Here is a 143,353-nt window from a genome sequence, read left to right as displayed (position 1 = left end):
GCATAGCAAGTAGGTTATCAAGCTGTGGGAGAAGATTAAAAATAGGAGGAGCCAGTATCAGGGGGATATCAGATCAAGGGCAGCCACACGTGGAGACAGGCAGAACTGCCTGGTCCTCAGTAGACCTCCACGGGTGTTTCACTGGACGGGGAGGGGCTGGCTGCCCAGAGACAGCTGTGAAGTTTCACAAGGTCAGGTATTTTTAACCAGAAGGTAGAGCGATGATGAGGATCAGCCCATGATTTTGCTTCAAAGAAAAGGAATCTGGTCCATGCAGGAACTGCTGTTATTTGTCTCATTCCTGGGATGTTCAGTGGCATATTTGCTATTTAGACCCAAAGGGGAATGGAGATATCACTCCATCCATCCATCCATCCATCCATCCATCCATCCATCCATCCATCCATCCATCCCATTTTAGTCTTGTTAAAAGAGTGTGCTCTGGACCAAGGCTGCTTGTGTGGTAGGAAGGGAGCGCTTCTTGAAAAGAGGACTGAAGATGTCCTAAGGTATCACTACCAGAAAACCCTAGATGAGAGCTAAGGGTGACCCAAGCACCAGCAAGGGCTGGTGCTTCCATCCATCCATCCATCCATCCATCCATCCATCCATCCCATTTTAGTCTTGTTAAAAGAGTGTGCTCTGGACCAAGGCTGCTTGTGTGGTGGGAAGGGAGCGCTTCTTGAAAAGAGGACTGAAGATGTCCTAAGGCATCACTACCAGAAAACCCTAGATGAGAGCTAAGGGTGACCCAAGCACCAGCAAGGGCCATGATACATTGAGAAGCCTTGTGCTGCTGCTCTGTGTGTTGGATTTGTTTCCTGCAGAGTGGGAGACGGGCATCAGGATGTGGGTCAGGCTCCAGAAGGAACCACCTTCCCATTCCCCACCAGGGAGTGGGACAGCTTTCTCTTTCCTCCCTCTCACCTTGACAGAGACACATCATACTAGAAAATGTTGCTCTTTAAGGTTTTGCATATGTTTACTCACATTCTGGAGAGTTACAGTCTCTAAGATGCCACCCAAAACAAGCAAGCTGTGAAAACTGCAGAGGAGCAGATCTAACAACATCAGGCTCCTTCACACTGATCAACATTCAGAGTCAATCAGACAATCTTAGAGGCAGTTTGGTATTGTTTATTACATCCTCCGAGGCTGGTCTCTCTGCCCTCGCATTTTCTACACACACATTTTTAAAGTACAACTGAGTGAAGTTAAAGGATGCTTTACATGAAAGCAGCATAAGATAAGATCAGGGCAGAAGAACAAGCAAATCACTTGGGCAAGCCACCCCATATTATAATAATTTAAATCAGAGTTGACTTCACTGTGGTAAGCAATGTTGGCAGAGATCTTATTACATGAAGAAATACAGAACTTGTCTGATCTGTCATAAAAGAGTCCTGATTTGGTTTTGCTTGAGTTGTTTGGGACGTGCCTGTTGCTTATTCTGTCTCCAGCCAAGTTTCCTGGTGGATCTTGAACTGATGTTGTAGTCTTTGTTTTGGTCCTGTCTCTGGATGAGTGCAAGGCCCAAGTCTTCTTTTTGTCCTGTCTAGGGCTGGCAGTTGAGCCTGTTGTCAGCAAATGGCTCTGCCTGCTGCTCTTAGGATCTGTGAGTCTGTGGTCTGCCTGGTGCAGGCACTGCCTGGGCTCAGGTTTTCCTTGGCTCCTGGTTGGCTTTCCTATGGAGAAGCTCTTAAAACTACACAGCAAGGACATTAGATGAGTTGAGGAAGCACCGTCCATCTGAAAAGATAGGTAGAAATATAGAAAACATGAGAAGAAATCAACAATTCAGCTGGTTCTCTGAGTAAGAGAATGGGGACTGCCTGGCAGATGAGATTGAGATGGTCAGTAACAGGGGCAATACAGAGAGCATGCTGGTGTGGGTGCCTGGCAGAGAATGGGCAAAAGGCAGAACATTTGTCTCCTTAAGGAGAAGTTTTCACCATGGTACAGTGTGGTTTTCTTACATCAGAGGAAATAGCTGTGGAGGCTGATGGCAGATAAGATATCTTGGAAGGGGCTGACTTGAATACAAATATGGGAGGAAGGCCTTGGAGGGCTGTACAGGAACAGGGAAATAAGTTGATTGTGGTGCCTGTGGCAGAGAAGCAGCAGCTTCTGATATCCTTTATGTTTTGGTGACCTTCTCTCCTTCAGAAAAGTCCAGGAGCTGCATGAAATATAGAAATGTAGACTCTATTCTGCTCAATCACAATAGGTATTTCTGTAGAGAAAAGCTGAAACTTAGAACTGAGGTGGAAAGAGATGAGGTAAGCCAACCGGCAGTGTGTTTCTGTGGTGAGCAATAGTGTGGAGAGTAGGAGCAGCTGCTCATTTGAATGCTTAGCATTACATTAGGTGGGTGCCGATTCTCTCTGGTACTGTTCCTTACTATTTGGAGACCTTCGTAATTCCCATTATGCTGAAGAACAGTTATGATGCTGATGGTTCTTGAGCACTCTAGGAAAGAAAGGAAACCCACAGCTCCTCCCCACTGCGGTGCTCGGAGATATTTTCACCATTACATTTGCCAGACTCTTGGGCTGCTGTCCCGGCGCACTGACATTTAGTCATTTAGTTCTCCCCACAACCCTGCCTTGACAGCTGTTCAGTACACAGATCTTGCTGGTACACCTATGGGGCAATGCCACTTCCTCAACAGTTAAACTGCTGTGGCAGCAGGCTTGTTGCAGCTCATCCCATGGCAGGAGGTATCTACTTTTCATTACATCAGACCACTGGCTGTGATGCTGCACTACAAAAAAAAAAAAAAAAAGCTGGCTGTTGCTCCTTCTGTCTTTTAGAGGAGTGATTCAGAGTGCTGAAATTTTGCCATGTTTTATTTTGTCATGTGCAGCTTTCTTTCCCTGACAAGTCTTTTATTTCAGTGGGTTTTTTTTTTTTTTTTTTTTTTTTTTTTGTTTTTTTTTTTTTGTCGTTACAATCTGTGGCATCTCCTGCCTACACGTTTTAAGTCATAAAACAGCTCTGCAAGTCGCATCCTCTCTATGAGTATTGGGTTTGGGCAGATGATGCAAGAGACTGATGGGAAATGTGCCATGTCTTTAATTCTTCATTCAGCACTGCCTTAGAGCACAGTTTTTGTATTCAGAGCGTGCTGTTATGACAATTCTTGGTCAACACAGTCTGCTTTTACTTCTGGCTTTGGGGTTTCCAAGGTGAGATGTTATTCACCACATAGCTGGGACAGGAAATTTCATTTAGAAATGAAACAACATCCTAGGTCTCTTCTCTGCATTAATACTCTCTTCTCCTCCAATATGAAATGGCCTCAAAAGGAAGAAATAGTATCTTCTCACTGTAGAATGGCATATTATATAATTGTTAAAGCATTCTCCAAGATGATTAGGAAATTATATTTGAAACTTTGCAAGTAGAAAAGATAACTAATCTCAGTTTATCTGTATTTTAGGGCAGGAAAGTGAAATGCTGTGTATTGTAATTGACTGTTTTAAGCCTGCTACCTCATAATTTTGTTTTTAAAGATTAATTTGGAGCTGATTTTGAAGTTGGGGGGGTGAGGGTGGATAAATTCAGGGCTATAAATCCTGATCAGAAAATGATACTTTTTGAAACTCAGTCACACACCATAGTTGCTGAGATAGGTGAGTTAATACTCAGCTTTGTCTTCAGTGGCTCCAGGACTTCTAAATCAGGGCATCTAGAGGCTGATCACACTAAGAGACCTATCTTGCTACATATAGAGTGAGGTTGCTTACCTCAGACTGTTTTTCTGGCCTATTTGTTTGCCATGTCCATTTCTTTGTCCTGTGATTCTTCAGGATATTGGTCCCCAGCCACTGCTTTTGAGAGATGATTGACGTAGATTGTTCCACAATGTGAGCAGTCCAGTAACAAGCAAGGCTGCTGGAGAGAGGGCACTCTGGACTACCACACATGTGTGCACCAAGGAAACAGAACTGTCCTATTATTTGTGGTTGCCTTCTGCTTCCTTCAAGTCTGCATTTAAAATGTTAAGAATAAGGATTTCCATGGCACCAGCATTTTATAGTGTCATGACAACATGTCATTCTTCTGCTCTGCCCTCTGAGCACAGATCCACAGTTCCTGGTAGATACCATTTACTGCATTAACTACAGAGGTTTAAATACTCCTGCAATAAAATAAAAGCTTGCCAAAAGCCAGAATGTACCTGCACATTCACATTGTTAGTTAGTATTCTTTTCTTGCAAGGCTGTAGCCTGTTTTTATATGCTGTTACAGTGCTTTTATATTAAGCAAACTCAGAAATCTGCAGCGATTCCATCCCACCCATTTCTCTGGTGTTCTCACTATGCTGACCAAATTCAGCCTGTCTACTTAACATTTAAATTTGCTTTGTATTTTTTTTTCTATACAGGAATCTATTACCATCAGGGAAATAGCATATTCCTTTAACAAAGCATACAGAATGGTTTGAAATAGAAATAACATTCACTTTTTTGTTGTATATTTTTATATTTACCTTTGCATATTCTGCCGCTGTGTGTTTATCTTTTTCCTCCTTGGCAGCAACTTTAAAACCTTTCAATATCTTCTTGTATTCTTTTATATGACTCTTTTGTCAGTCTCAGTGAATGTTTTCTTTGGCTTTCCTTTTGTTTAAATATGGGGAATAGAGGGAACATGTCTTGAATTGAAATCACTGAACTGGAAAGGAGCTACAAAACGAATTGACTGTAGTAAAGCTTAAGTGTTAAAATCCAGCCAGTGCAGTTTTTACCTTACAGCCTCAGAGAATGCATGGAGAAGTTACAATGGAAATGGTTGAAATGAATGGGAAAAACTGAAATTGGTAATCTTGAAATTGGTAGTCTTTGACATGAAGCTAGATGAGAATGAGCCATGGGTGGGGTAGGGTGGGGTGCTGACTCTGGGGGATTGGAAGAGGTTAAAATGCTTAAAATGGAGAAGTGTAGGATTGTTGTGCATAGTCAATATTCTAGTTTTAAGCTGTTATTAATGAACTGAAATCAGTGGAATAAAACTTGGTTGAAACAGTGATGACACAATTCCATGATGTAATGCTAAGGAGCACTTCACAATGGACCCTTTAAGAAATGTGGAATAATGTGTAATTAGAATTGATGGGAAAACACAAACATTTAATCTGAATTGAAATCCTCAGGTGCTGTACTAGCTTTTGAATGGTTTTGTTACTATAGACTCTCACCAAAAAAAAAAAAAAATAATGTAATTCTTTAGTTGCTTTTTATTTTTTATTCACCAAATATGGGCTGAGCCATTTTCTTCAATTAGAGTATCACCAGCAAATCCAGGAAGAGATTTTTAAACAGTTTACCTTGTCTGCAGTGTTTCCAGAAATCTTTTCAGGCTTGAGTCTACAAATAAAAACTTCTAGGTTTGGGGGCTTTTCATTTGTTTTTCTGTTTGCACCCACCCCCTTCCCCTGCACGCTCACACACATCCCCCCAGTATTCCCAGGGTAAGCTTGGATACAGTTTGTAGATGATAATGGGGTTCATGACAGTGATTTATCTTCCCCATTTGCCTATGAAAATTACAAAAGTCCCACTAAATCATCCAGATGACATGCCACTGTGAGCCGTTTCTAAACTCGAATCCTAGAAGGAGAGAATGTTTATGAAGAAATAGGGGCAAGAAAAGCCAAGTAAATAATTTTTCTAAGCTGGCAATTGTGTACTGCTCAGCAGCTCTTTATATTAATTTTCCTTACTTCTTTCAACAGGTTATTTCATACTTTATCTAATTTATTTTTATTTTCTACTCTTTTCATTTCACTAATAAACAAAAATGGATTTTGTGACAATTTCTGCTGTAACCTTTTAATTCCCTCTTAGTGTGGTACACTAGACTTTATCCATATTAGTATTAGCAACTCCTCGGGTAGTTAAAAGTTGTGTCAATATAAAACATAGTCACAAAATAAACCACGAGTTCAACAAAGGTTACTTAATCTTCTTAGAGATCTCAAAGTTTGATGTTTTCCTCAAAGACAAAACGAGTGACACATCAGAGGTTCTTTAGAAAGGATTGAACACATTTAGTATTGCTCAGTAATCAAAAAACACTTTTGTGTTTTCAATACAGTGCTCTTCAAAGAGACAACTAACAGCTCTGAGAAATGTATCCTCTATGTGGAAAAGGTACAATACATCTAGGGAGCAGAAATGCTGTCGCTATTACTCTTGTACCTGAATATATATTTCAGAGGTAATGAGGCGTGAGAGGGCAATTCTGCCTTCAGAGGAAGAACTTACTATTTTTTTTAAACTACAACCAGGATACCTGCTATATTGAGATAGTTAATATTACTCAGAACATGTAAGACATGTATCTCATATCTCTATTCCTGTATCTGCTCAGGAAAAATCTGAAGTGGTGATGGGAGGCTGTAAGATATTCTTGAAGTCAGTGGTCAGCACTACATCACTCTGTCACTTGGTCCAGCTTGTTCCAGGTAACATGACCTGTGTCTTGTGATTCCTCCCAAGTCCTATTCAGGGCTGATTGTATTCATTTCATTTGCTGGTTTTGCATCCTCGTGTCAAGATATTTGTGTGGGCTTGTGCTTATCTAACACTTAGTAATCCTGCAGCTGTTTTTAGTGTTTGTGTTATCTCCCTCTACACGTCCCATCCTCTTGCTGAGAAATCCAGTTTGTTTGTCTGACTTAGTCACAGTCCTCAAGCTCAGTTACAGAATTTCTCTTCAGTTCTGAGGCAGTTTCACCCTAACATTTAATTTCTGCCCTTGCAGATTTCATTTCACTTCCGTCCTTGAATCCTCAGCCTGGGACAGTAAAACAGAGGTATTTATTATTTTGTGCTCCCTACTCTTTCAGAGCATGCTCCCTCCTGGTAATTACTTCCCTCTTTCAACAAGAAACTTCCTATGTCTCTTAGAAAAGATGAAAAAAAAAAAAAAAGGGAAGACAGTAAAATAGAATAAAATTAATCTGGTGATTAATCAGTCAATAACAACCACTGGTACACACACTCACTAAGGGATACCGTTTAAATCTATTGGCTTGGAAATCTGACATCATTACTCCAAGATTGATTTTTGAAAATAAAAATTCTCATTTTGCTGAAACTGTTTTGCATTCTAAAACAAAATGGAAAAAGTGACAAAATGCAAATCAAAACTGCATGAGAAGACAGCATGCATAATGAATGAAAGAGTCAAAAGTAATATAAAAATCTTTACTCCTTGAGAACTGTGCTGGTTACCATAAAGTGTATTTATTCTCACTAGTTTATTAAAAAAGGTGCCCAGTTAGCTTCTAGTCATGAAAATGCTAGAAACTATTCACAAGAGTATAATTATTTATATGGACCAGGCTTCTGGGCTAAGTTCTTTTAAACTTTTATATAAAATAAGAATTTATAATATTTGTAACTCAGCCTGTGATTTAATACCTATCAGTCTGTCTGACGTGGTCAAATGATGTTTTTTTGCAGCTCATGAAAAACAATCATGAACAGTTACTTCACTTTTTGTTGAAAACCTCAAAGTTATGAGAAAGTTTAGGGAATTACTCAAATTCAGAGCATGCACATAAATAACGTGCTAATGGAGGATTTGTTAGTAATTTTCTTCACTGTGAGGGTAGTGAGGCATTGGCACAGGATGTCCAGGGAATTTGTGGATGCCCCATCCCTGGAAGTGCTCAAGGCCAGGCTGGATGGGGTCTAGTGGAAGGTGTCCCTGCCAGTGGTGGGGAATTGGAACTGGATGATCTCTAAAGTCCCTGTCAACCCAAACCATTCTATGATTCTGTGATCTACTGGGTGAAGTGTTTGATCAGTTTTGTGTTGAAAATGTCACCTTATCTACATTTTTTACCTTCTGGGACTTCAACTGTGAAAAACTCTGCAGCAAAAAGCCACATATGAAAGTGCAGACATTGTGTTCAAAAGTTGTCTATGCTAGGTAAAGTTATATATTAGCCAGCAATTTTTAATACCATCAATTTCAATTATGTTGATTAGATCCACATCTTCTTTGTTGACATGAGTGATTAATTTCAGCAGTATTTTGCTACAAGGTCTGCTGAATGTATGTTTTCTCTAAAGTTTGAATTTTCTGCCATTGATAAAATCTCTAGAACTCTTCATATAACTTTGATCTCCATTATGAAAAGATATGCTCCTTTTAGGCTTGTTTTTAAATCTAAATATAGTAAAACATCATATGAAGTTGTCATATACTTTTTATGTGATCTGTGGCATAGAATAAAGGCTGTCACTCTGATACTGTGCATTGACGTTGTTGAATTTATCTGAATTATTTCTGAAATTGGTATAGTGATTCATTTCAGAGAAGCTTTGTGGATTTAGAATTTCATAGCAGATTTTAGCTATATTTATATCATTGTGATTTCTTAGACAGGTGCACATATCCTTTGGATTTATTTTGGAACAAGTGTGTAATTTTATTGCTGAAAATGGGTGACCAACATTTTGACTGTGATTCCTGTGATATTCCCCTGTTTATGTGTGAGGAATTGGTCTGCAGCCTGTTGTAAGAGATAAATGTCAGTGATGCCAGTCATATTTATTATTTCTTCAAGAGAGTAGGAAACAGTGGAGCTGTTAATAAGACAGAAAATTTCCAAAGTTGCATATTTTTAAATTATATATAAAGTGAGGGGGGGAATACAAAATAACACCTGAGTGGTATTAAACCCTGAAGCTTTTTCTAAACTCCAGTAGCTGTGATGTCATATAAACATATCATCCCCTAAAAAGATTATTTTCCTTATCTTCTATCTGACTTATATGATAAATGTTCACCATTCAGTGTTTTATAGGAAATAAACTAGTGCTTTTCATCTAGTTAATGGATCAAAGCAATGTTCAAAGAAGAAAAACTCCTTTTATTAGCATTTTGTAGCAAATTCAGCTGACACAATAAGAAAGCAATAGAGGTAGAAAATGGCTTGCTCTTTTATCTCTGAGTGTAACTCAAGGTTACAGCTAGCATGTGTGAGTGGTAGTTATTAATATTTTTCATTAGTCTGTTGAGAAATTTTCTATTCTATACTTAGTGTCCCAACAATTTATTTGTAAACTGAATTCACTTAAAATTATCTTTGGTAAACAACTACCTGAGTAATAAAGAATCCAGATATAATACTTAAGATGTTTTAATTGAGGTGGTTGAACTTGCAGCTATTTCATTATAACTGAAGAACTCTTGTGATTTTATGGGGAAGAAATAATCTAAAAGCCAGCTCTTGAGTTTTTTACTCAACTGTTCAATTAGAGTACATTTTAAAATATATATCTGGAGGAAATGACCCAAAATACAAAGCAGCAAAAAAAGATGTCTGCTGAATAAAGTAAAATAATCAAAAAAAATGGTACAAAACCTTCCAGTACAAGTTTGGAGATTTGTGTGGATTTTTTTTCTTTTTATTTTTCTTTTCCTTTTCTGAAAGAAGTTTGCAGAAGGTTTTGTTAGTTTTTTTTTTAAATCATAATTTTAAAGTCTTTCATGATGTATTAATTTATCTTTCTATATAATCTCCATGAGCTTCTTACACTGCTATTAACTATCCCTTCTATTTTTGTCTATCATTTTTCAGGCGCTGAAGGTTTTTCCTTATTGAGAAAATAGATTGCCAGGTTGCCCTATCATACAGAAATATATCTGTCATTTTGCCTGTCATGTGGATTGTTAGTTATGAAGAACAATCTCTCCTTTCATACAAGAGGATATATTTGTATCTCTTGCTTTGATTCTCTCCAGAAATTTAGGCCCTGGTCTGAGTGGTATTTCTTGGGGTCAGCATGTGCTTTATGATGAGTTTTGTTTGCATGTAACAAAGTATCCCAGATAAGAAAATAACAAAAAAATTCTAATCTGTTGTAATTACCTGTACCTGTCAGTACAGAGAGACGATCCACAGTGATTAAAATTATGGTCTTTTTTTCTCTTACTGATTAACCTGCTGAAATAATTTGTAAGTTATACAGTAGGTTGAAGGTACTCTTTTTTCCATGTCTGCTCTTACTAAGAACAACAATGTTCACTAAGTTATGGGCTGAGATTTTTCTATTATTTATTATTTTACCTTAATTTGATATAGCTCTGTGGACTGCAAGTAAAACAAGTGTCAGGCTTTGTTTATGATGCATTTGTCTTATGCACTCTTTGTAAAGTTTTTTTCAGTGACACTATAGCCTCAAGAATCACAAAGAAAATTCATTATGTAGTGCTGAGCTATCTTACTGTATGGACTGCCACATCTTTTGATATTTAAAAATTTTTGAGGAGCAAACCAAAGAAACAGTGGAAACAGATCTGTAGTGTAAATGACTCATGAAATCCTTGGCACAGCTTTGGATTTTCTTATGTCATTGTTGGATGCATGTTGCATATAGGCAACAGGTATAGTGAGAGTAAAAAAAAAAAAAAAAACAACAAAATGCATTTGATTTCGCGGTGTTTTTTCTTATTTCAGTGGGTTTTGTCATCTATAATGTGATTTTTTTCAAAGGAAAATTCCTTTCCAAATTTTGCTGTCCCCCTTCCAGTGATTAGTGGAATTGTTTTCAGGTGTGTTCCACTGTCATGCCTTTTCTTGAAGGCAAATAAAAATATGGGCAATATCAGAACATTTTATTTAAATATTTTTGAATCTGAAAGCTTAAGTGTAATCAGTTTCCAATATAGTGAAGTCTGCATAAAAAATACCAATAAATGTGATGGAATTGATCACTACATCAAAGAAGTGGGGCTAAAACATGGGTGACCCTTAAGGAAGAGAGCAGAGACATTTTCCCCCACTATGTTCTTCCCCATATGTTTTTTGCAGCACTGATTGTAAGGTACCTGTCTACCATGCAGCACAGAAACAGGAAATGGAAAAGTCTTGAGAAAATAGGGCAAAATTAAATTGTTAGGCTTTCCTCACAGGCTACTGATGAGTCCAGAGAGAATCTGTACCTTATTTTATTCTGTGTATAGGACAGACAACCTAAATTTAGAGGACTGTCTAGTGAAGTCATATGTGTGTTTTTCCAGTATTGTAAGACATATTCCAATGTGTGATCAAACTTCATACTTGAAAATTAGTTGGGTCCTTTCCCTTTCCCTTTCCCTTTCCCTTTCCCTTTCCTTTCCTTTCCTTTCCTTTCCTTTCCTTTCCTTTCCTTTCCTTTCCTTTCCTTTCCTTTCCTTTCCTTTCCTTTCCTTTCCTTTCCTTTCCTTTCCTTTCCTTTCCTTTCCTTTCCTTTCCTTTCCTTTCCTTTCCTTTCCTTTCCTTTCCTTTCCTTTCCTTTCCTTCCCCTTCCCCTTCCCCTTCCCCTTCCCCTTCCCCTTCCCCTTCCCCTTCCCCTTCCCCTTCCCCTTCCCCTTCCCCTTCCCCTTCCCCTTCCCTTTCCCCTTCCCTTTCCCCTTCCCTTTTCCTTTCCCTTTCCTTTTCCTTTTCCTTTTCCTTTTCCTTTTCCTTTTCCTTTTCCTTTTCCTTTTCCTTTTCCTTTTCCTTTTCCTTTTCCTTTTCCTTTTCCTTTCCTTGTGTTGGTTTTTTTTTTTATTTTTGGGTTTTTTTGTTTGTTTGTTTTGTTTTGTTTTTCCCCATTGAGTCAGCAGCTGTTTTATGTCTCTTTTCTGTGTGACTGCTCAGGTTAGCCTGCATTTGCATGACCATGTCAGGTGCATATGTGACATAGCCTTTAATGAACATGCATTCATGCTGTAGTTGCACGACACTGGCTTATTTCAGAGCAAAGCTGGAGGACACAGCCCAGAAAATAAGTTGTCATTGAAGTGCAAGATGAACCTCAGTGTAGTGGAATTAAAACTTAGAATGAAAATGATAGCATATATTCCCAGTCTGCTGAAAAACCAAGGAGGCATACATACTGTCTGCAGTGGGTACTACAGAAGGCTGGAGGAGGAGGGGCCTGTTTTTGTTTTGTGTGTGCTTGTTTTCTACAAATTCCATTCTGAATTTAGACATTAAGAACTCAGTGGGCGACTGGGATTTGGACATATGTAGACCAGCAAACAGAAGGGATCCCTGGGGTTATGTAGAACAGGGTGTAGAGCCTGGTGTCGATTGGAGATCAGGGAAGGAGGAGTTACTGTCCCCTGCAGATACAACCAGGGTCAATGCACAGACAGCCCTGAGACCCTGCACTGCCAGGGCCGTGTAAAGCCTGGTGCCTTCCCCTGTTAATGAGTGAAATAGTGTTTATGGAGCTTCACAGGGGAGGTGTAGGATTGCGTGGGAGCTCTGAGATGCTGAACTCCACAACCATACCCTTCCTGTGAGAAGTGACTCAGCCCACACTGAGTGTGGTGTCCCCGTTCTAGGAAAGGACATCTGAGTCTTGTCAAGATTTCTTGAGGAGAACGTATTTTGCTCTTAAATGAAATTTTGTCTCAAAGTAGAGAACATGTATTTCCAGATGCTTTGCTTGTCAAGGCAAGGTCAGTTCTAGACCTAGGTACCAGAGCCTGGAAGTTTTGCTTGAGTCTTCTTATTTCATGAATGGAGATGAGGGAATGAGAAAGCGCCAAATCAAGGTAAATTCTCTTTTTAAGGTCCTTTCTGCTTTTCAAAGGCTGTAAGGAGAGGCAGGTTAAAAAATCTGGGAAAGCTTTCATCTCACATGAGCCCTTTGTCCCTCTGTCATATGCCTTGTGTTTCCATTTGAAATCACTCTGACATACAATAATTTTCTTTTGGGAGACAATGCTCCTTTGAAATGGGTATGAAAAAGAGAGTGCTCAATTACGTAACAAAACCATCTTTGTCACTAGCTAGACGAGATCCAGCTCTTTTCTTCCTTTCTTCTCTTACTCCTTTCTGATTACTGTAGCCTCTTCAAAATCGCCAGCTGTGCTACATGTTCCTGTTGTGTTTGAATGAGCGTAAAGCTATGCTCAGTAAAGCAGATACCTAAAAAAAGGGTAAAGTAATATGGTTTAGGTGACCGGACCTTAAGGTGACTTTTCTGTGGACACTGCTACTGGGAGAACCTACTCTAGAAGGAAAGGAGGCAGATCTACTGTGAAAATATACAATTCCTGTCATGCTTAAAGGAGTAGGATCTGTTTGGACAGGTGTAGTGTTGGAGACCCTTGCACAGCTCCATCAGGGAGTCCATTGTCCTGATGTCAGTATTGCAAGGGAAACCACCCAGTGAGGTAGAAGAGGAAGGATAAGCCATGTAGAGATGTCACATCCTCTTTGATCTTTCTGCCTTTCCTGTTGTATTATTCCTCACACCTATCCTGTTAGTTTAGGTAATAGCAAATGAAGTAATCATCAGGAAGTTCATCTTCTGTGTGATGATTTATGGCTTTAATAGCAATAAAATGTTCTTGGTACTATTGTGAGAGCCTGTTATGGCTCTTCTTTAGTAAGCTAGTTGTGTTCTGGTTTTGACTTAGAATGAAGGATTTTTAAAATGGAATATGGATTTAAAGTGGCATTTGGATACACTGGGAACATGGATCTTGTAATCATCTCCTCTAAGGCCCCTCTTGTGCTTTGGGAACTGAAAAAGAAAGAAGTAGATAGCTGAGTTGGAAAAGAAAATCCTCTGCTGTGTGAGAGGCAGTTTAAATACTAGATGCATTCATGTATCTCACTCTGGACAGCTATTGTATTTATGCATTTCTTAAGTCCTGGAGAAAGAAAAAAAAAAAGTAGATTAATCAAGAAAATAACTTCCTGCTTAAACCAAGAAAACAGCTGAATCAGGGAGATAAACCCTAGTATAAATATATATTTAATCATAAGGAAAGCATTTTCCATCTCTTATTACCCTGGATGTTGTTAGCTTTGTATTTTTCTCCTGGGCTAAGGAAGAAAATTTAAAGTACACCAGATGTTAAAGTTTGGATCAATACACACAACAGAATTCTTAAAAACAATTCTTAAACTGAACCTTAGCCCTATTATGACATGTACTAGAAGACACACTTTTTCTTGGAGAGATGAAGCAACCCATGATTTGCAGATGCTGTGTGTAAGGAGAAAGAAGATCTCATCCTCCACAGTAGAATAGTGTGACAAAGACCTCTCAGTAGTTACAAGTTAGAAGAAGGCAGGAGTGCTTGAAACAAGGTAGATGTGGGGTGGAGAGGACAATGTGTCTTTTCTGATCAAATACTTATGAAAAGTAAAAAATCTCAGTGGGTTATGGAACCATAGCCATGCTTCACTGGTTTAGAGAGTGCCAAAACCACAATATTGCTCTTCATAAAGAAAAATTGGAATTAACTTTTGGCCCTCTAATCACCCTTGTTCGTTCAGCTCTTTGAAGTACTTGTTTTTTGTGGGTAAGTTCAACTGCTGTCTCACATGGACTCCTTGGTTTGGTTCTAAAGGCTGTACAAGCAGAAGGTGGTGGAGAGGTGGGTAACTGGATTTCTCAGGCGAAGGTGAGACAAAGGACAGCAGAAATTTGGATGGGCTTTTTGTGGGGGGGGGGGGTGTTGGGTTTTTTTGGGGTTTTTTTTAGGTTTTTTGTGGGATTTTATTTTGTTTTCGATTTGTTTGTTGGCTTTTTCTTGTTTTGTTCGTAATTTGGTTTCTTGGGTTTTTTTGGTTGGCTTTTTGCTGGTTTGGGTAGTTGTTTTTTTTTTTCTTTGATTTATTTTGTTTGTAGGTTTGTTTCTTTGGGTTTTGTTTTTCTTTTTTCAGTTATGGGGTTTTTTTTACTGGCTTTAAGGTGTCCCTGTAAATGTAGCATCCATGCGTCTTGCAAGTCTGTCTCCTAGAATAGTTCTGTATCCCTTCTTACAGGCAAAGCCCTTTGGGCACAACTTAACTGTAAAGTTACATAATGGTGAAAAGCTTAAAAAAGAAGATGTTTTTCCCTAGTTGATGTAGTTGTCCCCTGCAAGCACACGTTATTGAGTGTTGGTGGGTGCTCTAGAAACTTATACCATTTTTCTGTCTTTTTTCTATTGATTTAAGTGTGGTTTTAATGGACTGTCTTATTATCGTAGCCTTTTGTCCACCTCCATCTTTGCTTTTCAAGATAATTTTTTTCTCTCTCTAAATATGTATTCACTGTGCACCCTTAAGGATGCTGTTACAATACAGTAAAAAGATATCCTTCATGCTGGAACAGAGTATTAGCAATTATAGCAATTACAGCAAAGAGCTGATAAAACCCTGAGGTGCCTCTCACTCAGCAATGCAGCATGTTTAAAAAATGATATGGACAAACAAACAATTTACAGACCAAAGAAATGCCCTCATGCACACACACACAAATATGCATGGACAAGAAAAGACCTCCAGAAAGATTTTGTGTATTTTTTGTGTTCTAAATAAAGCAACAACTTCAGAGCACATACTATACAAATACTATGTTGTGTACAACTATTATTTTTCTATTTCAGGAAAACTGTTCTGCATTTAGTGTCATGTGCAACTGTACAGCATATTTGGTGTGAAAGAAAATATGCTGTTAAAACCAATGAACTGTATGTTTTAGAAGCTGGATCAGTCACAAGAGAATTGGCATTAAGATTTTGGAGGTTTATTTGCTGGCTGACAGAACTGGAAAACTGTGAACTTTCAACCTGATTGTAAGAGCCAGCCAGTATATATGGTGATGAGTAAACAAGGACAAATTTAAACAATTTTAAAAAAGGAATTCTAAACAAACAAATATGCACATTAAAAAATGTTGTTATTGCTGGCCCAAATTTATCTGCAGTTAATGTAGGAAGAGAATTTCTTTAACAAGCTAGATGAATCTAACAAGGGGATTTACCAGGGGGTAAATCTTCAAGGATAATGTGATGTTGCTTATTGTTCTGTGAAGACTGCAAATACACAGTGGCAAGAAGGATGTGTTCAAGCTGGAGATTAGCCAGAGTGGGAATTTGAACAGTGGGGTCATGGTTAAAGGGAATGCATAGAGGCTTTAAGCAAGCTGCAGTGCATATATTTGGCAGGGAATTAGTCTGTCTCATTCTGACATCAGCTTCTGTCTGTTTAGATGACTAATAAAGCAAAGGGCTACACTTTATCTTACAGTTGTTTTTGAGCTGCTTGTGCACGATCCTAATTGTAAAAGGCCTGTTATGTCTTCCCTTTGAATTGAAGCCACAAACTCCTGAAATCCTTGTTTGCCTTTCTTGCCCTCTCCATCCAGATTGTCATGTGAATTTTCTTCAGATCCTTGCTGAAAATTTCCTCCTGCGAAGCTTTGCATGAAGTACTGCATGTTGCTATGAAGGGGTTAATTATAGTGTCTGTCCTCAGTGTCCTGCATTGCACCTGAGGCTTGGGCAGGATCAAGGTGAGGATATGGGAAGGTTGGCACAGTCTTCATTTGGGAATAGGCAGAGAGAATTTTTGTTGGGGGTAATGCCTGCAGCAGAGGTGAGCTGTAAAAGGGCTGCTTGTCTGGCTGGAGCTATGTGGGAAGTGGGAATCCTGCAAAGAGCTGAGCTGCTTTGGGGGCTGACCTGAAGGGACATGAGCCTCTATGAGAGGCCAGAGTGACCAGGGGATAAAAATCTCTATATTCTAGTACAGCTGCCTGAAAAGGAGGTGGAGAAGCTGTGTGTAAGCATGATGAAAGAACAGATATTAGTCCAGTTCCCACTGTGATTTCCTTGTATTGGATTTATTATTGGCCTGGAGAAGAAAATTCACCACGTTTCTTGATATTGTTTGCTACTGCAGATTCTGGACTGACTATTGATCCTTCTAATGCCCACCTCCAGTAAGTTTGTGCAGCAGTCAGGACTGTGTGGCAATTTTATATAAGACAAGTCTTTACTAATTTGCTTTTCAGTTTAGATCCTTCTTACCTCAGAGGAATAATTTAATCACTTGTTTCACCCCTACTGATTTCTGGTTCTAAAATGGGAGGAGGGACCCCTCTCTTCAGCTTAAACCAGAAGTTTACTGGTATGTGAACAGCTACATGCACTGAAGTTCAAACCAAACAATGTTCTGTAATCCTAGCTCTTGTCAGTACTATCTTGAGTATTTCTACCCAAACAACAGTGAGCACAATGAGAAATGTAGTCCAAAATGCAGGGTGCAGGCTCCTTCAGCCTGAGAGGTTGACAGTTCATTTGGGCAAGTTCTGAAGTTAATAGTATAACCAGAATAGCAGAGACATTTTTTTAACAGATCCTTTAAGCACAAGAAACCAGGCTGGCATTGTGATCACAAGCTGAAAAGAAATTGCAGTCATTTTAAAATCCATTTATATTTTAATTTGAGCTAGGATCACATACTTTTTTTAGATGCTTCAGAGAATAATGATGAATCAGGTTCAGACTGAGGTTCCCTTACTGTCTTGCTGCTTTAGTAAATACAAATAATCATAAGGGTAGTATTGCTCTAGGTGTGTCAGAGTAGGGGATGATTTCTCAGCTTTACAGTTTGATGCCATCCTAAGATCTGAAATACAGCAGTCCCCTGGGTTTCTTTTGTCTGTCCAGTGTCATTCTACATCATATCCTATATTTGGGCTATGACTGGAGTTTGCACGCACATTATTTCAAAGTCTTTATGTGCTTGTTTTCCCCAGGGAATAGTTTTCCTCACTAATTTGTAGTGGGCAAACTACAATGGTTTGGGCAACCATTTCAGTTTCACTAATTCAGCCTGGCATGCCATCTGCACTATCTAAAGGTCAGTTCAAGTATTGTAATTCTGTGGCTTCTTAATAAGCAGCATAGTGGTACGATGGTACTGTTCCCTGATAACAGTAGCAGTAATCTAAATCCTGTACCGAAAAAAAGCAAAAAAAAAAAAAAAAAAAAAAAAAAAGACATTTCTCGCCTGGAAGAAACCTATATGTTTTCTATTTCAGGAGCTGTTCCTGCATTTTTGAACGCTCTGTTGCATTGCTCTGAGAACGTTCCTTGATGCTGATGCATGGAAGGCTTCCCAAACTCCTGTCTGGATTATAACAGCTAACAGCGGCCCCTTGTGACTGCGAGAAGAGTTTTTGGCACTCAGGGTCTCCTTATGAACAGCGCTGGTCAAACAGGCTCCCAGGCTGCTGCTGGGTGGAAAGCAGGATGAGCTCTGGGAGGTGGCTCTTGTTGCTGTTTGCAAAATCCACAGCTGAGTTAGGGGCAGCAGTATGGGTCAGAGTGGAAAGGGAAGGGATTATGTCAATGCCAGACCCCCAGCTCTTCCCCACATGCTGATCGGCTCTGGAAAAGAGCCTAGAGGTAGAATTAGGGAAGTGAAATGCCTAAAGGAGAGACTGGAGTTCTAGAGGGGAGAAATGTGAGCATAAGTGTAATAGAATGGGTTGGTTTGGAAGGGAGTTTAAAGATCATCTAGTTCTAACCTCCCTTCCATGGGCAGGAAATCTTCCACTAGACTAGGTTACACAGAGCACCATCCAACCTGTTCTTGAACACCTCCACCCCCTCTGGGCAAACTGTTCCAGTGTATCGCCACCCTCACAGTAAATTTCTTACTAATATCTAGTGTAAATCTATCCTCCTTCAGACTTCGTTCCTTCTATGATTGTCTAAGTGTCACAAAGAGAAATGTTTTGGAAGGCAGTGACTGGCCAGCAGCAAGGGCCGCTTTGGGGTCCTGACACCTTCAGGAACATGCACAGTTAGTGTCACACCTAGAACTGAACCCTTGAAAAATCTCCAAGATTCCTGTTGGGCTCTTTTGTTGGCAGGTTGGCTGGTCCAGTAGTGTATTTTGTGGAACTTCTGTATCAAAGGAAGGTGGTGTTGGAGGAATGTCCCACCTTACCAAGTGCAATAAATATTTTTCCACATACTGAGTGTTTTGTGCTGTGTGAGATGCTTCTGAAATACTCAGGAGGAAGCAGTAGCAGTAGATCACAAAATAATTGGAATTTGAAAAGGTAGGAAGGTCTTCTGGTTTGAGTGCCAGTATTAGGCTTGCCAGTGGTTTCCAAACCTGTGCTGTTAGTGCTGCTCCATTGCTCTGTGTGGCTGTTGTGCGTTGATCTGCATTTGTCACATCATTCTTTTGAATGAAAGTGGAGCTGAAATATGAAGATGTTGATAGATAGGACCTTATCGAGTCATAAGTGTATCTTACATAGTAGTTATTTCTTGTTAGTATAGAATAAAAGGTATATTTGACTTTTTGTAAATCCTAATAAAAAGACACTTCACTGAGTTTGGATTAATTTCTACTATGTAGAAATAGAAATACTTAGAAGGAATATTATGAGGAGGAAAACTCTTCCTTTCACCTATGACATTCCCTGAAAGGGGAAGCAGACATAATTCAGTTTTATTTTATGCATTCTCATAGTCCATATGCTTTTGAGAGACTGCATTACTAACTTCAGGCTGTAGTTTGATATGAGCTTCACCTGGGGTTTTTGCCTTTGTAATGTTTTATATTTAAAATTAGACAAAGGAGGGGTAGTAGAAGGTGTGATTAGAGCCCTGAGTACTAACAGAGGTTTTCAATTACAATCAATACTTTGCTGCCCATGACTTTCTTTTAAGATTTGACAGTGCAAATTAACACATTGAGGAAACTATGCCAGAGTGCTCCAGCAGCAGTGATTTCTACTGGAGGAAATAACATTTGTTCAGTGTTGGGTTGCCTTTGCTTAAAAAAGCATAGAAGGAACTTCATTGTAGGACACAGCTGACAGCACTGCCATAGAGTTAAAAAGACGAACAGCAGTTTCAGAAACGGGGCAGTAAAAATAACTTCTCCCTCGTTCAGACACCAAACTGAAAACTTCCTTCAGTACAGCTCCTGTATGTATGCTCCTGTATGAAAGCTCCTCTATCTTACTGAGATGTACACCGGACAAAACCAATCCAAAACACCCTTGGGTCAAGTGAAATTTTAGTCCATCTTGAAAACATCTTTTTTCATTTATTTAACAAGGCAGTGAAGGAGCAGAACTAAAATAATTCAAAAAATTGGGAGAAGGGACTAGTACAACTCTTCTGGACCTTTATTAACTGCTCCAAATTGCTAAAATGGCTTTCTTTTTTGTGGAAAAGCTTGGTAAAACCCCTGTTTTACATAAAGGACACTTCCCCTGCCCCCCCCCCCTTTTTTTTTTTTTTTTTTCTAGAGCTGGCTGCTGTGCAAACCTCTTTCAGGAAATACTAATCTGGTTATGTTTAGGCAGTAATTCTAATCTACTTTTTCTACCTGAACCTGAATTTCTGTCCTTGTTCCATAACTGTCTGGTTGACAGCAGAAATGAATAGCTTTTGTCCCCCGATGTTGATTATACTCCTTAATGTCACAGTGCCCATGGGAGACCTGCATTTTTCTTAGATAAGGCCAAGCTGTTTGGATGAATATTTTCGATAATGGTCATATTGGCAGGTGCTCTTTTGTCTCTTATGTTTGGGAACAAAGAAAACATTAAAAGATTGTACAGAGAATGTGCAAATGCTCAAACTGGTGCCATGTGATATGACTCAATTCTCATTTTACAAGCAGTGGACCACAATGATGGTTTAACAATCTCAGTTTAACAGTCTCAATTGTCTCAATTGCTTGCTGATGCTTCTGCTATTAGCGTTTTCATTCTTTCCTAAGAGAATATGCATCTGTGAGAAGCTGCTACTTGGCTCATCTTGCTCAGTATCCTGTCCCTGACAGTTTTTAGTCATGTGGTCCTGAAGAGGTTTTAGTTGGCTATGACTCTGAAGACCTGGGTGTAGCTACACAACTGGTGGTAGTTGGGAGTGGGGCTGCGGCCAGGTCTCATCCCCAGTGGGTGCAGCTGTGAGAAGCAGGTGAGCAGCATTGACAGCAATGAGCCATGGAGTGCCCAGGGGCACTGACCAACCACCAAAGGGAACAGAGGGCACACAGGTGCAGTGCATGAACGTGAGGGGTATAAAAGGGTGGGCTGAAGGACAAGAAGGGTAGAGGCTTACAGACTTCTGAGGTGGGTTGGTGTTGTTCTGTATGAGTAGATGATTGAAGCCTTCTGATATGGTAAGGTGTTATTCTGCATGGGTTGAGGCTTTCAGAAATTGTATGCTGATACTCTGTGTGTTATGGCTGTCTCAACTGTGACATAGGCTGTGACACCTGGGTCTCTGATCCTTAAGTGATTTAGAATTGTTGAGCCAGTGCCATATTGACTTTGATGCTGTTTATTTCTGTCCACTAATATCTTTTTATTGTGTGATTTACATGTTAAGCCATTTGGAAAGCAGTGAAACATCTCAACTTTTCCCTTGGTGGATACAGACCCAGTGGGGAAGATGTCTGCTAGTTCTGAATTCCCCAAGGTTCCTGTTACACCTTGATCTTCCACTAGTTTTATATTTATAGTTTCTCTGGGAGAACTTTCTGATTTTAATGTATTTTAAAATAAACTTTAATTTTTGATGTCTGCAAACTGGCCCTTGAACACTTCTGGATTATCTTACTTGCTAGAGTTTGCTCCTTCTTTTCCTCAATTTTGTATGAATTCCACCTCCTGGAGTTCATAGCCTTCCTTGTTTTCCTGTTTCAGCTCTTGCTGAAATAAATAGTACAAGCTTGCCAATGTGACATCTTTGTATGCTTTGTGCTCCATTCTAAGAATTGCCTTTTTAGCTGCCTCTCTTGGCTCTCTTTAAAAATTTTGTTCACTCCTGTGTTGTTTTGATCATCGCAGTTACAAGTTTTGGCTTTTGATGCTCCTTCAAAACTTCATTCTTAAACTCTTTTGTTAAGTACTCTTTCTTGGTCAGTGTCAGTAGTCATTGGGTACTGTGAACTGCGAGGCACAAGTCAAAAAACTGGTTTGGCTCTTAGGGGCTCACAGTGTGTTTTCTGCAGTGAAGGAGCTGCTGAAAGGTGTGGTACATCGTGTGGGTGGGCATGAAATACCCACCCAGCTGGGAGCAGGGGAGACCATAGGGACCCTGCTGATCCTGAGGCAAGCCACTGTAGAGTTAAACTTGTGGTAAATGAACAATACAAGGGAAATATGGAGAAATAAAACCACTAGTTTTGAATTATGCTGAAAAGCTCTGTTCAGAGGATTCCTTCTTAAGTTTTGTTGTCTTTGAGACTCTGTATGTGTGTCTGTTAATGGACATCAACAGATCTAGCCATTCTCAGTTGCAAAGCCTACTGAAACACAGTATAGGAGTGAAATATATTTTAAGTTTTTACACTGCTCCCTGGATGGAACTATTCAATGTACCCTTCCTGCTTAGAGCATCTTTTGCTCTTAACTGTAAAAAGAGATAGACAAAGCCTGTTTGTTGCAAGCTTTCCTTTAGACTTTAACCTTCTTGTGAGAGGTTGGCCAAATTAGACACTCCTGAGTATTTTGCCTGAAGATAGTTCAGGTAAACTTTGAACAAATTTTTGGCAGAGTGGTTAAAGCAAATATGAATATGGGGGAAGATATCTCTGCCTTTTCACAAGAAAATTGGCTCATTACAGCTGAATGCCTCCCCAACAAAGAGCCCCAAACTTCAGAAGTGCTTAAAATAACATACTTCCCTCCAGGTACAGGGAAATAATATCTAGCATTTAAAACACAGCATCACTACACATTTTCCTTGTTTGAGAGGTGACTCAGTAATACCTGACTTCAGATACAACTGGACCTGAATGTCAGCCTCTTAATGCAAAATCTTTTCTCTGCTTGTTTCAACAAGTGTGAATACCATTGCCTTCTGGAGATACAAATCCAACCCTCCTTCCTGTGTGCTTGTGCTGTGGGGCAAAGTGGCTGTAGGCTGTTTAGCAGGGCTTTGGCAACAGAACTTATTAATCTCAACTAGAGCTGAAGAAATGGAGGAGAAATGAGCTGCTGTCTGTGGTGACTGAGGAGGCTTAATTTTGAGTCTGCCTCGCTTCCTCACAGTTTTAAATTATTGATTGTGGGATTTCTAGGGTGGGCAATAGAAAACTCATGGCAGCAATAGTGATGTATATGGATTCTAGTAGCCTTTTTAAGAAGGCTATCAAGGACAGCTTAGAAAGGTTTGCTATATCCCAAGTAAGACAGGACTTTAACTTGAGGAAAACAGCTTCATATCTAGCTCTTGGAAAAGCTTCCACACTGAGCAAGAATTAGCCTACACTGAATCAGAGGAAGCCTCGAGGCTATGAATTGAAGTGTCTGAAATACATAGTCTACTAGAAGACTTTAAAACCTTTATTAGGATATACTTTCTTGGACTTAAAGCAAAACCTCTCTCTTCTTCAGCTGCTCTCTACTTTTAGTAGCTATCTTCTTCTGATTTTTATAATTGCTCACATTTTGCTTCTATGCATACCTGACTCTGAGCTGGTAAGTTCCTGTTGTTGTTGGCTGTGTGTTTGCATGGTTTTGGTGGCTTCTTTTTCTGTAGTTGCTTTTGTTTTCTTGGGACATCAGGTGCATCTTTTGTCTTGATCATTTCTGTTGCCCAGGTTAGATGGCTTTCTGGCTTCCTCAGCCTTCTCCAGCTCTTGAGGTGGGCAATCAGTGAAAGATGTGGATTTAAACACTTTAAGTGTCTATATCCAACTCGGCCAAAGGGAACTTTGTTCTTCTGCTTTCTAGGTGTTTCTGAACAGCTAGACTAAGTTTTTGGAGGTGAGTTCTGTGAAATTTTATGCAAGTGGTACTGAACAGTGCTTGGCTTTAAACCAAAAAAAGCTCAATGCATACAATCAGGCTCCAGTTTTCAGGTTAATTATGTTCTTAGCCTTTTTCTCTGTGACTTGAGGTATTTTTTCCCCAGTGAAAGTCAAAGCAGAAGTTTTTGTTATCAAATGGCCATCATGGGATATTACTTGTTTAAAGAGGAGGCCCTTAAACTTCTATACTATAAATTACTGTTGGTGCTTCAAGTTCTCTAGAAAAAGATACTACAAAATAAATTTTAATGCAGCAGCATAATCTTTTCTTATGTGTTCCTTCAAAGTTAAATTCAAGCTCTGAAAGCAATTAATCTTGCTTAGCATGTTTTCCAATTGGGACCCTGGGGATTAAGGATAGAATGACTCATTCACATAATTGGGCTTCCCAGTGCTTTTTCCTCACACTGAAGGTTTCAACTCAAAGCATGTAAGAATATAAGAAACTTAGAAATTACCATCTGCAGCAAAAAGTCTAGAAAGGCATATGGCTCAACTTTGATAATGCTAAATGAGGCTTTTCTTGTTCTAAGGTCATGTTCCTACTGATAGCCTTTACTTCTGGGTGGCTACTTCCTGTGCCTAACTTGTTTTTGTGTGAAGTTTTAGATGAGTGTTACCAGGTTTAGCAATGGGCATTGGTAATTAATAAGCTTTTGATTATCAGCCAGTTTCCTTCTTACATGAGGGGAAATATTTGTCATTATCTTTTTCTTAATTTTTTTTTTCCTGTAAGATCAAAGCAAAGATCCATTTTTCCTGCTTTGCCATTGCATGGGATATTGCACTATGATTTTCTGGTTTTTATTCAACACCAGTGCAGCTGTGAAAGAATGAGTAATGCTGCCAGAATTTGTCTGCTTCAGCATGCTTGGTTTAATGGGGACTTCATCTATTTAGTGTTTTTATGAAGGTTTGTGTGGTCTTGAAAGCATTTTAATGTTAAAAATTGGCAAGAGCTATGAAAAGAAACTGAGGCAGCCACCTCTTGGTTGTGTGACATGTGTGGAGTGTGCGCAGAGCTTACAGTGAAACGTGTAGATTCCTTGTGTGGAGCCTGCAGGTACCTTGGTGTGGATGTTCACAGCTGATGTGTGCAGAGCTGTGATCCAGACAGTGCTTGTGAATCATAGAATGGTTTGGGTTGGAAGACACCTAAAAGATCATCCAGTTACAAGCCCTTGCCATGTGCTGGGACACTTTCCACTAGACCAGGTTGCTCAGAGCCCATCCAGTCTGGCTTTGAACACATCCAAGCATGGGGCATCCACAACTTCTCTGGGCAACCCCTTCCAAACTGTTATCATCCTCACAGTAGGAAAAAAAAAGTTTTCTAATAATTAATCTAAGCCTGCTCTCTTTCAGTTTGAAGCCATTACCTCTTGTCCTGTCACTAGAGGCTCTTGTAAACAGTCTCTCTCCATCTTCCTTGTAGGCCCCGTTCTGTTGCATTGTGTGTTGCAACTGGGTCCCTCTTACCCAGGGAGGGTGCAGCTGCCGGCACTGGGCATGGGAATAAATGAGACAGATCTTTGTTTCAGAAAGTTTGAGAATCTATTTATTACCCCCAGGGAGGAGGGGTGGGATGAAAAGACCCGGCAAAGGCAGGGTCGTGCAGTTTTTATAGGGTATCGCAGGGGTGGAGTTAGGGTTCGGGTCAAGGGAGGAGTTATTAGCAACAGGAGGGGTAGGATCAAATTTCTGTCTCTTAGGAACAGGGGCATTCCACAATTCCCCCGTCTTTAAACTGATCCATGCATGCTGAATAACTTATAATTAAGGGGATTCTTGGGAAGATGATTTCATAGTTTACAAAACAAAAATGAATATTATTAAGCTAAATTAACAAGGAATAGAAAAGCATTTCAGACTTAATTACAAAGGATAAAGTAACAGAGATGATACTTGATTAAATTAATACATTTTTACTTAATGAGTTAGGGGCATTCCACACCCTTCAAGTACTGCAAGGCCGCAATTAGGTCACCCCAAAGCCTTCTCTTCTACAGGTTAAGTGATGCAGATTCTCTCAGCCTTTTGTCACAGAAGAGGTGCTCCATCCCTCTGATCAACTTGGTGGCCTCCTCTGGACTTGCTCCAACAGGTCGATGTCCTTCATGTGTTTTGGACCCCAGAGCTGGACACAGGGAGGGTCTCAGCAGAGCACAGCACAGGGGCAGAATACCCTCCCTTGCCCTGCTGCCCATGCTGTTTTGGATGCAGCCCAGGACCTGTGTAGCTTCCTGGGCTGCAAGTGCATTACATGGATGGCTCATATCCAGCTTCTCATCCACCAGCACCCCCAGCCCTTCTTGGCAGGGCTGCTCTTGATCTATTCATCCCCATCCAGCCTGTGTTGATACTGGGAGTTGCTCCAACCCAAGTGCAGCACCTTGCACTTGGTCTTCTTAAATCTCATGAAATTCCCATGATCCCACTTCTAGAGCTTGTCTAGGTCCCTCTGGATGGCATCCTATCCTTCAGGTGTGTCAACAGCACCGCTCAGCTTGCTGAGAGTGCATTTGATGCCTTCATCTGTCATGAAAATATTAAATAAATAATATTTTCAATATATATTAATAATTATTTAAATATAAAATATTGTTAAGTACTACATTATTATTTATTACTTAAATATTAAATAGCACTGGTCCCAGTATGGACCCCTGAGGGACATCACTTCTGATGTCCTTCATGACTCTGAGCTGTTGACCACTACCCTCTGGATGTGACCATCTAACCAATTCCTTATCTACCAAAGAGCCCACCCATCAAATCCATCTCTCTCCAATGCAGAGAGAAAGATTTTTTGGGGGACCCTGTCAAAAGCTTTACTGAAGTCCAGATCGATGACCTCTGTAGCTCTTGCCTTGTCCATTGATATAGTCAGTCCAGCACAGAAGGATGAAGAAAAGGCTGACTCACTCAAGAGCTTTTTTGCCTCAGTCTTCACTGGAAACCTCTTTTCCTACCTCTCCTAAGAGGATGGACAGTAGGATGGAGACTGGAGGAGCAAAGCCCCTCCAACTGTAAGTGAAGATCAAGTTCATGACCTTCTGAGGAACCTGAATGTATGTAAGTCTGTGGGACTCAATGAGGTACATCCTAGAGTCCCGAGGGAACTGGTGGATGTAGTTGCCATGGCATTCTCCATGACATTTAAAAAGTCACGGCAGCCAGGTGAGGTCCCAGGTGACTAGAAAAGGGGAAACAATAGTGTCCATCTTTAAAAAGGGTAGAAAGAAGGACCCTGGGAATTACGGCCCTGTCAGCCTCACCTCTGTGTCTGGGAAGGTCATGGAAGAGATCACACTAGAAGCTGTGCTAAAGGCACAGGGAGGTGATTCAAATCAATCAGCATGGCTTCTCCAGGGGCAAAGCTGAGTCCGGAGTCGCGTGAGGCACTTGGTGAACCACACTTATTCAGCAATGGTCTGTCTGCAGACAGGTATCAGTCATGACCCCTTCATACAACATGGACTAATTCCTGCAGCTGTATTCCTTCAAGGGCTTTACAGGTAGATTCAAGGTGGGAATAAAGCATTTCTTCTTACCCCTCTACTCCAAAATGGAGCTTGCAGTTAGAAACAGATTTCATATCTTCTTTGGCTTGAGTGGATTCAGTTTTGTGGCATTCACCCCTTGGGCAGTGCAAGAACTCTCCTTAGCTGCGGTTTCTTGGGACAGTACTTGTTTCATGGAGGCCATAGGTAGAACAGAGAACAGTGGCAAAACCATCTGAGTAAATGTCCTTGGAAAAAGGGCCCAGATGTGGTACTCTGGTCATGTTCTTTCTACTAAGCATGTATGTCTTCATCCTGGAGTTCTAAGACCAGGTGTGTTAAATATTGAAAAAAAGTTTAATAGGGTTGTCTGTTACTGTTTCTGCCTCAATTACTCTTAATCAGGTAGAATTGCAGTTTGTTCTCTATTTCAAGACTAAGTGGCATTTCATTCACTCAAAACATAGAATGGACAAAGCAGCAATGAGCTTGACTCAAATCTGCTCAATAAAACTTCTAGTTCTACTAGCTCATAAGTATTTTAAAATAGAAAAAAAAAAACAAAACCTTCCATGGGGGACTTAACTACAGTTCAGCAAAGGGCCAGTAGGATGATTAAGAGACTGGAGCTGCTTTCTTATGAGAGGGTGAGAGAACTGAGGCTGATCAATCTGGGGAAAAAAGAAGGCTCAGTGGGGAACTTGATGATGTTTATATATACCTGATGTGAAGCTGTAAAGACAGAGAGAGGCTCTTCTCAGTGGTACCCTTTGGAATGGGCACAAATTGAAACACATGAAACTACATCTCAACATAAACCTCTTGCTGTGACAACATGAGGACAGATAAACACTGGAGTAGTGAATGTCTGACTTCACTGAAATTCCTTACTTTATAATGTTTGACTTGTAAAATAAATCACATGGCCAGTGTTTTTGAATGTCCTGGGCTTCTGTTGAGTTGAACAGCAATGCTCAGCTGTACCAGTTTTAATTTGGTTTAAAATGTCACCAGATTCATCTGGTGTATTGCTTTAGCTCTGTGTGAGAAAATATGTTTGATTGCACTTCCTGGACCTGAATTAGGCAATAAGAGCTCCCCACAAAGGGAGCATTTGTCCAACATGTCCTTGCTTTACACACCAACAGCAAAGCAGTTGAAAACGCCTGCTATTTCCATAAGTGAGTGTTATGATGCAGCTTTGTTTTCTGATATGAAGTATAACCTTGGTGTTGTGTGTTGCCTAGCAGCACAATTCTTGTGAAAAGGTAAAACAAATACATGTATGCATGTACATACTTATACTTTCAACAAAGCATTCTCTTATACCTACATGGAATTTCATTGTAGAAGAATGGGACATTGTTCCTTTTCAGTTTTATGTTCTGTGTTAGCCTTCAGTTCACAGTAAAACAAATAAAAGTATATTTAAGTGTTGATATTTCTGTCCTTCACACCTCTCAATTTTAAAAATCTCTCTTCAGGCCCTTCTGTAAATGAGTAACTTTATAAAATGTATTTGTAGAGTAGGTCTTCATCTTTTCTGGGAATCCTTATCAACTGAGAAATGATGCAAATTTGTGCAGTGTCTTCCTCTTGCTGTCTCCTAAGACTCATTCCTACCAAGTAGCAAATATTAAGGAATCTTGAGCAGAACTTCCATGAAGCTTAACCATCCTCACTCAAGATGGGCCTTAAGCAGTGATGTGAACTACTACAGTGTGTGACACCCTTGGCTCACAATTCTGCAAGATTCTTCTAAAGCTATTAAGAAAATTCTAACAGTCTGATGTACAAAAGGCTCTTAGTTATCAGGGTGAATATTACAGTGCACAGCCAGAATGTGGGTTTAAACCTACTGATTTTTAGTCTTTTTACATAAGTCATGAGATTCTTAACCTCCATATGGGCAAGTTAACAAGGAATGTCAGTGCCTGCCTGTGTCCTGTAATCCACCCAATTTCCATTATACAGCTGCCAAGCTGGGAGTTGTTCCATTTTGTATATAAATAGCACTCCAAATACAGTACCCTGTTCCCTAGATGGTAGAAGGCTGAGGCTTAGCTCTCATGATGGGAGAGAATCTAATATTGTATATTTCCAGGCTACAGAACTTTATGACAGTAGGAACAAAATGGAGGTGGAGCTGAAAGGATTCCAGGCTATATTAAAAATTCACTAATGTGCCAAGAAATCTGTTCTGAACTTAAAAAGCATCCCTCAAGCAAGAGGCACAAGACAGTTACATTATTCCTTTAGCTTACCATCAGGCCAAATGTATGCTAGAGAGCTCTGTTAAAGACTTTGTTCTTTTCTAGTCAGAAAAGCAGCTGGATAATACAAAGGAAAACTGTATTCTGCCTTTACTTCTTCAAGGTAAACTTCTAGTGTGCACTTAACATAAGAAATTGCAATGGGAATATAATTGCAGGAAACCACCAACTGTTTAGCACAAAGTCAGACTGGCACAGCCATTTCAGCATGCAGGTGCACAATCAAGGGCTAAGTAGTCATGAAAGTAAATATTCAGGTGAGAAAGGAAGGGAGAAACTGCTTTAAAGATCTTGGGGTGGTTTTTTTTTGTATATATTTTTGTGACTTGAGAAAAACATATTCAGCAATTTACACAGCTGATATTAAATGTTTAAAGAAAAATGCAAACTACCGAGAAGGCTACTGCAGTTTGATACCCATCAATCTTTATTCAGACTGGCCCGATTACTTTTAAAAACACCATTAAGCAGACACACACTGCCATCTCGTGAGCATCTCTAACACAGCTGCAGGCTGATTTCAGAGGAGAGGAAAAGGAGTTGCTTGGAGCAAGTAACTTAATACAGTACAAAACATATACAGACTTAAAAAATGCTGCACTGAATGCTTTGTCAATGGTATGTTATATAATAGATACACAGAGCAAAGCTAAAGTATTTTATTAATAATTTATTGTCAGTAAGAAAGACTGGCTAATGGTAATTTTCAGTAAAAACCTTTACAAGACCATTGGATCACAAATATACAGACACTATAAAAACTGTGTCATGGTGGTTTTGGTTCTAAACTGGTATGCAGAGGGTCCCCAACACACTTTCCAAGAAGGGAAAAAGATGTTTACAGTTCTAAAATACAGCAACCCATTTAAGACATTTCCATATAGCTGACCCAGAAAAATATCAGACCTAATGTATGTACAATTGAAATTGTGTGACTATGTTGAATGTTTTACAATGAAATGTCAAACCTTAGTTTTCAGGGGAATACATACAGTGATGCCCTGATTATAATAAGTCAGGGTGCCCATTTTTAATGGCACACTAACACCACTAGTTTCCGTGGAAAACAAATTCACAAAATATCTACAAAATCTAGTTAAAACTATTAAAATCAAAACTGTACATAAAATTTACAAAAAATAGGAGAAAATTAATTGCATTGGAATATAAATATATGCGTCATGCTAACATGGAGAAGTGGTATGTGATTTTTTTTTTTTTAAACATAGAACAATGTTAGGTACATAAAGGATGTTCAGAAATGGCACAGCCAATGGAAATCTTAGAATTTTCCAAATACAGTAGGTCAGGAAATGGAAAGAGGTTCATTTAGTGAAATGAATTGCATGATCCAATGCTGCCATGCCAGTTTAGCTCACTGAAACAAAAGCATTCACCATGGTTGGAAAAAAAAAAAAAAGAAGAAAAAAATAAAACAGCTCTTGAAAATTGTTCTAGATTTGATAAAGTTTGTTAGAGTCCAGGCACTTTTGTTGAGTGTGTCAGACTTCTGTATGTTGCTGGGAATCAAGTGGAGGAATTTTCACATCTTCAAAGTGACCATCATCTCCGCTCTCATAGTCACTCATCATGACTTCAGACTCCATTTCACAGCATGCCGACACATCCGAGCAGGAGGCTGTGGAAGCGTACACAGACATGGACATGTTGTCTGCGGTGGGTGCTTCAAAGTCTGGATTGAACCCCAGCGAGTACGGAGCGTACGGTTCTCTGTAGCTGCCGCTGCCGCCACTGGGGGTGGTCTGAGGTTCAGACATATCTGCAGGGTAGTGATGGGGAAGGTACTGATTAAGGTTAAATCTCTGCCTGCTCCTTGTAGAAGAACCCAAGCTACCTACAGCTGGCATGTCTCTGGGTGGCTGTATTGACTCAAACTGGTCGCTGTATTCAGGTGGTAACGGTGGAAGCTCATCAGGTGCAGGGAAATCATCAGGTGGAGGTGGAAAATCACTTTCTATGTCATAACCACCAGGGTAATAGTCTGTATCAATGGCATTTGGATCTGTGTAGAGGGGAGCTGACTCCTCAACCACTTCATAATTTGGATACTCTTGGATACCTGGCAACTGAACACTTGGCATCCAATCTGACGTATCCCAGTGATAACCTGAAAAGTTAATTGAAGAAAAAAATAGTATTACTATCTTGTATTCAAGTTAGTCTGAACTGAAAAATCAACACATTTTTTAAGACAATGCAATCACTGTGATTAGGACACTACTTGTTAATCAGCAGTTTGCCCTGGTTGCACAAAAGACATTCAACACAACTTTACTTTATGCCATGCATGAGATAGTGCATCATTCACACTTGAACTTTTACATTTTCTCAGAAATCACACCTAACATGGGAAGAGCTGTAGTCACCTATGGAACATGCTGTCACAATACATAGTTGTTCAGTGGATAGCAAAGAATCAACACCCTACCTGGTGCAGCTAAATACTTAAATGTTGCTGAGTAATTAGTTGGGGTGATGACAATGGCCTATTTTCTTAAGAATATATTTAGCATATATAACCTATGACTTCCTTACATAAAAGAAACAATTTCTATTTGGTAAAGTATTTCAGCCCATTTTAAGTGACTCTGCCACTCAAGCACATTAAAAAGTTAGCTTCACAAAATGCTGTTAGCTCTACAGGAACACCTCTGATAAAAATCTTTTGTTATTAGTAAAGACATTCCACATTCAGCTACAAGAACAAAACAGGAAAATCAAGCTTAATCATGCAAAAATCACTAGACTTGATCCTCTCTTGCAAACTCCCTTTGAATAAGTTTGTATTTGCTGGAAACTGGATATAAGCCTAAACTAAAAACTAATAATTTCTCTCATGTGAACATCAATAAAAAAATACACTGTTGTAATATAGTTCAAATCTAGTAAAGAGAAATCACTGCAGACAAATGCACAGAAAGCAACTGATAGTAAATCTGTGTTAGAACCAAATATTAACAGAAATTTTGGTGAACATCAATGAACTGCATGCAGAAGTCACCTCTTGAATTGCTGAGGTCAGGAACAGCAAAAGATTCTTTATGTGGCAGAATAAGAAGAAAAAGGAGAAAACATCTCTAGTTAGGAATCAAATAGTAGAACCAATATGAAGACAAACAATAAATAGTCACTATGACATTCAAACTGTTTTTGTCCAGTTTAATTAGCAACACTAAAGTTGTATTTAAAATTTTCTCCTGGGCTCTTTATTTGTTAAGACTTGAACAGTAGGACAGCTACTGAATTAATGTACAGCCCATCTGGGACATAGCTGTCTTGTGGTAAAATCTGAAGTCTGGAGTTTACGGAAATCCTTTTGTCAGTATATTCAGGACTTCTGCTACACAGGGTAATAGGATTTGATCTGATTTTTTTCTTTCTTTGTATCTACCCTTGTGTTTTGATACAGGGCTCCATCTATTGGCACTTACACTTTGAAGTATCTCCTGAGTATCAAGGTAACTCTTCCTTCAGTGTCTGGCTTCCATACATAAACACTGGGAAACCTGCCTCCATTTGTGCAACAATTCCAACAACTCACACTCAGAAGAGAACTGTCCTGACAAATATTAAACCTTTCTCTCTTCAGGAATCTATATTCCCTATTAAAGTCTCTAAGGATGAGTGATGCCTATCCTAATGGCAGAATCTTCTCCTAAGAATTCATACTTTCATCTGTTGGAAGACTGAAGGGACAGAGGTTGACTCTTCAGAGAGAAGTACCTATTTTTTTAAGACTGCCTAGCCCAGACAAGAAAAATACTGTTCGGACTAATGGAGATGTCAGCCTGAGCTCTGAGATTCTTAAAACATCTCTGGCCTCAACTCTAGGAGAAGGTTCTGATCAGTAGTCTGCTTAGAAGACAACATTCTTTATTTTTCCTGGGAAATTGGATGCAAAACTAAAGCCAATAGGCTTTATGATTTAGAGCACTTTCAGCAAGGAATGGAGAGATCTTGGTTTTCCTCTTCTTCTAAGGCAAAGACCCTTTAACGCGAATGGCATAAACACAAACTAGAACCGGACATGCGCATCTTTACATGACAATTGCTAGATTGGAGCTATATCTTCTCTTGCACTCGGCATTGCTGATTTGCATCAAGCTACAACCAGAGGAGCAGTGCAGAGAATACAGGCCTAAAACTGTCCTACGATGAGATTAGCTACTGCTCATGCTTCCAGGATGCCTGTTGGACAGAAACGCTTGGGGAGACTAAAGGTAAGGGCCATCTGTCCCAGAACATGACCTTGCTGCAGGCTTGAGTAAGGATCTCTGCTGCTTGAACTGACACCCTCCCTGAGGGTGCCCAAGAGCAGAGCTCCTTACCTAAGATGCTTTGAAAGAAGAAATGCTTATTAAGAGCAGAAACTCTCAAATGTTAAGATGAAGCTGAAGTAGGAAGTATTTAATCTCTCTACAACTGCAATGCATACAATGTTTTTGTTTATCTTATGGTGATACTAAAACACCAAGCAATACTTTTATCTTTGACTTGAGAACTACATCTATAATTTTTAGATTCTACCAATTAAAATCTTAGAGAAAATCTGAATCAGTTATTAAATATTTCCCCTGATAGATCTGGCCTCTTTTAGTCTTGTAATTTTCCCATTCCCAAGTACTGTGCACTGCAATTTTTTTTGCACTGAGGACTATTGTCTATAGGTACACATTAATGAAATGGCACCCTCATTAATGAAATACTCTCAAGCAATTGGAAGTCCTTGCATTTGTCTACTTTCTTTTGTGTGTCTGCGTAAATTAAAAAGGGTGTACTTCAGATAACAAACCAAAGTGAAACTTTAGCTACCATAATTGATTTTATGTTCCTACAATGGCTTCATTTTAAGTAGGACTTAGTAAAAAATATTATGTTTCCTAGTCTGTATCTAGAAATAGCATAGGCTGGATGTTATTTCAGAAAAAACTTCTGAAAACTCATGGTCATGGAGTGAATAATTTGCCTTTTACTGGAACTTAAAGTAGTATTTAGTCAATTAAAACAACAGTTAGCATTTGTATAGACTCATTGGCACTTTTATTACTACTAATATTTTGCAAAGAGTTTGTGTTTCCCAGAGGGTTAGTTCTTAAATGTTAGCAGAAAGGAAATAAAATACTATTGAAAATGTCTACCTTGCCTCTTTCTAACTTCCAAACACATACTACACACACACAAAAATATATGTGTGTGTACATATGCCCAAATATACATTCTAGGTACTGTTGTAAGGCTGCATTGTAACAAGCTACTTAAACTGAGGAGGATGTATATGGCTATATATCTCAGCTGCAGACAAAAATATTCTTTTTCTGTTTAAGAGACATTGATCTGAAGACCAAGGAAGTGAGTACTGATACCAGACTACTTTGATTCTGCTCAGCTGGACAAGGTATCAACAGGTGTGGGTGGGAGAAGAAAAGGAAGCAGAGGCTGCTGATGTTTCATCTACAGTACTGCATATATTTGCCTTTGATGTTGTCTCAATTCTGCGGGCAGCTTTAGTATTAATATTTTCAGAAGAGAGTAAGCACCAAGATCTTTTTATGCCAATCCCTTTTTTCCCCAAGAAAACACACTTTGAAACCAGTTCACAAGGCATCTACAGCATATGCAAGAAAATATTAACAGATATACAATATAAATATATTTTTTGCTATAACTTATCAGAAAGTCTAAGTAAATAATATTTTATAACTCGCATCTGGCTAGGACTACATTGCTAGAAGACAAAGTAAGAAGACAAACGTGCATTATTACGCTGCCAAAGCAGTAAATAAATATGAAAACATGTATGTACCTTCTTTTCCCACCGAGTCAACAACAGCATTGACAAGGTGTATTACAGTCACTACGGAAGCTTGTAAAAGGTATAAAAGGAGCAAATTAAAACAAACCTATAGTTAGTATCACTTTAAACAGCAGACAGATACATAAAAATCCCCCATCAACACTGTGAAATTACAGTTCATTACTGTTTTATAGAGCAACATTATTAGTGTACATGCACATTTACTCTCAGTCTAGAGAGTAGTTGCATGTAATACATAAAGCACATATCTAAAGCTCAATTTTATTCTTGCTAAACATACAAAAGTACTTGTAACTACTTGTGAAGTACATTTTGCATAAGCCAAGGTTGCTTAAGTTGTGTTAGAATTTCTGAAATGCTGCCTAAATATACTAATTTGCATAATACTTTATCTACATAGCAACAAACTAGACTTTTCTCAAGGCTTGTGTTGGGTGAATTAAGGATTATTGCATTAGACTTCTCCTTTAAAGATGTAAACTATGTTGCTGCCCTACCAATGAAAGATATAAGAAAGAAAATTTCCCTGAAATGAACTAAAAGGATAGAATATGAAAACTACCTACTGAAAATTTCTGTTACTGATCTACTTAACTTTTATATGAAGTAGAGATATCACAGTAGGAATAGCAAATTCAGGCTGTTAGATACTTATTTAAAAAAAAAACCCAAACTTAAATGAATGTAATTTTTATGTCTTCCCTTTCCCTCAAGATAGTTTTGGAATGGAGAAGGATTAATAAATCCTTCTCTTATAGGTAAATAAATCCTTCTCTTATAGGGTTAACATGAAGTAAGCACATGCAACTTGTTTGCACAGCTCAAGGATTAAATATCAAGCTAATAAATTCTGCATCTACCAGAATGGAAGGAAGGAACAGTATCTATGATGCTACAGCTATTTCTCTCAAAATGATGTGTTAATGAGTAATCAGTACATGACAGGAAATGGGAAAAAGAAGATACTAAATATATGAAAGGGTGAGGAGGGGAGAACAACACATACAACACAACACTTAAAACCACAGGAAAAGAAGTTTGAAGTTGGTATCAGGTCTACTGATAAAATGATGAGGACTGCAAGCATACCATTTTACTTTCACCAATCATTAAACCAGATAGGTTTTTTTCATGCTGGTAATAACAAATCACTCTACTTTATTAAGAAGCAGAATGTTCTTTATTCCTAAGCTAAAGGAATTTCAATCTCTTTTTTTACCAGGCAGAGACAAAAGCAGAAAGTGGAATAAAGAGTCAAAGCACACCTTAACTTAGCAAATTAAGTTACGAGACAACTGTGGCTTTGTCCAATCAGTATGACATGTTTCTGAATACATAGATGCATTCATATCAACTATAAAAGCATCTGTCATCACAATGGAAAAGACATCCAATTAATAATAATCAAACCCACAAGTATGTATGCTGATTATATTTTTATGGACTTGAGGTGTGATCAAAATATTTATTTTTTTATATTGGCTTTTTTCAATGCATGAAATGTTTTTATGCATTCATTTCAATCATGGTGAAAGCCAAATATACTGTTGTACTATAACAAAATTCCTTTTTGTGCAGTTTCCTTCATTACTAAAGTAATCAAACTTACAAGCAGTCCCTTAAACTCTGCTCTCACTCAGAACTGATCTGATCCATATGGGAGCTGAGGTCGCAGCAAGAAAAAGAGAAGGAAACAAATGAAACTGTAACACCAGAAAGCTTTTACTGAGAGCTGAACAGCAAAGTGAAAGTTATATTTGTGCACAGGCCATTTTTCAAATTCACTGTATTCTTGGATAAGGTGATACTAAGGATAACCTAGAAGAGTTTACCAAATTCTAATATGTTTTAAACACAAGGCTCTGAGCAACTTGAGCTGCATTTCACTGTAATATTCTAACAGAGAATGATTATATATAACTTTAAGGTAAAGTAATTAACAGCTGATGTAGAGATAGGTAAAATATTTTTTAAAAATTAACAGATTTGGGTATTAACACAAGCAAATACCAATATATATTAAATAAGCTACTATTTAATATATATTCAATATATGCAAATCCTACTGTTACTAAGAGATACAGATGCAAAGACAGAACAAATGAACACCAGCAGCGGTACAGAATGATTGCCTTTTACGTACCATTGTCATCACATGATTCAGACTGGAAGGAGCTGAGAGACTGGACCTCAGACATGCTTTCTCTTGCACTGTAAGGATGGGAGTTCTTTTCATCCAGAGGCTTCTTAGAAAGGCAGGGGTCAAGATCTACTACTTTAGCTGAAAGAAAAAGTTTCAAGTGAGACAATGAATAGATTCCAGATTAAAGAATCAATACAATTTAAAGTTGAGACCTGCACATTTTTACAAAACTTAGTAGAGCGTGAAGGCTGATCAGAGACAAAACCCAGTAAAGTCATAATGCGTTTTGTATTCTAAAAGGTATAGACAGAGACTTTGTACTCATATCAAAATTGTACCAGTACACACATTTAACAGGAAAGTAAAAAATAAGAATGTCTCTTACTGTCATAGTCAAAATCCCAGCTGGGCTTCTGTATTGAATCACTGTCTGAAGGTGAGTTGGAGGGAGGTGGAGGTGGCAAATTTGGTGCAACACTGCACACAGCTACAGCTTTCCGGTGACCATGTACAGAATCTGGGTTAAAAGTACTAAACTCGGGGTGCTCAGGGATAGCAGACCCTTCAAAAGAATTCCTGTCAAGATTGTTCCTGGAGTCGCTTGGAATGCTTGGAGTGTATGAAATGGGACGAACAGGAACCTGTGGTGGGATGTCAGAATAGATGTTCTTATTCAATTTTGCATCAAAACACGGTCTTTGTAAGAAGGCTGTCGTAGCTCCCAGTTGCTTGTCTTCAGATTCTGGCTGGTGCTTCTTCTTTCTACCAACCACTTTGCGGCAAACAACAAAAATCACAACTAACAAGAAGATTCCTGTGACAAAAACAATAATCCCAATCACTTCAGCTAAGCTAATGTTCCAAGATGTTGAAACATATTTATTGAGAACAATGTCTGTGCAGTGTTTGCCTCCAAATCCACGACTACAGTTGCAGTGATATGAACCATAAGTATTCTCACAAAGGGCACCATTGAGACATGGGTTTTCTACGCATTCATCGACATCAGTCAGGCACCTATCAGAAAGAGAGCACAGCAGTGATGTTTAGTTTACGTCAGTAGTCTTTGTTGTAATCTTGTTCTCAACAATTTCAGATATATTTATTATAAGGTACTGCACACTAACATGCATTCTGCTGTTTTGTCAACATCCCAGATTTCAACCAGTTTGAACTGTTAATTAATACTACTGAAATTCGATATATGTGGAATGCTACCTACCTTTCTCCACGAAAGCCTGCTTCACACTCACAAACAGGTCCATCCAAACTGTCAATACACTTGCCACTGTTTTTGCAAGGATTGTCTTTGCAATATGGACCCAGCTGGCATCTGCAAAGGCAAAACAAACAAAAAACAGCTGAATGTTACCTTACTGCCAGCAAGTTTATAATGTGGGATTCAGAGCTGTAACACAGGGGCTGCTGGTTAACTTCAGCCAGCTCCAGTATGTCTCAAATCTGAGCTTTAAGTAGGAAATACATAAAACAGAAAAAGAGTTACATTTATATCCTGTTTTCTAAGGGGTTCATTGATACAGTGAACCACACAAACATACCTTTGACCTGTGTATTGTCCTCGGCACTGGCAGATAAAATCGTCACTGACTGGGATGCAAGTCCCACCATAAAGGCAGGGGTTGGAAGCACATGGATTGACACTTACATCGCAGTGAGTTCCCATAAACAAAGGTGCACACTTGCAGTAGTAACCTAAAATCAAATACAGTATTTTTGAAAGTTGTACATGGCTTTACTGGATTTGAGATAAAATCCTCCCTGTCCACCTACAGATTTAAGATAAATTCCTCCCTACCCACCAACATGTTACAAGAGAGAAAGAGGATGGGAAAAAATAGAAATGTTTTTATCAAAAGATGAGGCAAAGTGTAACAATAGGAGTTTTCTTAATAATTTTTCTCACAAAACACAAGTTGTCCCAATAGTTTCAGAATTTTTAAAGAAAGACTCCAAAGTAGGCTGTTAAGAGGATGGACCTCAGATGTCAGCACTGAAGATTAAATCCCCACTTTGCCAGATGGACTCTGTCTACCTCATACCCCAAGAAGTTGAATCTAGAAGGCACAAACAGCCTTCCTACCTATTCAAAAACAGACCTTCTACAACTCTGGGAAACCAAGAATTACACACAAAGTTGTTTTGTCCTTCAAAGCAGAGAAGTTGAAAAGCAGTTTTGAAAACTAAAAGCAGAAGAACAAAGAGCAGCTTACCTCCATTTGAGAGTGCATTGCAGATGCCTCCATTCTGACATGGGCTGCTTGAACAGCCATCTGTGGCAGTCAGTAAGCATCCAGGAGTGACATCTACAGATTCTTCCATGTGTGCATAGTTTCGTGGCTTGCTGTTTAGGGGCAGCTCTTGTCCATTTAGTACAATAGAGTCCATACAGCCTCTGAAACCATTGCTAACCTGAGGACTTCTACCATGTCTTGTACCTTGCTGACGAATATGACCGCCAAAAAACACGTGATTGTCTAGGTTTAGTGTTCTAAGTGTACCAGGAGCGGTACCAGATGCAGTATGCACCCTGTCCAGAACAAGTCGTGCATAGTTTCCATCCACTTCAAGAGATACGGAATGCCACTGGCCATCGTTTATCTGAGTGCTCTGAACAGAGACAATCCCGGGTCCACTGCCACAATCAAATTTATATTGCAGTCTTCCATGATGGATCTACAGAGGAAAGCCACAACATCAAGAGATGGTCTGCATACTTAAAGATTATAGAATATTGATGCCTATAAAGTTTATGTTTGTTGGAGAGACAGGATGATGGTGATGTTCATAAAAAGCAGTTTAATAACACTTAATAACACTTTAATAACACATAATAAGTGTTATTAGTTAATAACACGTAATAAGTCACAACAACTGTGATTTATTCTATATGGTTCTTTTAATTGAAACACACACTTTGTACATTTTGTTCCTCTAGTAAAGCAGTCACAGATCATAATCAAAATATTATAATACGTCAATCAATACCTTTCATCTTGTGCTTTAAGTAACTTTTCCTGTACGGACTTCAGTATTATAAACAAATAAATTTCAAGTTGTTTAAAATATATGATTCAGGCAGCTTTGTTTGTTTACACATGTAAAAATTTCTGTACAAGTTTGTCACCTGGATGTGTAACACACCCTACCTTTAAGGCAATTTTCAATTATAACCATTCTACAGAGATGTGATGACTCAATCTTTTAATGACACAGAAATAGTAAGATGGTAGGAAGAAAGTTGGAGATACGCACTAGGAGATTTTAATATACCTCTAAGATACTGTAGTCTGTTCCTCGAGCATACATAACAACTGCATGAGCAGAGTAAGTTCTAAGTCTCATTGTCAGCTTCATTTCCTCTTTGTTCTCATTTTCCATGAGACGATATTTCACATAGCTGCTCCCAGTAAATGTCACAGCAGAGCCAGCTGATACTTAGGAATACAGAAAAGCATAAAAAGTATTAGCACAGGACTGGAATCAAATTTATATTTGGAAAGTAATATAGTTTTACACAGAGTTTTTTAAAGTTAATTCCTTACCAGGACATTGTCCAGCTTTGCTGTCTTGGCAAACACAGGTGTATTTTCCTTCCTGTGGATCTCCTAAACATTCAGTACCTTCAGGACATGGGTTTCCTTCACACACACTGTTCACCAGGGGGCATTTCCCTTCTGTAAAATCAAACCCGTGATTGATTTCTTTTGTATTGGTGGTGATCGTATTTTGTGAAAAGGGACTCTTAAGTATAGTAGCTGGAAGTGCCCCAAATGATATTCCTAACTAGCAGACAAGGAAGTGAATAACGGTTATGGAGCATGACTGGCACAGACTAGACAAATAGCATAAGAGTGGCTGATGCTCATCCTTATCTTGATTACTAATTCAATTGGTAAAATTGGGAAACTGGTGGTGTGGTTTAAGGCTTACCATTAGAATCATTCACCACAAAACCCAACATGCAGATATTAAATACGGACAGAGAAGGTTGGGGAGAGCAGAGAAAAACACGTCTGTATTTAAGACAGAAAAGGAATGGGCTTTAAATACATCATATGTGCAAGTTCACCCAGCAAGGTTAAGTCCTGATTTTAAAAAGCAATGTTGTTTTCCTCGAAGATAAATTAATCTTCTGTCAGAAATCTTTATCCTTACATATATTTTAATGAATAGTTATTTCCCACATACCCTCTCATTCCCAAACAAGTTTGGAAACTGTGTGGGGTACTCCTCTAAGCAGAAACAAGGAGGTATTCAAGTACTTTGCAGGAATGTACTTGTGCACACAAAACTGAAAATGGCCATCAAAATAGGATAGGCAACAACAAAAAAATTACCTTCTTTCATAAAATGGAAAATGAAGGTGTAGCTATAAAAAAAAAAATCCGCTCCCATAAACTTGTATTATGTAAACTCTTGAAATGAGGTAATAAGAAAGAATTACTCTTTACTACAAATAAAATTAGGCAAATACTATGGAGAGAGTTACAGAACATTCCTGATCTTGTCCTGTAATATAAATTTCCATCTGTGGATTACTGCTTTTTAAAACCAGAACAATCTTTTAATGGATACAGTTTCCCTTACTGTGTTTCTTACCTTTACAAAGACAAACTGCTGCTCTGTGATGACGGGGAGTGACGAAGCTCAACCTGGCTGTACTGTGGGTTGACATGATGTTCTCATCCACTGTTACTTTTTCTTCACAAAATTTCAAAGGACAATCTAGGCCTGCACAGAGCTTATGAAACACATCAATTATCCGGACACCTAAAATCTCTTCTAGGTCAGGCACAGAAGAGTTTATCTTGTGGAGCAAAATTCTCGTTGGGTGGTGAGAGCTACCAGACTTTTCAATATTCAGGAGGACATCCAGATTAGAAGGAGGATCAGAAGGCTGCAAACTAACAATCTGGATGTCATTTCTCCTCACGCCCAAGATGTTTCTCAATGCTCTCTGGAAATTGCGCCAGTAATCACCAATGAATTCTTCAGGGGACAGGTTTGCAAAGCGTATTGCGATACTGTGATTTAATACCTCTTGTGTGATTTGTCTGATGTGTACAGTAATATCAGCTGCAGTTGTAAATTTTCCATCTGTAACAGTGACATTTAGGAGGTACTGTCCTACATCTAACCTTTTGTGTGCTATTAGTTTTCCACCAGTACTGGAAACAGAGAACAGGGATTCCATTTTGGGGTCCAAACTATATGTCAAGGTATCATAAACATCTTGATCAGTTGCGTGAATTTTTCCAATGACACCACCTGAATATTCTTCCCCAAAGGCTGTGATAAAGATTTCCAGAGGCAGTATTGCTGGAGAATAAATGCTTTCCTCAATAACTCTAATATCAATGTAAGTCAAAGATGACAATGGCGGTTTTCCATTATCTGCCACCTAAAGGAAAGATGAGGACAGATTTATATTTTTGCTTTATCTGAAATTATACTGTAGATATTCATCCTGTATACAGCTGAGCTGTATTTTTGTACCCAAAATCCCACCAAAAAGTCCTACAGGAAAATGCTTTACATAAATTCTGTAACACAATTCCTAACATAAAAGTTAACACTGAAAATTTAAAAAGCTTATATAAGCAGGCACACTCAAACATGTTTTCACTTCCCCCAAGATTAAAAGCCTACAGTGCTCTTATTACCTGAAAATGCCAGAAAGTTATTAACACTAGTAGCAAATACAGAGGAAATGCACAGTAGCTGATTTCAGACAGCAGATGGTGCTTGAAGCTTTTTAATATCAAGCATGGAAACACATTACAAACTTGAAATGAGTCATGCACTAGAAATGTACAACATGCTTCACTACAATTAGGAGGTAATCTGGAAGACAAAGTAAATGTACTGTGCCAAACAGTACTTCAAAAGGAAAAAAATGCATGCAGAAAGTTAATTATGTTGCCTTTCATGATTTTTGGTCACAGAGAAGAAAACAAGAGCTGGGTACCTGTAGTGCTATTTGCTTCAGACAGTTAATCAACTATATTTAAATGTATCAGCCTAATTCAATTTTAAAGCCTTTTTGAGCACCCTATTCTCCACCCCTTTTGGACAAAGACATACACTGTTGTTGTACGAGGACAGTAAAAAAAAAAAAAAAAGAGTGGAAAAGTGAGTTAAGAGCATTCCCTTGGGTTCACTTTTTTCTTTCTATTTCTCAGCTCTTATTTTCCATCTACATTTTCCAGAACTCTTTCTCAGTTACTGAAAGTGACACAGAAGAAATAGTTTAAGAAGACCTGGAGGTATGTGAAGGTACAGAGGGGATATACAAGGCTGAGAAAGTAGAAGATATTCTGCATTGTTTAAAAGATTTTGGAATAATTTTACAAAGTACACTTTGAAGATCTATGTGGAGAGGCTGCTTTTGATTTATTTATACAAATTTAAAAAAAGAGGAGTAACTCCAGGCACAAGATTGTCTGTGGATGGGCACGTAAACATGGTATTTTTAAAAGGTAATGCATGTCTCATAGAACTACATGTCTTCATCTGTTTCTGTTAACTCCAAAAGACAGGCATGGCTAGAAACTTGTTCTCCAGTCACCCAAATAAATAACGAGAGCTTTAGCTCATGTTGGCAAAGTTTTGTTTTGCCTAGATCTCTGCCTGGAAACAAGACAAGGTAGGCAGTTTAGCTACAGAATAAATGCCCAAGGGAAACAAGAAAAGGGTCTAAACAAACAGACAAGCAAAATTATAACAAATGGACAGCAAGTAGGAAAGAAGAACCCCAGGAGAAATGGTTTTTCAATCGTGCAGATATTTAAAAATGTGCTGTAGTTTTAAACTGAAGACTTCAGAGTGTGGCACAAAGGACTGCATGACTCATGGCTGAAGATTTCGCACACTAATGCTGTGAGACGTTTGTTAATGGATAATCTATTTCCTTTGGAGAGAGCACAAGCAAATATGACTGACATGCCCATATAAGGTGACCACTGGGGAAAAAAAATCCTTATTTCTATTAAAATTACAAAAGTAAAGTCTTTTGGAGGTAATGGGTGTGTAGAGTGCATATGAGGAAAGTTCGTGTAGTTTTAGTGGGGTTTTTTTTGGTTATGTGTTTTTTCAAATGAAAGTATACCTGTAAATTAAAAAACATCACTACCTCAGTAATTCATTCAGAAAGCAACTAAGGTGAAAGCTGTCAATACTGAAAAGCACACTAGTAAAGGTCAGCTAAAAACTGAAAATGGGTATCAAGAGATCATACACAGCCATTAACTTGTGATTTGCAAGATCAAAATGTATAAATTAAATATAGTGCAAACTTGAGAAAATGCCTTCCTACAGACTTGTAAAAAATATTATTTTAAAGGAAGAGAGGAAGAGTATTTTTCCTCAACAGCCATGCCTATAATTTTGCGTGTATCATTGGAACTGGAGTCTTGTGATAGGGAAATGCTAGTTTTAATCTTGGATGCCTTCATACCCATGGATTATAAGATAATAGCAAATAATAGCAGTATGTCTATTGAAAAAAGCTAGCAAAGTGTAAAATGACAAATGGCAAATTAAAAGACAGTGATAAATTTCAAGAATCCTGTCAAGAAACTTGGAAATCAAGAGATTAGACAGGTCCAAAATACTGACAAAAAGAGGGACATTAGTAAAGTCTGCTTTAATGATTTACAGTCTCTGAGAAGTCTTTGTTCTAAATGAGTACATTTGTTTTAAGACACTTGTTTAGCTACTGGATGCCATTAAAATTGCCCATATTCATTCCCTAATAAAAAGGCACTTTTCAGCTGCTGTGCTGAAGACAAGATAGCTGAAGTACTGACAGGCTGTTTCCAAGCAGACTAGAGAACAGAAAGTGGCTTAGAAATGAAAGAAATACAAGATTCCACCCAGAGGAATATGTTAGACAGGATCTTACACTTAAAAAAAGCTAGGCACATCAGGAAGGGCCAAAGGTGCAGCTAAATCATGAAATGTGACAAAGTCAGTGTAACAGTCTATACAGAACAAATATAACTGCCTGCACATGCATTTATAAGAATACATTTAAAAAGCAAAATAAATAGAAATTAGTTACTGTTAGTGAAGATCTAAAGGAAAACATGAATCTTGCACAACACTGATTCCACATACAGGAAAACATCCAAAAACAAAAAGGTGACTTTGGGGGAATTGGCATATCACTATTGAGGGAAAAATTGCTAACAGGGGAATGATATACCTGCCCCCATTTTCATCCCAATTCTTAAACCCTAAACTAAACTACACTTAATTGAAACTATATCTGTGCTTATATTGATGGCTCCTGGTTACTAACATTTCAGTGACTCAAACAGCAAATTACAGTATCTGTGTGAATTTCTTCTTCTTTTCCCAAAGAAAATAGACTTTGTGTAAATATGTCACAATTATCCCAATGTAGACAGAATTCAACATACACTGTTATAAACAGCATTATTTGAAAATACTGCAACTGCATGTTTACTCATAAATTTTTTGCAATAGTATGCGTAAGAATATTTTGGAGATTAAAAGAAATTCCTCATGTGAAAATGAAGGTAAGAATTCTTCTTAAAAGCTGAATCTGGAAATGAAGTTTAAGAATTAAGGGCATCTACTTTTAGCCTACTAATTGTTAAGTCCTCTGTTCCCAGCTGCATAACTTATAACTGAATTTAAAAGGACTAGGTAAGATTAAAATAGTTGGTTTGAACTTTTCTCACACTAGGTTACAAAAAGTATTTGAGAGAACTTAGCTAGTTTAATGTAATTTTGGACATGGTCTGGTCTTTTTGCACAACAATGGCAAATGTAGCATATATTATAGCATTTCAGGGTCATTTTTTGAGTTTTATGCTGTGGTTTCCACTGCAGGATCCTGAGATCTCAAAATACTGCACTGCAAGTTTCAATGCTATGAAAAAAGGTCTACTGAAAATACTGTGAAAAAACGCTCAAACTTAAAAAAAGATGTTTTCAATTTCCATTGAAAAAAGAGTGTGGCACTACAGGAAAATTTTCCATTACTGCTATGTTGTGCAATATCCTTACTTTCATCATGTGGGTTTAGTCCAGCATACAGTTTCAAGGGTCAAAATGATAGTAGCAAGAGGAATTCTGCTGTCAATAGAAAATGGCTCAAGGGACCTGTCCCCTGCTGGTTTTTCAACATTCCAACCAGAAGGCAAAGGGCTTACTAAGACCACTCACCCTGTTAACATTTCACTTACACCTTACTTCTAACTGTGAGTTTAACTGAACTTCCCATTGCATCTGTGTAGATTAGCATTTAAACCAACAGATTTTGTCTATGAAGACATCACCTCATGGGACATGCCTCAAATGACTACTTGGCATGTCAGGATCTCCTAACCGAAAGACAAGTGGTAGAGTGAACATGAGGGGGAAAAGTTAATCAAATATTTACAATGCAAAACAGTAAGAGGAACATGACAGAAACATCCTACCTTAACATGAAGCAAATAGTGATCTCTCACTTTGCGATTCAGTGCAGCACTTGTGGTCAGAACTCCCTGCTGGGTAATCTGAAAAGTTCCCTCTTCGTTTCCAGTCAGGATGGTGAAGAGAAAAGGAGGGCCATTGTGAGAAGAATCCCTGTCTGTCACCACTAGCTGCAGCACACTGAATCCAACGGGCTTATTTTCCTATAGATATATAATACACATTGTTCTGTTATAATTGAGGATATGGTCTGAGGCTGATTTCCTCCTTACAATAGAAACCCCAAAAAATTACTGTCAAACCAGTTAATCAGTACAAGAGAAATCAGAATGACAATATTGCTTCAGGGAAACTACTACACTCTGAGAATAAGACTCAAAAACAGTAAAAGGAGAAAGGCAGATTTTTAAACTTCATATTGTATTTTTGAAGGTAGCTCAGCCTTGACACTTTACGTTTTCCACTTCTGGTCTGAATTAGTATTACTGTAGCCCAATTACCAAGTCAACAAAGATTTGAAATTTAGAGAAAACACCTGTTAAGAATAATCTAATGCCTTTGTTGGGAGGACAAGAAAAATACACTCCTCCATCTGACCCCTTGTGCCCCCAATTAAGAGTTCTCTCTACAGCTGTGGCTGCTACAGGCACCATCCAGTTAAAATAGGAAATCCAGGTTTTAAAATTTGCATCATAAAATCCCTTCAAGTTTGCATCATGTGGATGTCTGAGGTTTCACAGACACTTCACATACATTGGCTTATCATGTATGTTACACACACATATAACCTTATCTGACACGTGTAACACCTCTCCCAGAATACTTGTCCTTTTCTGTATCAGCCAGATTTCTCTATATACATACTTATTTGAAAAGCAAGAAAAGTAGAAACATTATTTTGAAGTACAAGATAACAAAATGCTATCCCTTTCACAGATGTAAAATCTCCTGGTAACAATACTCTGTCTCTGAGAGAGTAAATCATTTTAGCTATCAGATACTACAAAAAGCTGAAGCTTTTTCCCTTTCAGCAAAACAAAGACCATTGCTTTAAAATACAAATATTTACAGTTGGACATCCAAAGTATTTTGACTTTCCTAAAAGCTAAGCACATTTTCTAATGTGTCCAAATATATCCATCTCCAAGACAAGAGGAAATGCACACCAGCATTCTCAGGCAACTCCTCCAGCTTTTTCTCTGCTACCTTCAACTACAGCAGGCCCAGATGAATGACTATAAAACAAGAGGTCTTCCTTTTTAATTGAGTAAGGGAAATAGTACACACATGGGCTATACAGTCTCAAGTTTAAGTGAGATATTAATGTAATATTTATTTCAAGAAGAACTATAATAGGGGAAAATAAGATACATTTGACAGCGCACAAACATGAATCTATTGTTTTGGGTTTGGTTTTTTATTTGGTGGGGTTTTTTTGGGTTCTTTTTTGGTGTTTTTTTTTTAATTTGTTTGTTTTGGTTGGGTGTTTTTTGTTTGTTTTGGGTTTTTTTTTTTTTTTTTTTTTTTTTTTTTTTTTTTTTTTTTTTTGTTTTGTTTTTTTTGGGTTTTTTTTTGCTTTTTTGGTTGGTTGGTTGGGTTTTTTAAACAAGATCCAGGACATCTTATTTTCATACTGTGTGCATGTTATATATATTCACTTAGTCCTATTTTGGAAAGCTGCCTTTACAAATGATGCACACTTGTCTCAAACACAAGTGGTATTAGGATGGCACAGTGCATCAGATAACACTGTCTGATCCTCACAGATCTACTGTACCAGGCCAGGAAACAGCAGAAGGACACAAGGGATTGAGCTCATTTACATTACTAGTCTACGAAGGTCTTAATGCAATTCCTTTGTTGAATTGCATTTATTTCTTATTGGATTTAGTAAGACAGGAAGTATAGATGCTGACTCTGCTGTCTTTGCTTTAGCAGATTTCTGAATCAGGCAAGTACAGGCCAGACACCTGAGAATGTGGCCTACTGCTACCATCCTACGGTGTAAAATTAGTCAAAGGACTGGTATGCAGCCATAGGAAATTCCACTCTTGTTCTAACTGCTGCTGATCCCAGAGGAGGCCAATGGGAATTAGGGCCTAACCTATGTGCCACGGTGCAGAACACTAGCTTCATAGTAACAGGTACCTAAAGGATCTTTTTCTAAGCAGTAACTCTTTAAGACTAAAAAGAAATAGCAAAATTATTATGTATTTTAACACGCCTGTATGATTCTAAGATTGTTCTATTCATAAAAGGAATTTGTAATATATAGACATGTACACACACAAGGAATCTGATAAAGAACCCAGAGAGTTTATGCAGTCTCCCTCACTGTAAATATTCAAGAACATTCTGGAATCAATCCTGCATCCAGGACTAGACTCATATGCTCTAGGATGAGCCTGCTTTAGCGGGGAGGTTGGACCATATGACTCACTGTGGTCCCTTCCAACCTCACCCATTCTGTGATTCTTACAACTTGCAAATTTCTACATAACATGCAAACAGGAATTTTATAACCCTCAGCACTTATTTGATAAGCAGTCTCACTGGTGACCTTAAAAAATTAAAAATACAGAAAAATTCAAGTCACAAATTCGCAGTCCAATGACACTGATTTAACTATTTCACTAGTTGTATTTACCTGGATGATAACACTATAGTTTCCTTTTGAGAACACTGGAGGATTATCATTTACATCAGAAACATCAATGTTAACTGTAGTTGTGTTAAGTTTTGGTGGGCTTCCATTATCTGAAGCTTGAACTGTCAAGGTATATCCTGAAATCTAAAAAATTAATAAAAAAAAATTAAAAACATTTGCCGAAGAGGAAAAAAGTAACAAATTCAGATTCTGTTTTATGGAATAATTATTTTGGCACAACCCCAGTAAAGCTTTCCTTCATATATTTAATCCTTTCTCTTCCTCCTAAAAGTACTGATATAAACAGATGCTTGCACTTTATTATAGCAATATTAATTTTGGAACATTAAACGGTAACTTAGAGTAAGAAAATGGTGGTCATCAATTATAAATTAAATGTAAATTAATCCCAGCTGCCCTAAAACCACAAAAAACTCACCTTTTCTCTGTCTAGAAGCTTAGTCACTTTTATTTCACCCCTGGTAGGGTCAATTGTAAAAGGATTTCCTTGATTGCCATCTATAATTGTGTAGTGAATGCGGTTGTTGGAAGGTCCATCAGCATCATCTGCCATAACCTAAGGGACATTACAGTTGCATTTCAAACAGGTTGAAATAGACTCTAGCATCATTCAGATAAACTCATCCTGAAGATGAGCTCTTTTGGTCGAGCATTTCATAGTTCACAGGAGAAATGCCATCTCAATAGAATATACCAACATCACTTGATTTCCTGAATTTCTTCTGAAAGTTAAGTCATGGTCTCATGAGGAGAACATAAACATATCACATAAACATATTCTTTCCCACAGCATCTGAAGTGCCTACTTCTGAAACTTTTTCAAAGTTAAATTTTCAATTCACTCAGTGGCAAACATCTATTCATTGATGTTCACCTTCAAATCAATACTTACTCCTTCAAGACCGAAAGCATGATCATCATGACAGAGTATTTCAAAGTAAGAAACCAATACATACTGTAAGAACTGATTGTTCGAGCATAGCATCTTCACTGATTACTGCAGTGTAAGTGTCTTGGCTAAACACTGGAGAATTGTCATTGATATCCGTGACATTAATATTCACTGTTACAACATCACTTAATGAAGGTGTGCCTCCATCTGTGGCTTCCACTGTCAAGTAGTACTCATGAGAACTTTCATAATCCAAACTCTCAATGATAAAAATGGCTCCTAGGGAAGAAGAAAAAAAAAAAGCTTCACACAAACTCTGCTACTGCTGTAGTATTATGTGTTGCAACTTTTTCTTTTGACCTTACAAATACTCAGCTTCTTCAGGGCTTGATTTGTCACTGTAAAGCTAGAGTTACCCAGTGAAATGATCATGCTTTGCACACGTGAGTAAAATGATGCAAAGTTCCTGCCATTACCACAGATGATTCACAGTTTAAAACAACCTGGCTTACATTTTGTAATGTAAGTTTTTAACTGACCTAGTTAAGATAGTGTAGTCCCTAGCATACACACTGATTTGCTGGATGAGATTTTCTGGAACCTTTTTACTCCTTTCAAATATATGAAGTTTATGTGGCAATTGCAATTTCCACTACACTAGTACAATTAACTACTAAACTATTTTACTAACTACTAAAAATCTTTTAGAATTAATTTTTGGGTAGAAATCTTACTAAAAACAAAACAAAACAAAACAACCCAAACAACTTTACCAGAAACTATCTCTAGAAAAAGAACTATATAAGTAAACAAAACTAAAATTGAGGTGTTTATTGATTTTTAAGAAATAATTGTCATTAATAGGGAAAAATTCTCAACATGACCTAAATTGTACCTGAGACTAAATCTGGCTATCATACAAGCCTAAAATCTCCACTGTCATGCTGGACATGTGGTTGAACATAATAATTTCATTCCAAGCTCTCTTTAATGACATATCAAACTCCTCTAGGATCACTGCCTTTGTGGACCAATGACTAGTCTTCCCAAGCAATTTTATTTTTAATCCTTCTTTTGCCAAGCCTGGCCATTCCTTCTGTTTATATACCTTTTGTGGAAAGACCATTATGTTTCTCATTACAGATCTATGTTTCCACATGCCTGGCCCCAGAGTGGGGAATTTCTAGTTGGGAAACCCTTACTCTTGCCAGCTAAATGAACCTAATCCAAATAATAATAAATAGAAGCAACAAATAAAGCTCCCATTCTACATTTTACTGCACTCTTCTAGTAGGCATGCTGGCAAAATGGGTGAATAGACAGCAGCATCAACTTTACAGCTAGGATAATGCACAGAGATTATACACAACCTGGCTGAACTATGGAGGAAGTCAGTATGGCATGGTGCTTACTTGGCCTGAAGTAATATTCACAGTTGTAACCTGTTACCTGTTGTTGAATCGATGCTGAATTTTCCATGTTCATTCCCACTGACTATTGAGTATGTGATTTCAGCATTGGCTTCAATGTCTCTGCTTGCAGCATAGATCTGGAGAACTTCAGTTCCAACCAAAATGTCCTCTGATACACTTGCACTATACTCCCTATGCTCAAATACAGGTGGATTGTCATTAATATCCAAAACAGAAACTATAAGACTACTTGTTGAAGACAGTCTTCTAGGTAAGCCTTCATCTGTAGCCTTCAAGGTTAACGTGTACACAGCTTGTAATTCCCGATCCAAAGGCTTCTCCAAACGAATGATTCCAGAGAATTCATCAATAGAGAACTGCCCCTCTGCAGAGTTCACCAGTGCATAATGGATTTTACGGTTCAACCCTGCATTTTGAAAACAATTTTCAATTATGAAGCAGCCATTAAAATACACAACAACAGAATAATCCATCTGATAGCTATGAAAATAAGACGTGCATGCTAAATATTATCGCTCATGTTAAAAGTAAATTTCAGAAAGAGTAAAAGTCTCTTGTGAGGGGCAGAATTACTTCCAAAAAAACATTAACCTAACACTTCACTGCACTGATTTTCCGACATACAGAAAACATGAACCATGGTTCTGCTTCAGTTACAGCACTAGTTAATATGAAAAAAATTGTTAATATAAATGTAATTATAACTTTAGAACAACAGAATCTGCTTAGCAAGCTTATAATAACAGAGGAGGATATGGGAGAGTTAGGTTGCATCAACTGACTAGACTCAAAACCAGTAAATTTATTCAAGAATCATGCCCCAAAATTAACAGCAACATAATTTCTAACAACATTTCTTTACAAAACAAACCTTATAGATTTCAGGGGCAAGTACTTTGGTCCGCCTGAGCCTCAAAGACTAGTGAAGTATGACAACAACTGTCTGTTACCTTTCAAATGAGCAACTTAGCTACATCATAGCACAAAGCAGGACAGTTGTTTTAGAAAACTGAGGCAACTATTAATTAATACTATTTGATTAAGAAACTGATGAGGTGTGGAAATCATGCACTTTAAAAGTACTTTATGCTGTTGTGTTCCTTACAACAAAGCCTATGAACAAACTCTTTCTAATGTAATTTTCAGTTCATGTTCACTTAAATATTGGTAACTGAACAATGAAGACAAAGAGACAGTAAGAATCTTAACATATACATAAAGCTACAGCTTTATGAATATGTTATATACATCTTAGCATATACATAAAGCTACAACTGACCAGTGTTCTCTTGATGGTATGATCATCGATGGCTGGCTTGGGAAGCACACATTCTAAAATCCATGAATGCCCATTTACATGAACAGACATGGCTTGATAGTCCTATTGCTTGCACCAGGAGGAAAAGGATGAACCTAATTGATCACAGCATTAATACCTTATGACAGTTTAAATTCCCTACATTTTGTCTCTGCCCCCTCTCCTCTTTTTTGCAAAGACACTATAGGGATGTCTTCCAAGCTACTCACACATGAAAGTCAGATGTTAAATGATTTAGAAGACCAAAATATATCTTTCAGGAGTCTAATTCTGAATGGTATTGAACATCTGTCAGCCCTACTGAAACATTTGACACCTCTCAGGATAAAACTAAAGAAACAATACTCTAAGTCTGAAAACATGACAAAAGTATCAGTCAAAGAATGCATACCTGCATCTGCATCTGTTGCCTGCACTCTTGTCAAAAGGGTTCCAGGCTCTGTGTTTTCAAATACTGTAATGGAGTAAGTGTCAGTTGTAAACTCTGGGGCATTATCATTCACATCTTCCAGAGTTAGGATAATGTTAGCTTGGCAGAATCTTCCTCCTCCATCTGTGGCTTTCACTAGAAGATGATAAACTGCTTGCTGCTCACGATCAAGTGCCATTAATGTTTTCAATTCACCTACAAACAGCATAACACATAAGTTGATGCAAATTGCAAGGTTTAAGTACCCCTAACGTTTTTTCCCCTAAAATCAGAATAGTTAAACAACAATTTTCTTGTTTACAGTAATTTCAGCAGTGGCTAAATCAACAGCTGTACTGTATTAATTTGGGCAAAGCATGTAAGTGACCTGCCTTTTCAGCTTGAAAAGATTAGGAACTAAACCACTTTATTTTTTTCTAATGTTCTTGAAACAGAAATTAGCTAAAGTTAAACTCTGATAGGGCAGGGAGAGAATGTGTATACATGCAAAAATCCATGTGTGTTTGTGCAAAGTAAACTAAAGCATTAGAACTCTGGCTTTAAAAAAATGCAAGGTTAAATCCATGTCTGATTTTTCTCAGCTATTTAGTTGTATTCCTTCCACAGGTATCGCTATTTCTTCCTCTAACATTCCATGAATTATCACAGCTATTCACTATGAGATCTTAATTGCTACTACAGACAAACCTGTAGACCTCTAACACATACTTTCTTTCTAAAGTGACAGAAAACATGAGAGGCTACTACTACGTGTAGTCACTGTCGCCTTATAAACAGTTCAAAAAAGTATTATGAGACACTTTTTGTGAGTATTCTAGCCCTACCAATTCTCAATTTATGTAACAACACAGTAGCACGTCACACAGGTGACATTTGAAGTCAAAAAAGTCCCCCAAACCCATGAAGTAAGGTCCTTCTTATTTATTTTGTCACTGAAATTTTCTAATTTCTTCTACTTGCATTACATTTTTGTATTCATCTTATTCTATTTTTTCTACACTGTTTACCTTCCTACTGCTTGTCTACAGCAGCCTGCACAGTACAGGATTTTGGCAGTAGCTGTGACCTATACTGTAATACAAAACACACAAATGCCATGAAGACCAAAGTGAAGCAAGTTAAAAGTTGATCTCATTTATACTTTTGAGTTAATCTCATTCCAATAAAACTGGGGGCACTTCTGGTGTTTGCTATGGAAAGGATATTTGTTGCTCCATCTAACCTCATCCCATTTAATTTTCCAAAACAAAAGATGGCAGAGAGAATCTGAATGAAGATATTTCACAGTTACAAACCATTATTGCTGCTACTACAGTGAATATAAAAAGAGCAAAATTTATGGCATACTTTTATTCCAGTCACTTCAGCGTGGAAGTTTCTGCCTTCAGGGCAATTACCCTGTTTACGCTTTAGTTCCTCATAAATTAAAATACTGGCCTTTTGCCTGACTTTATTCAATATATTATTAGTATTTGTGTAGTAAAAACTCACATTTTAAACCAATGTACAGTAAACCAACCCTTAGTGGAAAGTTTTAACGACTGACATTTATGTCTTTATATAATAGCAAAGCAGTTTATAAAATGAGGTGACTGGACTCTTGTATAATGTATAAAGTATTATTACCTGTGTCTGGAGTGAGTCTGAATTTTTCTGCTCCTGTGCCATGCAGTGTGTAAGTAATTTCTGCATTGGAACGAATATCTGCATCTGTAGCAGACACCTGCATTATCAGCTTGCCAGGAAGGGCATCTTCAGGCACTGAATCAGCATATAAAGTCTGCAAGATTTCAAAGTTACATTGAAAAACTAAACATATGAAATAAGCAGAGCTTGGAAATGGCATGATAGAGGAAATAACATTCTGTTTGAATGTCTGGTAACATATAATGTGAACCAGAGGATGAAATAACTGAAAATTAAAAGAACTTACAATTTTCTAATTAATTACTTCACATTTATTTGATTATTCAGAAAGGTGTTTAATACTGCAACTATAGGGGTTTTTGAACATTAGAGCATTGCTCAGAACTCCAAACTCTCGTAACTGATTCACTAATAGTGAAATGTGTTCCCAAAATAGGAGTTATAAATTTTTACTAATTTCATTCTTCTCTCTTTTGTTTGTCTTAGGTCTGCCTCAATCTACAAGAAATTGCTATCTACCCTTTCAATGACACAAAAAGCTTCCAGATCAAATTAAAAATAAGAAAAAAGATTCAGAATTTTTCGGACCTAAGCACTATTACAGCCCAACCATGTCAGGAATGTGCATTACCTTAGAAGCACTAAGCCTTGTAAAAACAATATTAACAAAGGGGAAAATAAAAGCAAAACAAACTAAAAATACTGACTTGCCAGTCTGTGTAAAACTGCAACCATTTACACAGAAGTAACCAACATAAAAGAATCCTATGTTCACTGTATACTTGTCCTTCCTAGAACAAGGGAAGATTTCAACCTAGTAACATGAAATCTGTGTTCAACTATGAAAAGTCCAAAAGAGGCTGTAACACTTTGCAGGGGCTATCTTCCTGAGTTTTTTTCCACTCCTTATTTTTCATGTCCGTTTTTGCAGACTATAAAAATCTGGTAAAGTAAACAGCTTTGTAACAAGAAAACACTTATGGCTTACAGATTTTTGGTGCTGTTGACTGCAATTGCAGAGTAATGTTCCACTCCTTTCAACTCTTTTATCACAGGAAATACACACATATTTCAACTAAGCAATGGGATTCAGCTTTCTTTAAAACTTTGCTTCTTTCATAAAGTAGGGCATATAAACAATGATGGCCGCAGCTTAAGATAATTATTTTTGGAAAAGAATTAACACAGGAGAAAAGTACTACAATTCTCCTTATAGCTCTCAAATACCCACTGTGTGTCAATGAATTGTCTTTGGATTTTTAAAAAATCTGTCTGTGAAGTATCTTTTATTTGACAGCATTCTATCTTAGTCCAAATTTTTGTTACTGGTTTAAAAGGAACAGCTATTTGTCAGTCTCCTGAGAAGCAATTTCAGAGAAAATGTAAATTTTATGTATGAAAGCAGCTGTCAGTGGAAGATACAAGACTCTGCCTACCTTTTCACAAACAGGGCTATTATCATTAGCATCAAGAACTTTAACCTCCACCACAGCTTTAGCTGCAAAGGTCCCATCAGTAGCTGTAATATTTAGAAGATAATTATCCTTTTCTTCCCTGTCCAGAGGCTTTTTGACATAGACCTTCCATTCATTCTGTATATTTTCAATAGCAAACTGTCCCAAAGGATCACCTCCTGAAATATGAAAAGAAGTATTTATTTAAAGATGGAGATTTTTACTATTACTCTATCAAAACTAAGTTATAGGAAAAAAAAAAAAAAAAGCAGGCACTCTCTGTGGCTTTATGAGGAAACAGATTCATTTCCCAGGTAGAAATTTTCAGTAGATGGTCACACAAGCAATTCAACTGTGGCCAATAGAATCCATAAAAATTAATTTAGAAATTCATGTAGCATTATAGAAAACATCATATCAGGACATACGCTAAATAGAAACAATAAAATACTCCACTGGAAATTAAAAGCCTATTATTTTGTGAAACTTCTTTCATTTGTTCTTTTTAAGTGCATCACTAATCTAAGTATAGCTTTTAAAATAAAAATTGATATGTAAATAATATACAGAGAAAGGCATCTTAAGCAAGGCACACATGAAACAAAGCAACTAAAATTCCTTTTTCCACTAAAGATTTTAATATTCATATTAAGACACACATTCTTTCTTTGCAGCTCTAGGGTTTCAAACACATTCCAATCTCTTCAGAGATTAAGCTGTAACTCCCATCATTCCAGCATCACTCAAATAGGTATTCTGACATTACCCAAAAAGACTTACCTGTGACGTAATAAAAGACTTGTCTATTGGTTTCTTCTGTATCAGCATCTGTTGTACTCAGGATGGCAATTACCCCACCAGGAGGGTCATCCTCGCTGACTGTTCCTTTATATATCTCTGCAGTAAACCGTGGAGGATTGTCATTCACGTCTGTGACAGTAACTTCAACCACAGCCGTAGAAGACAGTTGAATTTTTTCACCCCGGTCAGAGGCAACCACTGTGATTTTGTATTTGTCTCGTTTCTCGTGATCCAGTTCTTTCAGAGTGGTAATCCAGCCAGTTTCCATGTTTATGGTAAAAGACTCTATAATGTCTATCTCTTGAGAAGGATCCAAGCTGTAAGTAACGTGCCCATTGACTCCTGAATCTACATCAGTTCCTTTAACCTGTATGACTCTTGTTCCAGCTGGTATGTTTTCTACAATGAATGCTTCATATGGGTTGGACTCCAAAATGGGTTTGTTATCATTCACATCTTTTACTTGAATGCTAACCTCTACTGAGGAAACAACATTATAATCTTCGTTTGCATACTGTGCTTGCACTGAGAACTGGTACCACTTAGTTGTTTCATGATCAAGATTCTTCTCAAGTTTCAAGTCCCCAGTCTCTCGGTCAATCACAAAAAAGTCATCTCTGTTGCTTTCAGGAGTGTTCCCTTTAATCAGACTATATACTAAAGTCTGATTATGCTCTGCTTTGATAACATCTATCACAGTTCCAATTGGAATGTCCTCAGAAACAGCGTAAGAATAAAATGGTTCTGAAAATTTTGGAGTAGGCACTTCTGGTGGGAGTATTCTAGCATAGACAGGAACAACTGACTCTTTTTGGGGGGATCCACCATCAATTGCTCTAACAAGAAAAGCAAGAAACTCATTTTCCAAACCAATTAAGCTTTCTTTTGTAGTAATTATACCAGACAATGAATCAATTTCTAAATTCTCTTCTACATTTTCAGACTCTGCCTCAATAGAATATGTGATGTCTGCATTTGTACCTTCATCAGCATCAGATGCCCAGACTTTAATGACCGAAGTACCCCGTGGAACATCAGTCCCAATATTTACTTCATACTCTGTTGCTCGGAATTGAGGAGCATTATCATTGTCATCTGTAAGTATTACATTAACAGTACAGAAAGCAACTTTCCCCCCTGAATCTTTGGCCATTAAACTAATGGCAATTACTTTTTCTGCTTGTGTTTCACGGTCAAGCTTTTCAGAGGTAAATATCTGCCCTCTCTCATTTGTATAAAATCTGTCTTTGGCAAAGTCATTTACAATGTGGTAAGTGATGTGGCCATGTGTACCAGAGTCTTCATCTGTTGCTTTAACTTCAGTAACCAAAGTATGCAATGGAGCATTTTCAGCTAGTTCAACCTCATACTCATTCTGGCTGAAAACAGGACTGTGCATGTTGGCACTGATTACAGTTATATGGACTTGGGCTGAGCTTCTGAAGACACCATCAGAAACTGACACATTAAGATTATAATGTGACTTCAGTGTCTGTCTGCGTAGGCTTGAGATGGTGATAATGCCAGTTTTACTATTAATCACAAAATTCTTCTGATCATTGCCAGTCAGAATGGAGTACTCCAGCTTGTCAGCATCTGAACTATCTGCATCTGAGGCTTGCACACATGTCACAAAATGTCCTCGAGGAGCCAGTTCACTAATTTTGGCTTCATAAAGCAATTGGCTAAAAAGAGGTGGGTTATCATTGAGATCAGTTACATCCACAGTTACAATAGTATCACTGCTCAAGGGCAGCATGCCACCATCTATAGCCCTTATTAGTAATTTGTGTTGCTTAATTTGTTCATAGTCCAAAGTTCTTGCTGTAACAATGAGTCCAGTGCTGCTATCTATGTGAAAGTAGTCATGACTTTCACTATTATCCTCAACCAAGTGATAGGAAATTCCCCTGTTGGTTCCAGAATCAGCATCTGTAGCGCTCACTTGTGCAACAGATGTTCCAAGGACAGATGCTTCAGAAAGTGTTGCAATGTAAGACTGCTCTGTAAACACAGGAGGATTATCATTGATGTCTTCCACTATTATGTCCACAAACACATCAGCATGCGCCCCATTTAGGGAGTCAGTTGCTCGGACACTCAGTTTATAGGCTGGATGAGACTCAAAGTCAAGAGGGGCAACAACATTTATAACTCCGGTGTTGAAGTTGATAGTGAACTGATTGAAAGGATCTCCACCTGTGATGCTGTAAAACACCTTGAGTCCTTCAGGGCTGTTTGCTTGTACATGTACCACAGGGCTATGGAGCTGAATGTTTTCTGGTATCTCTGCACTGTAGAAAGGCTTTTCGAACACTGGCATAGCTTTATTCATAACTGTAACTGGGACTGTAACTTCAGCTGAAAATGCAGGGTCTCCTCCATCTTTTGCCACTACAGTAACCAGATATTCCTTATTTAGTGTGTCTGGTTCAAACTTCTTCTTCAGGGAGATTTCACCACTTGGATTAATTTGGAAATGTTCATTATGTTCTTTCAGATAGTAACGCACCTCTCCATTTTTGCCTGTATCTTTATCTACTGCTGTCACACGTTGAATAACATGGCCTGCTTCAGAGTCTACTTTAACAGCAGCATAATATGGAAGATTGACAAAAAATGGAACATTATCATTTACATCTTCTACTGTGACTTTAACTACAATGTGTGCAACAAGTGATGGTTTATTTTCCTCTGTCACTTCCACGACCACATCAAAAGATTCTTGCTGTTCACGATCAAATGGTATTCCTGTTGTCGAAAGGACTCCTGAAGTTTGGCTTATTTTAAATCTGCTGTCTGGATTTAGAATATGGTAAAACAGAGGCTTGTTTATTTGATTCCCTATAGCAGAAACAACAGCTATTGTTTTTACCTCTGTGGAATTCTCCTGCACTGTTGCAGAGTAAGAACTCTGTGTGAACTTCAGCTGGCTTACTTTGCTTTCTTTCACATTAATTTTTACAGATGCAGTGCTTGCAAATCTGCCATCAGATGCTCTCACTGTTAATTCATATCTGCTTCTCAACTGAGTTGTGTTTTGTACTGTTATATCTCCAGTCTTAGGGTTTATTGAAAATTTTTCTCCAATGTTGCCTTCAATAATGGAATAAATTAATTGGGAAAAAATGCCTGAATCTGCATCAGTGGCATTAACGCTGATGACTTTCACGCCTTTGTAAGTTGGAACCAGAAGGGATGTCTCATATAGCTCTCTTGAAAACACAGGAGGGCAATCATTGATGTCAATCACATAAATAGTAACATTAGCTGCATATTCTGCATATAGACGTGGTATCCCTGTATCATGTACTTGCACTGAAAAGTGGAAAATATTTGTCTCCTCATAGTCCAGACTCATTACCGTCCGAATGGCACCAGTGCTAGAATCAATGGCAAAATACTGGCGGACAGATGGTTCAACAATTTGATAAACAAGCAAAGCATTAGATTCTTTATCAGCATCTGTAGCTCGAATTACTAAGGGGATATTCTTGTCAGTCAGAACCACACTGTTAATTGAAGCTGATTCACTGATGAGTCCTGTATATTCAGCCTGCATAAAAATTGGCGCATTGTCATTCTCATCCCGAAGATGTACCAAAACTGTTGCATTACTGGACAAGCCAGCCATGTTTGTTCCTTGCACAGTTAGAGCATAAAAAGGCAAAGTCTCAAAATCAAGTATCTTCTGAGTAATGATGACACCTGAGTTGGGGTTGATAGCAAAGGCATCTTCTGTATTACCATCTTTTATTTCATAAACTACAGAAGACTGACTGTATGCTGTAACCATTCCAACAAAACTGCCAATGTTGGCACTTTCGCTGATTTCTGTAGAATATTCCTTGGCTGTGAATTTTGGTGAGGCATTATCAGAAACTGTAACAAATATGTGCACAGAGGTCACTTCGCTCATTGGAGGATGTCCTTTATCTGTAGCTTTTACCATCAGATTGTATTCTTCCTGGTTACTACGATCTAATTCCTTTGCAATTTTAATCATACCCAAAATGGGATCAATAAGGAAGGAATTTCCAATATTCCCTGTGAAGAAAGAAAAAGCAATTAAGAAAGAGGTATACAGAATTAAGGGATGACTGCTTATTTAGCTCTATACTTAAAGAGACATAGACAGAACAGACACTATAAAAAAGTTAGTTTTGCTTGATAAACATTTGTTAGCCTGTCTGGAATGTTTTCTGTAATCAAAAGTTGGCAGTAATTCTAACTTTACTTGTGGAAATACTGCATAAAATATAGTTAGCAAAGCTATCCAATACTTGAAAACAGATGCAAAAATTTTCTTTTAGCAAACTTAAATATTGACTGTAGCTGAAAGGAACTTATATTCAGAAGTAAACATTAGTGGAATAAAAGTTACATTTTATAATCTAAAAGAACTGGAATGTTTTGGGAAAAAAAAAAAAAAAAGAAGGGTTGTGAATCTTAATTGTTTATACAAGTATTGTTTAAATGACTGCTTCAAAAGCAAACTTTTTAAATTGGACAAATAATTACCTCTCTCTTAATTTCCTATTGATATACAGACAAGTTATTCCCTGTGACTGTATTAGAAGAAAAATAAAGCCTGCTGAGAAGAACCAGCTGCCATTTAATATAAACACTTGTTTGTTTCAAATTTTGAAATATACATATGAACTACACTGCATACAAGACTCTGCTCATGTATTAAATATGCTAAGATTCAACATTTTACTTTCCTAAAAAATTGCATTACAAAAGCCATGATCTCAGCATGAAAAAAATCTTTAAAAACTTCTGAGTTCTGTACACAAGTAAGCAAGAAGGAGGTTTTTGTGTTTTGGTTTGGGTTTTTTTTTTGGTTGGTTATTTTTGGGTTTTTTAGAGGAGACTCTAAACACAGTGGCATTCTTATAATATCCCATTACAAATCTAAGCAGCCATTACAAGCATTTAAGGAATGTTCCTTCCATTTGCTTAGAACATCAGTTATAATGCTTTAACCTCCCAGTAGATCACAATCCTATAAAATAAACCTTTCAGGTCTTACATTTACCCCTACAGAAAGCTAGAAGAAAGGAACAGAACAGCATGTCACTTCATTCTAGACTGCAGGCACACACACGTTTCTCTTGCCATTGATTGGCATTCATAAAACAAGCACTAACAAAATGGGAAAGGCAAGAGAAAAATTTCATGGATGCTGGTGTCCTGCTTAGTAAATATCATATTTCTAGAAATGACAGATAAATCTCATGTAGTTTAAGCAAGTTATGAGATACTCAAAAACACCCATTCTTGTCAGTGTGTCATAATCTCAGATTTGTTTTAATATAGTGTTAAAGTATGCTATCATATGAAAACAGTGCTTTGGGGAAGAAAAAGAAAATATTTCTAGTAAATAATTCCTATCCTTTACACAGCAATTTATGTAAAATAAAAAAGGACATATTACTTTGCATGCAACAGAAACTGAGTAATTTTCTGCCTGTTGTTCTCTTTAATATATAGTCTCTTATGCTTGTTATTGGGATTTTTATTTTAAATTAATTTTTCCTTGAAAGCAGTACTTCACATAAGGAATGACATTTAAGTAACTTCTTTTTTTCTAGTCATGGTGCCTACAAAGCTCAGGACCTTGATAACAGCAAACTTGTATTAATTCAGATTTAATGGACTGAATCAAAACCCACTTCTGTTTGGTAAGTGAACTCAATCAATGCCATCCTGATTTCTAATATTAAAAATTGGCACCATTTGAATCACATTAATGTAGGCAAGTTCATGCTTGAAAGATGCTCCCAGGTTAAAAATAAGGAGCTGTTCTTTCCTGGCCTGCAGTCTGGAAGGAGTCTTAATGCCAAGCTGACCAACACTTCAGGAATTTCTGAAATATTTTAATAAGCTAGAATAGCAGTCCCACTACTAAAATCAGCCAGAGGGAAGTATGGAAAGCAGCCCCTTTTTTGCTCCATCTATCAGAAGGTTTACCTTAAAAGCTGGGATTATTTAGGAGCTTTACATGCATATTTAAGTTATTTTTGAGCTCCCTGCTTTTGCATTATATTAAACACAAAAGCACTTGTCTCAGGCTCTTACTCTATTTATCAAATTCTTGCTTTGCCTATGCTACAAAAAATAAGACTTACAATATCAAAACAGAATGCATTTTTTGGACCTGAATGGAATGATTCTGTAATTTCAAAAGAAATTATTCCTTTTGAGTGTTTCAAGATGGCTTTTTCTTCCCCAACTACTAAAATATGCCACTAACATAAATAGCTAAAGGATATAGATGAATATTTGTAGTTTTCTTTTAAATACTCTGAGGCTGTATCTTCAGTACATTGCTCAGAATATGGCACATAAACCTGCACTGCCCCCCTTTTTTCACAAATATGTTTTCACATATCTACAGTTGAAAAAAGTACCAGGGAGTTCAACGGACGGAAAATGTAAGAAAGCGAAGATACCTGATTCAATAGAGTACACAATTTCTGCATTTTTTCCTTTGTCCTTATCTAATGCTGTAACCTGGAGTACCGCTGATCCAACAGCTGCTGACTCATACACTCGTCCTTCATAGGCAGGGCTGGTGAACCACGGAGCGTGATCGTTTGTGTCGCTGACATTAACCACGACTCTGGCGTAGTTGCGCTTCACGGGAACATCTTGATCTCGAACCTGCAACAGTCATCAGCACTGGTATTTCAGCAGTTCACCAGATACAGTAATAATTCAAGTCAGTCACAGAGTCAAAGACTGCATAAAATTAAACATACAAATAAATCTCTGAATTATGGGGACAAACTAAAATGACATTAAAAACTATCTGTGCGTAATTCACAACAGAAGAAATTTCACGCATACTTACCATTATTGTGAGAATATGCTGGTTCATGGTCTCATGATCCAGTTTTTCTGAGGTATAAAGGGAGCCAGTTGCAGGGTCCAGACGAAATTTTTTAAGACTGATGGGATCAGTGCTGCCCTGCATAGTATAAATCAGTTTATTCTTCTCATCTCTGTCCGTGGCACTGACTTGCAGAATTTCTGTCTCTGGTAAGGTATCCTCAGGTATAACAACTTCATATTTTGAAGCAGAAAACTGAGGCCTGTGATTGTTTGTGTCTATAACTTTGATGTACACCTGAAATGATACAATGGGAAGAGGAAAACATTGATGATATTTGGTAAAAAGAAATGAAAGGAGGATAATTCATTAAAAATCAGACCATAATACTGAAGTAATACCACCTCAAGACAATTTTATTTTGCTGGGAGGGGGAGAGATCCAAGATGTGTAGGGAAGAAGAATGTCACTAAAGCCAAATCTGCCTCACCTTCCCCAAAGTCAAACCAGAAATCTGTACAACCAGAAACATCTTAGATAAGACATCTTAAAGGGAATGACATTTGTCCAAAGCAAGACAAAAAAAATTCCTTGTTAATTTTGGAATTAAAAATTTAAAATATACAATATGGATCCTAGAGTGGGTAAAAATACTGTTTTGGGGTGCAAATTTACAATTTTAAGCAATGTTTTTTCAAGGTGATGCATGCATAATACTCCTCCTTGCCCTCACATAAAAGCAGTCCTCTTTCAGCCCCTCACATCTGCAAGCCTAGGAAAGAACAGAAAAGTGGTGGAACTGCCACAAAAGAGCATTATTTTGAAGAACTGCAGGTGGTTTTGTTTACTAATCTCCAGCAATGGAGCACAATTTCAGCATAGCTCACTGGTCACCAACATGATTTCTCTGAAGTTACAGTTAAATTAAATCTGATGCTTCAAATTGAGTGTTTGTATAACATTGCTCACTGGAACCACACAAGATCCCTGTACCCCCTACTTGCTTTACACAGCACCAAGGTTTTGTAGCAAAAAAAGACAGACAGCCACCATCCTGTTCCTTTGACAGCGATAACATCAGACAAGTAACAGTAATGCAAAGAAGTTGGCAAGTAGACAGCAAAGCTCCAGCAGCACACAGCTAAATTCAGGTTCTTTATGTGCTGCAAGTACAGCCATGCTTTTATCCATCCAAAGGTTAGGAGCTTTGTATAAATTTGTTAAGGTCTACAGATAAACAGGTTTTTTAAATAGGTACTTACAATATTGTAAGTGGGTTAAATTGCTCTTTGAAGACACTTACTGCTTTCCATTGGTAACTGGTGGAGTCTACAGCTGTAATTCAGACAAGGTACCAAACTGCACTCAGTAGAAACTAAATTAGATAAATCCTGATGGTGGCAAATAATTAGGAAATGCCATACCTCTTGCTACAGGAAGAAGAAATGTCAACCTTGCAAAACTAGCATCTTACTCTAAAACTGAATCGTTTGGCACACTGATAAAAGCCCTTGCAAGATGTTGCTATGGAGACTAAGGAGTTTGGTTTTGTCACGGATTAGAAACAGATTAAAGAAAAGAAACAAAGAGTTAGACTAAATATTGACTTTCAGTGGGGAGAAATATTAATGGTACGTGACCTAGGATACATATTAGGACAAGTTTTTAAATACATTAACTAACAAATTAAATTGGAAAATGAAAAGGAAGAGTAAGTATTATGTTAAAAATGAGATCTTTTTACATTGTCATGATTAAACAGGATGCAATAAAGCAACACAAGCATAGCTGTTAGTTTCTTTTAAAATTTTGTATAAATAAAATACATTTTAATGCCTCTTGGAAGAAATAAGACAGAAGGGTCTAATACAGTCACAAAGTATTTGAGTAAAAACAGCTGCTCACTGAACAATTGTGCTCAGGAAAATTAAAAATTATACCAAATGAAGATAAACAATTAAAAAAATATAAAACCCCGACAACTCAATACAAATTAAACGATAAAAAAATTTTGTTGGGCTAAACAGGTAAGGCGTTAGCTCCTCAAAATGTACAGCGTTATTAAATAAGAATTATTTTTAAAAATATGGCTAAGAAACAAAAATAGTGACTCAGTCACTACAAATGGTCAGCTCAGGTATTCCATTACTTGTCACATTATTTACTCAGGCTGCAGTTTTTCTCCACACTGGTAAACACAATTACAAATACACAACTTCATAAACCAGTGCAATAATTTTAAATGTACGCAAAATTCAAAGTTTAAGATAAACTCAAGTGAAAAATGTTTCATCTACATTCTCTAGGATTCATTTTTCTCTCAGTGATGTTATTATTTTATGCCCCTGCATAAATTTTGGTGGACAAGCATAATGCAACCTGATGGGCTCCCTTTTGGTAACTTGTGTAACTCTGCACATTGGGCTGCTTTAATAAGGGCAGAGGGAAGGAATTATCTCTTTCTGTTTGACATTCCCTGGTGGGAAGGTAGATCCACTACAGTTTTAAGCCCTGCAGTACAGGAGAGACCTTGACAAAATAAAACAAATCCAATGAGAGGTCATTAAAATCAGTGGGGATTGAAAAGCAATCTGTCCACAGGAGGGGTGCAGGAAAGAGAGCTAGACTCTTCTCAGAGATGCACAGTGAAAGGACAGGAGGTGACACTGACAAGCTCCAATAAGAGAAAATATAACTAGACATAAGGAAAAAAAAAATTCAAGGAGAGTTGTTAAACACCAGTATAAAAGCAAGTCCAGTATAAAAGCAAGTCCAAGGGAGAAGTGCTGTGCGTAGCCATCCCAGGTAGTTAGAACCTGATGAGTCACTGAAAAACTTGGTCAACTTGGCAGTTTGCTCTGCTTTGACCGGGAGTTTTAACCAGAACTCCAGGGTTCTTTCCAATGTGAACTATTAAATAAATATTAAATAAATTTACTAAGGAAACCCCATTTTCAATTCAGGAATTCTTACTGAGGCTAAGTGACAGGTGCTAGATGTGCAATTACCTTTTAATCGTAAAAGGACCAAATTTTCATGTAAACTGTAAAGACCTTGAAGTTAAATGGAAAGCACTTGCAGAAATAATTGTGAGTGCAGTTTTAAAGACCCATACAGAAAAATATGGTCTAGTGTGTCTGAGAACAAAAACATGAAGAACTTGTGTTTTTCTAACAAAACATGCAGCATAAAATAAAACTAGCCTTTGGACCTTTCTCAGTGAAATAACAAGATTTAATTCAAATGAAATATGCTAATATTGTCTCTTAAGAAAGAGTTGCACATTAAAGAGGTGCAATATAGAAAAAGCTTGACATCAGCAGACTATAACATGATCTTTGAAACAAAGTGTTCTGGAACTAAAGAAACTTCACTCATTTTGCAAAAATATGCAAGGGCTGTGCTGCACAGCTGCCTTCTGCCCACAGATCCCACTGAGAGCAATGTACACTGGTTATAAACAGAACAAAGCAATCCAGGAGTACTTTGAGGAAGGACTTAAAATCTATTAATACTCTAACAGGTGAAACCTAAATTTGCATAGGGATGTATTGATTGCTACTAAGAGGAGATATGTGCCATTGACAAAACATACTCAATGTGCAATATTTACACATAATGTTTAGATTACTTTAATATCATTCTTCATTTAGTGATTCTGTGTGAAGTTTAAAATCTATTCCTGTCCCACAATAACCTTATAGGTACATTGACATGTTTATATAGTTTTCATAAATAAAAAGATGTATTATCCAGAGATTATATAACTTATTCCAGGTCTAAATGCCTCTGTAGAGCAGTGTAATTGCAAGCAAAATTCCATGCAAAGATGTAGTAAATTAAGATTATTCTATACTTCATTCCCAAAGTATCATGTCTATACAGATTTTGCAAAAAACAAGATTAAATATTCTGCAATAGCAAAGGAATAGGTAAAATGCTACAATTAGCTGCAAATCATCTGAAATATTACTTTCAATGAAAAAATTGATATACATAGCAATGACTGCAAGTGGCTATAGCTACAAACAGGACCATTTCTTTTTGTTTTCCCCCCAAAATTAATTCAATAGTTCATTTATCACTACTTAGAGCCTGTGAATAACCTTTTCTGTTTCAGTACATAGGTCCACTGACTTGTGGGATTTAGTTACTTTGTGTCTGTATTTTTAGTTTATTTTTAATCATAATCTTTCCAAGCCTGACACTAGCAATTTCTAACATCATGTCAAACACCACTACTGTAGGCCTGCAATTTGTTTGTCCTTGTTTTGCCTCATGCATTTGGCATTTAGATGCATGCAAAATTCTAACAGCCTCCACGCCTACTATTGCTTTATTTTTCAAAAAAGCTATTTAACTGAAGTCTTGAAAGAGTCAAATGCTCTACAAATATTAATGGCCCAAGGCCAGCAAATGCCTTCCAGTTAACAGATTCAATACACTGCTTTTACACAGTAAGATTTTCATTTCTTGTGCCCCTCCCCAATTCTTGCAAATGTCATTTCCTTTTTCAAATTAAATGTAAAATTACTTACTCTGCTGTTAATCAAGCTCTGTTAGATTGGTTATAGCCAGTGTTTATAGCAATTACTTTGTAAGGTAAAAGCTCTGTACGACATATTGTTGTTCCTCGTGTAAGCACACAGAATTCAGAATTTCTTTTGCCTGTCGCTGCATTTTAACTGTTTATCAGGTCTTAGAAGAATTCAGCGCCACATCAGGATTTAAACTTCAATCATCAGTATTTCAGCAGTGAGTAATGGAGTTTACACACCGGCAGCCATAAATCACACCTTCAATTTTGATTTTTTATCAGCATTTTTAACCCCCCTAATTTAAGCCTGATCTGAAATGCATCTTTTGAGGGATATTCTTGAGGGTTATTTTAACAGATTGGTGCACTTGGGTGGGCCAGGAGTTATGGGAAAGGCAAGAGAATCAATTAAAATCAGGATCATGCACCAACAATTGCAGAGTTTGAACTAATCCACACTCCTCAATCTAATACACGACAGTGAGACTCCAACAGCACCAGCTTAACTTGTGCCTATCCCACAACCAGGGTAAAAGGAAGACAACCCAAAGGAAGTCTTTGTGCTTGTTAGTAACAGAAACCACCAACTCTGATCCTGCCAAGGCTAACTGAGAGAGGAAGAGAAAAATATGAAAACCAATCACAGAAAAACCAGTCACAGAAATGACAAATGTGAGATTACTACTCCAGTTCTTCTGGAGAAGAGTGCTGTGGGGTAAATGTTTATAATGATCACTTAGCTTTACAAAATGTTACAATAACAAATTCATTAAAGGAACAAAAAGTACACTCTGAATTCCCAAGAAGAACTAAATGAATCACGTAACTCAGAGGAAGAGAAGGGGTGAGGGTTAAAGTAATTTTTTGACCTTCCCATTCTCGGTCGTTCTAAAAGACAAAGCAGATTATGATTCAACTGTGACAGCTCAGGACATCTGCATAAATTCAGCTATGCAAGCAGCAGCACTGGACAGGCTATCTGTATTCACCAAGGCCCCATATTAAGCCTTGCCTAGTCCCCAGGCTACCCCAACACACTGTATGATGGCATTTTTGAATGCATTTTTGGGAGGGGGGGTGGGACGTGTGTATGGAAAAGCCTCTTCCTGTCTTTGAGCTGAATTTTTGTTTTGTACTCTATTTTTTGTCCTAAGTAATTCCTGCTTTCTATCCAGTATTCTGTAATTGCTAGAAGTGAATCTGCTCAATATTTTTACTACAAGTAGGCAAATTTAATAAATTTACAGCAGGATTCTCCAACCCTTTTATGACGGTTATCAGGACGAGAGGCAATGGCACCACAGCTATGACTGCAGCAAGTTCCTACTGGGAAACATATTGCTGTCTTTAAAGATTCATGGTCTAGGAAAAATCACTCACAATTGTCACCTCTAAAGGAAAAGGCAGTTCTCAAAGGAAACTGCTAAACTTGGTCACCTTCTTCTATCAAATTCACTGTATTTGACCTATCAAGCCTCCAGACAAGCAGTCAGCTCAATAAAGATTCTTTTTAAAATCCTGAACACTGACAAGAAACATCTTTTCTTCTGGCCAAAATCAGAAGACAACATATAAGACATTAGAAAAGATAACAGAAAAACATATGCAGTGCACAGAAGCTGAACAAGAAGAAATTGCATTGGTAGCACAGATCTCTAAGTACAGAAAAGACAGCAGCAACCCATTTGAAGGGTAGGTCAATGATAGGGGTAGGTAATACAGACACATCACTGTCCAAGTCCAACAGCCTTGAATCAGTAAATAAAGCCTTTCCCTTCGATCTGGAAGAAAAGAGAAGCTCCTCTATAATCATGGTTCTATTCACACCAACCTCAGCTAAACTGTACTTTCAAATATATTCAGCTTCTGGGACGGAGAAAGAAACTAGATGGGAAAAAGAGGTGGTATATACATCATAAACTACTTTACTATGAATTAGACAATACTGTCACAAAAGGCTTCTGCACCTTTAAGTGAACTTATTAGTTCAGCTGCAAAGAATTGCCACCATCAGAGAGCCTTAGGAAAAAGGTAATTTTAAAACACTGGTTTGCCTGAAGTTGCTGCTTTTTGGAGATTCCTAAACAACCTCTACTTTCACCAAAACTAAAATAAAGTATTTGGGACAATACAAAGAGATGTTATAATCTAAACCTTGTTTCTGTACGTACACTGTGCAGAAAAAGCAGCTTAGTTTCATGTAAATTACTCGGACATTGTACAGCTGCAGATCTTCCAGGGGGAGGGGAACCACAAAATTTTAAAATGGTTGTCTTTAAATTTCAAGTACAGCAATCAATTTATGCAGTGATTTTGGGGGAGCTTGTAAAGAGGAGTAATTCAGATGAGTAGTAAGACTTGTAAGAAAGTTGTGTGTGCAGGGTCTTAGTTTCTGTTTTCATTTATTTAGCTGTAGGAACATGTTATAACTTCAAAGCTGTTGGTTCAGACTACAGTATAGTAACACACTACCTTTACACCTAAGCCACCAAACAACATGGCTCTGTGAATACCAGAATTCACTTCTATTTTAGACAAAGACCCTAATTTAAATAAACCATGTTCATTGTCTAGGATTAAAAAAATGGTGAGAAGAAAACCCAACACCTTCCCCACCCTCCAGCAACATACTCTTAAGTGCTTCATCAGAAAGTTCATTACCTGAGTGCTGATAGATCTGGTTCCATCTGTTGCTTCTACTGTCAAGTTGTAATTTGATTTCTGTTCTGCATCAAGAGGTCTTGCAACAATAATAGTTCCCGTTCCCTTGTCCACATCAAATCGACTGTCATAGTTGCCACCTTGTTCAGGGAATTGTGAGAGGGAGAAGTTAATAAAACGCTTTATTTCATCATCGTTTTTATGTATGATAATGTTCTGTCTTCCAATGCTTAATGAAGGTGGAACTATATATACATATACAACTATATATATTTATACATACATTCCGTTTAAATACTTTAGGTTTTTTTCCTGGTAACGTGATATGCTGCTAATAGATATTTAAAATTGAGTAGTTTTGGACAAAGCTGACTTGCCCAGCTCATGGAAAGTCAGCGGGGACATTCTTATTAGCAAGATTCTCCACTTAAAAAAAAAAAAAAAAAATCCATGGAATTTAATGATTCCCTACAGCAGGAAATTGAGAATTACTGCATCAAATTTAATAGTTCCTTTTGGGCAGATTATCAGCTCATAATTGAAAAACTTTTTATCAAAATATATTAAAATCCCATTTGACATACAGTCAAATTTTTGTCTTTTGGAGCAGGGTACATATTATTATATTCATATATAGACTATAGATAAGGCTGAAAAAGCTGCAGTACCTCCAAAGGACTGTCATCTTAATGTTGAGTATCTAAGGAATTCACTATCTCAGTCTTACTGAGATAGACAGGATTCAGAATAGTGCTAAATGTTTAAATGCCCAATGTTTAAGTACAGCCAAGTTCCTTTTCTGAAACAAATTATCTTAATTTCTCTTGTGAAACTTTCAAATTACTCTTTTCAATATAGTTAAATAACTGTGTAGATCAATAGCTACACTCAGTTGCTTCAACATTTAATTGATCATCATCCTGCCACCTGGAGCAGACTGTCCTGAGAATACAATGTCCAATAAGTCCAAATAGCAATGATGAATACTGCCATTTAACTACAATTGCTTTAGACTTCTCAATAAACTGCCTAAAATGGAAGAATCAATTCTTATTTTGGTCAAGCCAGTGCTAGATATGGCAAACAATTTTTTTTATAATTATGGGCATGTGTTTTTCTAATTATATATTACAAGGATAGCAGATAGCATTCAGATATCATCTGAGAGCTTTTTTTTTTCCTTTAACAAGATTATACATGCTAAGCTTTGCAAATCACTAAATGCATTTTATGAAAAGCCAAGGTTAGAAGTGAGAGGGTGAAGTCCCAAAGGTTGCAAATTTGAACTTAGTCCAAGAAAAAAACAGTAAATACTGAAATGAGCCCCCATTCACATCTAAAAAGTATTTCACCTTTAGAAGGTTCCACTGCATGACAAACATATCAGTCTAGGAAAGATGGGCTAGATTCTGCTTCACTGGATTTGAGATATTTGATAATGACCAACATTGCATAATTTCTCTAGTTCAATTGAAAGCCAACTGCTCTTACTGGCCCAGCAGCAGTTTCTGAATCACTCAAATGGAGAGAAACTGGACATCACAAAATGCAGCAGCTTTTTTCTTAACAGATGGACATGAATTTTTTCAATGGGCTTTGTGCACTGTGTCAGTTTAAGAAGGTGAATCTAGTTTTCCCTTTTAGAGTTGGCAGCAGGCAAAACCATTTTCTCAGATGTTTCAATGAAGTTCTCTACATTTTAAGGGAAGGGTAAAGTGAATGAGCATGAATTGGTACAATCAGTTTTCCTGACACAAGGACAAGCTCTCTAACACACATTTTTCCCTTACTTATCAAGAAAATCACCAGGGCCTTGCCTATATTTGTAGTAGCAGTGATATCTGGTGATCCGCTGAAGCAGAACTCAACCCAAACTTCTGCATCTAGTACACTGAAAGTGTAACAGCAACAGTTTTGGCCAAAGCCAAAACTGGATGCTCAGAATTGATGCTGTATAAATGTAATGATGACAAAACAAAACAAAAACGAACCTGTCACAAATGCAACCGTGAGCACTTTGATTTCCGAAGGGTTAATAAAATAAATAGTTTATAAATGTACGCTTTCATTTCAGATCTCATAATCTGGTAATAAATTATGTGATCTCAGCAGATACCTTCTGCTGTACAGTTCAGGTCACAAGCCATCTGTAAGATGTAAAATACTTCACTAGCAAGCTTGTCTCCTGGCTCAGCCAAAAAGAAAGAAAGCATGGAAAGCAAGCACAGAACACAAAGGAAAGCTGTCAATCAAATTCATTCATGCTATTAGAAACAGTAAAAGAGGGTAGTAAAGTGACCACCTGTAAGAGTAGTCCATAACTTCATAACATGATCACATAATAAATTTTCCAAAACATTTTTACTAAGAAAACCGTCAGAATAAAATGGTTTATTTTACAATGCTTGGAGAAGTTATGCCCTTTCCCCATGGAGTTTTCTGTATATGTCTTTCTAAAAAGAGCAGGAAAAGATCATTCTTTTTCTGCATTAGGTATACAATAAAAATATGTAAATGTCCAACTGTGCTGCATACGTAGAAGGAGCAGATCAAAATAATACTATCAATCAGAATTCTATTCAGATGTATTCCCTGTTTAGAGTGCATAGCAACTGAAGCACACTAAGAACAATAGGAAAGTACACCCCCAATCTAATTAACAAATTTTGCTAATTAAAGGCCCCAGAAAACTTCACTGCTGTACTGTGTTCAGACTCCAAAAAAACTCTGAGGCCTATTCTACCTACTCTCTTTAGGCTCCATGAACTGCTCACCTTTCCCTGGCAATGTCACTTTCTTAACCTTTCCTTTAATGGACTCATTTTGGTCTACAGATATTTGTTTACTGTGGATGGATAACCCTAATTTGAATTGGAGTAGACAATACCTTCTCATTTTTTCCTGCTCACTTATTTTTATACTTTCTGCTTTTCTACTCCCCTATCCCTGAGTGTGTTTGGGAGAATACTGAAAGAGAAGTCTCAGTTCCAAAATACCTCGAATGCAGAACTTTGCTCCTATGAGAATTTTGTACAGATCTGTAACCTCTAGGTTTATCTAAATACCAACACTTTTTATCAATTATAATCTATTTGGACAGGAACTTTTTTTTTTTCCAAGAATATATTAGTAAGAACCATTTAAAAATTCTATGTAAGTATTTAATGCATTAGCTATGATTTTCACTATCATTACAGATTGTTCATGCATGAAGCATGATTTTAGGGAAGAATTGTATCTGTTTGTATGTGCTTGAAAAATGTTTGAAAACACCCTCATGTATTTGGCATTTGTATATTCCTGCTACTTGTGTTAGTTTCATAAACTTTATTTTTAACTGTTGCTGTTCCCAATACACCTCAGAAAATACATACCAGCAAAACATATGTTTAAAATACTTAAACTATTGAGAAATATTTTAAAATATGCTCTTCCCAGCAACTTCACATCACAATCATAGCAAAAGTTTTCGGTAGTAACCGAGATGAAAAAGATCCTGCTTTTGTGAATGTAGTAGAAAAATCACAAATCTATCGAATCATAAATCTATCAAAAATCTGATAGAGACTGACAGAGTTTACTTAGGACTAGAAGCAGTTCACTACAAGGCAGCTCTTTTGAAACAAAGCTATGCCATTCTCCTTGATTCTAACACACTTAACACACAACAGAACTTGGTTTTACTGTCAGCTATGCAGTGAACACTCTGTGTATTACTGGTATTCGTAAGTCTAGTGACTAAGTCTAAACTTCAAAAAAGTACTATTAATTTTGTTACCATGACATCAACATACAGTCATATTACTGGTTAGAAATCCCCTTTCAATGGTAGAAGTTAAGATAAGATTTAGTAGAAAGAATATGTACAGGAAGAAGATTGCTGGGATTAGGAACATTGCAAGCTTTCCTTTTAGTACTGAATTAAAGGACAGCAAACTGAGAAGCAGCCCAGAGGAGAAGAAATCCATGAGAACAGTAAAATCTCTTTTTGAGCATACTATCCTGCTTTGCAGAAAACTAGCTTCTTATTTCCTTTCCTATCACACAGCCTATGAGATTGACTTCATTAGTTTTCATTTCAGTGACACAATATTCAGAAATATTTTAAAACTGCAACACAGCAGATATTTTGCAACTTAATTTTAATCTTTGATACAGAGTGGCATTGATAAAAATTAAATAATTTTGATTTATAAAATCCACATCTGCATTTAAAGAATGTCAAAACCTTGCATTATTTAGAAGAGTGATTAAAACCAAGCTGCAATGAGCCCTCCAGTATTTCAGACTCCATGCATTTGTTTCTAATAATAAAGGCCCTTAAGGCATCCTTACCCGTTATGTCAAACCAAAGTGGTGTTCCAAGAGGTTCAACAGCTATCACACCAATCATGTGAGCAACTGGGTCACTTTCCATCACCGTAAAAGAAAAAAATGATTCCTCAAAATAAATAGGCTCTGTGGGTGGGACGGGCTTTGGAATCCATTCTATGTGAAGCCGTGTAGTCGAAGATTTTTGTGGGCGACCATTATCTACAGCTTTAATCTGTGAAACAGACACATCTTTTAGGCTACAGGATCACATAAATCATTATGTCACATGAATAGAAAGCAGTAATAAGCTCCAAGCATGTTTGCTCGTGTGAGATATTTCCAAAAAGGTTAAGTGTCTCTCAAAGTGCCACTTGCCCTTCATTATCTGGGCAGCAAATGGAGAAAAAGTATGCAGCACCTGATAGCAGCACAAACTGTTACCATAAATTCACTTTTATTTTGCTTTCTTCCTGAAGGTGAGTCAAACTGATTGTTTATGTTCCCTCATCACATAAATTATCTGTCAAGTTCTGGGAAAGAACAGCAGTTCTTAGTACACAACACAAACAGCTCAAATCATCCCTTAATAAAAACCAAACAAACACACAAAACAATACTTCGGGATTTGTTGAAGCTTTCTTCCTTCAGATACTGCAGTCACTCACCTGCCAACTACTGAATAAGAAATGAACAGATAAAAGAACACTTTACATATTCATGATAAACAGAATTTTCACTCACTGAAAGGATATCGTAGTCCCTTGCCGCAGAAAATTTCTTTGATGAAACCACTCCAGTTTTTGGTTCAATAAAGAATTTGCCATGTTCATCACCATCTTCAATGCTGTAGGAGATCTCTGCATTGGGGCCTTCATCTTTATCTGCAGCAATAACTCGATAGATCGGCTCTCTCCTAGCAGTTCTCTCTCGCTCGGGTTTACCACGCTCTGGAAGCCGAATTTTGTAGAATTTTTGCAAGAATTGAGGCTTGTTGTCATTCTCATCTAAGACCTTCACAATCACCCGTGCAATTGTCGATTTTGCAGGAGTACCGTTGTCCGTTACTGTTACCTGTTTTTATTAACAAGGGTCAAGTCAGAGCTCAAACATGGTCCTTCCAACAATGCTCCTCCCTAAATGAGGTTTTCCTACAACTGCCTAAACAACTGTGCAGTTATCCCCTAACTTCAGTTAAAGCACTTGCCAAAAGCTATAAGGTGAGTATTTACAAAAGGTACTCAAAAGCATATTCAGCTATTATCTTAATATTTTGACACATTAAATGCAACATGAAATGCCAAACATTCACGCTCATCTCTAACAGATGGTATGATTTCCACATATTTGAGTATCTGTTCCCTTTAGTACTTGTAATGGAACATCACCATGTACGTTTCAGTTCACAAAAAAAACCCAACCACACCCAATGAGAAAACCAAAGCATATCCCAAGTGAGGAAATTACAAGGGGTATGGGATAACATGTCAATTAACATAAAATTAGCATTGCCCTGAATGAAGCAAATAACAAAGGCAAATTTGAGAAACATCTATTTGATTTGAATGCAACATCAGTTTTGAAAGCATTACTGACATAACAAAGGGTATACTAAGAGATGAGAGAATAACATGAAGCTAATCTAAAATAAATGCATAAGAAAGTGAGAACCAGAACTCAGAAAACACAAACTGGGAATAAAAAATGGGGCATATTAATTACTATTATGTACGCAGAAGTGCAAAGATCAAATTTAATAGCAAAAAGGAATAAACCCACCTACCCATCTGGTACACGTTTCAATGCTCAATTAATTAGCTCAGCATTTGGGTCATAATACTGTCCATCATTCTGTGCATTTCTGGGTTTCTTTCCAACCTATTATCAGAGTTGTAAATATAATACTAATACAGGGGAAAACTGCTACTTTAGGCCAGGCTGTCTGTTAGTATTGCTCTGTAGTTAAGAGTTCTTCCATCACATACTTCACAGTCTTTTAATTAAAACTTAAACAACCAGTTGGGATTCAAAATGAACAAAGAACGAAGAATTATAAATTACACCAGCAGACAATAAACAATGTTCCAAACTAAAGAGCAATGAACTTAAACTGCTATTTTATACAGAATGATGAAAGCAGGAGGATTTATATACCATTACGTGACATTGTAATCCTAAAAATAAACTTTCTGAGTTCTGTACATGTTAGCTTAAGGTTATAAAGTTAAGCTTAAATTAGCATGACTGCTAGCAGACAACTGTCCATAATATTACACCGTGAGTGTGATACAACTCCAGCATAAGTTTTGGCCCAGAACAAGTAGAACACACACACACACACGTTTCTTAGCTGTAGCCTGAAAATTCACACAATTCAGACACAATTTTCAACAGGCAACTTGGACGTGGTCACCCTGTTCCAGGGATAAGGTGTAAGCAATCAAAGCCATATGGGCCATGTTGCCTCAGGATCAGAAGCAATCCACAGCTCATTTTATTTATTGTATAAGTCTAATTTTAAAAACCTAGTATAATATATGGAGAAGTGAAAAACACGATTTACCAATTTTACAACCAATATACATAGCAGTGGTCAAGAAACAAGACATAATGGACATGAAGTGCTTTGGGAAACTAAGACAACCTGATCTAAGAAGGCAATTTGAAAAGAGAATTATATAATTACTTTAAAATTTACAGGATTATTATGTCTAGTACTAAATCAGATTTACCATTTAATTAATTTTTTTACTATTACTTCTAGAAACACACCACAGAGGAAATTCTGCCCCATTGCTACTTAGGTATAAAGTATTCTTTTCAAAGCTGATAAAGAAATTAAAATAATGATTAAAAATTTGGTCCAATAGCTGCATTAATCCAGCTTGCAATGCACCAAAGGGATACAAAAGACCCAGGAAAACTACACATATACTGCCATTATGCAAAAGGATATTTTGCGCTATCAGGGAATAAATACATTCATCTCCACGTCTCTGCAGTCATTGCACTCCTACTGGAACACCTTTCTAAGGATTTCACAAGTTTTGAGTAAATCTAGAGGTGCTTCAACATTAATTTGACTAACTCCCATTGAAGTCTTTTATCTGTCATCCAGGACAAGAGGCACAGTAAACGTTCCAGATAAATCTTAGGACATAAGGATCGCTGTGAATATTAAGTCTTCACTACAGAAGTACTATGCCATTACACTGCTTCACAACACTGTGAAACTGGATGACTTAAAGTTCTCTTTGTGTTTTCCTTTCAGGTTGTTCGACAGAGAATGACATAAGCTCTTAAATAAACTCAGGTAATTAATTAAATGTAGTTAAATAAAAGCATTATGTTACAAGTTTCACGCTCTTGGACTCGGGCTCTACAAAGCATGTCCTGCAGCTGATGTGACTGATAAACAAGTTATGCAGAAAACAGGGCTACTCATGTACCATCCTTTTGTATTCTACATATTATAAAAACATTCTGCACTTCTTTTGCAGAAGCATATACTCAGCAAAAGTTAGGCTGACATAGCTATTCCAATAATTACACAGGAAGATAAAAAGAAGAATCACACTCCTTTTAACAATTACACCTTTGTACCATTTGAATGTAAATCTTTGTTTTGAGATATAGAAAAAAAAACTGCATTCAATCTGTACCTTTACTCTTTTTTAGCAAAAAAGCCTCAAAACACTATTTTTATAATCAACCTATAAGACAGGTGGTTATCTGCATTGCAACATAATGAACACAGAAGGAAATTACTTCTGAAAACCAGTTTTTAAAAATTCTTCATATAGTAATCAAGCCTGGGAAACTCAATTCTTTGTAAAAGAGCAATGAACTTACAGTCACTGTTTTTCAGCAATCTAAATAAATTATTTACCTCCAGTATGTGCTCTTCCTGCTGCTCTCGATCTAGTTTTCTGGATGTGGTTGTAATTAGCCCTGCAAACGTAAGAGAATAATTAATCAGATCCTTCAAGAAAATCATCTGAATGATGGTTAGGTTAAATCAGCAGTTACTGGTATCCCCAATATCAATTTATTCTTAGATGGCCACTTCCATTTTTGTAGAATTTATGCTTTCGTTAAGGGAAGGGGTGAGGGGTTTCCAGTCCTTAAAAGCTGTGAAAATATTCTTTGCAATCTGAAAACTAAGCTGTTGTAACACTTAAGACAAACACAGTTCAGTGTTCTAACACATCTGTGCATGCTATGTTTCTGACAGTAATAAATGCACTTCTCCCACATTAAATCTTGTTTTCATACAACTTTTTCAGAGGGTGCTGATGGACATTATCTGAATTAGTTACCTATCTCTTCTGGAGAAACACCTATTTGTAATATTCGTGATAAAGCAAAAGAAGGATAACCTGAAGAGATGCAATAATAATGGAAAAAACAGAACAATTTGTCTGTGTTCGCCTAGTTTCACAATGACAGGTGGTCAAACAGTTGCTGTTGACAACAGCAGAGAAGAACCACAAGTTTTTGATGCATGATGTTCTATTTTATCACTCCTGATGCAAGATTAGGAAGGCATGATGGGTTTTTCTTTAAGTGAAGGAAGTCAAAGAGGTAACAAAAAGACAGTGAAGCTTAATAGAGAAGGATCTTATTTGAATTCATTCTCCCTAACAATTAGTTCAGAATTGTAACTATTGAGTTTCACAAAAAGTAGACTTGCTCAACTCTCAATTACAGCAGAATGATTTGTTATTGTGTGAGTTAACTGTGCCAGGGATGCAGCCAAAAGAGAATTCAGTTTCTTTGCAGCACAAAAGCCAAGAAAGACATTAACCTTTTCACAGGTACAAGTTGGCCCCACAAATACCATCGCTGTGTTCACATGGGACTGAGCCTGTGCTAGTAAATCTTGCTAGACCCAACTTGGCCTTTCATGATGCAAACACCAAGGTTTGGATTTGCCCAGCTTAAGCAACTACTGAGCAAAGCATCCCATATTCTCTGAAGCAGCAACACAGAGGATAATGCAATGTCAGAAGACATTTTATCCAACTATCCCAGCTTTTGGTAGTGAAAGGAAAGCATTTGCACCTTGATCCTTAATTCTCAAACTGGAAAACAGGGAAGTAATTACCCAATGAAACAGAGATCAAAATACACGTGGCATTCTCCATGTTCCATTTTCCAACTACAGAGTAATTTTTTCATTAATATGACCTTAGGAAAGGAAAATTAAAATCCACTTAGAAAGTTTTCAAAGCTTGTCTGCTACAATAAAAAAGCCTTCAATTATGTCTCTCAGCTGATAGAAAGCAGAGTATGTAAGAAAAGCAATAAAGACTTCAATTTCACTTAAAAGAGAAAGGCCAAGAGAAACAGGCTTGTATACCACAGGTGCATAGCTACTCAGTGCTTCTGACAAAAACAGCTGTAGTCTACTTACACCAACAAAATAGAAAGCCTGTACTAAATAATAAAAACAAAACCTATATAAGGCAATATTAGAGGTGTCAAATGCTCAAACAACTCTTCTGCAACAAACAGATAGTGCAAATAACAGCTGTTTCAATTATGGTCAAATCTGCCCTTGTTTTTCCAGCAATTTTGTTTGCCATCATATCAAATGCATTATTTATCTAGTATCCTAGACAATGATACGTCATCTTCTCCTGCTTTATATTTTTATGCTTTTACAGCACACAGAAGACACGTTTGCTATTGTTAGGATATATCTTTTTGTATTATGAAGTAATTGTCCTTAGTTACAAAGAAAGGGGGAATGAAAATTTAAACATACAAAACCCCAAAACAAATAAGCCAAACAAACAACAAGGGAAAAAAGTTGCATTACTACTGTGAATTTAGGAAGGGGCAGGGGAAGAAAGAGAAAATGATGTGGCAGTTGTCTATTAACCTACTTGAGGTAATATTTTCACATTAATATTACAGAGCTGTGAACAATGACAACTGAAAATATTTATTGTCACATATTCTAAAAAGCTTTACTTTTCTGCCCAAGTCTGGACAACACATTTTCTTTTCACAGGCTCTATGGGAAACAGAATAGGACTCTTAATGGGAAATGCACAAGTGGCACAGCTGACACCTCATCTGCTTCCTTCCAGCAAAGGGACTTGCAGGTGACTTCAGGAAACACAAGTTCTCCTAAAACCTCTTCCTACTGAGTACCTCTGTAAAAAGCCATCACAAGCCCTTCCACGAAGCATTAATCTCAAGGCTCACCACTGTTACAAGAGAAAAGTGTACATTGCAGCATAGCCACTAAAGGAGTTGACTGTTGAACAGCTGGGTTGAAAATGGGGAAAATCTCAAAAATCACAGGAAAAATAAAGCAGTCTAACAGAAATACCTCATGATGCTTGCATTTCCCTGAATATTCAATAGTCAGTCTACATCCTCTGACAATAATAAGACTCCATCTCTCACAGCAGCAGCAAGTAGAGAATTACATGAGATCAGAAAAATGGCATGTTTCAATAGCTTCTTATCAATTTTATTTTTCATCAAGAGCCACGAAGACTGGAGCCACCCCTAAAGATGGCCATTAATACTTGGAGAAAAAAATATCAATCAAAAAATTGTTCAAAAGCTTTTGCTTTAAGCACTCAAAACAAAATTCTACCATGTACCACTACTTTACACACTAGTGATTCTTAAAGGAAGTCTTGCTCCAGATAAAATTCCTGTTAATGTAGTTGGTCAATACAATGCAAATGGATAAGCAGAAAAATATCCAGCAAGAACAAAATATACATGCTTTGATCTGTTAAAACCTCCAGTCTTTTCAGCCAAGCATGCCACACTTCTGTTAAAACACTTCAGACCAATAACAGAAGGGCTTAGTCTTCACCATATATATCCTGTATATTCAGCAGAAACTAATGCCAACAAAGGAAATGTAACACTTCTGGATTTAGAATCACATACACATGCATGACATTCTTTTTATTTAACTCTTTACTGATAGACACTTTCCTACGTGCAAATTTAGCTTCAGAGAGAAAGTGTCTCACTTCAGCTGAAGACTATAAAAGGTTTGATTATTGCAATCACTACATTTTTTCTATTTTTGCCAGGTTTTTCTATATTACAGAATGTTAAATGCTGCACCAACAGATTTTGTCCATTGTTGAAGAGCTTTCCTGAATTACGGTTGTGATAATAAGGTCAAATGTTCCTATGCACTGTAACTGCCTGTTAAGAAGGTCAGGAACAATCTTTAGACTTAATGCAAGTCAGCTCCCTGCAACAAAAGCCACCACTCTGCTCTGTTCTTAAGTTTTTTTAGATGGAACGCCTTCTCTTTTCTGTTACACTTTCTATAGATCCTTGCTATGCCCCTCCCTCTACAAAAATTAATGCATGACCACATTTTTGCACACACCACATCCCCAAAGCAGTGGCAAGTAAAAGATTTCAATTAAACTCAGAAGTCGTCTGTAAAACATTCAGTTTTGAAATCCTTGTTTTGAGGTGGGGAAAATGTGTTTATTGCTGAATGAAATAACAGCATGTGTGAGAAACAGGTCACTTGTGACAAACCATTCTATTTCAAAGCAAAACTGACCCAGAGCCTTGTTTTGTAGTCATATTCTGCATTTTGCTTCTGCCTCCTTTTATTAGCCCCTCTCTCCCAAAACCAACAGGAACAATAAGCTCCAGTAAGCCACATCACTGACTAGTGACCTGAAATCAATGTCACTATGGCAAGATGGGTCAAGCGTTCTTGAGAAATGCAAATTAATAAAGAACATATCTAAAACAATGATGAGGAAATGGTATCTCTAGTGAATTGGTGCCATTTTTGTATTTAGTAATATTTAAAAATTTGCCTAATCAGAAAAATCTTCACAACAGCAGCTTAATAATTTAAAAAGGCTTTGGATAAATCATAGCTGTTCTGCCTCACTAGCTGGAGAGTGACTAGAACCAACTGCAACTAACTGTAAACATCTGTGACAAACAAAACAAAAAACCCCTGCACTAGTAGCAAACACAACTCCATTCTCCCTTCATTCCTTATTTGAGTTTACATTCTGGGGATACCTGCTGTCTATTTGAGGTCTAGCCAAAAACTAAGAGAATCACTACTGCATTCAGGTAAAACTTACTTCAGATTTCTATTCTAAATAATAGCAAAACAAATACACAGAAATGCAACTGCAGCATACAATTATGTAAGTGTGAATAAAACTGCTACATTTGGAACAGAAATTAGCACCAGAGATCAGATATTAGCAGGGATTTATTTCATTGGTTCTCAGCTACATCATATTATCTCTGTTTCTGAAGACTTGCACATCAACAATTTTCATTCAATGCTGAAATGGCAATATCTTTAAAAAACATAGAATATTAGGTGGGCACTGTGTTAAGAATTATCTATTAGCTGTCTTTATGGCATGGATGATCTCAGTGATGAAAGAGGTGGCATCAGAAAAAGTGGTCTTTGCTTGGGCTCAAAGTTTTTATTTTGCTGAGTATACATCATGCATCCCCATACATTTGTGCTTTCACAAATACCTGCAGACTTTCCAACTGCACATTAAGCTTGAGATAATGAAGATTCTGGAGATAGCAGGGAGTCTGCCTGTTAGACAAGGCTAACCCTCACAATGAACCAAAAGACTAAAGCAGATGCCAAGTGCACTACGATGCCTCCAGTGAGTTTGAACTGATGGGCTTGATTTGAATCAGTATAACACTATTTGAATTGCAGCATACAAAAATAAATACAGTTTCTCCAATCTTTGAATGCATTGGCATTGAAGAATTAAGGAAGCAGCTACAAATTTTTTTATCACTAACTTCAACCGATACAAGTCATAAACTAAATATGAGGGAAGACATATTTTGGTCATTGTGGTTTTTGTCCTCTGAGTTAAATGCAAACTATAACTAACCTGCAGAAATGGTTGCTCTGGACTGCATCAGTCAACTATCACTTAAACTCTCAGTCATGACTACTGCAACTTACATCAATTATTATTTTAGCTCTCATTCCCCCACTTCAACCCCAAAACCAACAAATTACCAGTGAATGTTAAAGGGTTTTCTTTTTTATTATTTTTAACATATTGTTATACCTACAGATCTGTTCACAAGATTTACAGTCTAAGATTTGAAGGAAGCATGGATTTTAAATTCACATATGGCTATAATGGTAATCATGTTAACTCCTGCATAACACAGCCCGAAAGCACTGAGCAAATTGCAGCAAATATTCTGTAAGTCAAACACCAATTATGTCTCTTCAAGTGATAGAGATACTGTCTCACTTCAAGGCAGGGTTTCCTACTAATCTTCCTTAATTAAGAAGTAGTGTCTTACATCCAGTTCAAGACAGCTTTCCCTTCTACAAAGAGGAATATATATTTCTTTTGTATGACAGACCAAGAAGTTCACAGGAATCAGCAGTGTCCTCCTCAAAGACGTACTAGGTGTGATCAAGCCATGTCTCAGACATCTCTCATAATAAAATGAGTGTCAAGTCTCACAGTCTGAAATATCTCTTATGACATCATTTTAAACTTCCGATATCTCAGCACTTTCCAAAATAGGAACAAAATGACTGATAAAACAATAATCCATTATTATTTCATCACTGATACATAAAGATGACTTTTTTTTCAGTCTTTTTTCAACTGATTTCAAGTTAACTGTGTTTTACACCTAACTTACCATATAATTCATGACCATCAGAAAAGGCCCACATTTTCTTTCTAAAGATGTTCAGATAAGCTTTTTGTCAAGACTGTAGTCAAATCTTATTTTCTACATGAGCTAAAAATTGTCTTCAAAACCAAACCAAAGGAACAGGTTAATAAAAGCAGGTCAATAAAAGTGAATAGCAGAGGGATTGAAGAAGATATTCCAGCTTTGCAGCTGGCAAAAAATAAACTCTGCCTTATGAGCCATGTAACGACTGACGATGACTATTATAAGCTACAAAGTCTAACATATCACCATTGTCCTACATCAACATGAAGGCAGACTGCAGGGTTAAAAAAGAAGATAGTGCTAACAAGCTATCATACTGGAGCAAGTATATCATAAAGGAACTGAACTTTGGTTTACATAGTCTTAAAGATAATTCCTTAGCAATTTCACTTGCTTTTCATTCCTAAACTCTTCCTTGTTCTACACACCTTAATAACTCTCATCGAAACCAGCAACAGAATTGTCACTAGTAATTTTCTAATGGTGAAATATGATTGTAAATATACAGTCCCAAGAGAAACTAGGAATATCATTTAAAAGCACCTTAAATGGCTGCAAATGCCTCTTCTACTCAAATACAACACTAAAAAGCAATCATTACTGTTCTTTCAATAAAGGCCTCAAAAATGGTACCACTTTTCAAGAAGAACTGAGTTCTTCTTTCAATTCTCCTAGCCAGATATTCTCTTCATTGGTTCTGCTGTTGCTTTCTTGTTCTCTCTGGCCTCTTGATTTTTACCTCTTTTTGCTATACAGTTGTTTAGGTAGAACAAAGATTCATCCAGCCTGTGCACTAGCAGAGTGCACAGCCTGTGACTAGGAGACTTTTCTGGAGAGTCTAAATACACTTTTGGGGCTAAAATACTTATTTTCTACTTCATATATAAACTTCCTGATGAGGGTAATTACACAAATGAGTTGCAATACCCTAGCTTTAGAAAAATAAAATGGAAACCTACTGCAGTACACTCTGATGAAGTCACTGCTCCCTTTTTATTAAGTATAGCATGATGGCACTCAACTAGTACAGTCTTTGACAGTTTTGATGCCTTTTCCTCTTCAATTTGCATGTATAGCCATTCAAACAGAAGCCAGCAGGACACTCCCACAGTGTACAGACACCTAAGTAAACTCCAGACTGAAAAGTCTGAAACACTTTAAGAACTACACATTCTATTTGCTCTTCAGATCACTTTTTCTTTTTACTTATATATTTCCTTATTCCTGTTTCAAATGCTAGTGCATATGCTCCAGATTTCATCCACAAAAAAAATCTTGGCACATTTGTCCCTGATGAATACTTCTTACCCTTTGAATAGTATTCCACGAAAAGTCAAGCAGTAATTGAGATCTCAGTCCTACCCAAGTCAGGACTGCATCAAGCAAGGGGTAACACCCTGTCTATAAGGGTGAATTTGTGCAGCACATTTACTCAAGTGCAGTAATATCACAGAATATGCTGAGTTGGAAGGAACACACAAGGATCATCATGTCCAGCTCAGTGTTTATGAGCTTGTTACCAAGACAGACTGTAAGCTTTGTATATAGGATCAATAAGTATGGCTAATATTTCATACCATCAGGCACCATGTTTATCTGTAACCAGACAATTTAACTACTCAATCCTACTACTATAAAGTTTAAGTGCAAGCTGCACTTCTGAAGTTGAGTCACTTACCTGAACTATTTTAACAGCATCCTATAATTTGCTCAGCAGAATACTCATTAATCATACTTGTGATGTGAGCATGAAGCAAAGACAAGCAACCCACCAAAGATTATTTATGTGCAGCATAAGGAAAAAAAAATTACATAAACAGCTAAGCCATCCAATATGACAAACACTGTAGAACTTCAGTTTCAACTGGATTTCAAATTAAGTGTAAAATTAGTGTTTATTGATCATATAATTGTAGAAAATTCCACAAACATATCTAACTAAAAGTAAACCACATAGTTTTGTATACTCTAATTAGTCACTGACTACATTATTTTTAGTCTGGATTTGCTAACAGTGGTATTAATTTCTTGCACAACAATCTTTTTAGCAGTAAAATTATTTGGGAGATAATGAAAAGAACTATATAAATAACAACAAACACCCAAATAGCTACATTAAAATGTCTATGATCCTGCATTCTCAGTGCTTGAAAGCATTTAGGCTAAGTCCAGTTTCAGTGTCATTCATATTCTTTTGCTAGTTTCTGTCACAAAAAAAGATAAAACCCAGAACTGTAAGTCAAAAGCATTGTAAGATAAAATTATTAAAATGTATTTAATAAATAATAACAAATAGCCAAAATAATTTTAAATTAAAGATTAAACAACAAAACTCAGGTATGTTTATTTTAAGAAATCTAGTAAGTGATGATACATTTCCTCTAGAATGAACTTTGATCTTCTTATCAACATAACACTATAAATTTTTACCTCTTTGCTTACTTTGTGAAAATATTCTTGCCTTCAAAAGCCACACCACTTCAAAGCTCAAATGCCTTCAGTAATTAAGTTACCTTATGTCCACCACTCATTTTTTTTACCTCATTTTGAGATATATCATCTTCAATAACTAAGTACAGAATTATTACCATAAAATTGCACATCATCTTGAAAGATCTTTTCAAGCTTGACATAACCCTACTTTATTTATAGTGCTCTGAACTCCCTATACATTTAAACCCCAAAATATTAATTTCTAAGTGAGAATTTGGAGATTTATAAAACACTGCTGCCTCTTCCTTTTTTCTTTTGTTTTTAATTGTATGTTATTTCCTACATTTACAATACAGACTATATTGGAGTAAATGCACAGCGATCTTATCTACTGATTTAAAGGGAGCTGCTTTTGTAACTGCACCATATACATAAAGAACTTCAGGCAATGCTCATAAGAGATGATCCAGTAATCTGCTGTCAAAGATCTCGCCTTGGCTCTCAGTAAAACTGAGGAATAATTTTATAGATCCCTTCAGCTAGTCCTTGAACTATGACTCCACAGTGAATTTTTAAGAGGGAAAAAATATATTACTTCATACAGAACAACATTTTTTCTGGGATTGATCTATTTTCATTGATTAAAAAGATTCAAGGCAAGCTGATTTGAATCAGGGCACTAATTCTGAGGAATTTTTTCTTATTATGAAATTAATCAATACTAATATTATAGTGTTGTTATATACACAACTTCAAGTTACGCTACTCAGAGATCCTACCAAGCAAAGCCTGTTATCGTTGAAAGCACATGTGAATGTGGCTCACAGCAGTATCTGATCACTGTCTCTTCTTTGACTAGAATTATATACTCCAGATCTTAAGAACATGTGTTATAGGGAGAGTCTGGCTCTATTAACATTCCAAATATACCCTTGGCAAGTCTGCATATGACACAAAGCTGAGTGGTGCAGATGACACAACAGAAGGACTGGATGGCATCCAGAGGGACCTGGACAAACTGGAGAGGTAGGCTCACAAGAACCTCATGAAGTTCAGCAAGTCAAGGTGCTGGGTCAGGGCAATCCCAAATATGAGTCCAGACTGGGGGACAAACTGAGAGCAGATTGAGATAAACTGCAGGGAAGGACTTGGGTGTTTTCTTGTGGATGAAAAGCTGGACATGATCCTGCAATGTGCACTTGCAGACTGAAAGGCCAACAACATCCTGGGCTGCATCCTGGGTGTTGGAACCAGATGAGATTTAAGGTCTCTTCCAACCCAAGCCTATGTTTCCATGACTGCTGTATCAGAACATGGGAAAATTGAAAGAGAACTTCACTTTCTTTAACTCTTGGTTTATAACACAGATCATGCAGAGCATGACCTGAAGTTTTTATGCAGTTCCAGGGACAAATAAAGGAAAAGGAAAGCACTGCTATGGTTCCCATTTATTTTCCCAAATTTTTTTCTTTTTCCAAAGAGATATAAGAGAACAAATCAAATAAATAAATAAAGCCCCAACACCACCACCTAAGATTTAAAAGAAGCGCTCTCTACATAAATACTTTCAAGTAATTTTTAAAATAGCTGCCTCTATTATAGCAAAATTTCTACATTTGCACATGCTAAATCTCTAAATAATGTAGAGCAAGTGGACATGAAAAAATTCTTAGAAATTTCAAATATGAACTTGTTTTCCCAGCTACAAAATGACTTACCACTTCAAATGCTTCTAAAAAGGAAAATCAAAGTAGCTTTTTGCAGAATTAAACTCTTTTTACAAACATTTTGGCTAATTCTGGTTACATTTTCAGTAAAGAAAAAATCTGTTCTAGAGACAGTATAATCAAATACTTTACTTTCTCTGCATGTCACAAGTAAACAAATGAGAACATGGAGGCTGCTACATACACTTCGAGCACACACTGTGTGACATAAGTGAACAATAATTGAGCCTGGCATTGCTTACCAGCTACAGAAGTTACATGAAAAAATTCAGCATTTTGATCTTTATTTAATTTTAAATTACGTAAGCGTGCAATACACCAACACTGGTTTTATCCAAGCTCCAAAACATTACGTCAATTGGGATTAAAACCCACAAGTAGTTAAACAACAAAGATTTCCTTTGTTAAAATGAAGCCAATGCTACTCTGTGGTCACTGACCCTTCATTTCCTCACTAAGTAATTCTCCAGTGTTATCGGAAACCCACGGAAGTTGTTTGCAGCTGTACCCATTTCCCATTTCACTTCGGTCTCCAAATCAGACCGACCGACAGACACACACACACACACACACAGATTCTCCTTTAAAGGTTACTGTGTAAAATGAACAGGATACAGTTATGCTCTGAAATGGGTAATTACTCAAAGCTTCTACTGAATTCCCCAATTAATATCCTTATCTAAATGGACTATCTCCTACACCACAGGATTACTAATTTCCTTAAAGGTATGTCTATAATATTCTCATAATAATACCAAACTGCTTCATATATAAATTAATATAGCTTTACAACACTCCCCAGTAATTAGGTCATGCAAGTATTTCTATTTTACACCTGCAAAACCTAAGTATGGGAAAATTAACAACTCAAAATTTATTTTGGCCTTCTCATGTCCAGGTTGTGAACCCAAGTCTAGTTTTCAGAAGTATGCATCACTTTCATACCAAGTTTCCTTAAAAGCACGGAAAGCTGTACTTTTGTGATCATCATTTCTGCTGATCTGAATCAAAATTGTTATTTGGCAAAATATTCAGTACCTCTCTTCTTCATTTGTCTTCCTCATTTGCTATTATTGCTTTAAATTGCTGTGGTAAGGCATGACTTCTCAATAAAGTGGTTTTTGCTACCCAGACCCAATTCCCTCCCCAAGCCAAATCTGGTTGGTACAACAAATGTAACAGAAGTCCCGGGGAAGTGGAAAGAAGCGTAACAATTGGGCAAAAGATCAGAAATTATTTCTAGCCTGAATATATGTGCAAGGTAATACAAAAAGATTGTAAGGGCCCTATACGGATACCTGGTTAGGATTCAATTTTCTTGCTCAGTAATACTAGGGAGAGCTGGAACTCCATTCTCTATGCAAATGCAGATTTTGCCATTCTAGTGTGCATGCTGCACTTATAAAACAGTATAACCTACTTTCAGGCACCTTAACTCAGCAATCTTTGAGATATTCATCATATAGAGCCTGTAACACTGTAGCAGCCATATTTAAAAAATATGGCATAGCAAAACTATTTCATCCATATGAAAAGTGATACAGAGTTCAGGAAATTCAGTGAGCTTTTTTTTTTTTTTTAGAGAGAATTCAGTCTAATGTCTCTAGTTCTACAGCAATTTAGGAAGTTCTCCCTAGCTCTTCAATTTCCATGTTTTATATATTACTTGCTGAGTTACTGTTAGTCATTTAAAAGCTAATACCTTTCTTCTAATTTCACAAGATGTTTGCCATCCCACAATTTAAAAAGAAAAGCTAGAAGAAAATTACAAAATGAGAAACAATGATAGGAAAAGAATTTGGCTGACAATGTCATTCTGGGGAACTGTCAGCACACATTTTAAATTGGGGACCTCGTTTGCAAACCACCGTTACAGTTCTTAGTGGGTGCAACAAAAAGCACATATTTCATGCATGTCCTACCCTCCTCAGACAGAAAGAAATTACATGGTTTGATTGAAAGCTTTTAGTAAAATGAATACAATAACTCTTTTGAAGAAGCACCAACAGATTTGTTTCTAAATATATAATTTCTAAATCCAAATAGATTAGAAATTATAAAATCATAAACGTACACTTGTATACAATGGTACCATCAGCTACTAGCTGTAGATGCCATACTAATTATCTCTTCCACTTTCTCTAAGAAAGCAATCCTGCTATCAAGTGTCATCCTTCCAACACTTCTCAAAAGCAAAAAAGCAAATTAAGATATTTTAATATGAAAGGCACAAAGATGAGAAAAAATATAAATTTTTCTACTCAATAGGACTGTGTTCACGTAAAACAGAAACACCGAGTAGTTTATTCCAAGCATTAAAATAATCAATTGTATTTTGTAAATACAGACATGGAGCTTACATCTATAATCCATGAAACATTTCAGTTCTACAAGTACCCAAATAGCTCACAAGCAAATGAACCACACCTGCAAGAAATAGAAATAGTACTAAAGCACTATTATACATACCATATGTATTACATGTGCTTATAAAAGCATTGCATGTGTATTTTAAGCTCCAAGGCACAAAACTTAGAACTTGTTTACTGCTATATGGTCCTTTGCTGTACATGAGTGTTGGTACACATGCAAATCTTTTCTGAGCCTCAGTGCAGTAGCTCTAGTGTTAAGTGCCGAGATTAACCACAGAGTCCCAGGACGTGTTCAGAACAGCCACCAAATTGTGCAACTTTTTCCACCTAAACGTCTAAACATGAGTTGCAAACTCTTCCACTTTGTCACTTACTTCTGTATTTAATTACAAGCGATGTTGCAAGAAGTAAAGCAGATATAAAGTAGTTATCGTAATTTGCATGTTTGTCTACAGCTGTGTTCAGATTAAGCATGAAAGTTGTGGAATTAAGTCTTTGTTCTCATTCTTTCTGGCAAGTAATATTATGATAATTATTCTACCTGGACAGCACTTTCTTTTCATTGCATGGAAACTCCAAAGATAAATAAAATGTCATTTCATTTGCTTTCATGAAAGACCAAGTATATGTGAAAAGATTACAGAATATCCTGTGAGGTACTTTGCCATATATCCTGTTCCAAAAAGTGAAATAGCATGCAAAGAAAAACTTAGCAGTGTTTCCTTGAGTGATTTTATAATTATTTGAAATATAAAATAAATTTTAAGTGTCAGTGAAGACTTACTGAGAGGGGTACTTAGATTACAGTAAGTAGCATGCAGGTACTACTTAAGTCAGTAGCATTTCTGAGAAACAAATCAGTCAGTCAATAGTTCTTGTCATGAAAAGAAATCTCTTATTTTTGTGAAAGATGAACTATATCCTACAAAGATCCATGTCACTGAGTTTCTAAAAATTCAGAATTATTGCTTTAAGACACGGACATCTTAGACTGGAGTCCACAAAATTCTAGAAATGCATTCGCTACATCAGGAGAACAGAATGCAGTGTTTCACTCGATACATGTTACGTGTAGGTTTTTTTATTTATAATCTGTATTGCTACTATGTGTGAGAATTCCAGCCACAGACCACAATACCATAACATTAAATTTTATAAAGAGAAAGGAAACAACGGATCCTTAACCAGGAGAAGAGATAATAACACATTACCACCTGAGCCATATTTTTAACACTCACCCCGCATTTTAAGAATCCTAACACTAGCTTTTAGTTGACTTGAACAGAATGCCATTACAGTCCTCAACTCACCTTTGGGGATGCATATATTTAACTCATACTGTCACTTTCAATGTTACAACAGGATACAGTTAAAAAGACTTGATTAACATTCCAGCCCTATCTCCCCTGTGGTTGGAAGGGAAACTTGGGGCCCTGGGGAAGATTTCTCTTCCTTGGACAAATAACTTAGAGTGTGATAACTTCACAAGGTACAACAAGGATAATATACACACATAAGCAAGCAAGACAAGACTTGATCTCTCCTATTCTAACCAAATGTACTCTTCAGCTGAGCCCTCTTTTAACTGATCGGGGAAGATAAAACACACTGTGTTATAACTAGAACAACAACCAGTGTCTTTTAAAGTGCTCTTCCAACTCCTTAACATGTCAATTCTATTGAAAGCACTTTCACACCAAATAAAATCTATTGAGATTTAATATATGCAATATCTAACAGACAGAAGAGAAACTTGGGAACTTATGAACTGGATAACCTCAGTCGAAAACTCAACCACTATGTTAGTGCTCACTGCAGACTAACAGTTTCAAACTGGTCATGTACAGGATAGGCAGTTTGGCCCATTAGAGCACATGAAATGGGAAGACAATATATATGAATTATCTTTTTAATAGCCATTGAATTACCTGAGTGCACTCCAGGAACAAGTTTCCCTTCTCTCCTCTGCCCACCTCTTCCTTTTCACTATGTTTAAGACGTCTGTCTAGAAGCATGTCTATCTAGTACTACAATTTTATCAGTAATAGACACCAGTGAAGGGTGGTATGAATGGCACATGATAGGTGAATACCTAAGCCTGGGCCTTTAATTATATTGAGGGGAAAAAAATAATTTTCTTCTGCTGAATGTAAATCAGAGGGAGATTTTTATTCCCAGTGCTTGTGTTCTGAAATATAATGCTTTAATTATTTCCAGCTGCCCTTTTGCTTTTTATTCTTTAACACCAAACTGAGGACTGTGGATTGCACTGCTCGCTTCTAGTGTATGCATGCTACAATAAAGGCAGGTAAGAAGCTCTCTCTTGACAGAAAATCTTTATTCCTTTTCTATTAAGTGCTCCTTATCGCTTCACCATCTAGTGTGTTGAGCTCTCTCTCTCAAGGTCCCTTTCTAATATAAATGAGATCACAGTAAGCTACTAACATAGAAAACTGCAAACTCTGTCCAAAGACAAGTCACAACCCCCCAGCGCCCTAATTCTACCCATTAAATAGGAATAAAGATATTTCTTTATGTCAAAACTTTGGCAAGCAGGTATAGCAGTGTCTTTTTCAAAACACAGTTTGGAAAATGCCACCTGATGATACAGGAGGCTGAAAGGGGAGGACAAGAACAGAAGAAAGAGGAAGAGAAAATGACCTGCAAGAATATTTAAGGAAACAATAATCAAAAATAACTGGCCAATTATACAGTAGTGATGAAATGAATGGAGGTAGAATTTATGTTCCTTTGCAATTTGAATACTGCAGTCACTCACTTTTTCCACCCAACTCACAGGCAATTTTATTCCCATTTTATCAGTATCATATTGAGACAACAAAAAATATCGAAGTGGCCAGCAAAAGAACTTCTTCAAAATCAGAAAGAGGAAAGAAGTAGATAAAAAAGCAGATTTTTTTTCCTTTTGCATCGTGTAAATGAAATAAAACAGAGACACAGAGTAAACAAAATAGAAATAAAGCATACAAACACTTTCTGCATTCACTTTATAACACTGGTTGAATATTTCTTGTTTTGCTTGTCAGGCTCCCTTTTCTCTAAATCAAACATTTTGTAAATATAGTGTTTAGATGAAGGCTTTAACTATACTAAATACCTTCTGTTGCTATAGCTATTTCATATGTCCCTCTTGGCAGTGTTTTCACAGATGTAGCACACGCTGACAAAGAAGCTATTGGCAGAAATAACCCAAATAACATATCTGTGTTTGCACTCAGAGCTCTGCTGACACAGCAATTGCAATTGATAAAGCACCAAGTATTTCACACCCTGAGCTGAAATAGCTACAAAACAAAATAAAGGCCACAGACTTCAAAACTTATTTTTTTCAGTCCATTTTTGCTCCTTTAAGTCCCCTGAAATTGCTTCCATGAATGGGCAAGAGCTAAATTAATTAAGCTTCTATTGCTCCCTTGTACCTAGTGGGTTTGTAATAGGTTAAAGTTGCTCACTACACTTCTGCAGGACCTCTAATCTAAAACTCTCTGAATTGTGAGAAAAAAAAAGGTTGAGTGAATCAGAAGCATCTCTCATAATTTTTACTGTGAAATAACATATAAAAACACAACATATAAAAAGCTAAACTGGGCACAACCTGGCCAAAAATACCCAAGTTCTTCTCTAGGCATAAACTGTGGGGAAAAACATCTAGTATGTGTTTTATTTTCTCCACATTCAGAAGGAAGGCATGGTAGGCAACCCTTAAAATATTTTCAAAATTACTGAGTAGCTTCAGTTAAGAGTGATTATTTTGCTTCCCATCTGTCTGTCCTACACACCTTTCAGTACCTGCAATTCAGTTACTAAAAGGTTACCTGGTTCTTGTGTTTGTCCTCTCCTGTTAAAACCTCAGTGTTTTTTGTTTTTTTTCTGAAGCTTTCCAAATAACCAATGAACTCAGACTCTTTATTTTCACTGCATAAAAACCATACCTGAAAATAATCCTCCAGATTATGTATTTCTAGTAGCAGCAATAGTTAATTAGAAAGTAAGTATCTTTTGACTGGGGGACAAGCGAGTCTGCAGATAGTAAATGGTTTATTTTGCTTAGACTAACACAACACCCTCCACCCCCATCAAAAACTAATTTTAAAAGAGGCCTGACAAAAAAAAAAAAAACAAAAAAAAAAAACAAAAAAAAAAAAAAAAAAAAAAAAAAACTGTGAAGACAACTAAAACAAATTTGGATGAAAGTAAACTAAAATATGGGGTTTTACTGTATACTTACTGCACTATAAAAATGCATGGACATTGACCAGTGCAGAGTGGAGCTACTCAGAAGAAAGCCTTCACAAAACATGCCTGATGTGGATGTCAAGTACTTTGAACCAAGTGCTCCACTCTCATATCCTTTTCTACATGTTTTTATAACTTACTAATAGTGACACAGCCCAAGACACCAACTTAACTCCAGCTATTGTGAAAGCATGTTTTCAATGTTAAACCAAAGATTTTGGTTTATGCAATTATGCAAACACATTAATTTATTAATACATAAAATAAAACACTGTATTGTACTTACCAGTTTTGGGGTTTATTGAGAAGAATCCCTGTGGATTTCCACTTGTAATCTTGTAGGTTAATTTTTCACTTGAGCTCGAATCTGGATCAAATGCCTCAATCTGAATGACAGATACATCTTTAGGTGAGTTTTCCATGACCTCTGGGTAATAAACTGGTTCTGTGGTCTGAGGAGCATTATCATTAACATCCCCAACTTCTATGTAGATTTCAATGAATGATGACAAAGGCACAACGCCTTGGTCTGTTGCATAAACAGTAAGCCAGTAATGTGAAGTAGTCTCACGATCCAGGTGATCTGCAGTCTCAATAATGCCTGTTTAATAGGAAGAAAGATAAACAGAAAATAAATTGATAAGTATACAGTAATGTGTAAAAATACAGTAAGCAGGAAGTTTAAGTCAGAATGAATCAGAATAATAAATAAATCAGAATGAATAAAAGTTCAAAATAACCAACATTGATTCTACAGTGTGTGCTAATAAACACACACACACATATTAAGGCTAATCTGAAGCCACAAAAAATAAAATTACTACAACAGTTTTCAGCAATTATGCATCACATATTAAGACAATATATTACTTGATTTCCTTTCCAACATCTTTTGAAATACATCAGACCAGTTAGCACTATTCATAAAATTGGTTTTGCCTAAAAGATTAAATCAAATATGTATTTCACAATATTTTCAGACTTGAATGACCCTCTTTACTCATTACAGTAAATTTTATACCATATTAAATTATCTGGTTTAGATGCCAAACTCTTGACCTCTTTAGTATTAATCATATTAATGAGTAATCATCAACTACTTAAATGTGAAACATTTTTATCTCTGCGACCACATGAATTATTTGACTGAACTTTCTTTTTGTGCTGATTTATGTTCACACAGACATGTCACAGAAAAGAAAACAGAAGTTATACCAAAGCTAACCTTTGTCACATTAGGACTAACCAATGGTTGCCACTACTCTGGAAATGGAAGGCAGCAAAAATAGGGGCAAAAATCTGCTCAATCTTACAAACATAAAATGAATTATCAAATAAGGAACTACTATACAATTCACACACTTAATAAAAAGCTTTCTGCTGAGCCTACAGGAGATTGTCTAAGCCAGAACTGACTAAAGAATTTACACAGCATGAAGAAATACAACTTTATTTTTACAAGCAGCTTACTCTACAGGTACAGCTATATTATGCATGCGTCAAAAGCTATGTGGTATGGTGTAACCCATAAGATGGGGGATGAATATTAAATAGAGTCATGGAGCCATGGCAGAATACAACTTCACACTTTCCTTTTCCCCATCCAAGCACTCCTACAGGGTGTCTGATTTGAGACATTTTCTTAATAGAACTTTAAATCAACCTGATACATGTCAGGATGAAGAACAGAGTAAGCCCTTGCGATCATTTCAGTGGAAATTTTGAAGGGCTTTGTCATGGCTCTTACTATTTGTTATACACTCACACACCAGGACTAATCGGGACTGGAGCCAAGATGAGTCTAACTATCACCATGACAGCCAGTTTTGGACTCTGGATAAAGCCACATAATGTGAGTATGCATGATGTGGCGCTTCTACTGAGCTCATTTACTTCACACAGATACATATATCTCTATATACATACATATACACACCATCAGTCAAACAGGATCTCAATGTCACTATGTCACTGTTTTCACAGGAGTTCTTTGGGAAAGGAATTTACTCCGAGTATTGCGTCCTTCACACACTACAGACACTTTTTAAAATACATTATACTGACTGAGCAAAATATTAAGGAATTACTTATTTATTCATTACTTTCTTTGCCTTGTGAGAAGCTGGTCTGACCATGGCAGGTTAAAATTTTAAGATGTCAGTAAGATCACTTCAGAAGGGCTGGAGGGGATTGAAACTGATGCTTAGACCTGCTAACTCCCATATATAGCATTTCAAGCAACATAGCATTTCAGAACTACCACCAGATGTCAGTGTGGAAATTGGTTTAATAGTGTCAAAGGCTACAGAACTGGGATAAAAAGGAGGGGCACTTCAATTTCAAAATACACACGCATTACATGCAGTCTATAAAAGTTTTCCTGAAAGTAAACTACTGGCTTTGTAAGTTTCTTATTTATTTTTTTGCTGAACAACATCATCAACAACTAAGTTCAGGTGCTAATTAATACTGATATTTCACATTTCCAGTCTCTCTGCCTCAGTATTTATATCTTGTTTGACAACAGTTTTTCTATTACAACAAAAAGGTAATACTATTCAGTAGTCACTGGATTTGTGTACTGGTTACCTGAATAGTTTCTGCATAAATTTGCTAATATGTTAATTTGCTAAATTTGTTAATAATGGACACAGCCTTGAGCACTCAGTAACCCAGATTCTACTTTGTAACTCATGGCACACTTTTGCATGACTCTACCTCAGTCTGGAGACTTGCTTGAGAGTAATCAAATTTGTTACTTATTGTGGCCTCACTTCTAAATTTAAATGCTGGATGTAGCATACAAGCACTTAATCTTAAGTCTGAGTGGACTCTATGTATGGCTTGGAAAGTTCTGTAAACCCTTCATGTCCTACCAAAGAGAAGACTGGATTGTATTAATTCCCTTCTAGCAAGGGTTCCAGCAATGCTGCTTTATTACTTGTGATTTGTGCTGAAAAGAGCAACTGTTTCATTTTACTCATCCCACTTTCTAAACAGTAGCTGCATCAGAACTGGCACATTAATTTAAATATAGCCTTGACTAATTCTGAAGAAAGATAAAAAGAAATGAAGCTCACTTCCTGCAATCTGCTCACCTAATACTTGCAAACTCTACCTTCCCTAGTTATCAAAGTTCTCTAGTAAAATGATGACTGAACCTATTTTGCTTTTGTAGTGTATTAGTTCTCAAATGTCCATTCCCTTAAGTCACATCCATCACATGGGATGAAGAGGGAAAAAAAAGTACCGCACCCAAAAAAACCATATCTCAAAAAGAAATATGTGGAAAAACTTGCAGCGTGATACAGTGCACATGGGCAACTTTGTCTTTTGGTTAATTTTTAATTTCAAATTAGATCTGCATATATAATGTTACTTCTGTATATTTTACACAGACTTTGCAGAGTGATCAATAAAAGGCTTATAATCTGTCTGATGATGTGACCACTGGATGCATCACGTAACACAGGTTCCTCAATAGGATAGCTCTGGCTTTCAGAATATCCCAGTTTCCTACAGGGGCACTCACACTCTAAGCATGCATTTGTCCAAGTAACAGGGAATTTCATTGGTTTTCCATTTTTCTCATGTCTCTCACTCAACTGATCCTGAATTTGAGGATGAACATTTTTTTCTTTATGTGGCCTTTATAATTCCAATCTGAAATAGAAACCATCCAGGAAAACAATTTTACGATCAGTCACCTATGCAAAATCATCTACCTAACTGTTTAACACTAATCAACAGGTTAACTTTTGAATGGATTTTTTTTAAAGGTACAAAGAACACAGTTCAAAATAGATGAAATAGACAGGTATGAATATGCAAGTTGGGAAACTTGTATTTCTGGATGACCTACCGCTGGAAGTGTTCAAGGCCAGCTTGGATGGGTCTTTAAAAAAACCTGGTCTAGTGAAAGATGTCTCTGCCCATGGGCACAGAGTTGGAACTAGATGAACTTAAAGGTTCTTTCCAGCTTAAACTATTCTACAATTCCATGATTACTAGAGACAGGCATCGCAGGTAAGTGGATTACTCTGACAATATCAAAAAAGAAGACTCAAAATAACATTCCTACATCGTAAAAGCTACAAAAAAGGGAACAGGAAGATACAGAACAAAAATTTCCCTTCAGCCTTCACACAGAGAGCTATGGAGGAGAGGCCACCACACCTAGCTCTGCTCACTGCTCAAAGCCGCAGGCAATAGCAAGGGAAGGGATGACTGATCTATTAATATGACTCAGCTTTCTTCCTGATGTTTGAACCCAGCAATAAAATGGAAGAGATATACTAATCCAGCACATATCTAGGGGTGGGGGCAGGCTCAGACAATCAAAAGTTGAATTTCTTCTGGTTCTACATCAGCTTTTATGTTACAAAGTACAATCAAAACTAAACACACATAACTATATGAAGTACTTCAGTTTTTTCTCTGCCCCCTCAACAATCTGATCTTACATCAGTAATTACAAAACACCATCCTATTGTCATTACTCCCGTTGAAATTGCTCTTGCTTCTGAAAGTTTAACTCTAAATCATTCCTGATTTTGCCTACGAGAACATTAATAGCTTAATTTTTAATTTCTATCAACGATAATGAATAAAATTGCATGAAAACTTCAGTAGCCTACTACACCTTCTAAGGAACACAAGCTCAAAAAATTGACTGATTACTTTTAGCAATTATAACAATCATTCTCCTACCAAATCACAGGTATAGAACCAGTCCTTTAAGTACCATTGGTCCTTGTCTCAGTTTTCTGCTTTTGCAAACGTTGACTACAGTAGCCTATTTTACATATTAGGGCAGCATAAGACTGTATGCTGCCTGAAAGCCAGCACTCAGAGCATTAGTTTATGGAGTTTAGTTAGAGGAGTTTCTAAATTCACTGGTTTCTAGTTCCAGTGGTTCCCAAGGTAACTGATCAGGACTCCTATATCAAACAGAAATAATAAAGCAACCTAATAAGAGTTAATTTGTTTTAATCTTGCAAACATCTAGATTCATTAAACATCAGTAAGATGTTGATCATATCATCAGTTTCAACAGCATGTTTTGGCTCCTAGAAATAATTTTTTCTTTTCTCTTAGAGTGGTATACGGCACACTAAGGAATACACCTTAAGTGCCTCTATTGTATCTTCAATGCTGTAAAAGCTCCATCTCTGCTCTAACTCTTCTCCCATTTACAGAATATCTTTAATCAGCAGATTTCCCATCCATCCTCCATCCTAAGCCAGTTGGCTAATTTTGACTTTTACAAACCATTTGCTTTTTATGTAGCAAGACAAGTTGAGAAATCTACTAACAAATCTTTCACACATATGGTAATCCCAAAGACTTGCAAACATGTAAAAACATGTAAAAACATTCAAAATGTAAGGTGAAGTGAGGATTCAAAAGCATTTTTCACTTGACTGGCTGTGCAATTTTGAAACCTTTCAGGTGGTCAGGATAAAAAGAAATTTAAATTCAGTCACTAACCACCAGAGGGGAGCACAAAGAGCTCTGATGAAATATTTCTCGGTCATCTGCAAGAGGGTATCAGAACTCATTTTACAGTATTCATATGTCTGAAATTTTAGACTAGATATTGTTCCCACTTGATGCAGTAGGACTTTTCTACCAATTTCATTAAAGGAAGGCAAAAGTCCTAAGTGACTACTGTAGAATATAATTTAGACAGAGTTAATGTGGAGGAACAGGATGGTATATGAATACGGAAATGGAGGAAAGTCGAAACAGTAATCCCACTGTAAACAAGAACCAACACTTCCCCCAGTTTAAATCCCACAACACAAATCACTACAACCAAAGTCACTCTTAAAAACAAAAAAAAGCATAAAATACACCTCAAATCTGACACTCTTACATATGCCAATTTTATCTAATTAACAAATGCTCAAACTATAATACTCCCAATTCCCAGGGATGATCCTCCTTAAGTGTGCTTATCCATAAGAACTCTAATTAACAATATTAATGATTCCATAATGGAAATCAAAACCTGCAATCATTTCTCAGCAAAGCATGAAAATGCAGTTTAGCAGAATTTGCCCTGGGAATGACATTTGAAACAAACTAAGAAATCCCTGGCCTGGAACATGATCCTTGAAATCTGATTACAAACTCAATTAATCTAACTTCTAATAAGTTAGGTAAATCAAAAGGCTTCTTCAGCTGCTTTAAAAGCCATTTGGAGGTCTAGGGGGAAAGCAATATTTTACAAATTGCACAAAAGTTTTGATCAAATATGACCTTCAACAAACAACCAATTCAAATCTAAGTTTCAAAAGCCAGTGGATTAAGCCTGTTACAAACACGGAGACATGCTGTCCTCAATGGCACTAGACTGCCAGCACACCAACCCAGACTGCAACAGTCCTGAATTCTAAACAAACAGCACGTCACTGCAGGGTAAGCTACCGCTAAGGGCTGCACACTCTTTTAAACTAGAGATAAAATTGCTCAGCACACACTGCAGTTCACTATGTGAATCTCTGCTACCTCAAGATAGGCAACACATGGATTTTCCAGAAGTTACTATGTGAGCAAGGGTCCAAAGGATCCCAACTCCCAAAAGTTTACTCGCCAGTTTTTCTGGGAAAATTTCTGCTTTACATTTTGTGAAACTTTGCTTAAGTTGTTGCTAAAACAAAGGAAGAGTTTGTTAGTGGTTTGGCTACCTTCCTAATTAAAGACTTATTTAATAGAATACTATCATGCTTTGGCTTCTAATGTTATACAATTCAAAACGGACAGTTTTCAGATTGTTACTAAAATCTCCATAATTGCATGGCTAGAATAGGCCAGAAAAAAAAAAAAAGACATTTTATAAAGCTGATATTTTCAACTTCTGATTTTTTGTGTGGCTCATTTTATTTGAAGTAGCATCTATTCTAACCAAAAACTTTCTTAATGACAGCGCAGTTCTTCAAACATATCCAGATCAAACATAGATGAACACAAATTACTTCCTATTCATCTCTTCCTATATGCTCTATTTTTCCTAGATTTTTTTCTTACAATATTACCTATCATGATATGATTAACATTTTCCTGAGCTGTATAAATACAGAGGCTACAGCAGAAAAGACAGGATAAAAAAACCCAAAAAACAAACAGTCCTCACCCCTCAAAAAACGGCACCCACAAGAACCCAGGAAAGAGTATGTGGCATAGGAAAAGATGCAGTGCTTGTCTGCTTCTCAGCAGACCCCAGAGACCTTAAAGAGGAACACATCCACATTCTCTTACCCTCCTTTTCCCCTTGAGCAACTTCCAGAGGCACAACCAAACCAGGACAGTTGGCAAGTGCAGCCCTGTGTGCTCCTGTGTGTTACACATAGGGGGTTTTCACTTGTTTTTTTTCCCTCCACTTTATGATCCCTGGCAGAAATGCTAAGAAGGAAGGTGACTTGGAAAAAAAAGTGAATTTGTTATTAGTTATGGTATCTACCCACACAAGATAAAACAGACTACAGCAGACTATACTGCACTATTTAAAAGTACTACACACATCTGTAATATTAATTGTGGCCAGTGTCATAGCTCAGATTCTTTCCACTTTTACAGCAATTAAAAAAAAACCCTCTATCTGTGTTTCTGTTAACTTCTCAACTTCCTTCTGATAACTTCTGAAGCTTCTGGTCACAACTGTAATCTGACATTGGGAAATGCCTTGAAGCAGTAGTCACAACCCTACATACCAAAAAATGTTTTATAATTTGAAGGTTTTGAAACATGTAACCTATTGAACTCAAGAAAAAAAAATTATTCTTTCCCCTAGGCCACTGTGCTACTGAAACTCAGGCCTCTACCAAGCACCAGTGTGTAAGAGACAACTAAACCTTAAGCCTACCATGCTTCTAAAATAGCAGCCAATGCTAATGTCAACAAAATTTAATAGTATTTTACCACTCAAGTGATCACTAAGTAAAACCAAAACAAAGCACAATATCACATCAGCCCTAATTTTATGCAGACTAACTATCCTTAAGCACTGAAAATTTTATGTATGTCCTACCACAAAGACAACAAACTATTCAGTACATAAAACATAATCTGAAAAGCCCAAAATCTCCATCCTGCTAAAGTCCATGAAACAACCTCCTTCTAAAGAAGGAATGGAATGAGATTCCTCTTGCAAAAGTGAAATGTCAGCTCATCCACTCTATAAACACAGCAGAATACCAAGAGAGGCACTGCACTCTAACTCCTGAAATATTTAAGACTTGTGGCAGGCAGTGTGAACTTTTTAAAAGTATATACAACCTCTTCTTTTAAGAAAACTTATTTTCAACAAATAAGCTGAGCTGGAAAAGTTCCTTAAAAGTTTTATTGTGTGTGCGCTTTGAACAGGAAGCATTACGTGATTATGACTCTATGGAACAAGGTGCAGAAGCCACCCAGAGAAATACAATTTGCTTTTCCCTTCCACAGCAATTTAAAGCTTATCACTGACAATGCAAGTTACTCATATCAGACTTCTTGCATCTGAAGATTCTCACAGACTAAACTCTACTGTTTCAGAATATAAATAATTCTTTCTTGCAGCCCTGAAGCAGAGCAAAAAGTTGTAGCAACTATCGCTTGCCCTTGAATCACACATGAAGTAGAGATGTTCACTGCTTTTCACTCACCTCTTCTCCAGAAGCATTAATTAGGCAAAGACAGACTGTAACCTGGCAACAAACCATCAATACTGTGTTTTCCATACCTCAAAGTGAGGTGACTTGTCTGCAAACACGTCTGAGGAATATCAATGTGCAAAATGATTCATATCATTTTACTTTGAAATAGTTTATTTTTCCCTTTTCAACTACTCAGAAATTTTTCTGGGTTGCCTAAGCTGAAATTAGGATTAACACATTCTGATTTATTTTTCAAATATTCTGGTGCGTTAACTTTTACATATATCCTGGTTAATTGCTTATGAATGTTAAGAGGAAAAAAACCCACCAACCAACTTAACATTTTCTCATGTACCCCAAGATAATATTGTCTAGAATACAATGTAAACAATATAATCAATATAAATGTTTGTTCTAAAAGTTATTGCTTGTCACATATATTTTACAGATTTTACACATTTATTTCTTTAAATATTCAATAAGTTACTATACAGTGGTTTCATTAAAAAGTACTGTATTTGAAATTAAAGCATTTCTATGACACTAATGGAACAACAGCAAGAGCAGTCGGTGAAACAATCAGACACTATCAATGTCCAGTGAAACCTGTCTCACTTTTCCTAGCTCATAGAAATTATCAAGGCTGTCCTTTTTAAATATTTTTTAGGGACAAAAACTTGGCATCCAAAGAGCCTCAGCATGTGGTCAAATCCGAACCTTGACATAAGACTTAAAAACACAGAACAATTTATGCATCACTTCTGTGCTATGAATGAACAGCACTAACTTGAACAGTGTTCAAGTGGAGGGAGAGAAAGGGTCACTATTACCCTCTGCCATGTACAGCTTATAAACCAGGTAGGTAGACAGATTTGAAGAAATACAGAATGTTCAACAGTTAAGTGCAGCTGTCCCTTAAATAAACATCTAGAGATTGTACAAAGACCTAGAAGTAAAGATGTGCACAGTTAAAGCTCTACGCCAAAACCAGACTACATTTAAAAATATTGAAAAAACACATTTATCATGTACCATTATCATGTAAATGGCTAAAGTCAAATAAAAAATTATCAAAAAGAGAATTGAAAATAATTAGAAGCAGTAACATTTTAACTTCTAGTTCCTACCACTTTACTTGCTGCACATTTCTACAAAGAACTAGTCAAATGAACAGAAAACACAGTGTTCAGACCATTTATAAAAGAAAAATAGTTTTTATGTATGTTCCTAAAATTGTCTACATAAAATACTATGCTCAGAAATTATGATTTGGTACTAGGTAGTCTGGGCTACAAGCAATAAATCTCCTAAGGTCCACAAAGATTGTGAACTTCCTTTCAGGAAGCTGGGGGGTTGGCGAGGGGGAATTTTTGCAATTAGAAGATCCGTGATGGCGCTGCCTTAGAACTCAACTGATTACTTCCAGTTCAAAAAATCTTTTTGGACAATGGCAGACAGCTCCCGTTGTCAGCCTCATTTATGGTTATTTTAATAGTTCCAGCTTATTGCTGTCAGCTAGGAGGCTTGTATGTCAAGCCTTCGGACAGGCAGTATAATTGCTATACAGAGGAACAGTACCATGTTGCTAAAGCTCGATATGGTGAGACATAAAAACCCCCTGATGAGTCCACATTAGGGAAATGCAATGTTAACTCCTACGCCAATAGCAAAAATTATTGTAATACAACCACAAAGCCTCTACACTGCCTTGAAGAGAGAGCAAATAAAGCAAGCTTTGCTTTTAAGATGACCAGTCATTCATGATTTGAGAGAAAGCTTGCTGAAAAAAAAAACATGACTGCACTTCAACATCAACATTACAGCAGGTTTATAAAATACTAGAGAAAGCAGAACAAACTGCCAGCAGGCTCTGGGCTAAGCAGGTGGGATTTCGAAACCTGCAAAAGCAGCTTCTGCATTACACCAGCAAGGTTTGTAGGGTCTGAAACGAGTCATTGCTCTGGCTACTCATCTCTTATTCAGGACAGTTTTTTGTCTTCAGATAAATACATAACCAGTTTCTATGTCCTAAGAAACTCAGTTACACAGCATTATAAAATTAGAATAAGAAACTACATTTAAGCAAAACACTTTGGGATACTGTTGAGCTATTTTAAGCTAAGTTACCTTCATCACCAAGAAAATTTCTACTAAAATGTTGGTGATTCACAAATAAGCAAAGGCTTTTACAGGTCCACTGTTTGTTTGCTTATGAACATCAAGAAGAAAGAAGGAAATTCATTAATCAAATTTTTATAAAGAATATGTACTTGCCTCTGCATGAGAAATGCAAAGGATGAATTTGTACGCTCTTCATTAAAGTTTATAAGAATTTCTTAAATACACAAATGAACAAACATATGCTCTTTAGAGCATATCAGTCACCAGTGGCTGCAAAATCCCTCTTAACTTCTCTATCAGTCTTCTTACTACTAAAGGAATTGTTGACAATGAGTGTGGTAAGTCTAATAATTTAGCTGGGAAATGGGGAGCCTCTGAAGGGGAAATTTCTCTGTAAATGGCCTCAGGAATTTCAAAACTAACTGGAGCTGACAGATTAACCTAGGTCCCCCTTAGGCAGAAGAAGAGTCTACAAGGAAAATAATGAGACGCATGGGAAGCCAATTACGCACAAGAGCAACACATTTAATTGTTCAGAAACTGGTTTGTTGATCCAGAAGGATCTAGCTGTTTAGACCTCTGCAAACTATTAAAACCTGGACAGTTCTGCAACAAGTATACTTTGAAACTATTAAACTTTATAGATGACAGGCTTTATTCTGTAAATCTTTGGGTTTAGTGATCATATTAAATAAGGAAAATTTGTTCCATGTATCCCAAGAATACCTTTCCTGCACACACTGCATTTCTCTCAAATTCCCTTTTTGGTGGCAATTTGAAACTGCAGCTTCCCTCCTATTACTTCTGCAAAACACTGAAGACCCAGCAAGTCCAACAGAGCAGTCCTATAGTTCAGAAAGAAGCAGTTACAGCTGTGTTCCACAGCAACTCTGGCTCATGACTAACCCACCACAAAAAAATGTTGTTTAGCACATGTGTGTGTTATTTATGCATGGCTGTGGTTTAGACTACCACAATTTTGCTTCAAGCTTTTGGTCTCTAAAATATTTTCAGCTGCAGAAACTGCTGGTTAGCAATGACAGTTTCCAGACCAGCTCTGAGCAAGAAAAGATACTGATATCTATCAAAAGGCAGGCAGCATGTTGAGGAATACTGGAAATCAGGCTGTTCCTGCTGTTCATTTTACTGCACCAGTAGCTATATACACAATAGCACTTAATTACTGCCAACAGAAATACTGCTCCCAAGCAGATTTCTGTGTACAAAGAAGATCTGATATACCTCTGGGCATGCTAATGCTAGGAGAACAAAGCAAATTGTCAAAATCATGAAATGAAAGCATCTGGGATCTAGTGACATCAAAAGACATTTTCATCCTTGTTCTGACTAAGTCAGATGTATTAACCTACAAAGTATCCATCTATTTACTCAGACTTTATTTCTGCTCCTGTTTCCAGAGGGGATTCTACATTGATCAGTACCTGTTAAACCAATTATTTTATTAGCCTTATTTGCCTTTGCATATGAATCAAATTAAACACAAGGCCATACAGAGAAACATTTCTGAACTTGTCTGGTTTTGAGTAAAACTTTAAAGCCAGAGGAATCATGAAGGCAAAGAGTTTTGGTAACATAAAATTATGTTTATTCTCTTTGGTTAGGATTACTGTATCAAGCAAATGAGAAATCCTCCATTTGCATGCAAATTCTTACAGCACACTGAAGAATTAATACGTAATATCTAAAAATAAGACTTGTAACTAGAAAATGAGAGATTACTTACCAGATGTCAAGTATACTTATTTGTGGGGGCCCTGGATGCTTGCTGGGAAATGGTTTCAGTCTTTCTCACATAAACAATGGATAACTGCATGTACAGTTTTAATCAACACTCTCCAGAATAAAAAATTACTAACAGTAGTAGAAATGAATGCAAGTTACAGTTAAAAAACATAAAAATCTATAAATTTAATTCACTTTATGGCTTACTAGGCAAACCTGCAAGCATTTGGATGAACAGAGACCACAGAGTCTCTCTGACAGAATTTCCATTGAAAAAGCTCTAAGTTATTCTTCACAGAAACATTTTTTTGCTGAAGATAACTGCACCCTTCATAAAAATACCAAAGAAAGTGAGTGTGATGAATAATTGCTTCATAAAACAATAATTTTTCATAAAGCCATAACAGAAGTAGATCAACTCAGTCAACACTAGAACACCGTAAGTGAAAGAACAACATGATATTGTAGGTAAGTAGTAGACCTTTTAGGCACAAAATGTATTTTGCCCCTAACCACTGAGGATTTTCTTCCTTGTTTAAGAAATTCATAGAATACACAGCAACTAGACCGAGTTGCACCAGGAGACCTTCTCAAATCTCTGTATCCTTGCATAGCTGTTGTCAAAACAACACTCTCAAATGTTGGTCATTCTTGTGTTTGACTAGACTGAATGACTCAGTTTCCAAAGTATTTTTTTATCATCCCTGGAATTACAGAAATAGAATGGCATGTATGTCTTATTCCATTTCCTCCCATCATCACACACTGAATCAATATTCACTCAAACATATACTCCAATAACCAGCAGTAATCTTGCTCTAACCGTCACCGCCTTAACTTCTTATTAAACAATGCACATTTAAACTGATGTGTCATTTGAGTCAACGACAACTTGACAACTCATTTTCCACTAACAATTTTTGAACCTTCTCACACTTTCCTCCTCTACTTTAACTGTAAAGATTCAGGTCAGTCCCAAAATTTCATCATTCAGTAGGAACATTCCGAAGCAAGCAAAAAGCTAATTGAAAAGCCCAAATGCTATGATAGTTTTTGGTTTTATATTTACAAGCACAGTTCCTGATCTGTTGGTTTTTGTACTTAACAGAGAAGGCCCCACTCAGAAATCTGATTAGGAATGGTGTAAAATAGCTTGGACTATGAACTGCTTAGATTTTATTACTTTTATTTTTTGAGCCATTTTTGCCTATATCCATACAGTTATTAACAAATTGCCATCTCTTCCTACTTATTTTTTTTACTTTAAAACTACTGTCTGGATAAACACAGGCAATGCAAAACATACTAACAATTAGTACTAAGTAATAGTACAGGTAGAAAACACATAAATATAACCAAACATCAAAGAAAGGTACAGGTCAGTTTCCCATTTCTGATTAATCTGCTGAAATTGATCCTGTAATATTTAAATTACCTTCAAAGTGAACTGTCACACCAGACTTCTTATGTGAAGAAATAATCATCTTTCCTTCCCCCCTCCCAAAGTAAGTAACATTTCTTGCACAGGCAGCTACACATTTGTTAATCATTAACTGGTTTTGAAGTAATGATGGAGAGAAACTGTTAGCTATTTCTCACAATGGTACACCAACAAAAGGTTTAAAATGGAAGATGAAGGGAACATTGTAAAATTATTTACAGTAAGAAAAAGATGCTGTATTATCATAGCTCCTTCAATATCTTGCTGACAATATTAGCTGCTATAAGCAAGACTTTCTGTGTTCAAACTTTAGTAATTAACTCAAATTTCATCAATAAAAATATAGCACTTTTAGCTAAAACAGGAAGAGATATCTTTAAGGAGGATGAACTATGCTGCTAATATCTCGAATAATAAAATAATACATATGGCCAGAAATGCAACACCAAATATAAGAGAGGCATAACCAATGTACACATTCCAATCTTATCTAGAATCACTTTGATTCACTCTACCTTGCTTTCATTACAGGAAGGGCACAGCAAGGGCATTCCTCTCAGATCAAACAGAAAATTCCACAGACAGAAGTTTCCACATGTCTGATTCGTTGCAGATTAAACCCTTATCATTAGACAGTAATCTCTAATTTTCATAGAGACAGGATATACCCTGTCATAGCAAATCTACAGGCAAAGGGGGGAGGAGGATTAAAAAAAAAAAAATATAAACCCCCTGCAGAATGGAGATGTATTCCCTGTGAAAGAGCTATACATGTCACTCTCACAGGTTTAGAGAAATAGAGGGGACAACATACCAACAATAAAGATCACATTCGTAATTCAATAATCCATAATTCCATCATAAACTTCTTTGCACTGAAAGTCTTTCAAGCTGAACTACCAAACTCCCTCTCTCTCAAAAATACAACCAGGACTACAGGCAACACATACAGGAAGTCTGTATTCATTTTTAGCATATTATTCATTCATTCTTATTCACTTTCAGCATATTATGTTACCAGTATCTGCATTTTTTTTACCCACATGACTGTTGCTGCATGGCTGTATCAAATCTGTAATGCTCATGTACTTTACCAGTAAAACTAAAATTAGAAGGTTATTCCATAATTATGCTTCTTGCATTTTGAAATTTCTAATATAATAACCTTTTAAGCCTTAAATCCTACACAAAACATGAACAAGCACTCTATGATCAGCAACTTCAAAACCAAAACTCAGTAATTTTCACTTTCTGGTGTATAGAGGTGGTACCAGGCTTTTTGCATCAGCAAAATAAAAGAGTGTCTTTATTATAAACACACAAAATTATTTATTTAAGATACATGCAGATTTTGAAAACTGTTCATGTCAGAGAGAATTATTCTAGTAGAAAATTAGTCAACAAAGCAATGCAACTACTGTATTTTCTATGTGTAACTTTCCCAACAAACAGCAGATATTCATTTCTGTTATCAGCAATACCACACTGACAAGTTTGCAAAGCCAGAACTCTGAGCCAAACGAACTATTGATGACCACCACTATTAGTAGGTCAAGTCAATTTATATCCACTAACCCAGCAGTTTGCTCTTTAACCCTAATGCAAATCCTATCTATGCAACTACTTAAAAGAACCATGAACATATTGATTATCCTTGTTCACAAATAATTTTAAATTAAAAAGAAGCAGCAATTAGAATCATGGAGAGAACACAAGGAGCTTGGGGAAACATTTCTGAACACTGAAATAATTTGTTGCACTCCTGTTGCTAGATTCTTTGGATACTTCAGTTTTTCCAAAATTCCCTCTCAGATGGCACTGGAATGCTAGAGATTTTCTTTTCTTGAGCCACATGGAGAGTGATGAATTGAAAATTCATTTTTGGTCACATTCAGATGTCCAGTGTAATAAAGTCACAGATACAGTAAAAATTATATACAGATTAAAAAATGGACCTGCAAAACCTAGTTTCAGCAAAGCCCAAAGTATTTTAAAATCCAAGTTCTAAAGCTGCAACTACTGCATGTAATAAGTTCTGGAAGTTCGCCAAATGCTCATGTAGGTTTGTCCTTTGTTAAATATGTCCAAATGCTGTATGATTAAAGTCTAAAATCTTCAAAGAAAAGAATAAACATTATGCAATCATTTCAAGCTCCCCTCCTTTGACCCTAATATGTACTTCAAAAGCTCAGCAGATGCTTAGTAGGAAATAAATCCCCAATTCAACAGATGTCCCAACAGTGCTATAGCAAGATGCACCTTCCCATAGCTTTTGGCGACCCTTCCCTTTTATTATTCCTCTGCTCACAAGTACTTTTTAAGTCAAAGAGAGACCCAAGCAAGTTAATAGGCCCTTAGTATCTATTCTGCTGCCTGAACTGATTGCTGTTTATAAGGTAATCTTTGGGACCACATGTGGCTCAGCCCCAGTTCATCTCCTACAGAGACACAGCCCCCAGGCAGCTGTTTTCATCAAACCAAGCTGTAACCCAATCAACACCTTTCACAATCCCTTACTTTCAGCATGTCTGCAGCAGAGGAGGGGAGCCTCAGCTTTTGTATGGGATTCCTACTTGGCAGCTAAGGTGATGTTTTACTCAGTAGGATACCTAAGAAAACTCCAACTACTTTGGAAGATGCCCCCGCCAACAGAAGACATAAGATGAATATGTTTGTCTAAAACTAATTCAGCTTTTTCCAAAGACACATTCTAAAAGCTGCATTAACAACCTAATAGCACTTTGGGAGTTGCCACCATCACAAATGCAAATTACATGGTTTTCTTCAACCCTAAGAAAGAAAAGTAATTCCCTAGCTCCAGGCTGCTCAGGACCTTAGTCCAAACCCAGGCCTCCTCAACCCCTGCCAAATTGAAACTCGCCATTAGTTCCAAATGCCTGGCTTAGTTTTATGCACCTAAAAAGAAACACAAATGCCACAGCATCATATCACAGTTTAACCTAGTGGCACCATTAGTTCTAGACCTTAGAAAGAACATAATCACACCCTCAGTACAGCAGTAGAAAGCTGCAAACTGCAGCCAAAAGCAGATGGTTCCTGTCAGGTTAACCAGGTAGTCTCTTCTGAACTGGAGTACAAACATAAACTAACTCTTGGATGTGAGATGCTTTGCTTGATTGCTGGTACCATGGCTGTCTGACACCTGAATTTAGTCATCCCCTAGTAAAATACTTTCTCTATTGCATTCTATGGAGAGCAGCAAATTCAGGCCTTGTCCTCAGTCTAACAGATAGTGCATCCCTGCGTCTTTCATTTCTTTAATCAGACACAAATTGTATTAAATTGGGTCTACACTCTTAAAAGTTTTTAGATTTCTCCTAATACTAGAGGAGATAGTACTAGAAATACAAAAATCGTTCTTAATAAGCTGGTGTTGCAACTATTTGTAATGTCTCATAAAAGAGAATCTATGTGCCAAAGGACTCATTTATAAAACCATAACAAATTGGTGGAAAATATATTTTAGTTGCATGAAATTTTAAGCAAATGTTTTTTAAACTCAAAATACTACTCAATTTAGACACAGTTCCTTTTTTTTTTAACATAACTAATTTTGTCTTGCATAATGGCACAAGTCTGCCTTAATGCCACTGAAGAAAAATCCATAAAACCAAAATGAAACAGATCGTCTTCTGCATCAGCTTCACTCTCTCTTCAACATCATATGGCACACAACACAAACCCACTGGGTTATCCTTAATTAGAGAGCAGAAAATAATACCCCATTTTAGAAACAGTCTACCCAAGTTTTTAGTATCTGTAATTAACAACCACAAGTATGCCTCCTCAATTTAAGTGTCCCACACAGATATGGTTGTCTCTCCCATCTTGCAGACTAAGCTAGAATTTAAGCTCTGCTCCACATATAGCATGCTTGACTACCACTGAAAATTATGGTAGGAAACAGAGTCATAAAAACATTGGACAAATGCTTTAAAAAACAGGTCATAGTGTTTGGGTGGGCATAGTGGCCTTATTATTTATTGTCATAACAAAACCTTTTCTTCTGGTGGTTCGGGAGAAGCTTGATAAGGACTCCCCTGCAAAGGAGTCACAAAAGTGTCAGCAGGAGAGGTGAAATGTGCAGACCTGGTCTAGAGTCAGTGAAGATGTTCTCATGCTGCTCATCTGTCTCAATTCAACACCAAAGGGAGAGAATGCCCAGAGAAAGAACAAAATATACCACTAGAAAAAAATCTATCAGCATTAAAATATCTTTTCAGAGCAGTTAACTACCAAAGTAATCCCTACTTGCCCTGCCCCCTTTTTTTAAGTAGTGTTATTTTTACAAAACTATCCTCACAGAGAAGGCTAAAGAAATTACTATTTCTGCATCTCTGTCTGACCTAAATTACTTCATGCTTCCAGAACAGCTTTATTTTTTCTTATTTAGCACAGATAAATTAAAACTTATTGAACAGATACGTTCCCAAACTTTCTCAAAACACCAAAAAAACCCCAACCCAACACACACTTTTACAGAGATATGCACAAAAATGCATCTCTCAAACTCTTTTAAGGGCTTTAATTACACAGTATTCAAACAAATAGATCCTTGCCCTTGTAATGTTTTCCAAAGAAACAAGTTTAACAGGTTGTGTTCAAATTCCAGTTGTTGATCTGAAATTCTGTTCCAGATGTCAGTGTGGCAACTAACCAGCCAACTACAGAAGCCAAAAATAACCTGTGTAAGTCCTTTGATTACAGAAAAACTCTCATCTGCTAACTACAATGTCATTCAAATCTCCAGCATACATTAGAATTACATCTCCTCTTAATTGCAAACTGAAGTGCTGATGCAACCCCTCATTTAAACAATTAACCTTCCAAATTAACATTTATAAGCTTAAGAATTTAACTCTAACTTGGAGTTTACAGAACCTAGTAATCATTCTGGGCTTTTTTTTTTTTTTTTGTTTTGGCTGTTTTGCATGCTGAAGGTTGTTCAGGTTATTTTTTGCTGTTGTTTTAGGTTTGGGGTTTGGTTTCTTGGGATTTTTTTTTTTTTTTTAGTTTGGGTTGGTTTTGTGGTTTTCTTTAAACTGCATCAGAATAACCTAAATTCTTACTCTAGGACACGTATGCCTACTGAAGAAACTTAACTGCTATAGCTACATGGGCAAATCATTAACTTCAATGAAATGCAGCCATACAGAAAGCAGTGTAGGATGAAAAAAATGTGCCCAAAAAGCTAATTAGATACCTGGAAGATTGGTCTGTGCTCTGAGCTTTACTCATGACTGTACCTGAGCTAGCTAGGGTAAAACTGTATTGTGCAAAAAGCTGCAGCCACTTAGCATTTTATTCCTGCAAAGCACAGTAGTTCTTCCAGCTGTGTTTGAGGAGAGAGAAGGATTAACAGGTTCTCTATTTCTGCAAGATACTATCTGAAGACCCTGTTCTATGAGGGTCTTCTTCTTAGTTACTTCTCAATTTTAACTGGTCAAAATACTCATATAATGAATTTTAACTGCAAAACCTATGTGCCAATGAGACTACATCTGTGGACAGAAGCCCATCAAGAAATGCCATTGTCATATTTGTAAACAAATGTAGCCTATTGATGTGAAGATAATCTAAGAATTAGTCATATTAAACCCACCTAGAATATTCTTTCCCTAGTATCAACATCACCTGATCAATTTAATTTTTAATTTAATGTTTCATAGCTTTCTTACAATAAGATTTGTTCAACATATTTTTCTGTTCATAGTTTTCAGTGACTACAATCTGACAGATCTTCAAAGACTCAGAGTAAACACTAAGCCAACATATAACATGGAATTTGTATAGTAGAAGAATGGAAATTATTAAGAACTTCTTGATGCCTTATTTTTCCCTTTTTTTCTTAATTTAAACTGAAACTAAGTTTTTGCACATCCTGATGTTTATATCCATGATTTATACAATAAGGGTAACAAAGTATACAGAAGGAGTAAATTCAAGATGAAGCATTCAACGAAACAGGGTGAAGAAAGTCCTGTATCAGTAAGGTTGCTTAACTACAATTAACTTAAAACCAAATCATACTAATCTCAGTTTTGATTAAAAATGTCTCCCCTATCTCCAAGTATTTTGTGACTGTATCTTTACAACAGACAGAAAACATTCCCAAGCATTTGAACGTGTGCACTGTTAAACTGCTTTTGGTTTGTGCCAACTACCATTTTTCAAAGAGCAGGGGGCACAGTTAGCAGTGAACTACAGGATTAGGATTCCCAATAGATGATCTGGGTACAGTCACCCTTCCTCCTAAAGGTACAAGAGTTGTTGGTATAGATGCAGGCCAGTAGGTTTTTGTTCCAGAAAATGGTGCTGCTCCAACAGCTATCCACTGGGTGCTTATGTGTTCTGCTCCACTGATGATCATAGCATTTAAACTTTGCTAATGCCAGTCTTTGAAAAGCTCAAAAGTCAAAGACCACCAAAGAAATAGAACCTGAAGCTATCCCTTATGTACAAATGTTAATGATACTCTGTATTTAAGTTAATGGATTTACATGAACACTACAAAGCAATGTTAACATACTTATTACATGTTAGCCATGCTCTTTTTGCTTTTATGAATATAATTCAGTACTTTGCTTTACACAGTTAAAATCCTATTCATTCTCCTTAATGAATGTCTTCCCAGCTGGAAATAGCTCTGGTAATATTAAAAATAGCATCCTATAGCCATTAAGCTTCATTGACATTATTTTATGCATACAGAAATAGTGCAATAAAATTAATTTTCTTCCATATACCCCTGTTAATTTTTTTTTACTTGCTCCTTTAATATTATTTACCAAAACAATTCATTTTTCCTTATCACAGTAGCAAGGTTACACTTGAAAGTTACATGGTTCCAAGGGAAGACTATACAAGGAAGATAAGCACCTGGATGTTACAAACCATGAGACTTTTGAAAACTCCCCAAATACAAAATAACCAGAGACTGGAAAATATTAGAAGAAAGTATCACCTCCGTGCCCTGCCTGTACTACTGGAGACAGCATCTCAGGCTAGACAGATCTTTGTTTTAAAAAACCACACTCATGTATCTTTTAAAGTCAGCAAATTAATCACCTTAAACTTTGTCCGTATCATTAAAGCAGAATTACTGTTACTCTGTAACAGTTATGGCCTAATAACTCAAAATCAGGTTAATGAAAGAGCAGTAAGATTCCTGGTAACAAATAACTATACACTGTAAACACAAGTAATAAGGTTATCATGTATGAGGTTCAGACTGTCATCACCCTTCACACCATTCTGGAACTAGGTTACGTACTGTGAAATATCCTCAATTGCAGAAGTTTAGAAAACACCTGCTGTAGTCTTGCAAGTTGAATTACTTGCTAGGTTTCTGATAATCAGTTTGTAAAATTTACTTTGGCTTGAAATCTTATTGTGCAGGGCCTACATGTAATATCCAGCATCTGCATGTATAAGGATTGTAAATGCAACCACTCAACTGGTTAGTTATAACAGACACCACTGAATTCATTACTTAAACCTTCCATCACTTCTGAACATCACTTTCTTGGATGGGCTCCCATCTTCCCTAAACGTTTCAATGAGGCCTTTCTTAGCCTAATTGACCCATGGCATCCTACACATCCAGAGTCTGTTGGCTCCCTTAGCTATCTAAATTTTGAGCACCAGAAAGAAAAGCAAAACCATAAGAAAACAACTTTGAAAGAATAAGAACAGTGTTCAATAATAAGATAGAAGTCCTGATATCTCAAGGAAAGGAGCAATCTGCTTGGCAAAAATTCTTTGGAGAAGGCCAGATAACTGCTACAAGTTTTTCTGAGTCTCATTTTTACAGCTGAAAATCAGTGTGGACACTTGCTCAGCACATGCTAGTGCTCCCATGATAATGTCCCATCCAGCCCAGTGAGTGACACTGTTCACCTGCCTAAACAACTGGAAGAAGTACTACGAGCTCTTCCCAACACCGTTTTTACAAACTAGAGCTTCCATCTTTCAGTTAACCTTAGAGGAGTGCAAATACCCAATGGAAATGCTCCATCCTTGTATTTGAAAACCAAAAAATAAACAGGAAGACATTCTTCTTTTTCCCTCCTTGCCCACTGGAATAAAAACTGGGACAAGGAAGTTTCAGTACTGCCTTGGTCCCGCAGAGCTTCTGCTTTAGGTTCTGCTCCAGCAATTGCTTCTGTAATTCTTTAGAGTTTTTCTCAATCGAAGTAGCAGCATGGTATCGACATGATTTATCTCACTTTTACTGTTCTGTGCTAATGGGATTTAGATGGTGCATGGGTTTTTCTTGTGGCACACTGAGATCTGCATCAGCACAATGCCTTCTGTTGTTGTTAATACACACCGATGTGCTCAACTCCTTGTCAAGTTCTTTGATAAAATATTTTACTGCTGCTTTAGCAGGCAATTTATATAGCCAATTGATCATCTCAATTTACAGCCTTCAATTCCACTCACAAATAAAAAGCTATCTTCAATTCCAAGTTCTCCTGAACACATACCTAAAGGATAAAGAAATGGCTTTGTTACCTAAATTCACAGCACAAAAAACTTATTTTAATATTTTTCCTCTCATACAATATCTCAAAGTCTTCATTTATCATGCAATTTAAATTTTATTTCTGTACAATCTCAGGCACAAAGCACTGTTGTACTTCTGAATCATATATGAGCGATGACCTCTGATCTCTCTCCCTTACCCCCTTGGCTTCCAGTTAACAGCTTATGAGCTGAAGATAGCATGAGGGTGAACCTCAAAGTAATCTCATTAGAATCATTTATTTTCTTTAGTCATACTTTCAATCTCTATAACTTCCTGAGGAAATGGGTTTCATGACTTTTATTACACTTCATGTGAAAAATACTTCCTTTAGCTTAGGAAAGGAAAAATACTTTAAAACCTGTTAACTGTGTGTGCCCTATTTTTTACATTACAAAAAATAGACAATGATATAGGTGCTACAGAAACTACTTCAATTTTATCATCTTATTCTCCTCCTTTTCTGACCATTATTGCCTTTTCAGGTTTAAGAATACTAAGAAAGCTAAAATATGACTATCAAATTCACCCCTAACATATCTTTTTTCTGCGTCTACTTGAAAAGCATCAGAGCAGTCAGGGAAGTAATCAAAGCAGCCCCTGAGTTTGGAAATATTGGTGTTTAGTGCTCCCTGTTAAAGACATTCCCTGCTAATGGTTTGGGCACAACTGCAGAAAACAGAGCCTGTGAAAACCGCTGACTGAAAATAAAGGTAAGTCTTGGAAAACAGAACTCAAGACATAATGGCAAAGATATATTTTAAGTCCCTTGTGAGAATTCCAGAATTACAGATACAAATATCAAACATTAATAGCATTTCCTACCTTTTGAACTGTAAAATTAAAACAAACTTAACAGTTTGTCTTTGGGAAAGACAACCTAAAGTCCAGAAAAATTAGTGCATGGAACTAGCTATTCAATGCTTCTATCATTATCTAGTCTACCTGCAAATATGATTGTTGTCCTTAATTTCTTATAAGCAAGGGATAAAAGAGACACTCTGAGCCACTGAATAGTTTAATGTTGACTTGAAATAAGTTCTTAAATCTGATTTATCTGTCTTTGAACTGACAGTGTAGTATGATGCTCTTCAAAGGCAGTAGGATGAGACATGCTCAGGGGTGAAGTCCAAAGAACCTTTCAGGAGGCTGAAAAAGTTAACAAGTTGCTTGACAAATCTCTTACACAAATTCTTCAATGTGCTTTGTTGGCGGATATTCCGTCTGCTCCCTGTATCAAGGCCAGTCTATTTTGAGAAATATGACAAATATTCAGACACTGCAGTATAAAGAGTGCCTTCAAGAACAATTCTGATGGCTTTTTACCAAAATAAAGTGTCAATCCAAAACTTAAGCTACATTGCCATGTTTGTATATACTCAATGTCCTTTCCTTTAGATCACCATTTGATGGAAAAAACACATCAAGCAAACTGAAATAAACACTTTCTTCCCCACACCAGTGTCATAAAAGGAATTTGTTCAATAAGATTAAAATCTAGCAATCCCTCTCTACCAGCACCCCATTCCCACCAAATCCCTCTACTTTCATCCCTGAAGAATTGCAAACACTAGATACCAGATATGAATACAGACAATGCCTCTCCCCTGCCTTGAAAATACAGAGCCACTGTTCTGGATAATATTATTGAAGAGAAGCTGGCTTTGCCCTGTGCTCTGCCAGCTTTGTAAACCCAGCTGAAAAAAAGCAACTTAAACTCACACCAATTAGTTAGTCAAGTAAACTAGCTTTCTGCCAAAAAAGTAGAGAGGCAACACACACAGACAACTAATTCTGCCATGGTAGTACCATCACAAAAACACACATACCTGTCCACACACCCACAAACAGGTTCATTCTCACTTACTGTTACCTATCACACATTAATAAATTGCCAAACTCAGACTCATTCTATAGGACAACTAGAGACACCTCTAAAATACCATAACACACAGTGAACTTTAATATACTTATGTCAAAAGAAAAGCATAATGATATACAAATTAATATTCTGCACACATACTAAATGGCCAAAAGTGAAACTACAAGGTCTTGGAAAGAAAGTATTCAATTCTCCACTTTTAGAAAATCTGTTTCACTACCTTAACTATGTGCTTTGTTAAAAGCAAAGCTAAGGGAAGCATTGTTACATTTCAACCTGTAGAGCTGGTTCTTTAGCCACAAACCATGTAGTTTAATAACAGACTTTCTAGAGAAGAAAAATAGTCAGGAACAATTTGTTCACCTAAACCCTAAAGAGTAAAGTGGCTTCATGAGTCTCTATTACCCACATTCACAATTGTGGGAAGCACAGAGAACACAATGAATGACTACTGGATGAATCAGACATATTTCCCACCTTTTATTCTCAGTTACAAGCTTTTTTTCTTTAAGACATCAATCATATATTGATGATTTACCTATACATAAAGTGTAGACAAATCTAACACCAGATTCCTCCTCAATTTATTTCAGGATGCTTAGATAACTTCAAAATACCAATGCTCTCTCTTTATCAAAGACATAAATGCTACATAGCTACATAGTCATCCAACCAAAATGTAAAAAGTCAGCACTAGAATTTTACTGGAAATAAAATTAAGTTTCTTCTGAACACATGACACTGGAAAAATTCTCACACTGCTCATCAATTTATGCATTATTTATGAAATAATTCAGCAGTTCAGTCTGCTTGATTCATATGAGGTTTTTCTAAGGCTGCATCAATGCTTTCTTTGGCAGAAGCCTTCCGATGAAGACGGCACTGCTTACTGAATTCTAGATGGGCACCTGCAAACTCTGAAAGTAACTAACTAAACCAGCACTATGGCAATATCACACCCATGCACACCTCTAGTAAAAGGAGCGAAAGATAATGTCATTTAAGACAGAAAAGTATAACAGTCCCACTGTCCACAAGACAGAGAGTGTGTGTGCTCACATGAGGCACACACGAGACCCCCATTTTATATCAAGAGTATTCTTACTTCTTCTGGGTGGCATAGATTTTAAAAGTTAAGCATGGCTTTAGGTAGTCTGTATGGAAGTGGGAATATTAAAGAGAAATTACTCATCAAATGTATAAAAATAATTTCACTTAAGTAGCAGACACAACTATACACATTGTTGGTGACATCTTTTAGTCCAAACAAGAACACCTATATCAACTGTGACAATGCTGCTTCTCTTCTCTTTCCTGGCATTTGATTTTGTTTAGTATATAAAAATAACAGAAAGCCACCTTACCTTTTTCTTCATCTATTCGAAAAACTCCTATACCCGATCCATCTCTGATGGAATATCTGATCTCCCCATCTCGTCCTGCATCTTCATCATAAGCAGATACTGTCATTACTGAGGAGCCAACAGGAGCGTCTTCTTTTATGAAGCCTTTATCTGCAAATATGGAGAACTGTGGGGGGTGCAAGTTTTCATTCACATCAACTATCTCAACCTCAACGTAACACGTAGAAGACAATGAAATGGGTTTTCCTTTGTCCTTGGCCCGCACGGTCAAGTTATAAAGTTGTTTCTTTTCATAATCCAGTCTTTGTACAATACGTATTGCTCCACTTATTTTGTCAACGTCAAAGGTGCCGTCTCCGCTGTCCAAAAGACTGTACCGCACTTGACTTGACTGGCCTAAATCAGGATCGTAGGCTTCCAGCCACGTAATAATAGTTCCCTCAGGAAGATCTTCTCGAATTTTCACATGATAATTTGAAGGAATAAACTTGGGAGGATTGTCATTAACATCTTCTACAGCCACTTTCAAAATAACTGTTGAAAATAATTGAGGTTCTTCAGTAGGTTGGTCCCTAGCCTCAATTTTCAAAAAATAAACGTGCTGTTCCTCCCGATCCAGGACCCCTACAACTTTCACAACTCCTGTCACAGAATTAATAGTAAACTTGTCTGTATCTGTAAGAAGGGAGTATTTTACTTCTCCATTAGCTCCCAAATCCTTATCAGTAGCTCCAATTTGAATTATTTCACTGTTGGGCTCTTTGTTTTCACTTACTTCAACAAAATAGCTGTCTTGAAGGAACTCCGGTGGGTTGTCATTAGCATCCAAAATCTTTATATCTAAAAGGGTCCAGGCAGACTTCTGTGGTATTCCAAGATCATAGACAGTAATATTGAGGGTATATTTATCTCTTAGTTCTCGGTCAAGGGGAGACAGAATTTTCAGCACTCCTCCTTCCATATCAACAATGAAACTACTGTCTTCATTACCTGCAGAAATAACATACACTAGCTTTCCATTGAAACCAGTATCAAGATCAGCAGCATTCACAGATATTATGCTGGAGCCCACAGGTTGGTCTTCTTTTATCTCAATGCTGCTGGGGAGAGTACTTCTAAACTGAGGTGCATGCAGATTCACAGAGTGAGTATCAAAGAAAGCATCCTCAACTTCTCCACGATTGTGCAACTTATTTGCTTGTAAGAGTTTCTCTGCGAGCATTTTGGCAACACCGGTTTCTTCACATTGCAAGTTGACTGGTTTGCGACTACTAGCTACAGTTATGTTGATATACAGTGGTTTTGCAAAGTTCTCTCCATCTGTAGCTGTAATTTTCAAACTATAAAAAGACATTTTAGCACCTAGGCCATCTATTAGTGACTGTTTGAGAGAAAGTACTCCGGAATTTGGGTTTAGGCTAAATAAATCCAGTTCATTTCCAGATTCGATTTGGTATCTCACCAACTGGAGCTCATCAGCATCAATAGCAGATACGGTTGTTATTTGTTCTCCAACACCAAGATCCCTGGGGATTATTCCCTCACAATTTATTTTCTCAAACAGAGGTATATTGTCATTCAAGTTATTTAAAATAACAGTAACAGGAACTTCAACTTCTCGGCGATATGGTATACCCCAATCAGAGGCTCGAATCCTTAAATTGTAAACCCTTGGCATCAATTCATAATCCAAGTCTTCTGAAGTACTAATAATCCCACTGAAATGGTTAATCACAAATGGCAAAGGATTCAGGTTTGCAATGCTATAGGTCACATAACCATTTTCCCCTTCATCAGGGTCTTTTGCACTCACTCTCATTACACTTGTACCTATTGGCACATTTTCATCAAAGGACGCTTTATAGGATGTCTGAGTAAATTCAGGAGGATTGCTATTCATGCCTAGTACCTTGATTAATACTTTTGCAGAAGCTCTTCTGTCACTTGTCACAACTTCAAGTTCAAAATGGGATGCATATTGTGCTTTTATGGGTTCTAACGTGGTAATAAGACCAGTGTGAGTGTTTAAATTGAATTTTACTTTTCCTGGTGTGTTTTTAAATACATATTTTAAATGTGGGTAACTAGGCACAGCTTTCACCATTATCACAGGTGTGTTTGGAGGAGCAAATTCACTTATTTCAGCTCTATAGATCTCTTTTTCAAATCTGACAGGACCAGACTTAAATTGTGGTGATGTCACATGAACAACTTTTACTGAAGAAAATTGTGGGGGATTCCCTTTGTCTTTAGCTTGAAGGGTAAGGTTGTATCCAAAAGGGTGACTCTCCCAGTCAATGGGACCAATGGCTTTTATTCTGTATTCTTTGCCACCCGGAACAGACCTCACTGTTTTGAACTGTTGAAGCGCATCTCCTGCAACAATATTTAATGATGCTATTTCCCCATTCGAACCCTGGTCACTGTCCTCTACGGTTACTATTGCATACGTTGGATCTGTGTCTGATTCTGATGGAGTCAATGGAACAGCTGTAATAACAGGGGCATGTTCATTTGCTTGCTCTACATAAACCGTTAATTTTGCCATACTGCTTATGCCACTGCTACCATACAGCTTCAGCCCACGGTCCACTGCAAGAATTTCCATCTCGTAACGCTTAGTATCCGAGTAGTCAAGTCTACCAGTTAAAACTACCACTCCACTAGTTGGATGTATAGCAAACACATCTGTTCTTTCTTTAAAGCTATAGTAGAACTCTCCATTTGTTCCTATATCTGCATCTGTCGCACTGACTCTTGCTATGCTGGTCCTTATTGCTGTGTTTTCAGGCAAAGAAACGCTGTAAGATGTTGGAGAAAACAAAGGCCGCAAGTCATTTGTATCCAGTACCTGTATCCTGACCTTTGTGCGCGTTTCAGCATTTGTATTTTTTTCAACTGCTTTAACAGTCAGCATATAATGGTCCTTCACCTCTCTGTTAAGGATAGCTGTGTTTCCTCCCTTGGTCCGTATTCTCAAAAAGCAAAAGTTTCCAAGAACATACTCTTCAGCTTTAAACAAGTTCTCATTGTCACCAGAAATAATTTTGTATCTTAAGTCCCACAGTGGATTTGTGATGTAAATGCCCATTTTCACTGGATGCCCAACATAAGTCTTGGCTGCAGAATTCTCATACACAGTGGCATTATACTGTACTTGTGTAAATTGCATTGATGGAGCATGATGTGGCCTTTGATTTCCTTCACAGTTTCCAAAATGCTGCACTAGCAGCATCAGCAGCAACAGCATAGTCAAGTATCTTCCCATGGCAGCAATTACAAAGAAACCCTGAAACAAGAAAGAGATGCAGTAAGGCTTATGATTGTTCAAATGTTTATCAAATAAACATTAATGCTTAATTCAGAATTCATACTTGAAAGAAATTTATAGGTTACACATTTAGACTATATCATTTTCTTGAACAAGGTGTCAAAATTATTTGCAGTAATAGAAACACAGATAAATTAAAAACTCCTACAAAAAGACAAGAATCCATTACATCAAAAGTCTAGGAATTACTAACGCAACATGAGAGGAACACAGAGTTAAGTTCAAATGAACATTCCCATGAAGCAACATGCTAGAAGAAATATGTCAATGCTGTCTGCTATAAGCAAACAAACTAGGTCCGAACTAATCAGGAGTAGTGAACATTCACTCCCGTTCTCTGCTTCATAAATGACAATGATGTCTAGTAGAAAATTCTCCTCCCTCACTTAGATTGTAAAATGATTGATGTACAACTATGTGGAAGTAAGCTGCAAGAGTTAGCTTGATATTACCATCAATTCTTTATAGTATCCAATGTGCACCTGTTCCAAGAATGATAAATATTATAACAGAGACTACTTCTCCATTGTATTGTATTCTCTCCAGCTCTGACTACCCTTGTAAGAGTAGTGCTTATCATTAAAAAAAATTAAAAAAAAAAAAAAAAAAAATCAAGCACCACTAAGGTGTAAAGGCCACAAAACTAAGACATATTCCTTTATTCCCTTCTCAGAACAGATCTGAAACAAATTAGTATTGAGAGCTGTAAGAATAAGAATCTATCAAATTACTGGAGGAACATTTCAGTTGGGTTTCTCCAACACATTCCAGAAATGACAGAGAAAGAGCCTGGAGCAGCAAGACAGTCACAGAGACACACCTTCACTGGATTTGCCCTTAGAAGTCAGTATAACATTTTTGCTACCTAAATCTAGGCCAGATTGCAATAAGAAGAAAGGCAGAAACCTCAGGAACGAGACATCTGGGACCACCTTCTTCATCTGGGTTTACAGCAGTCGCCTTTACTCCTTCAAGTCTTACAGTATAACAATTCAAAGCATCAGAAAGCTCCCTCAACAAGCCCAAGCTTTCAACAAGATCCCGGGGGCAAAACTTCTTTCCAGCAAGTAGAAAGCAATCTAACATTTTCTTGATTACAATGATTAAGTAGTACACATTCATTTCTTTCTTCTTTCTCTATTTAGCCTTAATTTTTTTCCCCTTGCCTCTCCTTCTCAGTTTTCTTCCCCGGCCAATCTGCTATACAAATCAAATTAATTACTCACTATGTCATTCTTTTATTGTTCCTGACCTTTTTTTCCCCACATTTTAGCCCTAGTTTGCCCTCATCCTATTCTTTGGATGTCAGTCTCTAAGTGCCTATCTTCACACTAGTTCTCTTCACCTCCTCTAAAATAATATCACATGTTGTCTTCCATTCTCCACTCATGTTTTCTCTTACATTAATTTTTCCCTTCCCTACTTCCTACCTGCTCAGGTAGATATGTGAAAGATCACACTGGCTGACATTCCATGGACTGACTCTGCCCACTAGCAAACATCAGAGCAAATTAATCTACTTGTGTCAACAGTTCACTTCAAAACCTCAGAAGGAATTCAGTCACAGATATTACTAAGTCAATGATTTTGACAGGAATTTAAGACTCAGATTCACACAAACCATAGAAAGTATTGTAGAGGAGTAATGAAAAGGATTATCCTTTTGGAAGGAGAAAAAAAAAAGTGTGTCTGTCTTCCAAATCTAGCATTAAAGCTGCACAATTAAAACTATAAACATAGCAAACAAAAAGTGAATAAGCAAATAATAAAAAGCATTAAAGCTCTTTGAAGTTAGTCACTAGCTGGAACCAATACTTACAAGGTCTTAACACGGAATGAAGAAAAGGTTGGGAGGGCAAATGAGTGAGGTTGCAACAGTCACCATTTCAATGGCTACACAGTATTATTCCTCCCCTATCTACTTTCCTTCCCAGGCTATGGTGTGTCCTGGGAATACAGAGGCACTTAGGTCTCCAGGGCTTTATGTCCCAGCATACTGCCAAGTTAACAAATATCTGCTTAAAACCAACCAACAAAACAAACAAACTCTTACACACAACCAAATCTTTGCATCAAATAGTTATATCAGGTAATTCCAAAACTCTGAAAATTTTAAAATGCCACCAGACTGGCCTAAAAGGCAATGTTAAGAAGATTGCTTAAAACATCATTTTTAAGCAATCAACAAACCCAGCTTTTCCTCCATCTTGCTGGAATTCTGGAAGCCATCTGTTACCAATGATCTACTACTCAATGATCAAATTTTATGTTGATCTGATCAGATACTTCCTTGCTTTCTCCCTCAGTTACACTAGGATTTTTTATTATTATTATTTTTAATTTATACTGAAGTCCAAAACCCAGCTTTACTTCTGATACTGTAGCACCTAACTCACTGCCCCATTACAAACAAGAACACAACCACCAGTAAGAGAATCTACTCCCCAGCAGTAACCCCTGCGAGTTGCTGAGTTACAAATAGGAATGTAAAAGTATCTCTCCACTGAGCAGTTAACCACATCAGATAAAAACAAGTTCGCAATTTCTTTTACAAAACACTATTTCCATCTTGTCATAACTTACATAGCTACTAGAAACTAAAAAACGTTGACTCGGATTACCAAAAAATCAACATAGTATATTCTTGGAAAATACCTAAAGTATTAAGCAGTTGCAGTCATAAAGACCATTAACTACTAAGAGAAATTATGAAAGCATTAAGATAAAGTGATAATGTGTTAGATATAAACTCAGATGGCTCATTACAGCCTGCCAAAATGAATGAATTTCAGAAACATTTTAGCCAAAGGCTACACTTTGAACTCCTAATTTTTATTATCTTTGGAATATGAGCAGCTTAGGATTTTCTGAATCCATGTTCAATACACAAGGCAACTGTTTGCTTAACAAAACATCATAGCCCTAAATTCATAAGAAGTGCACACTGTATTATTCTGAAAAGCTACTTTCAAGCAAACTTTGATTTCCTATCTGGAAATTGTTATTCAGATAATTTTTATTTCTATGCATATTCAGGAAATTTTTATTTAGATGCAAATTCAGCACTGGGATATGTAAGACAGTTTTACTACTTAATTAGAACATTATCAAAACTATTAATGCATCAAAACATTAAGGTAATTTGTACATGGAAAAAATATTAATGCAACTTAGAAATATGAACTATCTTCACATTAAAGGTCTAAGCATAATTCTGGAGCTAGCAGAGCTCAAATTGATAACTTACAAATTAAGATGACTAGATAAGATAGCAGTCACAAAAAAGACTTTCTCCTAGCAGGAAATTTACAGTATTTAAAGTCTATAGTTTAAGATTTGAGAGTTTTAAGCATAAAATACAGAACTTTAGTAAAGAGCTATTTCAGTGTCAAGCAAGCAAAAAAAAAAAAAAAAAAGACCAAACTAAGCTTATTGTGCTTATGATACCTACATTGAACCAATTTACCATACATAGATACATAATGTATCTATGGGGAACATACACTGAGATATTTATTCCCCCACCAATACAAGTCACAGGTAGAAAAAGGACCTAAATCAGGCAATATACCCAAGTTAGTCTTAGTCTCATTGCTATTCTTTTTCTACATGCAAGCTCTACCAGTTATGTACAGAATAACCTACCTACCAAGCAAAACATTAACTGTTTACCTTAAAGGTCAGTTTTGATCAGCACACCCAAATTATGCTATCTGACAGAAATGCACTGTGAAACTAAACAGTCATGACAGGATTTCTAGTGTAGCAGTCTATGAGAGACTGTGTGACTTTGCAAGCTGCACTAATTGTGGTTACACCTACCCTTCCAATTGTTTAAAAGCAATTATTCATGTAGTCTACTGGAAAAAAAAAATAAATACCATGTTTAGATGCTTCAACATGCTTAACTTTCCAAACAAACAAATTAACAGTGTCTTTTGATTTTCAGAGGAGGAAGGTGTCTGTTTTGGTATTCAGAAAATTAACAAATGATGAGAATGTATGGTAGTGTTCCTTTAGTAAAGCTGGTGAGTTATTCAAAAAATGTACATTGTCGCAGAGATTAACATAACAGTTTCAACTTGTGACTAAAGTCCAGTAAGTTTTATGTTTGTATTCCCCACAGCATGAGTTAATTTCATGAGATACTTTGACTTATGTTTTCAAAATACTAGCTGTTAAAAGGAAAATGCAGTAGCTATATTCCAACAGCAACAAAGATTTTGAAACCAGAATGAAACTAAGATTCACATGGACAATTTTGACTGTTTTATCTGTAGGCAGTTACTTACTGGTGTATCTAATATGAACTCATCAGGTGTGCAAAGAAAAGCAGACCTCCAATTTCTATGAATAACCATTTGATCGAAATTTAGCATAGCACCCAAAAATTTGTGATAACAAAAATAGTTCTACTGATTTTGAATTCAGTTTTAAACTAAAAAAAAAAAATCTTCGAGAATTTAAAGTCATTTTACACTTGTTTACTTGAACTGAGAGTAGAGTTAACTTAGCTATACAAAGGTTTTTAACATGCTTAATTAAAAAAACAGACCATCCTTTTTCTGGGATGACTTCTAAGACTAACCTTTCAGTCTCCTAAACGAGATTTTAGGATTTAAAATAAAACAAAAACTTTAAAAAATAGTTTACAGTATGCAAGTACGATATTTACTCACTGAATAGCTGAATTACTTCCACACAGTTAGAAAAGCAAATAGGAAATACACATGTATTATACAACGTTCTTTTCTTTTACAGAGAGACAGCAGAGGTGGTAAAAGAATACAGGTAGTATTTCCTGTGCCACTCCCTAGGAACAACTTGTATGCAAGTATTTAAACCGCAGGAAAACCTGCTGCTAGAAGGCAGCATTTCTTTAAACTTATTAATGCTTTGCCGAAAAAAAAAAGTTTTCAACAGGGGGATACTAACAGCGGTAAAACACGGCGTCACTTACTGACGAGAGAGATTAAAAAGTGCATCTTTCAAACATAACTTTGTTCTGCTTCAACTGCCCTAAAGAAGAATAAAAGCAGCAGCAGAAGCCGATTGATGAGTCCAGCCGGGCTCTTCCGGGGAGCCGCTGCCAAGGGTCGCGTCCTGGCAGGCACTGCCCTTTACCTTTCGGAGCAATCCGGCGAGGAACGCAACGAGGGACGCGGTGTGGAAGTGCGAACAAAGGAAGAAATTCATCCTAAGGTACTTCTCACCCGCCGCGAACCGCCCCTGCCGGCTCACCCGGGAATGAAGTTTGCAATGGCCCATCAGACGCACTCAGACACCTTGCCTCGGGGAAAAGCACCACCGCCAACTCTTCCTCTGCCCAACTTAAGCGGAACCTGCCCGCTAAAGTCCTGCCGGCTCTCCGGGGAGTGCGGCCCCGGCTGCAGCCCGGCCGGCCGCCGCCAGCCGCGGGGGGAACGGGGCGCCAGGGCCCGCGACGCGCGGCGGCCACCCCGGCGCGGCGGGGATCAGGGGAGGGGGCCGGCGCCGCTCGCAGCCCGTCCCACCGGGGCCCGCAGCACGAGGCGCCCGCTCGCCCAGCGCCTCCGGGTAGCCTCGCCCCCGTCCCGGCCTCGCCTCGGAGCCTCAACTTCCCAAAGGGTCCGCGCCGCCCTCCCCCACCGCCAAAACTTCTCCCAACTCTGCGGCTGGCCCAGCGCTCACCTCTGCGGCTCGCTGCCTGCGGGGCGAGGGCGCGGGCCGGGGCCAGCCCCGCACGGTGCCAGCCGCGCTGCTCCCCCTTTCTTCCCCGGCCACCAGCGCGCCTCGCCGGTGCCTCTCCGCCCCCTGCGGGCCGCGGCGCCCCCCGCCGCCGGATTCCTCCGCGGCGCTGGACGGCCGCCCCTCCGGAACTCGTTTCTGCGGCGTTCGGCTGGAGCGGCAGCAGCCCTCGCACCCCTGCCCGGCCCCGCCGTGGAAGGACGAAACGCGGAACAGAACGGCGGGGGAAGGGCAAACCACAACCACGAGCTGTTCCTCCCGGTGGCCCAAGGCTGGGGAGACCGCTCACCTCCGCCGCGCTCGCCCCGTTCCTGCACGACGGGAGCGGCAGGGAATCGGGTGCCGGTCCAGGGACGCGGGCGATTTCGCGTACGGTGAAGTTCTCCCCCAGAAAGGCTACTCAGAAACTTTGGAAAGCTGCTGCCGGGGGTGTCTTACGGGGATGGCAAGGGAGACCGTCAGAGCCCGCGGGAAGACGCGGTCCTCTGCTGTCCGAGGAATAGCGGGTGGCCGGGACGAGTCCCGTGGTGCCCGCCCGCACCGCTGGTACCCAGGAGCGCCCAGCCGTGACCGCAGCGCCTCGGCGACCGCTGCCCTTCCCACAGGCGGCCGGGCTGCCGCCCCTGGACCGCGCCGGCGGGCTTGGGCTCACGCCTCCCCACCTCGGCTGGGCTGGGCGAGCCGCCGCTTAACGGCCGGGCGGAGGAGGGAGGTCTCAGCAGAGGCCAAAAGTGACTGGCGTCTCCCGCCGTTCCCCGGCACCGCTGGAAGGAGCGGCGCCCTGCTCCGGCGTCGGGAAAAGCAGCGGCAGTGAGAGGGAGTGCGCAGCCGGGTATACAGCCGAAGGAGAGCAGCGGCGACCACCCTGCAGCCCGCGGAGAGGGCATGGACTACCAATCCGTACCCTCAAGTGGAAAAGCGCCCTGCCGGATTCATGCTGAAGGGGTATCTGGCAGTCTGTCAGCCCTCCGTTAAAGATTAATACTCCGAAACAGTCCTTGAAGGATTCTCTGCTCATTAATAAGTGATCACACTTAATAACTATCAAATGTTTGTCTGGGGAATCCTGTCCCAGCGGATTCACGACGAAGCCGGGTTGCAGGCAGGAGCCGCCAGCGAGGGCGTATTTACCACGCATTAGCCCCGCCACGTCTTTTATTAGCCACATAAATAAATACAGCCAGCGGCGGAGGGAGCCCCTCTTCAACCGCAGCCTCACGCGTCCAGGGCTGCAAGTCAAAGGGAACCAACCCCGTGAGAAAGCGCTGGCTCTCAGGGTCACCAACCCACAGCCGCGTGGCTCCGCCCCGTGGCGCCCGCGCCCCCTCCCCGGGGCCGGCCCCGCAGCCCCCGGCCCCGGCCCCGGCTGCCCCGCGGTGGCGGCAGCGGCGCAGTTCTGCTGCGGCCGGGCAGGGGGCGCCGCGCCACAGCGCACGGGCGGCGGGCACTGCTCCCAGCGCCGGCTCCCAGCCCCGGCTCCTCCGAAGGGAGCGCAACCGAGCCGGTAGCGACGAGCCCGGCTCCGGCTGCGGGGCTCCGGGTCGGGAAACTTGAGCCTCGCTGTCGCCGTGAAGGGAGCGGTAAAGCTTGGGGTACCTACAGCTCCAAGGTACACGTAGCTTTGCATAGAATGGATGTGCGGGTATATATACAGGTATTGATATATACATAAACATAAACACTCTACACAGTTAAAAACCACGAGTTGAATCGAAGATCCTACTGTTTTCAGTATCGCAACAAATTAGAGCACTAGAACTCTCCAGGGAATCATCCCTCTCAGCACCCTGCCGATAATAAACTCATTAAACAAAGAACTCACCAGACCAGCTGGACTCGGCACTCTTCTCACAGAGTCCGCTCCAGCTCAGTTCATGTCCGCACGCTTCCTCCTCCCGCTTTCTTTTTTGTCCTCTGGAGAAAGCACGAGCAATGCTCCGGTGCCCACACGCCTCTAGAGCGTGAACCCCGCGGTGGCCCTGGCGCTCAACACGGCCCCGGCGCGCAGCCAGCGCGGCGCCCGGCCCCGCCGCCACAGCGCGGCATGTCGGCTCCGACCCATCCGCTGCTTGAAACTTGAACGAGGGGGAAGGAAAAAATACGCGGGGAGTGGGAGAAGAAGAAGAAAAAAAGAAAAAAAAAAAAAAAAAAAAAAGAAGAAGAAGAAAGGCGAGAGGGAGGGAGAGATCCAACTTTCTTAAGACATGTCCAGGCAAAGAACGGGCAGAGTTGAAGAGTTACAGCAGCGGAGAGAGTCAGAGTGGAGACGCTGCGCCGGATCGCCGACTCCTTCCCTCCCTCTCTCCTTCCCCCGCCTCCCTCCCTCCCTCTTTCCCTCCCTCTCTCTCCGTCTTCTTTCGCACTCTGTCCGTCCCCCTCGGACCCTGCTCACGGCAGCACCACCCCCTCCCTGCCTTCGCCGCTGCAGTCGGCGACGAGAGGGAGCAGCGCGCAGCTCTGCGCGCCCGCACGGCTCCGCGCGGGATCTCCGGCGCGCACCGGGGCCGCGGCCGCCCTCCCTCCCGCAGGTGAGGCGCCGCGCCGTCCCCGGCACGCCCCCGCCGCCCCGGCCTCCCGCCGCCACAACTCTCCGTGGCCGCCGCCGCTTGGAGCCCCGCTGGCTCCGCCGCCGCAACGCCGCTCGGCTCGGCGGGACGGCGCTGCCCCCGCCGCACGCTGCGGCCGCCCCGCAGCAGCGCCTGGCGGCTCCTTCTCGGCGGGGCACAGCAGCGAGCCCGACCGGGAGGCTCCAAGCGGCCCGAGCACGGGAATTTCCCACTCTCTCCCGGCCACGTTAAGTCAAGAATAGTCCTCTCCTCTCTCTTCTCCTCTCTCCTCTCCTCTCCTCTCCTCTCCTCTCCTCTCCTCTCCTCTCCTCTCCTCTCCTCTCCTCTCCTCTCCTCTCCTCTCCTCTCCTCTCCTCTCCTCTCCTCTCCTCTCCTCTCCTCTCCTCTCCTCTCCTCTCCTCTCCTCTTTTCCTTTTTTCTCTTTTTCCCTTCTTTTTTTTCCCTATTCTTCTTATTTTTCTTTTCTCTTTTCTTCATGGGAGGTGTATTTCTTAAATACAGTGCATAATGGCAGCTCCTTCTCCAAAATGATGCATCACAAACAAGCAAGATGTATTTTAATGTGGTTCTCACTCATCCAAAGTCAGCCCCAACCAATTACTCTTCTTCGACAAAGTTTAGGAGATGTTGCACTGCCTAGTGGCAGGAATCAGCTGAAAGGAGCAGCCTCAGAAGGTCTCAGGTGGTTTATGAAATTTTGGGAAAACTACAGAAAATGCTTTAAAAGGTATTTGCCTGAGAGACATAGTGTAACAGTAAATTTGTAAAGCACTCTGAGATTCTCACAAGGTAAAATATTCTTTTTCTAAACGATTTATCCCTAAGGACCTTAAAGTAATGGCCTTCTTCCAGAAGTCAAATTGACTTCTGAAGACATTGGATCATTATTTCCTGTAATATAGACCACTAAAATCTATCAGCCAAATGATCATGCAGGATTCTAGGATAGGAAGAGCAGATACAAACTGCAGTATATAAATATTAAGTACATTTCCAAATAGTGTATACATGCCATTTCAGTCTAGGAATGTTCACTTTGAGCAAACCCCTGGAAAGTTTAATGTCAAAATTCTCTGTCCTTATAGATTTCCACAACAGACACAGCTGACCGATTTATTTAGCATCTCATCTTCTTTCTAAAGACCCTAAATGGAATTATATTGAGTCCTTATCCAAGTGCCACTGGGCCAAATGACCTTTACTTCTGTGAAAACTGCTTCAAAGTGAGTTGCATAAAGTAAACTGCATTGAAAATAGCATTCCAGAAAAGGACTAAAAGGGAAACACTTTAGACCATTATAGCTAAGGGCTAGAAACAAATGTAAACCACACTTCTACTCCCTACAGTTGCAAATATTTTGTAGTTTTGGAGTATAAAATTTCTTACCTTTCAGATTCATTGCCATATTGTGGTTGATTGCTGAGTTAAGTAACAAAAGGTCAGGGCCACAGATTGGTTACACTTATGTCTAAACTTTAATTCTTAATGCCTGGAAAAGTGAAAGAATTGCAACAACCTCCTGTAAGTTGGACATGAACATCTGTGAAAAGTATCTGGTAAAAACAACAAAAAATTAGAGGCTTCTGATTTGGATCTCCTACTAGATATGCTATGCTGACAGTGAGAACTTTGAAGAAGAATAAAGGGGATATGCCATCCTTCTCTAATAGTGGGCAATGGTACTAAGCACTTCAGATAAAGTGATGGAGCCATGATGTCCAGGCAAGTGAATTCATAAGTCTGCTTAATATAGATAGGTTACCTTCTAAAACAGGTTTCTAACATCTTAGATAATATTGACAAAGGCATTTTGATACTTACTACAAAATTTTTGTGTTTTCTCTTTAATTTTTCTTTTCTTGGAAATAGTGTCAATAAACCTGTTACAATTATAGTTTACTTTTACTAATTATAATGAACCGGTATCTTTGTGATATGTTATCCCAAAGAAAATTCATATATTCTGTTATATTTTGCTAACCTATAGGAAAAGTACTAAAGATAATACTTGAAATCACACTTGGATATCTAAGGCACCATCCACCTCACTGAAAATCTTCCAATCTTATAACCATTGTAGCAAAATATGTTTGGTTCTCCCTGTCATCTATTAACATATGTCTGTCCTTATCAAATTGCCTAAGATGAAACAAGTTTCAGCTCAGCTGTCAATTAAAAAAAAAGGACTTGACTGTTTTCTTTCACGAGATATATGAATCCTTCAATTTAGGAATTTCCCCAACACTGAAATAGAGATTATATTTCCACGTAATCATAATCGTAAACATTACCATCTTCTTCTAAGGTGTCATGGCACTAACGCTCTTCTCAGTAATATATCTCAAAACCTAGCCTCACAGTTTTCAACTCGTTTGCTATGTATTTAACAAAGAGGAGCTGATAGTTAACTGGGTGAGATTGGAAGTAAATACGAACTCGAGTGTCTTCCGGAGAAATTTTCCTGCTCCCAACCCAAGGTATGCACTTGTGGAATGATATCTGAAGTACTCTGGACTGATTTCTTAGCTCTCACTTTGTTAAAGAGAAGATAATTTTAAATTGTTGCGACTTCAGCTGCATAAAACTTTGAAGATCAAAACTGGCACTTTGAATTGTACTGGCTCAGAGATGGCCAAGGTGAGGATAACTCTCAGTTTCCAAGAGGGTAAACCAGTCGCAATTGCTATACAAAGTGCAGCTTCAAAAAAAAAAAGCACTTTTGAACACAAAGCAGCCTGTGACTCAGGGGCAATAAATGAGCCATAAACATTGATTGTCTATGACAAAGGGCAAAAACATCTTTTCAGAAAAGGGGTCAGATACAGTTTCCAGTGAGTTCTCTGTCAATTAAATATGAACTGACCTGATTGGTTTTACAGTAAGAACTAAATTCTGTGCAGTACAAAAGGCCAGCACAAAACCTGTGCTGAACTGCATTTATACGAGGAGGAGGCTGCTTGCTAACACTTCTGCTCTGGTTGTTCTCCTTTTCCTCTTCTGGTCTTAGGAAAAACTCCCCAGACCTCAATTAGTTGTAGCCTATGGAAAGCAAAACAAAACATCTTCCCAAAACTTCATAATTATCCTTTCCCTGGCCAGCAGTCAAGGGTATATACTTCTTTACCACTCTAGTTTGTTTCCTGTCTAGTAAATGCAGACCTGGCCAATAAAAACTAATTCTGTCTTTCTGGCTGTTCTTGTCTACTTTTGAAAACATGGGTTGAACTACAAATGTCCATTTCCCTCCCCTTCCCCCTGTCTGCCATTTACAGGGGGAAAGGGGGCAAGTGCTATGAAATACACATTTGAGAGAGTCCTGACATTTTCTTACCTAAACCAAACTTTTTCAAAACCCCTGAAAATCTTTAGGATTATGTTAGCGTACATATCTTTATCTGACATAATTTGAGAAGGAATATTTAACTTTTCATATTTTAATTATTTTTATTGTCTTTCTTTACCCTAGAGAATTATTATTGTGTAAAATATCACTGACTATTTGATTAGGTATTCTTTCAGAGTGCCATTCAAGACTTCCAAGGCAGCAATGTCAAAATAATAGTCATATATCAGCTTTGGAATAATGAAATGCTAAGCAATCTCAGCTACTTGACAATCTATTGTGTGCCCTGTGAACCTAAAGAGAAGTTTACTGAGGCGACTCAGTCATTAAACCTATAAGCTCCAACTATTTGTGGATATGTGTTAAATACACGCCTCTGCAGTAGTAAAGACAACCAAGACAACCTGGAGCAATGCTACAGAGGAAAAAAAAAATAAAATATTTTGGTCCTAAAAAAATATCGCTCCTAAATCCAAAATTAGGGTGTGAAGAACTATGGAGAAAAGTAGAGAGACAAAGTGTCTGGTACTCATACACTTCTGAAATAAGTTTGTACTCTGCATAAGCAATGGATTTACCTAAAGTTCCTTGGTTGGTAGCATGGCTTTAATTTAGCATAGGATGATTAATGGTGGAATGTAATACTTTGAATGTCTTCAAAATTCTTCAGGTTTTAAGAAAAAGGAAAGTCATAGGTCTCTACTGAGACCAAGTCGTCATGTCTCTTATTTTGTTCATCAGTCCTTTTTAATAGATTAGCTGTAGACTTACAGCTTATAAATCTATAGCATTAAAATATATAGTATGTACATCTAGAACCCAATCAACTTCAGTTTACTGTATGCCTCGAAGAGATTTTAATTGTGCTGGCATTTACCATGTCATAAACTTGATGTTTATTTAAGACTAGATAGCTTATTTGTCAAAATTTATTTAATTTTAGGTTAAGGTGTGGTTTAGGATTTGCAAATTCAAATAGTTAAAAACCTAGATGACTTCAGGATTTTGAAAAGCTGATAGATAGAAAGGTAGCTGTTTTCCATTATCACTAAGGCTCAATGATTTTTCCACAACCTAGAATATCATATGTGATTCTTCTGCTACAATTAATCTGGACATACAGCTAAGAGCTCTTAGATTTCATCAAGATTAAGATTCCAGGTCTTTATTGGTAGTTTTTATCCCATTTTACTAATGCTAGGATTAATTTCTGATTAAGCTTTGTGTACATGTGTCCACCTTCTAAAGTTCACTGTATTTGGGAATATTATTTCATCCAGTGTAAGAGAGGACTCTCCTAACTAGATATTCTCATTCCACATGATATCCTATCTAGTGTAAAATGAGTTGTCTGGTCCAGAAAGAGTGCATGTGTGGAAAAATCCTTTCTTCTCTTGCTCACATGGTATTTTTCTCTATGTTATTAATCAAAATCCAACTTAAATCAATGAAAATAATCTGAGTTCAATGAAAGTCTATTGGATCTTGGAAGTGCCTGAATATTTAAGGAACAAAAAGAAGGTGCTCAGCATGACAAGTCCCCTTTCCTTTTAGCTTTCTAATTCAGCACAGTCTCATAGCAAGGAGGAGAGAATTTCTGCTGTAAGGATGGTTTATCAAAAGGATACACAGTAATCCATCGAGAGTCATGGAAAGAATAATGGCTTCAGGAGTACTAGGGATGGTTCTTTACTTCTTGAAACATTGTTCCTCCACCTGAAATTAATCCAGCACGTGAAACAAGAACCTCTTCTTCAAGAGCGCAGTGGGCAGAGAAAGAATCTTTTATAAACTCTTTTTATTTGTTTTCTGTCTTGCCTAGGCACCATTAAGTCAACTACTCTATTTTAAAAGCTAATAAAATCTACTTTTCCTGTATTTGAAGGTAACTTGCTATCCGTTTTTGACAAAAGAATTTTGTTACCAAAACAAAATTTACAAATAATAGTATTAATATGTATACTCCATATAAAACTTATCTGTTGTCTCATATGCTCTGTATTACTCAACAGGACTTGACAACCTATTTTTTTTCTCTTATTTTTTAGCACACATTACACATTATTTTTTAGCAAACCTTCTGTCTCTCTTCCATAATACAAAAGAGAATATAATTTACTGCCTTCTTTACTTTCTTTTTTTTTTCCAAAGTTCTGTATTTTAAATAGCTAAATCATTAAAGCCTCACAGAATGTCTAAGATCAATATAACACATCATCTTCCATAATAAAGCTATGCCATATTTAAGTTCTAGTTTATGCTATCTCTAGTACTCTCTACTATCTTTAGTACTCTTATGGCTCATCAGATAGGTTATTACTATTTAAATTAGCCCAATAATGAACGCCTTAGAAGTGTTCATTCAGCCCAATATTGTATCACTTTGAATGTATGGAAAAACTTCCTCATATAAATGGGATCACATAAAGGGCAATGTCTGTTAAATAAATGCATATATCAAAATAGGATCTAACTAAGAATCAATATCAATGTATCCCAATTTCACATCATAAGTGTATATAAGTGTGTCAGTCACAAGAAATATATTGTGTCCTTTTCTGTTTGTAATTGCAACATCATTGCTTACCCACAGCGAGTTATGGAGCATGCCTTCAGGCATGAATTGCCCTTAAAATAAAATTCTACTGTACTATTATTTTATATTGACAGTCTTTATAAAGCTAGTGTATTGGAAGCTGAAGCTGTGTAATAAAACTTGCATGCCACCTAAACACAACTCCTTAGCAGTTTCTTTAAAACTGTTAAAAACCATGTTTCAGAAAAAATTGCCCTTGTTTTAGTCTGAACTACAGAGAAAGATATATCTGCCAAGAGGGTCTTACATAGGGAACAGAAAGAAGAAAGTAGATTGGTGAGGTAGACTGAGTAGAGTTCAACAGATGAGTTTCATGAAAGAGTGAGAGACAGAAGGAAATATTTTCACTTTCAGAAAAGTTACTGTGTGAGCTACAGAGCTGTCACTCAGTTAAGATGTTTGAACTTGCCATTGTACCAGGGAATTTTTGCAGGTTTCATGCAGATATTTCAACTAGCCAATGTATTTAGGTCTATTTGTACCTTGAAAGCAGATGTAACAGCAGTAATAAATTCTTGTGGTGATTCATTCATCTATATGCATCTTGCACAGATGGAATTTTTCAGACCTGTGGAAGCAGCATTAGATATATTATTCAAGGCTGATGAGTCAAATACTCTACCAGACCTATCACAATATTCAAAATAAATCATAGTGCTGCTGTGCTGCCCAAAATCTGGAAGAAAGAGTACTTCCACATGTATTTTATCCAACAGGAGCTGATTAATTATTAATAATAAGAAAATGTATTTCAGTTAATCAAGATCAGTCCAGTAAAGCAGGGTAATAAGGAAAAAGATTACTTTAAATTTGGCATTTTCAAGGCATTGTATAAAATTAAATTATTTTGAAGAAAATTCATACCTAAACCTGTTTTTCATTGTTTGTCATTGTAATTTCTCTCTTCTCTTCCCCACCCCTCTTTCCTTTTTAACAGGTTTTAAAGATATTTCTGCTAATGCTGTCTATCTCAACTTTTCTGTGTACTTATCACTTTATAACTGTAATAGGAATCCGAGTACACGATGGAAGGATGGCTTTGATGATAACTCCTCTGCTCTCAAGTTATTGACTTTTCTTCCTGCTCAGTTTTCTCTCCTGTTACTGTTACCACCATAAGTGTTCAGGAATAGGCCACTCCATTGAACTTTCATTTGAACTTTTTCTGAAAATCTAACTGAGATCAGCAAAATATCTCATCAAGTGTTATAAAGTGTCATTATAAATAAGAGGCCTTTCTGTTTCAGGAGGTGTTGGTTTTCAAACTTCCTGCAAATGCACTGAATTCTGATTTTTTTTTTAGCATTTTTTGTGCTGTAAAGTCCTTCACTTCCATTTTTATGTGTTATATTATCAACACACTGTTGAATGAAATTAAACAATTCTAAGGATTGCATGTGTTTGGCTAGAAGAATTTTTACAGTAACATTTTTAATTGGTGACCCAAAGAAAACCATATAAGATAAATGCAAGAATTTATCATCACCTTTACTTTCATGTCAGGGTAGAAGTATGTCAAGAAATCAAAAGCAGTTGAGTGATTATTTGTCAGAAATCACTGGCACAATGCTCTCATAGTCTTTTGCAAAATGAAAGTAAAGTGCAGACTGGAAAAATGCTACTTTCCCAGCAATGGAATAAGTTTGTTTATTCAGTAACTATGTTTGTGCTGTTAGGAGATAAGTTTTTTACCAAAGTACTTGAAATATTCTGGCTATCTTCTTATTTCATTACCAGAGGCAGCAGGCAGAAACTACATTATGTGAAACTGTATTGCTGCCTTCTTGTCTTCAAGTCTTCTCATCTTGCATGGTTTAAACAGTAAAATACATTGTTAAACTGCTTAGCCTATGTGGTGACAGTGGCTGTACAACTATCTAACTGCATAAATAAAAGTACTTATTAAAATTTTGTTTGGTTCTGTCCTTCTGTCTGATGAAAATATTTTCAATCAGGCAGGCTCATTGAAAAAAGATTATACATAATTAAATTTCAGTGGCTATAACAGAGCACTACTTGATTGTATTATGTTAACTGTATTTGTAAAATATGTTATGAAGATTTTGTGCTTTTTAATATTTGGCAACACTGACTTCTCTCTTCAGTTTTGATTAAAATATTTTGCTAGAGTATCTTCACACACAATGGACTGTATTTCTTATTTTGTGTTTATTCCAATTGTGTTCTAATTGCAAACATCACTGCACAGAAGAATGAAAGCTCTGATCATGAAAGAGTTTTTTTGCATTTTGATGAACTATCAAATATAGAAGTTAAATTTTCTGTATCTTCCCAATCATCATTCAGTGGTTTAGAGTTTAGTGGAAAAAAATAATTACAGAGTAAAAAGGCTATCTGAGATGAAGCATACTCCAGGGAGTGGGAATGGAACTTTTACAGCCAAGTCACTGGCTTGAATGTGGCCCATTTCAGTGGAGACTGAATTACTGACCTTTTGATAGCTCATCACTGGCTGTAAAAAATTTGTTTGTGAATTAATCTAGTTTTGTGTAGATGTGTGTTTAGGATGCAAAAAGAGGCTTTATACGTGTTTAAAATTTCAGAAGAGGAAAAGGGATTATTCTAGAGACTTTATCAAAACACTAAATTTTTTGCTGAAAATGCCAATGAGTGGGGAATAGGAATAGAGTGAAGCCTGCACTGCCATGCCTCTGTGTTGCTTTGGACATCAAGGACTTGAGTTTTTCAGACTATTTGCAGATCATTACAGACAATAATCCTTAAAGTTACCTGGCTGAATGTAAGGAGAAATTCTGTATCTATTACTGGACAATACTTCTTCCATCAGAAAAATCCATTTGCAGAATTGGACCCTAAATAAAATTCAAGATCAAAAAATGTTCGTTGTGGTCTTAAACCATAGAGAAATCAATACTGTTTCTTAATTAAAATAAATTCAGGAAAAATGTTACATACAAGCCCAAGGAAAATATTTTCATTATTTATTTGTTAAGACGATGTCTATAAGATTTCCAGTAGTGAATTAGTAAAAACAAAAAGTGCTAGGCAATGACTGAGCTGTATTTAACTTCCTTTTCTGTTTGATTAAGATCTTTCTTTAAGCTTTGATTAAGATATTTCTTTAAGCTGGTCCATGTAATATGGTCTAGTCTAAGTGAGACCTCCATAGTTTATTTGTGTATGCAGTTATTAAATAAATATTTTGTTTGTCTTCCTAATACTATGATGACCCTTTCACTAGTTAATATATATCCTGACACAATAACAGAAAGACAGACACAAGTATGCTCCTCCTTGCGGTTCAAGTGTCAGGAATTATTTTTTTTTAAAGAAAACCAAACCCTTGCTTTCTTTGATTATTTCCCCTCCACCCCAGAAACTGCATAAGGGATGTCTGTCCTTTGAAATATTTTTCATTGTGTTGTGCTGCATTGCATTCCAGATGACAATGTGAGAGTGTTTGTAAAAGCAACAATATATTACATAGAATTTGCAATTGGTCCTCATCCTGAAGTGCTAAAAAGAGATCCCTCCATGATTTCCTCCATGTTTCTGTCATCAAGGTGAAGAAATTACTTGAAGGAGAGGAACTGAGAGGAAGACAGCACCAACGAGGAAAACTTTGCAACTAATTCCAGAATACAAATGGGGTTTGTTCATGCCAGGGAACATGCAGGAAAAAAAGAACAAGGATTCACTGCTACCACTGCAATGCTTAGTAGCCTCATAGGAAAAGTAGCTGTTGATAAGGACTAAATGGTCAGTCTGGGT

The 143,353-nt window shown here is 37.6% G+C and overlaps 1 protein-coding gene and 1 long non-coding RNA gene across 7 annotated transcripts; one reads left to right on the top strand and one right to left on the bottom strand.

The window, feature by feature from the left end:
• Window positions 1-30,001: 30,001 nt before the first annotated feature.
• On the bottom strand, window positions 30,002-133,375 carry FAT1 (FAT atypical cadherin 1). Of its 6 annotated transcripts, none has more exons than XM_068186868.1 (30): window positions 132,916-133,375; window positions 122,036-125,324; window positions 96,584-96,898; window positions 79,684-79,745; window positions 76,539-76,868; window positions 75,819-76,029; window positions 73,600-73,668; window positions 71,484-71,623; window positions 64,307-64,582; window positions 63,906-64,116; window positions 57,427-61,494; window positions 56,629-56,825; window positions 55,172-55,325; window positions 53,507-53,740; window positions 51,814-52,203; window positions 50,429-50,643; window positions 49,891-50,028; window positions 49,452-49,595; window positions 46,810-47,007; window positions 41,957-42,758; window positions 40,900-41,031; window positions 40,628-40,791; window positions 39,568-40,030; window positions 38,896-39,049; window positions 38,559-38,669; window positions 37,722-38,353; window positions 37,337-37,474; window positions 35,182-35,241; window positions 32,380-32,415; window positions 30,002-31,485 (listed from the first exon to the last, which is right to left on the bottom strand). In XM_068186868.1, exons 2-30 carry the CDS (start codon window positions 125,301-125,303, stop codon window positions 30,860-30,862), a joined length of 13,938 nt encoding a protein of 4,645 aa, XP_068042969.1. In that variant the 5' UTR covers window positions 125,304-125,324; window positions 132,916-133,375; the 3' UTR covers window positions 30,002-30,859. The 6 variants fall into 6 exon arrangements, 5 of the variants coding, with proteins under 5 accessions (XP_068042969.1, XP_068042970.1, XP_068042971.1 ...); XR_010998030.1 differs by lacking the exon at window positions 132,916-133,375 and adding an exon at window positions 36,803-36,856 and having other exon boundaries at window positions 31,351-31,485; XM_068186869.1 differs by lacking the exons at window positions 35,182-35,241; window positions 132,916-133,375.
• On the top strand, window positions 31,739-33,580 carry LOC137472128 (uncharacterized). The gene is made up of 2 exons (XR_010998031.1): window positions 31,739-31,989; window positions 32,788-33,580. It is a non-coding gene; the product is annotated as an uncharacterized lncRNA (long non-coding RNA).
• Window positions 133,376-143,353: the final 9,978 nt, after the last annotated feature.

The sequence above is a fragment of the Anomalospiza imberbis genome, chromosome 4, assembly GCF_031753505.1.
Source record: "Anomalospiza imberbis isolate Cuckoo-Finch-1a 21T00152 chromosome 4, ASM3175350v1, whole genome shotgun sequence".
In the NCBI taxonomy this organism is placed as follows: Eukaryota; Metazoa; Chordata; class Aves; order Passeriformes; family Viduidae; genus Anomalospiza; species Anomalospiza imberbis.
This window is presented reverse-complemented; position numbering and strand designations above follow the sequence as displayed.

Bases quoted from the DNA above. Each gene is read 5' to 3' on its own strand.
- FAT1 (XM_068186868.1), bottom strand. From the start codon at position 125,303: ATGGGAAGATACTTGACTATGCTGTTGCTGCTGATGCTGCTAGTGCAG. The intron at 55,326-56,628 runs GTAGGCAGAGTC...GAAATCTTGCAG, and splicing joins ATAGCCCTGTTTGTGAAAAG to ACTTTATATGCTGATTCAGT. The intron at 52,204-53,506 runs GTATGCATTCTT...TTCAAAATGCAG, and splicing joins GGCAACAGATGCAGATGCAG to GGTTGAACCGTAAAATCCAT.